We start from the raw sequence: 144,179 nt of genomic DNA on the forward strand, positions 1-144,179 counted from the left end.
GAGGCCCACCCAGCCTCAGGGATCTTTCCCGTCTCCTGTGGCAGCGCAGGCCCATCTTGATCTCCGGCTTTAACCTTTTTCTCCCGCTGCCCGGGGATCCTTTGTGCTGGGGCCTTGCTTTTCTTGAATTCCAAAAACTGCTTGTGCATGCGCTGACCCGCATCGGGAGGCTGTGCTCTGCATCCAGCACTTTCTCGCAGGAATCCAGAATCCACACAACTCCAGCCTGGAGTCAGGAACACTTGTTCTAAAACGTCATTGCCTCTGAAGCATGCTCGGCTCTCGGGCATTATTTATATCCTGGAGGCAGCATTCCCGCAGTGTCCCCAGCCCTTAAAATATCAAGCTCCCCGTTTCTTGGCATTCCCCCCCCCCCAATTAGTTTTCTTATTAATTTTTCTATTATTGCCAAATATTTTCTCCTATATTTTTGAAAAAAAAAATTGTGGAAATTGGGGGGGAATAGAAGATCTGCATGTTTCACCACGGCCATGTGCTGCATGAGTTCTTCTCTCTTCATCTGTTTATGCAGTCTTTATCCTGCCGTATTATCAAGGAGCAGCCGCACAGTTTCCCAATCAGCAGGGCAGGCCCCCGAATTTCCGAGTTCTGCATCCAAGGGAAGAGCCAAGAAAAGAGAAGCTTGGAAAAACTTAAAAACATTTATTTTATTTTTTTTTATAGTTGCGACCCAGGACAAAAACAAAAATGGGTGTCTCGGAAGAATTTGTCTGTTACATCTACTGATTTATTTACGAATCAAATAGAAAAAAACCCCAATCTTCACTTGCGGTATTTCTCTATCTGCTTGATACAAAAATGCTTAACTTAAAAAAGAGAGGAAAAGACTGCAGAAAGCTCACGGTGGAAAGTGTCCACCAATGTTAGCTTAACATAATCATGTCCGAAAAACCTCTCAAATGTGTGTAAATATTCATATACATATATATATATATAATATACAGACACACACTTGTATAAGATTTTATAATCAATGTATCTTGAAAGTGGTGACAATGAAGTAAATTCCAAGTTCCAATATCACCCCCATTTCACCAAAAAGGCTGCATCAGGGAGCCACGAAATCCCATACCAGATATAATCCTTAAAATGCGTTCATTTTCAGCGACGCACATCTACAACCTTCCAGCTCTTCGGAAGGTAAACATTACGAGGGAAGAATTTATTTTTTTTTTTGTTCTGTTTGATTCACATACAATCTTCTTCACTGTCTCATAGTGTTTTGGATTTTTGATTGGGCTGATTTATTTACGCCATGGTTTTTGGTCACAGCCATTACTTAAAGATGACGGGATGACATATAACCAAGTTGCAGCTGGAATATAGGCAGAAAGCAATTATAGCTCAGGGATTCATTTTCAAGGGCTTGGAAAAAATGATGCAGCACTGTTAAAATGCTAATGTGTACTTCAAGGTGATCTGTAATCATTTTACTTGACAGCATGGAATAAATGGACGGCTGAAATTATTCTCTGAGATAGTGTTTGTATGTTTTTTGGGGTTGTTTTTTTTTTTTTGTCTATGAGGGTTCAGTTTTCCAAGTTTTCTGTAGTAGTAAGCGATGCCTCACATATTGCATGGTGAGTCTCATATCACTTGCTTTCTCCCAAGTACCAGCCTCAGGCAAGGGAGGAGTATATTTCACATAAAATGTACAACTAACAGTCTACAAATCAGTTGTAGGTGAAACCTTCAGCTCAAGGCACATGCAACTAGCTTTCAAGAGCTCTGCTTCCTTCATCAGTGTATCATCACAGATTGCCATTTTTTTTTTTTTTGTTTGGTACCACAGTTGGCAAATGTCAGCAGAGAAGCCATAGATTGAACAGGCACGGACACTGTATGGACCTCTCAACCCTAGAGGTGACCATTTCGGAGGAGAGTTTAGACACAGTAGGGCAGTGTGGGAAAGCTTGTACCTGGTCTGTGGCAGTGTGCGCCTTTTCCGAACACGAATTTCACTGGAAACATTTTTAAAAAGTAAAAATTACTGGGCTGGCCCAGAGACCCAACAATGACGGTGCTGCATGCTGCCATGCACGGGGACCTAGGTTTGATTCCCGAACCAGGACTCTGCTCTTTGGGCTGCCTGGGGTGGGTGGGAGGTAGGCTGTGGAGGGCAGGACTCACAGCCCACAGGGGGAGGGAAGTCCCAGCCATTGCTCAAGTGTGACCCCTAGTGGTCAGACTCGGGGTCCACATTGCCATACGTTGGAGCAGGGCTTTCCAAACTAAGCTGGGGGTCACAAGTGCCTCGAATGGCAGTGTTCTTCAGGTGCCAGCAGCAGCATTAACAGTGGAAGGCAGCATAGGGGCTGTGAGCCAGCACACACTCACAGACCCCGCAGAGGCTCCACCCTTGCATGAGTAACAGGAAGCCCTACATGAGGAAGGATTAGGGCTGCTGCAAGGCCTGCAGGCTCACTGGCCCCATGCTGACTTTCATTACTAATGCTGCTGCTCCTGCTTGCAGATCACTGTCGGGTTTGGGACCAGCTATGAGGGGAGGGGAGGGGAAAGGATGGTTCATGGGCCGACGGAGAGATTGCCACTGCTCCTCACTCCTCGCCCACCACTGAACCTACCCAAAAGAAAAATATTGCCCCTGTCAGCAGCCTGCCCTTCCTTCCCAACAGCGGTTATCCACCTTTGGTCCAGTGCTCAAAGTGAAATATTGTCACTGATCCTGGCCGGGAGGCTGTTTGGAGAAGAGGCTGTTTGAAGTAAGGGATCAGATGCAGGAGAGGTTCAAGGGTTAGATCAGCTGGAGAGGGATACCCTGTGAAGGGTGAGAGAGGGGAGAACGAAAGATCAACTGGGAGATGTAAGAGAAGCTTAGGATGAGGGGGGACATGAGAGAAGGACTGGAGGGGAGGAAGTGAGGCTGGGAGGTGAGAGAGGATGTGGTATGAGGTGGGAATGGGAGGATGGGGTAAGAGAGAGAGAGGGGATGTCAGAGGATTAGTTGGGAGTTAAACAAAAATGGGATTGGGCGGTGAGCTGGGGATGCTGGGGATGCAAAAACAGTTAGAGAGGGTGAGAGGAACTAAGGGATGTAAGAGGAGCTCAGATGAAGGGGCAGAGGGTCTGCTGGAGAGGAGGAGCTGAAGAGAGGAGGTCTGCTTGAGAAATGTGGCCTTCTAGAGGAATTTAGACAATGTCTCCTCATGCGTTTATTCAAATTAATGGATCTCTGACATTATCTTTGAAATATGTAGCGGTACTAGACAGGGGTGCCCTCTGACCTCCCCCACCCCCTTCTTTTTGATTTAGTCATCGAACCCTTAGCAAACGTTATCAAGGATTGTAAGGAAATTGCAGGTTTTATGATTGTTGGCGCGGAGCATGAAATTTCTTTATATGCTGATGATGCTCTTCCTTTTCTGTCTCATGGGGTCATTTATCAAATCGCGTTAAGGTGTTTTCGCATGCATTATGGAGTTTTTGCATGCGAAAAATGCCTTAATGCATGCGATAAGCACCATAACGAACGGTGCGATGCAAATGTTTAAAAGGGGAGGGGGCAGGGGCAGGATTTCTGTAAAAGTGGGCTGGCTTCGCAAAGCCATAATGCACAATGGGGTAGATTTTACAACATTACGCACAGGCGTACTTTTCTTCGCACACCAGGCGCAAACAAGAGTACGCAGGATTTCAATAGATACGCGCGTAGCCGTTAAAATCCGGGATCGGCGCGCGCAAGGCTGAGCAAAATTGGCAGTCTGCTCGCGTCGAGCCGCGCAGCCGGCCTCCGTTCCCTCCGGGCCGCTCCGAAATCAGAGCGGCCTCGGAGGGAACTTTCCTTCCGCCTCCCCCCTCCTTCCCCTCCCTAACCCCCCAGCTCTACCTAAACCCCCCCCCCCCTTTATTCCAGAAGTTCGAGGCAGGCCTAACTCGTGTGCGCGGGCCGGCTGCCGGCACGCCATGTTCCGGTCCAGGGGCTGTTCCGGAGGCTGCAGCCACGCCCCCCAGAATGCCCCCGGGCCGGAACCACGCCTGCGGCCCCACCCCCGGAACACCCCCAGGTGACGCGCCACCACGACACGCCCCCCCCAGGAAAGCCCCAGGACGCGCGTAAGTCCCGGGGCTTGGGCACGCCACCGAGCCTATGCAAGATAGGCTCGGCGCGTGCAGGGGGAGTTTGGGGTAGGTTTTCGGGGGTTACGCGCGTAACCCTTTGAAAATCTACCCCAAAATTGCAGTTTTAATGCTGAAAATAGCTAGACCTTTTTCAATTTTGTTAAGTTGTGTGAAGTCATGCAATATACTCATAACGCAATTTGTGATTTTTTCATAAACTCTGTTTTGGGCATTTTTAAGCTGGGGAAGGGCCTGAGAGGGAGGGGAGAGGGGGAGAGAGAGCCTCTGGGGTGGCACCATAGTAAGCAGCTATTTATGCTACTATAGGAGGCCCACCTAGTAACTTGAGGTAAGGTTTAGGTAGTAGTGTAGGGGTTTAGGGGCCACTTTGACATGCAGACTGAGACGTACGAACAGAACAGTGCACTCTTGTGAAGATTTGATGTCCTTCGGAGTGAGGAAACTCACACAAAGATGAGATGTGTGCAATGTTCTCTCAGCCTAGCTTGATGTTACCCAGGTAGAGAAGTCACTACTTAGCCAGCTAAGTTAACTGACTAAGATCAAATATTGCTACTTATCTGGTTAAGTCGCCCCAATCCACCCACTGCCTGCCCACTGTTTTTAGCCTGCTGAGTATAACCGGATATTCAGCAGCTGCTAGATAGCCGGATAACTCCAACTTATCTGGCTATCTAGCACTAAATGTGCTTTGATATGCCAGCCAGGGTAATTAATGTGAATGAAGGCTCATGATATCATAGCCAGTAGAGGCTGGTGCTGATTGAGCTAAAAGGAGACAGAGGAAACTGCCAGGCCAAAAAAGGAAAAATAATAATAAAAGGGGCTGGATGAGATGAGAGGGAATTTAATGCTTTCAAGAAAGCTGTGTAGTTGCATTATTAATCTGCTTAGATAAGACTCTGGGATTGATCCCTGATTCAGGTCTTCTGCTCCCAGAGTCAGCCAGGGCCAGCAATATTGCAGAGGCAGCGTTCACAGTCCCTGGGATGAGTTGGGTGGCAACAGCAACTGGCAGGATTCAGGGCTTGTGACTGCAGGGTTTCGAAAGAAGACCTGGTGCATGGACCCTCAACCGGGACTGTCACTGGAGAAAAGTTGAGAAAAGAAATAAAACAGAGGAAAACATCCCCCGGGTGGTTGTCAATGAAGCTCATGTCCCAACCTCACACCCACCCCAGCTCCACTTCAGCAGGAAGCTTGCAGGACCCAAAAAAGAAAAGGAAAAACCAATAGCGCAAACATGCATTTTTTTTTGTGAGATTTTTTTGTTTTCAGTGAGCCTCTGTTGAGTTGCGGCGCAGGGAAGGTTAATAATGCATTCCTGATGATGTCACAGGACCCTGGGCCTGCAGAGTCCCATAAAACCAGACTGATGTTTTTGCCTCTTTACATGCACAGGATAACAGATATGTTTGCGCATGCCCTTTATCTGTTACATAGGTAGAATGAGATGGCAGATAAGGACTGGGCGGCGCCACGATTATGCCCGACTCGATTCCTTTTGGAATGCCACATAGATCATGGTTGATATCTGCCTTTATTTTTCAGTTTCTTTTGGTTCTTCCCTTGCAATATCCTTACCCCTCTCTTATCCTGGAGGCAGCCATATTAATAGAAATCAGTGATTTGAAAGAAGAGTGTTGAACTGATACAGAATTAGAATTTCACTTGCTTTTGGAATATTGGACAAGGACAAATTTAGTAGGGACCTAATCCACTAAAGCCATAGTTTTTTGGGTTGTTTTTTTTTCCCCATGGAAGGCATTGCTTGAAAGGACTCTGCAGGTCAAGGGGCAGGGGGCATACATTGAAATTATTCAAAAACTGCTTCCTTTTGCTTTAAAAGTCATGCTGCCATTTTTTTTTTTAACCAGGGATTTCTATTTAGAAGAAATTTGCTTTTGGAAATGTTTAGTAACCAAAGCTGAGATTAAAGCAGTGGTATTATAAAAAAAAAAAAACCAACAACAAAACCCCCCCACAATTTTGGGCCAGCCCAGTGGCTCAAGTGACAAGTTCCATGCAGAAGCCCTGAGCAGGGGCGGTTCTATAATGAGGCAGGGTGAGGTGGCCGCTTCAGGCAGCAGAATTTTGGGGCGGCAAAAAAATGCCTCTCTCAGAATGCTGCTGTGTCATCCGCCTCACACTGTCTGCCCCAGCGCGGCTGCTGACCCAGACCGGTGGTGGCTAATAAGTGCAGTGACGCTGCGGCCAGTGCCGGAAGAGAGGAGTGATGCTGTGGGCCACCGCCGCAGGTCAGGCCGGCAGCAGCTGGAGAGTGGAGGGATGGGGTTGTGTGTGTGTGTGTGTGTGTGTGTGTGACAGCTAGCTTTGGGGGCAGGGAAGCAGCTTGTGAGTGTGTGTGTGTGTGTGTGTATATATCATGTATGTATGGAAGAGGGAGAGAAGTGAATGAGTGTATATGTGTGTATATGCACGTATGGGTGTGTGCAGAAAAGGGAGGGAGGGGAGATGAAGCGAGAGTAGGCGGGGTGGGGTGAGAGGGGCAGGGCGCCATCTCATCCCTGGCCTCAGGCTGCAGATTGCCTTGAGCTTCTTCTGGACCTGAGCTCAGTTCACGGGCTGGGTTTCTGCATGGGCTGCGTTCACATCTCCTGGGTAGGAAGACTCTGTCAGTTTTAAATGTCAACGCCTGGTGGCCAGACAGATTAGTGAGGTTCCTGAGAGAGCCACAGTTTGTGGCCACCTTGCCATGGATTGTTGCTGCAATGGCGGGACTGAACTGGGGAAGGGAATTTAAAAAAAACAAAATAAAAAACATGCAGGCCGGTTTAAATTGAGCCGTACGCCCTAAGCAGGAAGCTGCTCACTGTTAAAACAAATGAAATCTTTTTTTTTTTTCCAGCCTTCATTTGTGTTTAATTTCTGAGAAGAAATGTGTTTAAGTTTTTCAAAAGTTCCTCCTACTTAACCACAGCCATCACTGGTATTAATCTACCAAAAAAAAGAAAAAAATACAAGGCTCTGCTGATCCTTATCTAAATCCTATGTAGGCATCAGGCTGATCTATGTACGGTGAAGCTGATTGATGGACCTGGGGATTGAAATGGGTAAACGAAAGACAGTCTGGCCTGTTTTACACCCCCCTCGATCTCTTCGTGGAGGCAGTGGTTACTATCCCTTCAAGAATAACATTTTAAAAAGTAAGAAACTAAATGAAATGTGTTACTACATGATTAAAAATAAGTTGGCTAGAATGCTGGACTTGCAACGAAGGACTTTTGGTGGGAAATGACTACTCGTGAGGGGGTTATAATCCCCCACACATAAGAAAATAAGAACATAAGAAAATGCCATACTGGGTCAGACCAAGGGTCCAGCAAGCCCAGCATCCTGTTTCCAACAGTGGCCAATCCAGGCCATAAGAACCTGGCAATTACCCAAAAACTAAGACTAGTCCATGTTACCATTGCTAATGGCAGTGGCTATTTTCTAAGTGAACTTAATAGCAGGTAATGGACTTCTCCTCCAAGAACTTATCCAATCCTTTTTTAAACACAGCTATACTAACTGCATTAACCACATCTTCTGGCAACAAATTCCAGAGTTTAATTGAGTAAAAAAGAACTTTCTCCGATTAGTTTTAAATGTGCCCCATGCTAACTTCATGGAGTGCCCCCTAGTTTTTCTATTATCCGAAAGAGTAAATAACAGATTCACATCTACCTGTTCTAGACCTCACATAATTTTAAACATCTCTATCATATCCCCTTTCAGCCATCTCTTCTCCATGCTGAAAAGTCCTAACCTCTTTAGTCTTTCCTCATAGGGGAGCTGTTCCATTCCCTTTATCATTTTGGTAGCCCTTCTCTGTACCTTCTCCATCGCAATTATATCTTTTTTGAAATGCAGCGACCAGAATTGTACACAGTATTCAAGGTGCGGTCTCACCATGGAGCGATACAGAGGCATTATGACATTTTTCGTTTTATTCACCATTCCCTTTCTAATAATTCCCAACATTGTTTGCTTTTTTGACTGCCGCAGCACACTGAACCGACGATTTCAATGTGTTATCCACTATGACGCCTAGATGTCTTTCTTGGGTTGTAGCACCTAATATGGAACCCAACATTGTGTAATTATAGCATGGGTTATTTCTCCCTATATGCATCACCTTGCACTTATCCATCAAGGTCACGCTTCCACACTCAAGAAAAGCGGTGGGGTTTACTCCCTGGCAGCCCTAGGTCCTTGTCTTGATTTGTTAATTCTTTTCAAAGACTGAAGAAAAATGGGCTTGGGACTGTGCTCCACTCGTTCCTCCAATCCTAGTTGCTGGGGGCCTTCAAAAGACTCCAGCAACCGAAGGAAAAACGTCTTCACAGAAGGGAACGTGGATGGAAGAACCTGCACGTGGTGGAGGTAACAGAATTCACGATAGTCTGGGATATAGCGCAGAGGATGAAGTGGACCCGTCAATAATGTAGCAGTAAGGTATACTGGAGGGGAGGCTAGCTGGTCCTCATTGGAGATCATATTCTCTGTTTCTATGCCATATAAACTATGGTTGACTTCTCATTTTCCCGTCACTTCTTTTCAGTTAGGATTACCTCTGCTTCCTATTCTATGCCTCCTAAACTTGCTTGTTTTTCTGCCTCTGTCACCTCCATTGGGAAACTGTTTCCTTCATCCACCGCCCTTTCCATGAAAAAAATATATATATTTTCTAATATTACCCCTGGGTGCATACTCATTACAATCCCTTGCCCCTCCCCCCCCCCAACTTTCCAGAAATGGCTTCCCACTGAAAAAAATATTTTTTTCAGCATTATTTATGTCTTTAAAAGTAGCGGAATGTCTACTAAATTCTCTTCTCTAAAATATACTGTACATGTTTAAGTCCTTAAGACTCATTTCATAGGGCTTTTGCTACTGACCCTGCACCATCGTAGCACTGAAGCAGATTATCAGGAAAGCAGTCAAGAGTTCAGAGACCATTAAGCTGATGTCATAGCAGACAATGCATTTTGAAGGTAACATTTTCATCTCAAGAGAATTAAATAACCAACCTCTTGCAATCCAACAAATAACAAGCTGTGAAAATCATCAAAATCAAGTGTACATTTTTATTTTTTTTAATGGAACATAAAACTCCTTTAGAAAAACAACATTCAGCTAGGTGATAACACCCATAGAAAAAACACCAATCTTGTGTGTGGTTGTTTTTGTTTTTAATTTGGCATTTATTTGCATTTATATTAAGCAAAGTGCATCTTTCTTATTTTTTTCGTTTATACACATTGCACAATACATAAATAATGATGCTTATAAAACGTCTTTATATTTACAAGTAATAATATATTTATATATAACATAAAATACATTTTTTCTTTAATAAATCTCAGTTTTTAAGGAGTCCTTTGTTGTCAAAGCACTACAATGCTAATGTTCCAAAGAGAGTGCTTCTCTTGTTCATTTAAACTTTGATACGTAGAAAAATAGCTTATGTTAAAAGAAATCTGTTACCTTCTGTATACTGTACAATGCTTCAGAATTACACAGGTGATAATACTCACCCTGCCTCGATTACTTTTTTTTATACTCTTACCAGTTTTGTTTTGTTTTTAATTCTTTAAGGCACTTGCCTCTGCAATTCTAATGAACCTCCTGGGGGCAGCCGTGACAGCATACTACCTCACATTCAACTGGATCAAACTGGTCCACATTTGCTCTGATGTCATCCATGAAATCATCTACCCAGCATGAACCAATCGGATTTAGAGATATTAAAAAAAAAAAAAAAAAAAAAAAAGTCAGAGAACTGGAAACAAGTGGATTTTCAGCCTGGCCTTGATTTTCATGAAATTCTTCTCAGGTTCCCTGGGGAAACAGCCTGGGAAAAAAAGTAACCAGGTTCGATGCAGACTTGCAGGAATCTGCCAGCTGTAGACCCATCAAACTGGACATGTCCACATGAACCATTGATGCAGGCTCTTCGATTTTAAGAAATCAAAAGATTTGCAAAATTTTGTTTTATTAAAAAGCCCAATAAAAAATTTGACAAACATTTTTTTTGCAGGTTTTTTGGTTTTTTTTTTTTTTTTTAATCTAGCTTGTACACACCTGTAATCAGATCCCATTCCGGGTGAGGGGATCCCCATCTGGCTGCTCCTAGGAATTCTTAGGAAACTGCACGGAAGCTGCCCAAATAACTTTAAGAGGAACGAACTCTCTGAAGAGTTGTTACTGGAAAGAGGGCGGCCATGATTCTGCAGCACTGCACAGTACACGGAGGGGATATACAGCCTTCTTTCAAGGTCTGAACATGCTCATTGAGCTAAGGACGACACAAACATAATCATACCAGTGTATGATTTCAAGAAGAAATAAAAAAAGAGCTACTGTATACCCAGACATGGCCACTACTTTATCACCGGGGCTTCACTTCCAAATATTCACTTTGAGAGTCAAAAAAAAAAAAAAATCTGACCTCAAATCTGGGCAGATTCTCGTGCTGTCAAAATAAAAATAATAATACTAATAATGATGATGATGATAATATAAGACTCCCAAGGTTTAAGGAAACAAACATTGTTGGAAGCCAGTTCTGTTCAGCTTCTTCATGTTCAGGTGAACTTAACACACTTGAGCAGAAGTTAAAAAAAAAAACAACAAAAAACCTTCAAAACATTAACAAAAGTGGAGGCAGGGGGTGGGGAAGAATTGGATTCAGACGATAACCAACACGGGCTCTGACTTTTTACGGTCTGGGATACTGATACAAAGACATAAAGGAAAAAGTACAGGACTGCTTCTACGGACTAGTCCATCAGCAAAGCATGTCAAGCAGCACCTCCTGAATTTCCACGAAGGCTCATCACCCAGTAAAAGTTTTTGCTAGCAGTAAATCTTTTATGGGTTATCATAAGGCTTGGGGATAACTGCACGGAGCAGCAGCTGCTACCCTTAAGAGGAACATGGGGGTAACCACCTGCATGGCGTGGCAGACTGGATGGACCATTTGGTCCTTTTCTGCCGTCATGACTATTGTTATAATGGATCACACTTTTATCATCCCCTCAAGCATACTGAGGGGGGGGGGGGGGGGCGGGTTGGGTTGGAGGGGAGATTATGCGTATATGGGTGTATTGTGGGACAGCGGAAGTGGTTATCAGCTCGTATGTTAGCTCAAATTACAAAGAGCCTGACTTACTATGCTTTTACTCCCCATAGATACAGAAAGGGAAAAGAGCCCATAGTAAATCAGGTCCCATGTGTGGGCAAGTCTAATATCGGCACAAAGAGCCATATCAGGTGCCTTTAAGCAGCCGATATCATACGCAACTTAAGTGCCCTAACATGATCTGAAGGAATCCTAAAGTAAATGTAAACCAGAAAGAAACTGCCATGGGAGGGGTTCGCTTTGGCCGCGTTTGCCCAAACAAATTCATGTCAATTGGGTCCCACCTTGGCAAAACTCTCATCGCAAGGGCAATACCTTGCTGCAGGTCAGCTGGCACGACATCGCTGCAGGTATCACACGCCTGACGTGTGGCAGCTGGGAAGCAGCAAGAGTCCTTGCAGGGAAAAGGGGGTAGAGGGGAGGTGGAGAGGACTCCTTCTCTCTCTCCAATAAAAAAAAAAAAGGCACAACAAAACACATCCTGAGAAAAAGAGGAGAGGCTGCAAACATAAGACCACATTACATAAATGCCATAGGCCAAATGAAGAACAGGACTATTGTAAATGCACTAAGAGGTTATTTAACTTGTTTCTTTATTTCTATTGGCTTCCCTCTGCATCTCCGCCTCCTCATCCAATTGAACCACCGGTCATTGACGTGCTTAAGAAAAGATACTGTGATACTCAAGGCAAATCTTTCCATAAGCTATTTCTCAAAAAGACAAAAAAAAAAAAGAGACAGAAAAGTTTGCATGACAAAGCAAGCACTCGGAAGGAAATATTAGCAGCAAAGTACTTAAATGTCTTCTAAATCCACTCAGTTTCTGAGTCATCGGTTATTAAAAATAACCTCCAACCAGCACGGGCAACTGCTGATGAACTGTCTTGTGTAGCACTGGCCCCAGCCCTTCACAAAACTGATCTGCACAGTAAATCCAGTCCAGGGCTGCTGCATGAACTCGTGGTCGTTGGGCCTCTGCAAGCTGTATGCCTTTTCATAGTCAAAAGCCTTGATGGAAAAGCCCGGGAACACTTTGTGAACCAGCAACGTCCTGGAGTCGGGGTTGTCCAGTGTGGCCGACTTGATGAAGATGGGGTAACTGCTGCGGTTGTACACCCACACGCCGTCCACCTCCTTGCTCAGCTGGATCCCGTAGCCGATCTTACTGCGGACTTTCTGCACAAGCTGGCTCTTGTTGTCCGAATTGAGCTGCCCGAGGCAGAAGCCGTTCCCCTGAGGTAGGTCATAGAAGATATCCAGGGAGGGTTCTTGGACGGAGTACAGCCGCCCCACGCGTGTTTTCTCTTCCCAGTATGCCACCACGCACCAGTGTGACTGATCCCCGGGCTCCTGAAGAACTTGGGAATCTATTAAAAGAGAGAATGTCAAAGAATTAGAAATCCGGACGCCAATGATTAGTCCAACGGGTACTGCAAAGAGAGACACACGCCCAGCACCAACTCAGTACATGACAGCGGGGACCGCCTTAAGCTCATTTTTTGCTTTTAAGCTCCCAACTCAAACCATTCTTTTGTCGAAACAATACACAAGACTACATATTCCAGAGAGCGCTTAAGAGTTAGAAGTTTAAAAGAAAAAAAACAGGCAGACTTAAAACATCCTTGGGGTGAGTTGGTAGTCCTGCAGTCAGAAACCACTGCCAACCAAAACACAAACAAGCACAATACAAAGGATATATGTAAACCAGGAAGCAGGAATGTAGCTGAAAACATGTATTTTGTAAACATATGCATGACCCATCGTCTCCATCATTGCTGACATGGAAGAGTGATTCTTCGATGGATCCTCTCAACTCTGGAACCTGAGGGATCCTAAACCTCCCCGCCCCCCAATTCGCTGCGGTCCCCCCTTTAATCCTTGGATGTAAGTTTACCCAACGTAGCAAAGAGCTGGAAGATATGGCCAAAGCCCTTTGCCAGAAATCTTCCCAGCAGAAACAAGAGACACATTCATGACATGGGAGATTTGAAAGAAATCGGGGTTAGGATCCCGACTGAAACGTAAATCAGGTGTTCGCCACCGATATGCCATGAAACGCCGGTCTCAGGTGCCGCCGCAAATTTTTGGTCGCTTGCAGAGGGAAGATGTGGGCGGGTCACAGCCGCCAGAAGCAAACCTAACCCCCCCCCCCCCCAGTTTCCCCTGCAACACGGCCTCCCGTCGGCAGGAGACGTCAGCGAGTAATGCTCCTTACCCTGCCGCCGGCTTCCTTCTGAACTCTGAACTGCGAGGGGGGCCCTGCAGCCTAGAGAGAGCCACTGGCCCTGCACAGTTCCACTTCAGAGGGAATCCAGCAGAGGAGGCAGCAGCTGCAGGTAAGATGCACTGCTCACTGGCAGGTTAGAAGCGCTGCTTGCCGGATTCCTCTTGCCAACTGGAGGCCATCCGGGGAGGGGGGACGACGATACCAAAAGGGTGGGAGAAAGGGAAGATGATACCGATGTCAAGAGGAAAGAAGGTGATGATGATGCCAGGGATGTGAAGGAAGGTTAAGACTGTGATGATGCCAGGAGGATGGGAAAGGGAAGATGGTGATGCCAAGGAAGGGAAACATAGAGCTGATGCCAGGAGGTCAGAGAGATGGAAGTGATACCAGGGTATAGAGGAAGGGAAAGTAGTGATGCCAGCAGGTGAGGGGAAGAGAAGCAACAATGCCAAGGGAGTGGGGAAGGAGAGAAAAGCAAACGTGATGATGCTGGGGGGCGGCTGTGGGGAAAGGAAGAGAAGGCAATGATATCAGGTTAGAGGGAAGCAGAAAAGGGGAAGTTTGACGGAGGGGGAGTGGCGTGAGGAGAGGGAAAGTGATGGTGTGCCATGGGAAAGTGAACCCGGTTGTCAGGTGTGCTGCAACAAAAAAAAAAAAAAAATAGTTGGGAATAACTGATCCAAATAAACTGGGGGAGCTGTCATGCTGGCCCTTATCAGAGAACAAATACAGACAGCATGGCCAACCAAAATATGGATTCAGGAAGACAGAATTTAAAAAAACAAGGGATGTGGTTATAATTAAAGGTGCATGCTATTTACTCCACTACTACTAAAAAAAAAACAAAAAACAAAACCTACTAAAATATACGAGATAAAACAGAACCGGAACCTAGGATTTGATGAGAACAGAAAGCAACAGAGAAATGAAACAGTCAAGTTAATATATTGAAGGCTGCAGCTAGCACACAGCTAATCACTGGTTACAGGAAATAACTTTAATTTAGGTCTGTCACATGAAGAAAATCTTTTCATTTTTGGTTTTAGGCTCAGCTATGGGTGTGACAGTGGTAAAAGAGGCGGGGGGGGGGGGGGGGGGGGGGGGGGGGGGGGGGTGGAAACAGAGCACAGAGGTGGGATGTGAGCCGAAGAGAGCCGGGTAGGGTTTTCGGCCCCCCTCAATGCAAAATCTTTTCCAAGTGCAAATGGCAGCTAGACGAGATTAATCTAGACCCAAAACTCACAGCCACCTCATACACAAAATGCACTTCAAAAACGCCCCGCGCTTTACTTAAACCACACCGTATTCTATTCCATATTGTATTTTAGAAGGAAATGGCAAAAGTTGGGTTAAGGCGGTTGCTGAGCAGAATGAAAGGTATCTGCTATAATTTACCAGAGCCACTTAGGCTTGTAGCTGGAGCCTGGGTAATAAATGGTAAGATCCCGACGTCAGACGAGCTATAAATCTCACTGAGCTACAGTTAGAGTGTGGTTTGTGGTGGCAGGGTGGAGACCGGAAGTCTTGTATTTGTTAACGAAAAAAAAAAAAAAAGAAAAAGAAAATATCACTTAATTTTAGGCCTCCCTCTACCCCCAACTAGCACTCTAGCCATTTGCATTTCTGTTTTGCTGGCAGCAGTATAAAAAGCCAACTTAATACTGTACTATCAAGTGGGGTGGGGAGGTGGACATGCTGTCTCCTCCATAAGAGCACTAAGTGTTAGGTAGGAGGGTAAGAGTACACACAGCAGCTCGGCACAGATCATCCACCAACTCCTTTTAACTTTCTTCTTGACGTGTTACGGCCTAGCCCCTGGGAACCCATCTGTCTCTATAAAATGGGAGGGGGCGGGTCGTGTATAGCCCATAAAGCCCAGGCCGCCTGGGACTGTCATTTTTTTTTTTTCTGCTATAAGCTGAAAAGGTATGCGACGACCTTCCAGATACGGAAACGACAGCTCCCCAGAACAGGTACTGCAAGAGGGCCCCCGAGGGCCTGGGCCACATTCGCCCGGCCCTTCTCACCCTCCTCAGCCTGTCTGGCTCCCGTACCACCTACTGCGGTGCCAACAGACTGCTTTCATTAAGCACTTTATATTTAAAAAAAAACAAAAACATGGCTATGGGTCAACTACCATAGAGAAATTGTTCATGTACCAGCAGATTTTTCATTAACTTTATTAACAACCTGAATAACCCCATTCCGCCCATCTTTGAACTCTGCTTGGTGCAAAGCGCTTAAAAAAAAAAATGGTCAGGCGCCGCGTTGTAATTTCCTCATTTATACGCCAGTGAGAAACACATTTCCTCAGACTATCTGAGCCAACTAAATTCCCTTCTACTTACAAAACAAAAAAAAAAACGTTTTGCATCTACATTTTTCAACCAAACAAAAATGTAAAAAAAAAAAAAAAAAGTCATTACTGACAGGAAACCATCTTTCCTCCCTGACAACTATTTTGAAGGCATGGCGGTGACTGTTAAGAAACTCTGGGAAAAAAAATAAATTAAAAACTGCATTTGATTCAAGTCTCCTTCTTGCTTGCTTTTAAGGTGTGCCCCGATTTGCTGCTGCTGCTGCAGCCTCTTCCCCTTTTCTGTGCCTCACAATACTTTTATTTTTTTCATAGAACTCAATCCCAGTGAAACTTGGCACCGAATAAGCAGTAAGGGATGGTGGAGGGGGGGCGAAGTTGAGGGGGAGAAGGAGTGTGTGTGTGAGAGAGAGAGAGAGAGAGAGAGAGAGACCAGCCATGGATCAAATTACCTTTAACCTAACCTCCCCAGAAAAAAAAAAAAGAAAGAAACCGTGCACACAGAGCAGTACCTCCATGCACAGAGTCTTTCAGGAAGGACAAGAGAGAGGCCTTTTATACTAAACTAGCGTCTCCGCTCACTTTCCATTCTCGACAGAATGGAAGGGCAGAATTTAAAGGCTTCCCAGAAAGAAACAATCACTAAAAGAAGGCAGAAAACTGTCTATAAACAGCAGAGAGATCCCCGACTGTAGCCACCCTGCTGCATGAAAGAAAATCCCTCGGATTGCAGGGGGAGGGGGGTCTCCTCCCCCTCCCTTTCATCTTCGCGGTCCGCCAGTCCACCCAACAATTTCCAGACAGACGTCAGTGAGGAGAAGTTGGGTTTTTTTTTTGTTTCCAAGATTATGTTAATTGCCCAGCCCGGATAAATTGCAGTGTGGGTGTGTGTTTGTGCAGCTCTGAGGCCCTGCAGCAGAGTTCCTCGCAGTAAAGCACGGTCTTCCCTCTCCCCCCGCCTGCAAGGAAGGGGGAAGTAAAAACTTCTCCTTCGACGACGGGCACCGCGAAACGCCCTCGAGGCTTGCCCTGGCCTCGACGTTTACTCAGCGCGCCCTTTTTTTCTTCACCTACGCCTCGGATACCGTCACGAGCCTGCATGCACACGGAGCCCGGGGAGGGGGGAGAACTAAAAACAAACCACACACGAAACCCCACGTTGTGAACGCAAAATGCAATATTAATTGATAAAACCGCCAATCAATCAAGATGCCTGAGCATCTCCCAGTTTTTTTTTTTCTTTGGGGGGAGGGAAGAGTTACTCCAGTTAAAAGTTATTTTTAGATGTAACAAACCTCCCCTGCAATTAACAGTGAATGTCTCCAGAATGCCTTTAAACTAGAGTGGTTTCGTTTATAAAAGCTGCCCTTTTTCAAGGGTGGGCATTTCAGTTTGTGTTCATACTTGCACTGGCACAGACTACCTTAACGAGCAGTGCGGTTGCCGTATTAGTCCACCTGAATGCACAGAAATAGAGGTTAACAGATTAAAAACAACAAATATAAAAAGTGATCGCTTTCCTTTCTTAATGCTGTTTCGTGACTAGCTTTCGGGAGCTAACACTTACTCCCTTCCTCAGGGCGAAAGCCAGTCACGAACTGCAAATTAAGTTAGTCCAATACAAGAAAAAGAGGGTATCGCCTTCTATATTTATTTTGTTTTTATTTGTTAACCTGTATTTCCGTACTTGACAAGTAGTAAGCCGCCGCTTACAAAGAGGTATTTAATTGCTAGCACAGGAAAGGCCTGCCCTGGCTATGAATGAACAGACCTGCCGAGGATATATTAGAAAAGCTCATGAATGAATCCCTCCCAAGCTCCTGAATTACACAGGATGCAAAGGACACCTTTCGGGGGTCGTGCAATGGACAGGGCCTCTTTCTTTTTACGAATGTCTTGGCATCAGGACTTTCTACAAATAAGGCAGGTTTTTAAGGCCTACCTCTTAAAAAAAAACAACCCCGTGGGTTCGTGTCGTGGCGCCATGAGAATACATGACAATCCAAGCTCGTGCTAATTAAAGCCAATCTCTGCAGCTGGCTAATTACAAGGAAAGCTTTTTATAGTCACCAAAAGTATTTCAGAATGCCTGCATCTATATACGCACACACACCATTTCTGGGCCATCCATTTTTTTACCCAGTTTTACAACTTCATACCTATTTAAGAGGGCAATCAGAAGGTTAGATAAGCACCAGGTCACTTGTATCATCTAGTCCTGGCTTTTTTTTTTTTTTTTTAGTGGACCACCAGCTGTTTAACTACTGTATATGGTCCTGCTTTTTTACCTCCAAACATTTGTGCAAATTTACTTAAAAGGGTTTTGGGGTTTTTTTTGGGCCCTATCTGTACCAATAAAGTTGAATGCAAGGTACAGAGCGGTTAATGGTTGCCCAAACCTTTAACCAATGGAACCCCATTTTAGCACTTAAAAATTTACATGACCACCCAGAAGATGAGCAAAACAAATAAGAGGTGAGGCTCTTCCCCCCCCCCCCCCCCCCCCCCCCCCCCCCCCCCCCGACAATCACCCACCCTCCCTGCACTCCAGCTGATCCTCTAAGCCCTTCCAGAGAACTTCCAGGCTCATCTCCCCTCCAGCACACCCTCTTATCTCCCCGGCCTATCCAATCCCTTTCACATTCACTCAGCTGATTCTCTAGCCCTAAAACCTTTTCATAATCTCAACTGAGCCTCTGTCATCCCCTCCTATTAATCCCCTCCTCTAGTCCCTCCCTCATTCTCATGCCCCATTCCCTCTTCCACCTCTCAGGGGTTCCTCCTCCCCTCTAATGCTGCTGGCACCAGAAGAGTGCTATGAGGAAACAACAAAAAAAAAGATGCCCAAGGGTCTTTTCCGAATCTTTAATTGGTGGAGACATAGGTAATTTGTTAAAATGCCCGACTCGGGCCGAGTTTCGCCACTTTCCAGTGGCTGCCTCAGGGGCTTAAATGAGAACGCACAAAATGAATCTCAATTAGATTCAAAAAGCCATCCGCAGTACAAACGTATCTTAGTTGAAACACGTTGCGCTTAAGACTTTTCCGGTTCTATTCACTGATGGCGCCGCATACGTATTATCTCGGGTCAGCGTGTGTAGCCTCCACTCGATTCAATACAACGTGTTTCAACTAAGATAGGTTTGTACTGCGGATGGCTTTTTGAATCTAATTGAGATTCATTTTGTGCGTTCTCATTTAAGCCCCTGAGGCAGCCACTGGAAAGTGGCGAAACTCGGCCCGAGTCGGGCATTTTAACAAATTACCTATGTCTCCACCAATTAAAGATTCGGAAAAGACCCTTGGGCATCTATTTTTTGTTGTTTCCTCACGGCGTTTTTAGATTGCCTACCTTGTTGTTTTCTGGACCAAAAGAGTGCTGCCATGTGAGGCACTTGTGACACCCCCCCCCCCCCAAAATGAAGATTTGGGGTCCCGAACCACGGTTTGGGAAGTGCATTTCGCGGTGCTTGAAATTCTCAGTACCAGACCTAGCCACCACCATCGAAAGGATGCGAACCAAGACACCGCAAGACAGTGCCTAAGCGAAAACAAAATACATTTCATCGCATGCACCCACGCGCCCCCTCGCTCATCTCCCGCTCTCCTTCGTTTGTGCTGGAACCAAACCAGGACCGAGCCAAATTACAGCCCCAAGTAATCGTCCTTGCATTTTCCCCAGCTATTACCATTTCCCGCCTACTTCCTATTAAAAAGGAATGCACACGCAAGTGAAATTGTGAAAAAAAACTCTACGGAGGATTCTGATTCATGCATCTCGTTTGTCGTGTTCCTGATTTAATAATCGGCCTGTGAACATTACCCCAAAGAAAACCTTCCACCCTACTAGAATAAACTGCCAGTGTGCCTAACGCTAGCAGGGCTGTCCGCCTGTCTCCAGTGGTTAGAGAGGAACCAGCTGACTCCAGTTACCTCTGCCCTGTGTTCAGGCCTCATCAGCCATGCAAATTACAGAGCAGCGCGCTGTCTGAAGGCTGCATTTCAGCTCTGCCAGGAGAAAAGCCTTAGAGGAAGGGTGGGTTCCGTCAGGCAGCCAAAATCCATTCAGAAGATATTTACAGTAAATGCACCCCCCACCCTTGCTGTTTAGTCCTATTTTTTTTTTGTGTATGCACCAACCTTCTCTATCTGCTTTTCCTTTGTTTTTAATAAGCGCAGATCGAAGCTTGCAAGGCTCCTGGTGAATGAGTTAAATATTGTACAGCCACCCCCCTCTCACCTCCTGCCACAGCCACATTGCTGGACTAAGGTAGCAAACAAAAAAAAATAAAAAGGATTTGAAGGCCCATGGGAAGTAAATAATGAGGCAACTCTTGCAAAAAGGGCAGAGCTACAAGAAACTATATAAATATATATTGATAGAGGAAGATACAGATCTCTAAGAAAAAAAAAGAAAAAGGTCCAATAGGATGTAAAACAATAGAAGAGAATGTGAAGGAAGTAACTCTGCAGCCAGGCGCTCCTCCGCCGCTGTCGGGGGAACATTTGGAGTGAGAATGAAGGTCAGAGGGCGCGCAAGCATCAAAGCATCAGGGGCAGAATTCCACCACTCCAAGACAGTCCATGTAGCAAAATATTTTAGCTGTAACAAATTTTTCTCCTTTCATACGCTCTCCGAGGAGCTCTGCCGATGATACGCTTGCTTTTCTCCCTGGTGTCATTAGTTCAGCTTTCTTTCTTGGCGAACTAAAGCTATCGGATGGTTAGGAATGGGAGGGGATATCTTTTTAAACAACCAATGAGCCCATGTTTGTCTGCTTATTTAGTCTTTGAAGCGTAAGATGCACCATCGGGTTCTTTTAGAATGAAAGCCTTGGGACTGATATCCCTTCATGTTGTGTAATAGAGAAAAATTGCTTTGATTTTTTTTTTGCTAAATAAAAATTGAAGTTTTAACTATGCCCTTGGCCTGCACAGATTGCGGTGCCTTGCAAACTGGGTTTGGGTTATTAGCTTCATTTTCAAGCCCAATTTTCACAAGTAAGTTTGAGTGAGCAATTTCTGAGGCCTTTGCTAGGGGGTGGGTGGGAAGCAGGCCTTTATTGTTGAGATTAATTGGGGCCGATGCAGTAAATCTGTGCGGAAAACGGGCGCTCAGCGCCCGTTTTCCTAACACCTCCCAGTCACCTCTCCTAGGCCCGCGACTGAATATTTAAATGAGGGGGGGGGGGTCACGCTGCCAAGGAGGCGCTAGGGACAAATGTGCGCCCCCTAGCGCCTCCTCGTCGGCGGGCGCCTGGGAAAGGTGGCTGCCAGAGGGTTAGGAAAACAGACGTTCGATTCTACGAGCATCCGTTTTTGTAATCTGACTGCCTAACGTTTTTTTGTTTTTTTTTTAATTTTTTAAAAAATCTTTTGGTTCTTTTAGTTCCTCCGACTTAATAACGTCACAATATTATGTCGAAGGACGTACAGAAAAGCAGTATTGTTTGCTTTTCTGTACACTTTTTTGGGCTGCTCGGAAATTAACGCCCGCTCTGGGCAGGCATCAGTTTCTGAACGTAAAAAAGTGCGGGTCGGGCGCACACGCATTTGCGTGTGATGAGCGCTATTAGTTTCGCAGGGGAGTTGGACGGGCGTTTTGGATGCGCTAATCCCCTTACAGAATAAGGGGTTGTGGCCACGCATCCAAAACCTGCATCCAACTGTGGGTTAAACAGTGCACTTGGCTGAGCACATTGTACTGCATCAGCCCCATTGTGGGGAACTCCCACTCCCCCCCCCCCCCCAAACATACACACACAAGGCTGCATCTAAATCCAATTTAGATGATGTTTTTAAAACTACTTTCAAATATTCAAGATACCACATGGATTAAAATAATAACCTTGAGCAACCTCTAGCTCATTTGTAAAAATACATTAATTCTTGCCTTAAAAATAAACCAAACAACCTACATTCATGTCGAGCAGGAAAGTTGTATCTTCCCCTTCCCCCTTGCTCTGCCTTTGGTACCACTGTATGTAGACTAATTTTAATGGGAAACAACAAAACTTTTGTGGTTTTCCTTAGAATGTAAAAAACTTAACTAAAATACAGGGAGTGCCCAAATACCCAACTCACTTTTCCTGCTGCCAGGAACTCACTCACTACCCTCAGCAGCCAGATACTCATTCTGCACTTCTTCCAACAGTTGGATACTCATCCCAACTCCCACCACTTTAGCAACCGGGTTTCCCACCTCCACAATCCAGATGCCCATTCCTGCTTCCATTACTCTAGCAGCCAGGCACTTCCCCTCTCACCCTTATTATTCTAGCAGCCAGATGCCCACCACCAACATGTTCACTATACCAGCAACCCACTCCTGCTTCCCCTGTACTCTGGCACCTTCCTCTTTCCCCAGGAACTAGATCTCCGACCCCACTGAACAATGCTGAGAATAGTTTTCTGTATTACTGTTTGCTTGGGGCAAAACTGAACTGCCGTTATATTTGAGGTTGTTAGTGATGATTGCACTGGTGATAGACAGGGTGAATTCTAGGAGACAAAAGACTAAAATATACAGCCAAAGCTAAAAGGGAAAAGCGAACAAAGTCATAGCTTATAAGAAAACGATATAATGCCCCAATCAATACAAATAAAACAAAAATCTACTAAGCCAGATATATATACCGCAAAGCAAAAAAAAAACAAACCAACAAAACAAACAAACACAATACACCGATGCAGTGTGAATCACACAACTGTGCTAGCATATTTTAAACCATTCAATCAGCAGGCAAAGCAAAATAAAAATTAAGATCCTTTTTTTATTCTCAATCATTCCTGAGTAGGTCTGACCCTAGGAGGGTGTGCGACCCACGGCAAATGAACCGCACCAGGGCCCAGGAACACCGAAGTGCATGGGTCCACCTTCAAGCTGACAGGAAAGTATAATGTTGGGGACTGGGGCTACCAGGGTGGTGCGGGGCCCAGAGTGGTTGCCCCTACTTGCCCCCCCCTTAAGGATGGCTCTTGGTTCCAGAGGAGATTATAAAGAGTTCAAAGTTTCTGAAAACTCCTCCCTTGCCGCGCCCACTGTTACAAAAGCAAGCAAATCAGGCGCCGATCTTCATCAGAACCTTACAGAACGGCATCGTACGGATACCTATAAAGCACGGACAGCGAGAGACAGCAACGCAGGGGAAAGCAGTTTTCAAGATGGAAGGCCCCAAGGTTGAAGTCTCCCATCCAACAGGGCTGACAAGACGCACTAGCAAAGGCGTTCCCTGCTTCAGCCTGGGGAAGAGGGACGGCGGCGGCGGCAACCACTGTGGGCCTCGGAGCAGCGTTTCAGGGTTAATCTCGGGGCCAGCGAGGGTACCACTGCTACACAGACACTGCCTCTGGGACCAAAAGGATGATGATAAAGGGGAAGGGGATGAGGGAAACGGGGCATGGCCAAAATACACCTTTTCTTTTAAAAAAAATAAAACATCTGTAAAGTTGGAGGAAATGAAAGGCGAATTAGGAGTAAGACCACAGGGAGCAAAACAGCCAAGAAACAGGCCAAGTCTGTTATTCCTGAATAATCTGGCTACTGCTTGACAGAAACTCTGGAGTCCACAGCAGTGGCCTCCAGATTAAAAAAAAAAAAAACCCAACTACTGTACGAAATGCATCTCCTCCAAGTCCTTCACTCTTGTGCGTACCAACACTGCTAAGAAAAATGTTCCGCCATTTGATCTGACACTCTTTTTCTTTTTTTTTTCTTCTAAGAGGAAGGAAACATTTCTGACAGATACAAAAGAATCAGCAAGAAAAAAAAACCAAAAAAAACGAAGAGGAAAACTGCCACTGGAAACGAGTTCTTCTCGTATCTTTTTTTTTTTTTTTTCTTTTGTCACGCGTTCCGTAACATTTATGAAAACTGTTTGGACGAGATGACATTTTGAGCATTTAACTGCATTCCAGCCAAAAAAATTCCATGGCTGGATCTGATGGAAAAAACTCCCTCCCCCCCCTCCCTTTGCTTTCATTCCTTCTGTCTTTCTTCTACAACCTAATACCCTGCCGACTCAGGGCCAGGGCCTACTTAGGGGGAAAAACAACACCCAGCGCCAGACTGGAGACAGTGTGCAGACTGCAAAAGTTAATCATTAGTTCTGTCTGCCTTCATAATATAATCACTGCTGCTATTCCTAAGCGCATGTAAAGCTCTCGCTCTCTCTCTCTCTCACACACACACACACATTCATGCCCTCGAAAATATTTTCCTGCGGTCTCCCCCTTCTCTCTTCCCCCTCCCTCCCCTCTCCGCCCCTAAATGCAATCCCCGCAAGATGACCCCGAGTTAAACTGGAAACTAATATTCAGAGGCACAGAGGAGGAAATTCCAGCGTGCTTGGATGTGGGCTGGCAGGGCAGGAAGTTTGCCCTGGCAGGGGCAGGGCGCCTTTGCACACCTCGGGAAAAAATAAAAAGCCAGGGAGCTGCATTCTCAGACCCTCGGGCTCTCTTTCAGCTCAGATTGGGGTGGGGGGTGGGGGCACTGAGGAACGGGTAAACTGACAGCAGCAGGCAGAAAGGTATGAACAGGCAGGTCGGGACTTCCATGACAGAAAAAAACAACACAAAAAAAAAAAAAGGCCCCCATCTGCATATGAAAAGCAGAGGCCTGGCAGTACCTCTAAACACCGGACCTTTTTTTAAAGACCACCATCCTGCCCGGGGGGGGTCGCAGGACAGGCCTGGGCATTCAGGGGTGGGAAGGGGGAGGAGCAGGCAATCCTGCGGAGATGCCGAAGCGCCTTTCTCCCTCCAGAAGTTTCCTTCATAGTGTGCTTTAAGTGCTGTGGGTTGACCTCTTGGTCCATCTGAATGCGTTCTGGTCTGACCCTGAGGAAAAGAGAGTGTCAAGCTGCCAAAAGCTGATCACGAAGGGGTAGATTTTAAAAGATGCACGCGGGCGCGCTGATTTTATAACACAAGCGCGCATGCTATAAAACCCGGTGGCCGCGCGCACCAGATCTTACAATCCGCGAGCGCACGTGCGGGCAGCGCGCAGGGGGTGCACATTTTTTTTTGCAAATGACGCGCGGCGATGCAATCGGCCCTTCCCCAGCTCCCTCCGGAACCCCTACTGAGACCTCCCTCTTCCCCTCCCCCTAAACCCATCCCAGTGACTTACATTTCTTTTTTTTACCACTAACTGCTCCCCCTGGAGCAGAAGTAGTTTGCGTGCGCTGGCCAACTGCCGGCTCGCGCTTCCCCGGGACAGCGGCTAATGGCCGCTCTCCTGGCCGGCCTCCGACCCGCCCCCTCCCCATCCAGAACACGCCCCCTCCCCGACCCGCCCCTTTCTCAGGGCCCGGCCCTCGTGCGCGTATCGCCGCTTACGTGGGCCCGGCCACGCCCCCCACGTGGCGACTTTTACGCGCGTGGCTGATTTAAAATCCAGCCGAAAGCGTATCGGATTCGTCCTAGTAAAATGGTCTCACCCTATTCTGCGTATTTGTTTTGTTTTTGTTAACCCCTTGTTTCTGTGCCATCTGGGCGAGTGTGAGTGTTGGGGAGGGGCGGGGGGAAGGTGTTCAAACATTTCCCTCTTTTCCCAGACAAATCTCGCACTTCAACTCTGAAAGCTTACGGCCAACAGAGGTGAAACAAATAAAAGAGCAAACGACCTTCTACGGAACTGCTTTCAAAAAAGGATTCATCTTTTGGAGGGGGAAATGGTCCTGGTCTGGGGCCAGCTGCCAGTTCCGTGGCTGCCCCAAGTCGACCAGGCCACCTCCGCAGCCACTTTAGACCGGGCCCTGTTGCATCACCGGACCAGATTCTCCCCCCCCCCCCCCCCCCCCCGCTGACTTTCACTTTCAGCTGCACAATCACAACTTGTCAGGTTCTCTACCCCCAAACCCCATCCCAGAGGGGGGGGGGCCTGCAGGTCCTCTGGGGGGGTGGGGGGGAAAGATTCCCATCTGGAGGCAAGGGGAGGAGGGAGCTCAGAGAGCCCCTATTTTAGGAATGCAAAGGGGGGGGAAGTGGGGGGCAGGGATGGAAATTAAACCCCCCTTCCCCCCCCATATTGCACTGAACACCTTTTGCTCTAGGAGTCAACTTAGGGCCCAATGGGATTAGACGCGCGCTGAAAACAGGGCACTCGTCTTGAGCAGCCACATCCCCTGGGCGCCCGATGCAGTATTTAAATGAGGGGGGGGCTGCATAAAAAAGGGAGAATTCTGCTCCCTCCCCCCCCCCCAGCGCTCAAATGCACAGGGAGCCCGCAATTGCAACGGGCGCTCAATACCAGCCTCCGTTGATGTCCCGCTTCTTCAGACAGACTTTGCTGAAGATGCCCATGGCTAGGCCCACCTTGCTAAGGGCATCTAAATTAGGCCTCCAGAAGAAATTGGTTGGTTTTTTTTGGTTTGTTTTAAATCAAGCCAATATGCATTTATTTTTCAACACTGCCAGCAATAAATGTAAATGTCACGACAATACTAAGCACAAGGAACCACAGAGGACCCGTATTTTTTTAAATTTCTCATGAGCCTTTGACTCTACGCCACGTCCGGGACTGGAGTTAAATTTGCTGCATTAAAGAGCATGCCATTGGGTGCCCAGTGATTTTCTGTTGTCAGCGGGTAATAGATAATAGCCTCATCCACATAGATGGGCGCAACTGGCTACGCGTTTGTATGGGCGTGCTAACTTCGTTATTGCCATCGGGCGCCAGCCTAGCGATTCCACCACAATGAAAAAAATGGTGTTGGGTTTTGTGGGGAAGTATTTTCCATAGCTTTCATCCTGCAAGTGTGACACCGGTTGTCTGGGAGCCCTTGAACGGGGGCTGATGCTTTCAGGGATTTTAATTCTGCTAGCCCTGGCTTTCCGAGCTGCTGCTAGAAGCTAGGGCAGCGCCGGGACTGCCCAGTGCCAAGTGGGATTTTTAGTGCAGCGTCTGCTTCGCAGGGAAAGCCGGGGCAAGGGATGCTTCCGAGATAAACACACCAGGGCGCCGCTGGCATTATCATCTCGTCTCTGCAGAGCTGCATCTCGTGACATGCTAACTCCACCAACAGAGAGCGCAGCTAGTCCTGGGGGGTTTTCTGGGGGGAGCTGAAAGCGATGGCGACCAGTTCCGTGCTGCCGGCAAGCCTATCACCAAAGCTGGACGCAAACGGGGCTTTAACTGCTGCTCCTTCCCTCCTGCTCAGTCGGATCTGAGGATGGGATTTGGAGCCACGGGCCTTCATGCACAGCTACCCCTTTGGGGGGGGGGGGAGGGGTTTCCCTTATTTTTATAACCCCCTCCCAATCTCACACCAGCCATCACAGCAACAGACCTTTGGGCCAGGGCCTAAAAGTCGTGGCTCCCTCCGGAGCTCAGCTCACAGGGAAGCAAAGCCTGGCTAGCAGGCGTCATCACCGGTATCTCCGGCCCAGGGAAACAGAATCAGGCCTGGGAATTCAAACCTAGGCCACTGTGCCATCAGCCTGGCCACGGGGGCTTTGCTCTTCTACCTTTCCAGGGAAGGCTACAAGAGTTCCCCACAGCTGCTACGCTTCCTTTCTTCCAAGTCCACTGAAGAAATGTGAGAAATAATAATAATAATAATAATAATAATACAAAAACACCCTGACCACGTTTTTCCAAACCTGCCCTGTCAACGCTGTAACAAGCCCAACCTAAAATGCTCAAATCACCTGATTCCACGTCCAGGCTTACATCCCACATCTTCTTCTCTTTGCACACCGCTTTGGGTGGCAGAATTTCAGCCTGGAAAGCGGGGTATTAAAAATGCTTTTTAAATAAAGATTAAACAAGACGCTCCAGGCGGAAGTAATGGGGCCTACTTTCCGGAATGCATGCGTGTTATATGCAGATCCAAAAATAAAAAAGTTTTGGGACCACCCCCGGCATGCACTGAATCTTTGACACCACACACAAACATTATTAGGGACACACACACATACACAGAAACGGCAATCTGAGCCTATGTTCTTTCTTCAGAAAGTAGGCTGAAAAGCTCTTTACAATATCCATCTTGATAAGACATAACTCTCAGCACTAGTTGGCTTCAGAGAAACAGCAGGACAAGCCAGAGAGATTCAAGCAGCATCTGTAGCACTGCAAGAGGTAGAACAAAAGGCAAACCAGGAGGGCTTGGTGGGCTTTATCCAGTGAAAGAAAAGGGGAACCTATGGCACAGCTTTACACAGTGGTGGACAAAAGCCACCGAGGCCATCCGGTCTGACCATCCTCCCCGTGGCAATACCTAGAATCTACTTGAGGCTTTTTTGGATTATGCGAGTGTTTTGGCTTCCGCTACCTTCAACGAGAGAGGCTGTTCCAGGTGGCCACTGTCCTTTCCACGAAAAAAATATTGGACAAGACAATAAAAGAGGGCACGGCGGAACCGGATGCTAGTTTTCCAGTAGAACCCATGAACAATAAAAGGAATCGAAAAGGGCTCGGAATCACTGCACCAAGCACCAAACGGCCAGGAATCTTAACTATTTTTTTTTAATTTCTTTGCTCCTTAGCAACATACGTAAACGCTTCCACTACGGTAAACGGGCACACACGGTATCCCTGAAAGAAACTGAAATTGGAGCAAGTCTACCCATTTTGGGTTTGGTTTTTTTTTTTTTTTTACGTTGCAGCTGTTCTTTTTAGGAGGGGTGGGGGGGGGGGCCATATATTTTTGCTAAATTCACAGGAATCTCTCTCTATACAATTGGAACACGCCAGCATTAACCTGTCTGGAAGGAAACTACCACCTACAGCACAGTTCATCTACACAACACATCATTTTACAATCAGGATCCGAGCACGAAGCATTTTGCGATTTCTGCAAGCTGAATCCTGCCAGAACTATAAACTGTAATCCTACCCTAAAACAAATATTTGCCCCCCCCCCCTTCACTCCGACAAGTTGCATTCAGAAGACTATTAAGAGGAATCTGTAATACAATCTTTTTCTTCCCACAACCTGCATTTCCCACGAAAAGAGGTAACTTCCTCCCGACAGATCTACAAACAGCGACCTAGCATGCATACTGCAGCAATCCTTAAGAAAACAAATCGCCTCCCTTTTGTCTTCCAACCTCACCAACTTGCTTATTTCCCAGACTTATTCCTGCACTTCTCCTTCCACTCCATCCCCTTCACTCATTTTAGCCGGCATGCCACCAAACCACTTTCCCCCCATCGATTCCGCACCCTTCTCCAGAAGAAAACAAAGTGCCGCAAAGTTAGCATCCAGGCTGCAGCGTGTTCATTTGTTTTTTTTTTTTTATTCTAAAGAGACATACCGGCAACACCCACCAGTGATCTTTTTTTTTTTTTTTCTTTTTCTCCTTCTTGGCTGTCGGGCCAATATGATTGTTGCAGCATTAAAGGAACAGCTAACCCCACGACAACCCGGAAACCACCCATCCCCTTCTTGTGTCTCTGTGTGTTTAAAGGGTGGAGCTCGGCTGATTAGATCCTTGAAAGAATGTCTGTCCTGGAGGGCGTGACACCAGTCTTTTATCTTTCAGGCTATTTCATTCCACTGAACATCTGGGTCAAGTACAGTTGCAAAAAAAAAGAAGTAAAAGTAAATGAATTAAAGTGCTCGTGCTTGTTAACAACAAAACTCATAAGAACATAAGAAAATGCCATACTGGGTCAGACCAAGGGTCCATCAAGCCCAGCATCCTGTTTCCAACAGTGGCCAATCCAAATGTATATGACTCTTCTGATAGTAAATAAGTCACCTGGGAGGAGGAAGGGCAGGTCGATTCACCCCTTCGGTTATTTTTGGCCTGCCCATATAAAGCTGTTTGCATCAGCTTCCTTTCTAGCCATAAAACCAAGACCATTCTCTCCCCCCCCCCCCCACCCCTCCAGTCCCTGGACCCCTCGGCTGCAGTGGCTACACCTGTAGCCCTGACAGAACTGCCAGGCTTCCAATCTATGCACCTTTACTAAACATGGCTGCATGCTGAGAGGGTAAAACGTATGATGTAGACCCTGATCTGGTGTTTCTTTCTTTCTGGGCCCAAGACTGAGAACCGCACCTTTCAGGAAGGCACAGAGGGTCAGAACTGCCAGCATGCCACACTCCGGACTGTAATGTTTTGAGCAGAAGGAGAGATACAGCCATTAACTTGTTCCCCATGCTTTCCTTGCTGAAAATAGATGGATATTTTCTTTCAGAATTCTGCAACAATTTTTTTTTGTATTTGAGCAAAACATTTACACTTCTGGCCCTGGCGGTGAAGTTCAGCCTTGAAAACCAGCAAATTGCAAGACTAAACAATTAAGATGACCACTCTGCATGTCCAATATGAGACATCCATTTGATGCTCTTCACATAAAGAAAACAGAAGCTAAGAAGCTCGTGCCCAGCTTCCCCAGGACTAAGAATTTAACAACCACCACCCTCAAAGAATTCCCAGACAAACAGAAGCGGCCTCGTGCAAGCCTGAAGAGACTTAAGGATCAAAGCCAGAACTGATATTTCACAGGGGGGGGGGGGGGCTGGCAGGGCCTGGATCTTGCTTTTCTGTGCTGCTTCCTACCAGGTGAGGCTCACAAAAAGAAAAAATCCTTCCCTCAGACATGGCCTGCAATTCCTAGAGCGTCTGAACTCAAAGCCAAGAGTCTGTGAGAGAGATCTGCCAGTCCTGAGGTGCCCGCCTGGGACAGTCCCCACCCCCCCCTCCCTATAGGCCCTAAACAAACAAAGACCCAGCGTAATGTTCCGCAACACTGAAGACTCTCCCGCTCACTTCAGCCAGCATGCAACCTACCCCACATCACTTTGCTCTGGCGTCTCACGTTGTTTTGACAAGTCACTCTCATTGAATGTTCAACAACGCCGTACACACCATCAATTACAAACCCCAGGATCTCATTGTGTTATGAAAACAAAACAAACGGGGGGGGGGGGGGAACCTTGAAGAATGAGCATCTCTGCTGTCTCCTGTAAATCGCCTCTTGTTTGAAAAAATGACAAAGGTTGCCCAGGCTGGCCTAGGGTGCCGCTTCCATGCGTGTGCAAACAAGGAGATGATGTCACTGCAAAGAAAGGATCCAGCCCAGGAAGAGAGGACATGCAGAGAGTCTACAGAGTTCCTCCCAGCACCAATTATCTACAGGGCTAATAAGCCAAGCGTCATCGGCCCGGCACCACGGCACCACACCCTGACTATCACATGCAGGTAAGACCAGGGGTAGGTGCCAAGTTTCCTATAATATTATCTAAATTGTTTGCGAGCAGACAGCCTCCTGTGTGGTTCTACCTGGGCTTACGGGGCTAACAGCTTCTGCCCTAGTCCCCAGAGTGTCTGTAAGAGCTTGGGCCCAGCCAGGAACCCTGAAACTCTTACCTCCAGTGGCATTGCTCAGCTTCACCAAGGTGGGGGGGGGGGGCCCCTGCCGCCCTCCTCTAAAACCAGCCCTGGTTTTTTGCTCTTTCAGATTCTCTCTTTTCTCAGAACCCGTGCTTTAAAAAAAAAAAAAAAAGTTTTTTTTTCCCCCCAAGCAGCACCTGTCTCTGTGCCCTGTTCTCAGGGCACAGGAAGTGGGCAGGAGAAGTGGAACAAGACCTGAGAATGACCTTGCAGCATTCGAGCAGGGAGGAGGAGATGCAACTACAAGGGAAAAGATATATATATATATATATATATATATATATATATATATATTTTTTTTTTTTTTTTTTTTTTTTTTTTCTTTTGGTTCTGAAAAGACAGTCAACAGTTCTAATCTGCTCCAGGAAAAGAGCCCTGCGGGTCTGTCTCTCCTTTAATTTTAGCACCAGCGGCGACGCAAGAATCTGTAACTGGAGGGGGGTTCCCTTACAAAACCGGTGAACCGGAAGCAGCCAAGGCACCCGCAACTGTCCCAGAGGGCTCCGTGGATCTGGCTTTATCATGCAGCTGGCACGTGCGTGTTCTTGCACACGTCTCTGTCAGTCCCTCTGAAACGCTTCCGAGTTTCTGTCTGCTAAAGTCAGAAAGGCCAGGGCTCGAGTATATGTTCTTAAAAGTTCTTAGACGCCAACAACATACATACATACAATCATAAATAAATGCATAAATAAATAAAAAGTTGGGGATTTTTTTTCCCCCTCCGTTTTGTTTTATTTTTGCAAGTTAAAACCAAGATAACGATATTGGGTGGGGACCAGCTCGAGGGCCTGCACAGCCAAAACCCAAGTACAGCTCCCAGCCAAGAGCTTCCTTAGCCTCACGGTTTGGGAAAGGAAGCTGAAAAAAAAAAAAAAGTCCCAGTACATGAAAGGGTTCCTCAGTAACTGCGAGAACTAAGACTGAAGTAACCTTAAACTAAATCTGACCCCACTATTAAAATATTTTTTTTAATAATACAAATAAAAGTATTCAGTCTCTTCTCCTAAAATTATAGCTGTGAAGAACTTTGTAGCACACTGAATCTAAAAGCTTTTTCTTTCCTTCTTTTAAACATGAAAGCAAATTTGTTGGGGGGTTTTTCTGGCTCTGCGCTCAGAGAGGAATGATACCATTTCCCACCTTAGTCTACCCCATTTCCTGTTAACCAACCAAGTGAAAGTTATCGCCGCCTATTAAGACCCTCAGATTCCTGAACTCTGATTAATACTTTTGTTTTCTCTTGCAATTTTTTGTATTTCACAGAATGAAAATATTAAACCACAGAAAGTATTTTAAAATCAAACCAGGCCAAAGGTACCCTTTGCCCATTTTATATAGGCAGGGATCACTAACTGTGAATACAGCAAACACCCAGTCTTACCCCCGCACTGGAAGAAGATTGTGAAGGGTTGTGTGGAGATACACAGTACAACAAAAGCTCCCCAAACTTGGCCCTTGCAAACCACATCCAGGCTTGGTTTTCTGGAATAAGACCATAAGATTTGCCCTACCAAAGGGTCATCAAGCCCAGTATCCTGTTTCCAAGGATATAGGGTCCCAAGTACTTGGCAGGATCCCAAGGGGTAGACAGATTCATTGCTGCTTCTCCCAGGGACAAGCAGTGGATTTCCCCAAGCCCACCTTAATAAATGGTTCATGGACTTTTCTTCCAGGAACTTGTCCAAACTTTTTTTTTTAAACTCAGCCACACTAACAGCTTTTACCACTTCCTCCAGCAACACATTCTAGAGTTTTAATTATGCACTGAGTAAAAAAAAATGTTTTCTCCTATTTGTCTAGTAACTTCATTGCACGTCCCCTGGTTTTTGAACTTTTTGAAAGAATACTCAACCGATTCGGGTTTGCCGGTTCCATGCCACTCATTATGACATAGACCTCTATCATATCTCCCCCTCAGCTGTCTCCTCTGCAAATTCCTCACAGGGGATTTGTTCTATCCCCTTTATCATATATCCATATTTACTCCTGGACCCAAGTTAATTTGCAAATTGTGGTTAACTTGAAAAAAACCCCAAAAAAAACCCCCAGATCTGGCTGAGGTTGGGGAAATATGGCACAGCGGTCACCAAGTGTATTCCCAATGGACATCCACATGCCTGCAGCCCTCAAGAGATCGGAGTTCAGAACCCATGAACCATGCAGCGGGGCTCTTAAAATATCCCTGGTTCCTACCAGTGCATCTGGAACCAGTTTAAAAAGGATTCCAAGATAACTGAAGGCAAGTCTCTTTTGCAGAGCAAAACTGGTTTCAAACTCGTTCCAGGAGGAAACCTTGAACTTTACTGCATGCTCCAAAATGAATTCAGTCTGGGTATTGGCATTTATTAATATCTTTCAGCTTAAAAATAACCTGGGAAGGAAGCTGCTCTGTGACAGTAGGCAGGCAGCCAGGCTGCTGTGGGTCATTTAATCCTACCGGAGAACCATGGTACCCGCCAGTGGTGACCTCCGAGTGGCCTGCTGCAGTATTATTTTACACAACGCGCAGAGAGGGTCTCCTTGGCCCTCAGCCGGCACCGGCAGGCATTTCTGTGCACCTCTCCGAAACAAGTACTGCTGCCTGCCTGGCAAGATCGGCCTGGCCCATTTGGTCCAAGGGATAGGTCAGTATCAGTGGCAAATCTCACCTCTCTCCTCCCCTAAGCTCTGTGGACAGGGGAGGCTGATGGGAGGGTCGGATGGGCCCCTTCTAATCCAAGCTAGTACTCACTGAGGGCCCAATCTGATAAGATGTGCTCAGCAGAGCTCAGTTTATCCCGCAGTTGTGCACAAATGTTATTTCCCAATGCAGCAAGGAGCTCTGCGCACCCAAAATGAAGGCGCAACAATATGCGCCACCCTTGGTGCCCTCACACTGAAATCCCAAGCCAATGAAGGCATTGACTATTATTCGCCCCTCCATCACCTCCAATGAGGAGAGATGCGCTGGCTTAACTCAAGCTTTCCTAGCACTGGAAATCTGACTCCTGGTCAGAGAAGGGGGGGGGGGGGTGGCGTTTCCTGCGCTCGTGTCGGTCTCCGGGAAGAAGCCGGGGTTCCATCACCGGCACCTGCAATCAGGATTTGCGCACATAAAGCATGTTTTCTGTGCAGAAAAATGCTTTCTGTGAACACAGGAGTTGTTGTGCACATAAATCACACATCTGAGAGACTCCCCTGGTCCCTTTTGAGTTAAAATGTGCGATCGTCCTTTGCTGAGCGCACATTTTAGCCGAGGCTTGTGTGCACATTTCCCAGGCAGCGCACACTTTCTTAATTAGCTTACTGCATCTGGAGTAAAACATTTTAACCTGGGCGTTAAGAAAGCCTTTTTACAGAGCCTTGTTACAGGGAGCCCTGAGCTGTCAGATAGGCACCGTACCTCACTGTTAAGGCAGAGTCCACATTTTATTTCTGTACAAAGGGAGAGAGCTAATATGAACAGTTTTGGTTGCAACAGTACAATCTTCCCTTTCCGTCAAATTTACCCTGAAAATGCAGTCCCATTTTCTGGCTTTCGACCACATTCAACGCGTTAGAAACTCAAATGAAATCGATCCGAGATGCATTTCAGAGAAAAGAAAATTGAGCATACAGTGCAGACAGAGTGCAGGCACATTTTCTGCTTTACATTATAATGCTGAGGGGCTGAAGGCGGCACAATAGCCGGTCCGGCTTCAGATCTCAGGCACACCACCTTGATGGCAGCTTTCCGTCAAAAGAGACCCACGTGGATCAGACGGCTCAGGGAAATGGTCGCAGCCCTACGGAGCCTTTTCATCTCTAGTCCATGGATCCAAATCCCAGCTCAGGTGGGGGCCTATGCAAAATGAGCCCATGGGTCTCAGTCCCCATCCCAGAGGCCACAGAAAAAAAAAACATTCGCACCGTGGCTCCTGTCCTAGAATTCAATGAATTCTGCTGCCCGCCTCCTTCACTGGCTTGAGAAATCAGAGATCACCGTTCCTGATATCCAAGTGTTGCACTATTGGGTTTTGGCATTTGGGACCCTGTTTAAGTGATGCAATGGTGAAAGACTCAGTGAGAAGTGTACTATCCATGATCCACCTACACATAACCGCTTTTAAAGTTTATGTATTCCATCCTTAGTTTACTCTGTGACCCGGGAGAAGCTTGTTAGCAAGACCATACCCTTAATATAATAAAAATTAAAATCAAGCCCATGGCCATGCACAGGAATCTAAAACCAAAAAGCGGTATTTAAAAGACAGAAAAAGAAACGAGCATTTCATATTTAATGCATGAACCCACTCACTTTGCCCAAGAAAGGGAGAACCAAAGGAGCCTGTCAGCGCAGCATTTAAAGAAGATGTGTAAAAACAGGTTGCAGTAGCAAGCTTGCCATACCACACGTGGCTTTATCACAAAATTTCAAAACACAAAAAGATCCTCTTTGTTATACAAAGGGACAAAATATCAAAATAGAGAAACACAGGTATCCTAAAACAGCAGTAGCTTCAATCACCGAAGACAGGACATGCAAATGTTTCCTTCATGCTGTAACGTTCAACGCCATGTTCAAGCTGAACAACCTGCTGCGACCAAGCTAATAGCTTTTTTTTTTTTTATTCCAGCATCAAATGGCCTGCCTTTTCTACCTCCTGTTATCATTTTTTTTTTCTTTACTGAAGCATTATCATTTAACACGCAAGACTTATTTAGATCCGATTATAGGCCAGCAAATAATTAAAAACAAAAAAAAAAATCCATTTTCTCTTCAAATTCAGCACCACACCCTTGCTACGGAGAATTTTAAGGCTCTTGCCGTCTTCAGAAAGCCCACCGTGGTTGTAGAAGGAGCTCCTGCCAGAAAAGGGCCTAGCTCAAGGCGGAGTTGGAACGGTGTGTGAAAAGGCCAAAAGCTGCACAAAAGGCCTTGCCAAGTCCAAATCTCTCGCTCCCTGGCCTCCTCCTCGCCAGCCTGGCTCTCCGGCCCTGCGTGAGAGGAGCGGCAACACTCCTAGTCTGGCTGAGGGCCCAGTTTCCTCCAAAACCTTCATGCTGTCATCTCAGCGTTAACCTCCGATATCCTCAACCCTTCCGAGGACATGGGCCAGAGTTCAAGATACACTTTTCAACAACACATGTCTGGCTAAGGTCACCTAACCTGTTTCTTTGAACGTGAAAGAATATTTGGGGTGGCAAAACATTTAAAAAAAATGTTTGCATCCGTAAAGCTGAGGAGAAAGAATTTCGAGGCCAATATTCAAATTAGATGGATAAACGTATCTGCTTAACTCGGCTGAGATATTCAGTGGCATGGCTGCACCACTGAATATACTCTGCTATTTTATAGATAGTCTCACTAACTACAGGACAGCCAAACAGCTGTCTTAGGACTTATCTGGCTAAGCCGGATAAAGATGAATATTGGCACCTGCCCTTCGAAGTTAGCCAGATTAGAGGTTCCACTCCAGCATGCCCCTGTCCTGCCCCTCACTCATCCAACTGGTTTCAGCGATGGCCGCTGAGTGCAGCCGAATACTGAGACACAACCCACTTAGCCGGCCTAATCAGAATTTAACTGACTTGAGTGGCGCCGAATATCAACCTCTTCACGTCCAAACCACAGTCTTGCCCGCGCCATAGTTACAGAAAAATGTAGAAAATGCCAATCTGCCAGTCAAACTGAATAATTTCTCGACTTACAGTTACCATAGGCTGGTAAATTATTTTACAAGCAGTTTTCAAAAAAATCACCTGGGGACCGATTATGGTTTGCCAAGCAGGGCTGTGATGCAAGACTTGATTATATATATATACATACACATATACATAAACTTCTCGGGTACGAACACGAATAACGGTCCATCTGCAGCAAACTGCAGCCCAGACAGATTGTCCTTTCTAATGCAAAATATTAAGATTTCTTAAAAACTGCTTTTCTATGGCTGACACAGCCCTTAGTGGGACTCGGAGGCATAGCAAGGCATTCCAGGCTAGCTCACTGTGTCACAATAAAAGGACAGTCTGCTAGCCTTAAGGGCTTTTGTCATAAAGATGAACCAGGCATGAATTAACATGTCCTCGCTGAACGGGACAAGGCCTGCTTTGGAAGGAACAGGATGGAAAGTAGAGTTTAGCATTGCACACATTCTTTCTGGCCGAGGGTGGTCCAGCCTGCAAATGGCAGGGCCGCTCCAAGAACAGGGTTGCAATTTAATCTTCCCTCTGTATTTCTGAGCCAAGCAACCAGTTCGAGTCTTCAGAATACCAACTTGCCTGATTCTCTTCCAATTTGGTTTTTCTTCCCAAGTCACTTTGTTTTTTGTTGTTGTATTTTGCTTTTACTTTTTAAGAATAAAAGTGTGCATCTTTCATCACGACCACAAACCCCAGGCTTTGAAATAATCTTCCTCAAACCCACCGCCATGCCTGCATGGAGTCATGAGAAGAACCGATGCAGCAGTATCCTAGCAGGCCGAAGATTCAGGATGGTGGGAGAAGGTTGGGTGCAGGGACTTTTCAGACACTGTAAATACAAATGTCTCTTCAGGTGTGGGATTAAGATACAGACGGCAGATAAGAACCATAAAGTCCATCTAAGTCTGGACAGGGTCTTTCTTGGTGCAAAGCCGTAAACCCCCAGTCGTTCCCTGTCTTTCTCCTCGCTTCTTTGTCACTACAGGTCCTCTGTTCTCAACCCAGGCTTTCTTGAATTCTGTTCCTGTTTTGCGGTATCAGAATGTCTCTGCCATATCCTTCCCCCCACCCCCTTTCTCCAGTGAAGTAGGGGCTGGCAAAACCCAGGTTCACATGGCACACCAGTGGCACAGGAATGCATTCTTACCGACACGCCGGTCACTGGAAAACACCAGTGCTGTGAGCAATGTCCAAACTTTGTGGGCGTGCTCTATTGACCCTGAGATGACCGAGATCAACAGAGCTGGCCTCAAATTTTCAAAAAATGTTCATGATGTGCCAACTTCTTTCCTGCAAGCCGTGTACCAGGTGGGTGAATGTCGACGGCAAGATATTGGAGGTAGCCAATGAATTCTGGGGTACTGCGATGGCGGCATCTAACTTCAGGAGGGGGGCAGTCATTCCTCCCCACTGCAGAAGGCAGCAACGTATTGACGGAAAACCTCTTTTCTCACCTCATCCCCTTCCTTCCCCCCCATGGCACCTGTAGTCATTTTTTTTATTTTTCTTTTGCCACATCGCCAAAAATGGTTGCTGAACCCTGACTTCAGGCTTTATAAAAAAAAAAATAAATAAATTATAAAACACCTTTCCTTCATTCAAGGCGGGGAACATAGTAAAACGCACATAATAAACCACAGACTACAACCTTCGGGGTGAATTTTAAAAGGCCGGCATGCACCAAAGCCAAGAGATACTCACAGAAGTCGGGCCAGTGCGTGCCACACGGATTTTAAAAGGCGCCCCCGTACGCACATATTTCCTGGTCCACGCACAAAGATTTTGTTCCGGAAAATGGGCGGGGCCCTGGCTGGGCAGGACATGATTTACGTGCACAAGCACGTGCTGGGATCCCCTACCGCGAAACTTTGCTTCTGCTAGGGAAAAAACTAGGCTAATTGGCGGGGTTTTAAGGGTAGGGGCTAACAGGGTAGAAGTGAGCCTAACCAGAGGGATTAGGAAGTCCTACTCTTTACCTGGGCGGACTGGGGAAACTGGTAATTGTGTCGCCTGCGCCTTTAAACATCCCCCCCACTTATGTGGCAGAGGCGGCATCTGCACACACATGTACGCGCCTACAGTCTATTTTATACCATGCATGCAAATACACGTGTATGTTATAAAATAGCCGCACCCTTTGGCGTGAGCTGGCATATGCGCACATGCATGCTCGTGGGGCGGTCTCAAAGTTACCAGCCCTCAATTTTAAAAGGAGTTGCACGTATAAATGTCTCATACTGTCAGAGCAATTTTCAAAAGCCATTTACTCACATGAAGTGCACTTACTTGCACGAGTAAATCCTATGGGCAGGATAATTCAACGGCATATTTTGTAGCAATTTTCTGAAGCCCATTTAGTCGAGTAAAGTGCATTTATACAAACGCTTTGGAAAATCAGGCCCTTCACTCTCATCTCTCAGGGCTTTTGCTGTAGGCCCTGCACCATTATAGCAACCCTTTCTCTCTGGATGGCCTGGATGCAAATTTTGATTGGGCGAAAGATGAGGCGTGGGTGGAGGGGAGAGGATGAAAGATGTCCCATTTCAACTCACACCTGAATCGCTTACAAAAATAAAAGCTTGCTAGTACAGCATGGCTGCTTTAAGAAAAATCTTTTTCGGCTCAGAGCACAGCAGCAGATTTTGGCCATTTTGACAGTGCATCGTGTGTGTATGTGGGGAGGGGTGAGGGGATGCTGGGATCGAAGTCAGTGGGTGTGACATCTAGAAGCTGTTTGGAAAGTTATCCATAGTCATTTTCATCTAATGGCAAACTACAATGATATTATTATGCGGCTCAGCAAATTCTGAGATGATCTTAGTCAATTCTTCTGAAGTCTGGCTATGTTTGCCCATCAGTTTTATATGCGAAAACCCAAACCCTAGTCGTGGACATCATGGCCTTTCTGAAAAGGGCTTTCTTTCTACATTTTGTGTCTATGGGGGCAAAACTCATCTGAAAATCAGACCTCAGGGGGCTAAAACTGATCACTAGAGAACATCGGACTTCCCACATAACTATGAAATGATTGTAAATCGACCTAAGCAGCAGTATCAGTATTGGCGCTTTCATCTTCTTTCAGTCATCTTCCTAATTCTCCCCTCACGACCACCGCAATCAATTGTATTTTTTTTTAATCATATCTTTACGCTTTTATTTTTGCTTTGGGCATCTTTTCTTATCACTAGGTTCCCCCCTGGTGAGAGGGGTTTTTTTTTCTCTGTTTTCTTTGCTGGAAAGGATTATAACAAAAAAATAATGCCGATGGAATTTATATTGGGGCAGAACAGAATTACAAATGTCCGATTGCATTCCGTAATGTGCACTGACACGAAGATTAATATGGTGGAGGCAGCAGAGGAGAAAGATGGTTTCAAAAAGCACATAATCTGACTGGGTGAGAAATAAAAATCAGAATGAAGAAAAAAAAAATCCCCTCTCTAAAAAAAAAAAAAAAAAAAAAAAAAGCCAGAACGAGTGGTATGTTAACGGATTTTGTTTAACTGTGATGGAACTTATTCCCATTTCTTTTCCAGGCATGATTGCTTTAAGAACTGCTGGCGAGGCCTCCCCCCTGCACCAGGGGCATCTGATGCCAAAGAGAGTTAAATCAGAATATGGCCAAAGTATGCTGTCATTAATCCACTGTCTCCAGTTTATTATACATGGCCCGTTTCATTAATACAATGTTCAGGCCTCACTAAAAAGCCACGTGGAGGATGGGGAGGGGGAGAGCAGAGGGTTTTTTGGTTGGTTTTTTTTAATCCGAAAGAGAAGCAAAAGGGCCTTTTTGATGAAAAGCTGGTGATGCTAAGCGGTTTCCATGAGCTTTTATGCTAGAACTATAATATTTGGAAAGATCCCCTTTAAAAAAAAAACCCAAAACAGTTAGGCACGTCCCAGCGTGCAAAGTGCGATTTTCTCCCGTCAAAGAAACCCCGCCACCCCTTCTTTGCTGCAAGTCCTGCTCCTTTTAAAGCCGCACACAAGACAACATGAAAGGGCAGCCCGAGTGAATTAAAGGTCGCCTCTGTGCATTTCAGGAGGAACCAGTTCCTTTGTGAGGACCCCCCAAGGGATTAAGTTTTCGCATGCAGCTCCTTTCTTGTTTTTTTTTTTTTTTTTTCTTCCCTTGCCAAAGGAATCAAGTCCCTGGCTCCAGCCTCCCAGACCTTCCTCCCACCCTGAACTGAGCCCCATTCATTAAGCTGGCTCGCAGCAGCAAGGCACAGGCCAGGAAGGAAAACAAGAAAACAGCCAGGCAAAGAGCAAAAAAAAAAAAGAGAGAGAGAGAGAGAGAGGCTGCTCGCTGCACGGAGGACGGCCCCGACTCACTCGCAGGAACTTTTTCCTGCTCTGCATTCCAAGCCACCATCTTCCAGAAAGCTTTTTAGCAACAGATTATCCTCCCGTTTACATCGGGGGGGGGGGGGGGGAGGGTCTGGGTCACATTAAAATGTTTTAGAAGTCAAAATGTTCTCTGCATCCAAATTTAGAAGCATGCCCCTTTTTTTCAGAAACTCAAAAGACATCATCACTATGCTCCCCCCCCCCCCCCCCCACACCAAAAGTAAGAAGAAAGAACACAATGTTTAAAAATCCAACCAAACCCTCCCAAATTTCTCTTTAACGGAAGCTCTTACATACTTCTACATTACGGGCACCCTTCCCCGTTCAACTTTGAAATCCATAGCCCTACTGAAGTTGGTCCGTGCGCGTTGAAAGCCGTTTGCTGTAGTTTCACCCTACAGCCAAGAGAAGGGTCTGGCTGGGGCTTGGAAAATGCAAGCTCTGACATCCGAGGTGACCCCCAGTCTTTTCCTACCCCTCCCCCAACTTCCAAGCACACCTTAAAGAGGCGCCTAGATGTATTACAGCCCTGTGAAATCCAGGACCCTCTCTTTGGCGCAATGCACGTGTTAATAAGAGCACAAGCAGTAAATCTGGGAGATTTAAGATTCCATGCAGCAGGCTCCAACTTACGTTGAAGTGTACATGAAACGAATGTGTTTGGAGACACTAACGAATGAGCTACAACAGCAGCAGAGGCGGGTGGCAACCCTGACAGACTTAACCGACTTGTTCAGACATGAGAGCCTGAAGACAAGAGTCCACTTCATCAAAAGGAATTACGGATGTGGCTCTTTTTTTCATTCTTGGCCTTTTTTTTTTTTTCTTCTTGCTTCTGCAGCCGAAATGTTGCGGGGCTGCCCTCGGTGCAGCACAGAGCCTGCCAATAAATCAAGGCTTTAATATAAAGCAAATGCTCCTTCCTGCTGGAGGCCACAGGGCTCGCGTCCCTCCTTCAGGAGTCAACAATCCGGGGGGGGGGGGCTCCTCGGGCCTCCACAGCCAAGGGAAGAAAGAAAAAAAATAAAAGGAGGGTTGGACAAGTGATGGGAAACGTTTTTTGGGGTTTTTTTGCGGAATTTCTGTAAAACTTTCAAAATAAAGAGCGGGCTCGGTGCCATCTGAAACAACAGATAAATCTTATCCGCTTTCAAAACTTCGGTGAAGTTCTCTGCCCCTTCTCTGCTTCACGGCCTGCCCAAAACACACAAACCAGCTCGTGCCTCCAGAGCAGCAGCAAGCAGCCTGCCATGCCGGTCTCTTGGTTCAACTTAGGCATCCTTTCCCGGTCTTTCTTTCGAGTCTCCACAACGTGAGCGAAGGAGTCAGTAACCCCGGCGATTCCGAAGCAGCAGGCCGAGAGCTACGGAAGCGTCCGGAGTTCAAATCCTGCTTCTCCCACTGCCTTGCCCAGCGGCCTGGGGCACGTCAAGTCGCCCTCCATTTCCTCAGGTTTACAAACTCAGGGGGGGGCTTTATTAACTGAGCTTTTCTCCCCAGAAAATAGGGAGGGGGGGGAAGCTTTAATGAATGAGGCCCGGGGACAGGGAAAATAATCTGCTGTGCCTGACCCGCAGCTACCGACGGAAAAAAAAAAAAAAAGGCGCGAGCTAATCCTACAACAGGTTTGATTTGTTATTGCTCTCACGCTTTCCCTGCACGTTTTAAATTACGCCTCCCCCGCTGCTCTCGGGGTATTCCTGCTTTACCACTAGGGGTCCCTGCGATGCCTCTTCCCCCACCCCGAGCTTCTGACCGCTGAGAGGGCAAAAAAGGAGGAGCCTTCCGAAACCCTGCCTACTCCTCAGGTCCTAACCAAAATAATTAGAATCAAATATACAGGGAAAAAAACACACACATACACGCAAATGCAAAAAAAAATAGTGGTTTTAACTCGGCTGGCAAGGAAACAAACAAAGTCATTAGCTAAAAAGCGATGTTTTTGAGCAGCCCTTGTAAAAGGACACTCAAAAGGAGGCGGTGTTGCTTCCTGCAGTGTAATCCGCCCCCCCCCCCCCCCCCTTCCCCAGCAGACCAGACAGATGAGATTTTATCAGTGGCACAAACCTTAAAAAACCCTTTTAAAAACTAGGACTTCCTCTGCTTATTTCATGTGGTATCCTGTGGCACTTAAGCCCCACCCTGCACTGTCTATTTCATGACTGAAAACCCAAACTGTTCCAACAACATCCTTACTGTTTTCATTCTAAGGTGGGGGTTTGTTTTTCTTTCTTTTAATTTTGACCTCTTATTTTTCCCTCCTCTCTGTAGCCTTAAACTCAAGAACAGTAAAGAAAAGCAAACAAACAAGCAAATAAATAAATTAATAAATAAAAGAGCCGGCCCACTGACTAAATGGCAAAAGTGCTCCGTGCTTTCCATGTAAAAGGACCTTTGCTTCGGATCAGTTCCCGGGCCAGAAGTCCGGGGACCAGGTCTGGGGGAGGGGCTGCCGTGGAGGCTGCGCTCACAGCCCCCCCCCCCCCCCTTGGCAGGGAGGCGGTCACAGTCATCGTGCAACGGTGACCTCTAGTGACCGGGCAACCAGGGTTCCCGAATGCACCGATGGACCCTGGGTGCAAAAGGCTGGGCCGAGCTATGGGGGGGATGGAGGACCCCCCTAACATGTTGAGAATGAACAACTAAAGGCAACAGTTATGTAGTATGGTTATTTGTTTGTGCCACACATGACCATAATAAATAATTTCAATGGGGGGGAGGGAAACAAGAACGAAAGGCCCGTGGAGCTGCCACAACTTCAGCGGCAAGTCCCAAAGAACAGGAAGAGGAAACTGCCAGGCAGAGAGATGGTACACAAACGGAGTTCCTGTCTTACGAAAGACCACAATTTTAATTCTCACGAGGGCCTCCCCCCATCCAATAAACCACAGTGTACCCTCCAGATAACAGGTAAAGTTGCATTACATTACACTGAAAAGTAAAGACAGGAGATGCTGGCGTACCCGGTCCAGAGAGAATCCGAATCTCAGCGCGCAGAGCTGCACGTTCAGCTTTCACTCACAGGGCACGGCATCAATCACTCAGCATCGGAAACAGCCCGACAGTGGGAAGCACCTTTTCCATCTACACTAACTTGGGTTTCTTTTTTTTTTGTTTGTTTTGTTTTTTTGATGGACGGATGACTAAAATTTAGTTAACCAGCCTCCCTCCCCTGGAGCCGTACATGGGGGGTTGATCATCTCAAGTGTACAAAGCGGATCCTGAAGTGTGAAACAGGAAGGTGCCATCCTGCTCCGGGGCAAATTCTTAGGCAGCTTTTAAAATGCTGGCAGTAAAGAAATGAGTTTCAGGACGACCGACTCCCCCTCCAAGTCTCTTTTTTAAACAGGGTCAACGAGGTGGAGTGGACAGACCCTGCGGCCTTGCAGATCACCCCCTCCGGGATCCCACCATTTGCCATGCTTTACCCTAGGGCTTTCATCCCATTCGTGACTTCCCCACCACCACCCTCAGGAAAAGGGTAGCCAGATGAGGCCTAAATTACCTCACACCCTCTCCGGTCCCCACCCAGTTACTATTTACAGAGAATTCACCGTGGCCTTTGTGGCTCCTTAAGACTTTTTAAAGAACCGGCAAAAAAAAAAAAAAAAATGCTATCTTGTGTGAGCTTTCAGAGACCTGAGATGCAGAGCTGGAGAAGGAAAAATCTAGAAAATGTCGGAGAGTTCTAGACAATTCACCAAAATTCCCAAGTAATGGAATGGAACAAGCACTTCTGGGTTATTTAAGCACCTGAAAGCACGGGGAAGTTTCCTCCAGACCTGAGATTTCACTACAAGCAAGCGCAAGGTTTGCAAATTTCATCCCAAAGTACCCTGGTATTTGAAGTCCAGCCTTTTCTACACGTTGCGAGGCAATTTTCAAAGGAGTTACGCGCGTAAATGTAACATACCATCGTCGCAATCTTGAAAAGCCATTTACTCCAGTAAAGTGCGCTTACACGAGCAAATCCTATGGACAAGCCATTTACTCCAGTAAAGTGCGCTTACACGAGCAAATCCTACTGTAGGAATTTTCAAATGCCCACTTACTCCAGTAAATGCCCTTTAAAATCGGGTCCCTAAGGCGTAGACTATATAGGGCCCATATACCCTGTATCTCAAAAAAACCCCCCAAAAAAACAAACTATGGCCCCTGTTTACTAAGCATGTTTCCCATAGCCACAACAACAATCGAGAAAACCTTTGATAAACAGGGCAGCCCTATGTTTACTGTGTAGGGCCCATGCTTACAGCCCTTTCATTCCTTCATCGAGTGCGGATATGAGAATAAATGTGTCACACAGGCTCTTTCAAGCCCCTTCACTGTTCCATTTTGGATTTGGAGTTTAGATTTAATTATGCATCTTACCAAACCTGAGCTTAAGACAAGTTATATTCAGGTACTACCAAAGGCACTGCCCTGTCCCCAGAGGGCTGACAATATAAAGAGGGGAGGGACCTATTTACTACTGGTTTTCTTTCATTTTGGGTCTGTGGGAAAACGGCTCAGTAAACAGGGCGCTAAGTTTGTACTTCAGGCAAACAGAGGGTCACAGGGAGCAGCAGTGGGAGGAGCAGGATTTCAACCCTGGCTTGCCTTATTCTCAGCCCACCTAACTCCATAATCACCGGGCCACTCACCCATGTCTCTACCCTGGTGAAGTCTATTTTGCAGAGAAATTTGTAAATAACCAGAGATAAAAGAAAGCGTCTTACCTGAAAGCCCCCCAGGGGCCAGATAATTAGTTCCCCCTGTTTCAGTGGAGGAAGGCACAGAATCTGGAGAATCTGCTGCAAAAGAGGGGGAAATAAAATAATAATCAAGCCCCGATTCATTTCACAGCCCAAGATAAATAACCCAGCCACAATAAAAACCCACCCAACCTTTCAAAACAGGAAATGTTTTCACTGTTCATCAAAGCCCAGCGGTGTGCACCTCCATCAGATCAGGTCTGTCTCTCCGGAAGCCCCCCCCACTAACATTCAAATTCATGCAGTTTGCAGGAATTGCTCTCCTTCTGCGCAGAACCGTGTTTTTATGCCGCATCCCTAGTTACTTAGCCCTCAGCCTTGGCTGCAATCCTTGGCTGGGACCCACACACTGAAACATTCACCCCCCCCCCCCCAATCTGCCCGCTGGGTGTTGTCATTGAACAATGGTGGGGACCCGCTCTCCCCTCCCCCACCAGGGTTTGCCAGCGATGCCCCCACAGCATCCCAATCCCCGCCTGCTCCTCCCCCTCCCCTCCCCAGGTGCTCTGCTTGCCAACTTGCCATCCTGCCATTGAACCAGCCCAGCCCCTTCCCCTTATGTTTCGATGATGCCTGCATAATTAAGTCACTGAGAGCCAAAGCTGCTGCAATGGCCAAACCTTTCCTATCCATAAGGCAACGTGGCTGCCATATTAGTAAACTTGGCTACAGAGAAATAAAGTTCAGCAAATAACTAGTAGAAGCGCTATCTTTTCATTGCATTGACTCAATATCCACTGCACTAACTCAATGACGGCAACATAGCTCTCCAAAGCTCACTGGAAAAGCATTATCAGGCCAATAGGGGTTGGACGCGCGTTTTCGATGCGCTGGCTTTACCCCTTATTCAGTAAGAGGTAATAGCGCGTTGAAAACGCGCGTCCAACACCCCCAAAGGTAGGCGTTAATTTCTGCCGGCGCCAGGGAAGTGCACAGAAAAGCAGTAAAAACTGCTTTTCTGTGCACCCTCCGACTTAATATCATGGCGATATTAAGTCGGAGGTCCCAAAAGTTAAAAAAAAGTAAAAAAAAAAAAAAATTTCAAAGCAGCCCGCGGCTTGAAAACCGGACGCTCAATTTTGCCGGCGTCCGGTTTCCGAGCCCGTGGCTGTCAGCGGGTTTGAGAACCGACGCCGGCAAAATTGAGCGTCGGCTGTCAAACTCGCTGACAGCCGCCGCTCCTGTCCAAAAAGAGGCGCTAGGGACGCGCTAGTGTCCCTAGCGCCTCTTTTTACCGCGGGCCCTAATTTAAATATTTTAGTTTACTGAATTGCGCGCACAGGACACTGGCCTGGGCGCTCGCCCGCTCTCCCGCGAACTTTACTGTATCGGCCCGTATGTTAGACCAATAGAAAGATATCACCTATCACCTATCCTTTATGTCTACAAATCAAAAGGCTAAATGCTAAACTGGCCGCTCAAACCTAGCTAGAAATTATTCAAATTTCTTTATTTTTTTTGTGGTGGGAGGTGGGGTTTCCTCCTGCTTATTTGGGTTTCCAGTTCAGTCAGAGATGGCATCTGCAGAGCTACAGCAACCTTGAGTCTTCATTCACAGCTACTTTGGGAGCCCTTCCCCCCTTTTACAGTGATAGTCCTGGGCTGTAGCCCACGGACCGCTGCTGGCTTGGGAACTGTTAATGTGCGCATCCTGACTCTGGCCAGCAGATGTCACCGTTGTGCAATGGCTGAGGCGCCTCCCCCCCCCCCCCCCCCCCCCCCAATCTTTGACAGGTTAACAGCAGGTCCATTATGTGTGATAAAGTGCGTTTATGTGAACAGATTTCCACTGTTCTTTGAGAACCGGACTGTGCTCGCCCTAAGAATACAGGGGACAATACAAGATGGTTCTGATAAAGGTTCTTAAGTTCAAAGCTAAAAATGCCCCTCCCTTCTCTTCCTCCCCACCCCTGCCTGGGCAGCTCCAGAGAAACTTCTCCAGCAGGCAGATCCGAGAGGTCCTGAACACTCTTGACGCAAGCAGCAGAGAGGTTTAGACTTGGCTTCACAAGGTGTCAAGGAAAGGTCGTTACACAGCAGAGCGAGCCTTCTAGATTTCCTTATAGTGGCTCCACTGAAAGACTTTTAACTAGAGGCCTTGGGGAATAGCTTCCTCGTTTCAACCAACCCCTTCCCGGGCAGGGCAGGTTTAAAGCAGGCAAACCTTCAGTTTAAGTAATCCTTTAGTTTAAGTAATCCTACCAAGATCCCCATTCTGTGCGCCTTTTCCTGACGCCAAGCCTGGCCACTGTGGGCCACTTTGCTTGGCCTTGTGGGCCACAAATCTCAGCAAGCTGGCCTTCTGGGCCACAAATCTCAGCAAGCTGGGGGGGGAGGGGTGCATGCTGGCACCCCCACTCGGTGCCTGCAAAGTCCGAATACAGGATGAACTCAGGGGATGAGATTTTTAAAACAGGGGATGTGAGGGGGGGGGGGGGGAGTAGCACACCTTATATTTAAAAAAAAATAATAATAAACTACAAGGAATAATAGTATATTAGGACAAAAAAAAAAAAAAAAAAAAAAGCTGCTTAGGAAGATGTAGCATCGGTGTGAGGCAGGCAGATGAATATTTTGGGCAACCTATAACAAAACCCCATGGCTCATGCAACCATCCTACGCTCTAAAAATATGAAGATTTCAGGAGGCCCGCTTCTGAAAATCAAAAGGGACAAGGACACACACATATAGGCGTGTAATCACAGTTTATCAGGGCAAAGTATAACCCAGAACAGGAATATACAGTTTAACAGGATACACTTAATCAAAGTGAGAACAATAGGGGAGCCAGGAAACGGAGTTACTTGTGAAATACTGGATGCCCTACACTTTCTAATTGGCTTGCAGTGTTTTCTGTGCTACAAGGAGATTGGTTGTTTAACCCTTTTACTCTCTGTCTGACGTAGGCCACCATTTCTTCTCTGCAATTACCTACATTCCTTAACCTCCACGCCGAGAGATTCCCACCAGCCAAAGTGTTTCACCCTTCTCCCCTTCGCTCCATGTCGCTGGGCAGCTCTGTGCTGTGGTTTGTCCCTGGGTCATACCACAGAGCAACACCGCATGAAACTCTTAAGGTGTAATGTTGCCCCAGGTTATAGTTACAGTAACTTGGTCAGCTGCCAGCAAGCCACACACACACACACACAAAAAAAAAAAAAAAGTTTATGAATGGTCTGATCTATTTCTTAGGTCTACAGATGGCAGCCACATCAATGCCTTCACTTTTTTAGACTTTTAACAATGGTTCAGCCCCGTCACACCCCCAACCCCACCCCCCCCTAACACTGCACCTCTCCTCTCCCTCAAGCTTTAAGCATGCTGCCATGGTATGCATTCAACAAACAGAAGATTTAAAAAAAAAAAAAACAACTTTTTTTTTTTTAAGTAGATTTTAACCAGGATTCCTGCTCTTCAAACGCAGTGCACTCTCCTTTCCACAGTGTGGTTTCTTCCTGAAGGCGCAGCTACGGACCCCAAGGTTGTATGCTGCTCGAGCGCTAAGCAAGAGAGAGTTTTGCTTGGCCTCTCTCCAGGGCCCCAGTGTCATTTCCCAGCCTGCCCTAGCAAAAGTTATCTGCCAGACTGGGGGGAGAAAAAAAAAAAAAAAGACGGAGGCCCGATTCTCATCTGCTGGACCAGAGAGACCCAGGCCTGAGACGCTGGTTTAAGTCACCCACTCTCCTCTGCTTTTTTGGCATTTCCCAGTATTCAAAGGGCATGCGGAGGAGGGCTGTTATTCTTTTTAAAATCTTTCTTTAAAATGTAATTAAGTTCCCAGGAGGCTTTATAAAAGCTAAATAATATAGCTCAAATATAAACCAGAGGGAAAAAAAATCTCCACAGCCCTGGGGGCGTTAGCAGTGAAAACCTCTGACTTCAAAGAACCCCTCGGTGAGTGGATGGATGAATATTCTGCTGTATAACTGCAAGGTCTGAGTGTGTGTGGGGGGGGGGAGGGGGGGAGTGCAGGCGGGAGGGCAGGGGAGGGGGTTGGGTACCTGCACCACCACCCACTCGTGCTCACTTATAATACAACTTTTTTTTTCTTTTTTTCTGAATTTCTACTTGTTAAACTGGTTATAATTTCCCAAAGTTTTCCACCGTTAAAATGATTTTCCTGGTTCTCACCTAATAACCCAAGATAAACAAATTAAATAACAATGTACAATGTGGCTAAGAAACCTTAAGGATACAGCAGGAAACGTAAATGTCAGGAATCCAACAAAGAACAATAGAGGAGAGAAACAGAAAGCAAAGGGTGGACCCCCAAGCCCCGCCTGGCCCCCCCTCCCCCCCCCCAAGCCAGCTCACTTTTCTCTCTGCTGGTCTGCGTTTATCTGCCCATCTGGGATTTCGTTTTTCTTTTTAATAAATACTTTTTTTTTTTTTTGTTGAGTAACCAGTTGTTTTGGAGTTTCCGATTGGCAGCATTAATCACTTCCTATTGGCCGATCTAAAGAGCTTTTCCTTTCGAAAGAGCACATTCATGTTTTGCGGCTTTCTGTTTACACACGTTTTGCTACCTTATGTCAACACTTGTTAACGAATAAAATATATCACCCGACCAGCCACGCCAATATGAGGCCCTCACCCCCTTCAGGATGTTTAAGCCCTGCCAACAGGTTCACCCCCAATGCTTTTACGGGAATCTAGGGACAATTACTACCCCCTTCCTTCCCTGTAAAGTTTTGCTTTCTAATTTCCCAGTCGCTCCGTTTTCCAACAGGGAAGTATTTCTTTATTCCTTTCATCTAAAAAAAAAATGTACCACCAGCTCTGTGACTTGAAGGAAAGGAAACAGCGCCTCAGAGGGCCTTCATATTCCAGTACGGTGCACGCCACAAAGGCCCACAGCTTCACGGCCCAGAACTAAGAGGAGCGCCATCGTAGGCCGACTCCGGTTACAAGGGGCAGAAAATAGGTGTGACCCAGAAACGGAGAGAGGTGAAAGCACCATTACCCCCCCCACAAAGAGGTCAGAAAAGGCGAGGAGAACAGCAGAAGCTTCCCCTTCCAAACTCACATGGCTCTAATGGCTTCAGGTTTATCCAGAGAAACAGCAGAATTTCACTAGAAAGTGAGAAGGAACTTCTGATCCGGTCTGCTGGTCGCAGCCTGGATGCTGGGAGGGGGGGGGGGGGGGGGCTTCTGAAACTCATGGCTTCAAATCCTGTAACCTACACCAAACTCTCTTGAGTGACTTTATCCCCTTCACTCCCTGGGGCCTCGCTTCTCCCACCACTTGCTACATCTTAACATTTCTATGAAAAGAGGTCTCCCTTGCCACTCTCTCCCTCTGGAAGCTCTCGTTCGGCTCCATCCACCTGAAATAAGACTTCCCACCCCAGAGCTCTTAAAAACATATTGGACTTGCATTTTGAATGACATGCATCATCTTTTGTTGTTCAATGCCACTTTAATGGTGCCCATAGGGAAAATTACATGCTGGTACACCGAATCCTCCATCCCTCGAGAGCTTCCGGGGGGGAAGTGGGTACCTGAGGCTGTGGGGCTCAAGATCTCCGGGCTCTCAGTCCATCACTCTACCATCTATCATAACAGGTATTACTAGTCTGGGGTATTCTAGACCTGATATATGTCAACTCTACTTTCAGTAAGGAACCCATAAAAAAAAAAGAAGCAACCCTTTAACCTAATTCAGGGACCCCAGCTACACTGGTTTCTGTCCTTGCTATAGTGACATATATAACACATCAGTTTTCCAACAAAGAAATCACGAGAGAGAGAGAGAGAGAGAGAGAGAGAGAGAGAGAGAGAGGGAGAAAGAGAGGTGAGTCCCGCCTCCCTGTTATTAGCCACAGTTCCCATTTGCTTCTTTACATTCTCGGCCCGTCCTGTTTATCTTGCTATCAACCAAAGCTGGTACCAGCTTTCAGTGGCACCCTGCCAGTCAATTACAGACAACAGGCATGCAGAAACCCATGCTAAACATAAAAAACAAATCTTTAATGGCACATGTCATAAATTTCACGAAAGGATCTCATAGGTTAAAATATAGGGGGAGCCTTGTCAGCCTGTCTTGAAGGTATGTACTGTAATCATTCAACTCACACCATCCTAAAGAGCACAACTTGTCTTCATAGCCTGTAATTCTTAACTTGGTTGGACCCACTATATATCTTAAGTTGATTAGCAAAAATATCTACATCCGAGCAATATTTCTCGGCACTGTAAACTTTAATGTGACTTAGAATTCTTGTGGTGTTACTATGTGTGGGTTTTGTTTTTTTTTTTTTGGGGGGGGGGGGGGTTATGGATTGCAGGTATTTACTGGCTGATAACCTTTTATCTAGTAATTGGTGAGTTATTTGGTACAAGCATATTTAACTAAACTCTATTTTGAACACTGGAGCTCAAAGACAGAAAAATAAAATACGAATCCACAGAGGAAATCCTTTGAAACACCTGGCAAACTGAATGAAAATTAGAACAGCAAGCAGGGAGAATGAGACAGTCCCTGGTCTGCTTCCTGGGTGCTTTCCTTCCCAAGACAGCAGCCTAAACTTTCCACCAACACTTCTTATATTTATACTCACCAGTCGGTTTGAGAAAATCCATTGGATATCTGGAGTAGGGAGGAGGGGGAGACTCTGGAATTAAGAGGGGAAAAAAAGCAGAGAGAGAAAATAAAGGCAGAGCCATGAGAAAAAAAAAAAAAAAAGATAGAAACTTATGATAACAGTGGCATTCTTTTAGCAAAACTGTTTGTCTTAGCTCTGGGGGTTGGAGGCAGGGCAGCTAGGCGGTGATTGCCTTGATATTTAGCAGTGAGATAAACAAAAGGGGCCGCCTGGCGCCAGTCTCCCAGCTATCTGCTGCTCTGGCTGTCTGATCGGGGCCTCCTTGGCTCGGTTAAAACACTCCAGCTCTGGAAATCACCAACTGATCCAGACAGCCTGATAATCCTGGCTGGCTGCACACACGCACACACATTTAACGTTGCACAGAAAAAAAAAAGGGGGAGAAAAAAAGGAGGGTGGGGGGAGAGAAATGCTGACATTTACTTCCCCCTCTCTCTTCCTCCATACCCCCCTCCCCCCTCTCTCTCTCTCTCCAAACCCCCGTTGCAAGTACTCAATCTTTCAAGAAATGTATAAGGCCGGGGGTCAGCAGCACGGCAAGGCCGTCATGGAATCCATAACATGTACTTGAAACGTAAAGTCTTGATTTTTCTGACTACAGAAGGGGGGCGGGGGGATCGGGAGAGAGAGAGAGATCTCTCCGCCGGGCTCTTGGCACCAAGAGATCCAACACACGGCAACTTTTCCACCCCTTTTGAAAAACGGAAGAGGCTTCCGTGCGTGGAGGAGATTGGGGGGGACTTTTAACTCGCTGCAAAAGGTATGTTCGAAATTGAAACTAGATCTTGCTCGTTTGCTCGGATTTTATTTATTAATGCAATCTTGCAAGTTTTCTCTAGCCTAGTGCTTTACCCAGCCTGACCGGGAAACCCTTAACCTGAATTTCAACCAGTGACCTGAGTCTTTTTTATTTATTTTTTTTACCTTCATTTCTAATTCAGACACCTAAAGTGCATTTATACACAACACACGCAACATATATCAGTGTTAACAGGAAAATCTGACTGCCTGCGTGGTGGAGCTGCCGAAATGTACCAAGCCTGTTTTACCGACGGATAACGCTATAGGCTGCATGTGGCCAGAGCCTGTGCCCTATAACGCTGCATCTGAACGACCCCCTCCAATGCATTAGTCGTTGCCACTGGCATCCACCACTTTTTTTTGCCCCTCTGGCAGGAGATACTGGAGAATGCATAACCTCCCCCCCCCCCCTTCCCAACATGCTCATGTCCCATTAATGCAAGACCACAATCAATACCGCTTGCCATTGAATTAAACATTGTTTAGGTCTGAGAGGCAGGCACTGGGACTTCCGAGTCGACGGGAGTCCGCCAGATCGGCTCCTCGTGCATTTCTTTCGTTCTGCTATTTTTCTTTTGCAATGACTTTTTAAGTGCAGGGTCGGGGGGGGGGGGGAGGGAGGCGGGGAGGCGCGTGCCATGCTTACCTAGCTCGCAGAGTCTGCTGAGGTGGTGGGGGTTGCAGCAGACCAGCTCGGGGTTATTCTTCCCATACGATTCACAGCAACATAATCTCTTGACTTCCGAGGAATGCCTGAGATCCGGCCACCTGAAGACTTTGCAGAGCAGCAGGGGCAGCGGGTAGGACTGCTGGCCCAGCCTGGAGTCCACTTTGCTGGGCAGGAGGAGGCAGGCGGTCCGGGCGCCCCCCTTGGACTCCACCGCCTGCAGGAGCACCTCCAGCTGTTTCTCTTTCAACTTTTTGAGGACCGAGTGGGTCAGGGCTTTCAGTTCCGCCTCCGAGCCGAGGTGAGCCTTGGCGATCTTCGCCGACTTGCCCATGCAGCAGTTCCCGGCTCCATGCGCCCGAGAGTCCGCTTCCCCGTCGCCTTCCCCGGGCGCGCGGCTCCTCCAGAGTCGCCGGACGAGCACCGATCGTTTGGTCCTGAACATGCGGGACGAGAGAAAGGTTTCCCGGCTACAAAACGAGCATGACGTCCGCAAGTCATGAAGAATCCGGGATGCGAGTCCAGGCGACCACAAGCAGCCTGAAATAATGCGGACAAGGTGGCGGTTCGGGCAGCCAAAGCAATCTGTAACATACGCCAGTCTCGGGATGGAAAATTCCCCAAATGCCACAAAATATCTCTCTTTAGGCAAAAAAAAAAAAAAAAAAGGCTCAGGCTTTCTCCCCCCACTCGGGGAAAAAAACAAAACAACAACAACAACCTAGATCGTTGTACAAGAAGTACGATATATGGGAAGGCAGGAATAAATATGCTTTACAGGGACAGAAATTTGCAAAAGCTGCCACTCTCTGCGCTCCCCTCTGTCAAAAGGGTTTCAAACCTTAGGCACTGGTGCTTTTTCCTCCCCTCTGCCGATCAGGAATAATAATAATAGTAATACGGTAAAAAAAAAAAATAATAATTATACAAACATCTGCCGAATGTGTGGAACATTAGCCAGCCCCCCTCCCAAAAGAATGAGCTCTGCAGATAAGGCACGCGATGGATTCCCTGTATAGTAAAAGGTCTAACAATCCCGCTAAAGGATTCCCCCTCGGGGTCTGGAGAGAAAAAAAAATGGAACTCGTACAACACGAAGTCAAGAAAAAAAAAAAAAAAAAGAATAAGCCACCATTGACGTGGAAATAATCTCCAAGAGAATCTGGGTTTAGACTTTCAAATTAAAAAAAAAAAAAAAAAAAAAGTAAAAATAAAAATTCTGTTCCAAGGTGAATTAGAAATGCATCCAGAACGTTACATCCCTTTTAACGCCCACTTCCTAGAAGGTTTAATCCATTGAATCCTCGATCCTCCTTGCTAAGGTTTAAAAAAAAGGAACTCTATCGTCTTTCCTTCCTCCAAAAAAATGGGGAAAAAGCAGCTTTAATCTTGCCCATCTGGGGAGGGGCTATTACGTTTCCAGAAGCAATAATAATAATAATAATAATAATAAAAAAGAATAAATAAGGTGAAAAGAAAATCAGTCGGTAGCGAAGGAGATACAAAGAAAAGTATCGACGTTTTAAGTTCCACTTCCACGGTCCAATTTAAAAAGAAACAGGAGAGAGAGAGGGAAGGAAAGAGGGAGGGGGGAAAACGGATGGGGTTAGAAATTAGGCGACGATCCTTCAATTACTGGAGCTGGAATTGTCTCCGAAGACTCCGCTGCCAGCGCCGGCTCTTTCTCCCTGCTGAAATGCAGTTGCTTCATTCCCTTTCCCCCTCTCTCGCTTCCACGGTCTCTTCTGGCCCCCCCTTGATCCAGAGAGAGAGGACTAGAGAGGGTGGAGGGAGGAGGGAACGGCTTGGACAATTAATGCTGGTTCAAAACACGCAACCAACAACCACAAAAAAAAATTAAAAATACGAATAATAAGCCAAGTTAAAAGAAAAAAAGGCAGCGATGGCCCGGGCTCCTCTGTCGGGCACTTCAGCGATTCCGAGGCGATCTTCCTTCCTCGTCTTTTTTTTTTTTTTTTGGCCGGTCTTGCGAGGGGGCTTGGGTTGTATAATTATACGTCTCTTTCTCCCTCGTTGCGTTGCACTCGCCCCCTCTCCCGCTTTTTTCTTCCTTTACAAACGTCCCAGGGTTTGTTTGTTTTTTTAATTATTATTATTATTTTGGGTTGGTTTTGTGTGTGTGCTTTCTCTTCCTTGTCTTTTCTGCCTCTCGCCTTGCCCGTGCGGAAGAGGCAGGCTGGGATGTGATCTTCAGGAGAGAGGTCTGCAAAGTGCGCTGCCTGCTACTACCTAGTGCCCATGCCTCCCACCCCCCACCCCCTCCTCTCCCTCCCCTCCCTCCCTCCCCCACCCTGCCGCTGGCTCCGGCTCTGCGTTCTCAGCTCCTTCTCAGTGGCTCCAGTGCGCAGTGGCGCGCCCCGTCACGTGGGCGTCTAGACACCCTGTCGCTTTAAAAAAAAAAAAAAAAAAAGTGATTGTGTTGCGCAAACAACAGATCGGGTTTCTTAAAAGCTCTTTTTTATTTAATTTTAATTTTTTTTTTTTTTTATAATTCCTGGAGTCTGTTAAGGGAACTAGTGGTGGCGGTGGCGAGAGGGCAGGGTGCGGCGAGAATAATCTGGCAAGGAAAAATGAAAATAAGAACATGAAGGAGGCCAAAAAGGGGACAAAGCCGGTCTGGCTTCACAGTGCGCACAAGGGGACATTAACCCTTACATGTGGCTCTGGTTTTCAAAAGCTTTTTTTTTTGGTTTGGCATTGAAAACTTTTCGGCGTAGGAAGTTTTTTTTTTTTTTTTTTCCCTTTAATGCAGGATGCAGAGAGCCAGTTTCGACACGCATATGACATGTTAACCAACACTTTTCTCCCGTTCTGAGTCTATGGGAGAAATGCCTCTGTACGCACGTACAGGGGTGCATTTCATGCCTTGTGATCGGGACACTGGAACTTTCTTGGTTTTTCAGACCCAGCAGTCACGCTGCTAAGCTTAACCGATTCTGATCTGCTTTGACCCGGAGACTCAGGCTCGTCTCCTAAGAAGTTTGCCGAGTAGCAGGCTAGTCGGTGAGACTTTTCATTTAAACCTGCAATTAAAGTGCTCCAGCCTATTACCAAAAGTGAAGGCTGCAAACAGTATAGGTTATTTTGAAATAAATGTTGCTGTAACCACTCATTTGAAAAAATTGGGGGCTTTTCTTCTGTGTTTATGCCCCTTCCTCTGCGCTGTGTCTTTAAGCTCAATTATTTCTTTGTGTGCCTATGCAAATAAGCAGGTATGAAACGCAAATGATGAAAAAATATTGTTATTTCAGCGTATTCACTGCATCCTAAAAGGCGCCATAGAAAGGGAGCGAGAGAAAACTTTTTAAAAGAAGCATTGTGCATGATGATTTAAAAAAAAAAAAATCTATACCATTTTGTCGGCAAGACAGGCGGTTCTGTGCCGGGCATTTTCGCCTTTTGTTGGAGACCCCAGCAGTTCTCAGCCCCATACAATCCTATGTGCCAGATGCTCCACTGAAACTGTCAGAGCTGCAGCAGAATTCCTGAAAAAAAAAAAAAAGACAGCACAACAGAGATCTGAAAGTCATTGGACAGAAAAGTATTACAAACAGGAGTTATCTGAGCAAGTGTAATCCTAACATTTCATTTTGCTAAATTAAAAATAACACAACAGTATTTAATCCTCTACCCTGAAACGTGACGGACGTCACCCTGATGGATGATCTGATGACAAGGGAATACAGATCTAGCAGCAAACGTTTTGTTTCAGTTTGCATTTTCAGAAGGAAAATAAAAGTTTGCACAGGGAGTCGGAGTCAGTTCAGGGAAAGGACTGTTTTAACGCTCTTTAGAACTATTTTTCTTTTTTCGGGCTATGGATCGATCCGCTTTCCATGGTTGCTTAATAAGCAATACAAAATTATGACATTCAATGAAATCATGCTTCATGGTTATAGTCCATTCGCGTGTAATCTAGACAGCCCATATTTTATTAAAGTGAAGAGGCATAAGGGGTTTGGAAAGGTAAACATTTTTTAGATACAGTCAGAATCTTTCGCTTATACAGAGGTTGTAGGCAAAAAGACAGGACATACCGTCAAAAACGTATCCGGGTTAGTTACAACGTTCGCTACTCCCCCCCACCCCCTGACTCTTTAAAATCACGGAAACGCTAGTAATGCTATAATCCAGCCAAGTTTGCAGACCTGCACCGCTGTTAGTGCTTTCCGGAGACGCTGTCGCTCTGCTCTTTGAAGAGTTAAAGGTGAATAATAAACCGGAGTTGATTTGCATTGCAATTCAGTGTTTGACAGACAGCTGGAGCCAGAACACTATTAACCTAATTGTTTTACTAACAGCACCAGGGTGTGAGACACAACAAAGACACATAAAAGATAAATAAAACGTGAGAAAAGTCTTGTCTCTCTCAGCCATTATGACAGGAGGCTTTTAACCAACCAGGGATCTTTCTGGTCTTCTTTTAGAAAATCAATGTTACATATTTGTTAGACAGTATATTTGTGTTATGCTCCTAGACAGCTTTTAAAGCACATACAGTATTCCCCATGTATATGCTTTACATCATACGACAAGATGGATGTTAATATCGCATACATCTGGGCATGCCTAGGTAAAAAAAACCCCAAAAAAAACAGGTACAGCACACAGTTATGGCATAAATTCACATCTTTTATTTCCCCCAAAGACTAGATAAATTTCCATTTGTGCTAACGGTGATCAATAAGACTCTTCAATCTGTCCCTAAGGTAAAAATCATTACTGAATGTCATGAGAGCCATTAGGACTATCCTTTCCGTAAATTAGAATACTGAATGTTGTCAAATATGACTTTCCACCAGGTGAATCTGCAGCTTATTCACTGGGCAAGGCCAAAGCAGATTGACCACCTGACAGAATATGATGGCAGATAAGGATCCTAAGGCCCATCTAGTATGCCAAATTTATTTCCTGGTCCTGTGCAACAGAACCCAGTTCTTTCCCCTCACTTCTTCATGACCAGGGATCCTCTGGGTTGATCCCATGCTTGATCATTTTAAATAAAAAAAAAATAAATACAAAGCAACAGAGGGAGTCACTATTGGTCATGTAGAAGGTTTAAAATCTGCTTAATAGTTGGATCCATTGGGCCCAGCCTCTTGTTTACCAGAGCCATATCCCTTTCTAAAGTTAATTTGCTCCTTCTTATGAAAGCACTGCCACCATTTGAAGTTGCTGGATACATACAGGCAGTGGAAATGGAATTACACTGCATGCAAATATATCCAAAATGAACATGTTCAAAAAAACGTTTATGAAACCAGCACTGTGGACAGTGCTTTGTGCAATCAAGTAATAGATGTGGGGTTGATTGCTTGCAATGTAGGCACAAATTTAAAGGGGTTTTTAGCCCAAAGTGAAATAAATTGCAGCTCAATCAAAGGATCCCACCAAAAGTCTAAATAGGGAGGGTCCTCATTGTTAAAGGAGGGGGTGGAGGGGGATTCTGCTCCAAAAATGAGGTCATAAGAACATAAGAATTGCCATACTGGATCAGACTGAGGATCAGACCCGAGGATCCATCAAGCTCAGTATTCTTTTTCCAACAGTGGCCAATCCAGGTCACAAGTTCCTGGCCAGATCCCAAACAGTAAAGAGATCTCATGCTGCTATCACACAGTGATAAGTAGTGGCTATTTCTTAAGTCTACTTGGTTAACAACCGTTTATGGACTTCTCCTCCAGGACCTTGTCCAAACCTTTTCTAAACCTAGCTGTGCTAACTGCCTTAACCACATCCTCCAGTAATGAATTCCAAGGCTTAATTGTGCGTTGAGTGAAAAAAAAGAATTCTCCAATTTGTTTTGAATGTGCTACTTACTAACTCTATGGAGTGCCCCCTAGTCTTTATATCTTCTCCCTAACCTCTTTAGCCTTTCCTCATTGGGGAGCCATTCCATCCCCTTTATCATTTTGGTCGCCCTTCTCTGTACCTTTATGAATGCAACTATATATATATATATTTTTTTTTATTTTTTTTAATGCAGCAACCAAAACTCACCATGGAGTGATACACTGGTCTCCCCTGCCTTGTTCCTTCCTCTCTACTGCAATGGATAGGGAATCTGCTTTGTCCAGGAGTGATGCAGAAACCTCACCAGTGATAGGCCAAAATTGTTCCCGCACAATGGGGGAAAAGAAAAATTAGCTCAGTGTGGTAACTCTGCCTGCGTTGACTGCTGTGAAGGTAAACGAGTAGCGCTGGGGGTTACATCCCCAGCGAGAGACAGCTAAGGAGACTTTCTATAGCTGACCATGGATGCCAGACCAGGAGCTGCTTTCTGCTCCCAGCCATTGGAAGTGGCTGTTGTATTTTAATGCAATGTAACAGTAAATTATTGTTGCGGTTCTGGCCGCGAGCGCCGCGACCAGACCCTTACCTCCGTGCTTCTGGACCTACTCCCGCTTCTGGAGGCCTGGTTTGCGCCCTGTTCTGTGGATTTCCTGCGGGGGCCGCGCCACCGGGAAGCTTCCCATGGACGCCCTGCTTCTAGGCGCACGGGCGCGCCACTTGGACACTTTTCTAGGCCGTTTCCCGCCAGTGGTGACTCCGCCCAGTTCCTGACGTCAGACGCCGCGGCCTTGAAAAGCCGGCCGCGGACATTCAGTCTTTGCCTTGCAACGAGCTTACCTCCTGGTTCCCTGTTGCGCTGTGCCACGGAGTGACTTGCCTTGCTACTCCCTCCGTTCCTGCTTGCCTGCTACAGTACCTGCTTGGTTCCTGCTTGCCTGCTGCAGTACCTGCTTGGTTCCTGCTTGCTTGCTACAGTTCCTGCCTGGTTCCAGTACCCGAGTCTTGCTACAGTTCCTGCCTGGTTCCAGTATCTGAGCCCTGCTACAGTTCCTGCCTGGTTCCAGAACCCGAGCCCTGTTACAGTACTTATCTACTGTTCTAGTCTGGTTCCAGTTCTCAGTCCTAATCAACAACCCGCCTAAGCCCCAGTGGTCAGGCCCCTACGGGCTTCTCCCGGGGGGGGGGCTTCGGCTTCCAAGGGTGAAGCCGCCTAAGTCCCAGTGGTTGGGCTCCTCCCGGGGGAGTACCAGCTTCCAGGGTGAAGAGCACCTCTACGTCCTGCCTGAACATCTGCCTCCCGGCCTGCCACATACTAGAGACATTGACCACCTTTCCCAGCCTCCTGTAGGTCGGCCTAAGGGTCCACTAAACTGAGACTCCATAACAGATTGCAAGGCCATGGACTCGGCGGATGCACCTGTCCCCTTGGATCTGCCAGGGTTGGCCCAGCAGCTACAGTATCAACAACAGTACCTCGAGGTCCTTACTGGTTTGGTAGAGGCGTTATCGGCCCGATTGGATGCCAGGGCCTCGTCTGCCCCAGAACCAGTACCCGAAGGTCAAGACTCTTCAGTGACTCTGCTGCCGGCACCCTCTCGTTACGCTGGTGATTTAAGGACCTGCCGCGGCTTTCTGAACCAATGTTTTATACGGTTCTCTCTGTTGCCCCGGCAGTTCTCCTCGGATGCGGTGAAAGTGGCGTATATCCTGTCCCTGTTTGATGGGAAAGCCCTAATTTGGGCTTCTCCCCTTTGGGAAAACAATGATTCTTCGCTAACGAACTTACAACATTTCATCTCAAACTTCCGACAGGCCTTTGATGAGCCCGCCCGAGTAGCCACGGCTACATCTAATTTGCTGCAGCTCCATCAAGGGGCTCGCTCCTTGGCAGATTATGCTATGGAGTTTCGGACTTTAGCCCAAGAAGTAGGTTGGCAGGATGGTAGTCTTAAAGCCATCTTCTTGGAGGGTCTCTCCGGACGTATAAAGGATGAGATAGCTGCTCGAGATCTGCCGGAGGACCTCAACGCCTTGATAGAGATGGCTGCCCGCATTGACCGCCGCCTACAACAACGGGCCAAGGAGCAGCATTCCTCTTGCCACAGTTCGGCTGTTGGGTCGGCGAGACCTGTACCTTCTCCTAAGACCTCTCGTCCAGATGCTCCCACCAGCGAACCCATGCAGCTGGGTCGGGCCCTGCTCTCTGTTGAAGAGAGGCAATGTCGCCGTTCGTTGAAGTTGTGTTTGTATTGTGGTCAGAAGGGCCACTTCTTGGCACGCTGCCAGGAGCATGCGGAAAACGCCAAAGCCTAGGAGGTCGGGAGGAGCTCCTCCTAGGCTGTGCTACAACTCCTCAATGTACCGTGTCTGTTACCCTGGAATACCCTAGAGGGTCCATTGAGACGATTGCGTTCCTGGATTCTGGAGCTGGAGGTAATTTCATCCTGCAGGATTTAGTCACCCAGTTGCAAATCCCTACGCATAGACGGGAGGTCCCATTACGAATTACCTCTATCCAGGGGACGCTCCTTCCAGGACCTGTCCTGATGTCCACGGCACCCATCACTGTCCGCACTGGGGCGATCCATTTGGAGGAGATAGCCTTCCTAGTGTTGGATAAGTCTGTCCACCCCGTGGGGCTAGGGTTGCCGTGGTTACAGAAGCACTCGCCCACGATTCAGTGGGATACTCTACAGATTGTCAAGTGGAGCCCTTTCTGCCTAGCTAACTGTATGAAAGTGCCTAGGACTCCCGCACTTTCATTGATGCACTCTGCCCTAGGTCCTCCTGCACCATATAAGGACTTTACGGACGTATTTTCCAAGACCAAGGCAGAGATCCTTCTGCAGCATCGTCCGTATGACTGCGCTATAGACCTGTTACCTGGTACTAAGCCCCCCCGTGGAAGGGTGTATCCCTTATCATTACCTGAGACCCGGGCTATTTCCGAGTATATTTCTGAGAATTTGGCCAAGGGGTTCATTCGCCCGTCCAAGTCGCCTGCAGGGGCAGGCTTCTTCTTTGTCAGCAAGAAGGATGGTTCACTGAGACCGTGTATAGACTATCGAGGCCTAAATTCCATTACTAAGCGAGACCGTTACCCGCTCCCGTTAATCCCGGAACTCCCCGATAGGCTCCAGGGAGCGAAGATTTTCACAAAGTTGGACTTACGAGGTGCTTACAACTTAGTCAGAATTCGTCCCGGAGACGAGCGGAAAACCGATTTTAATACCAGAGACGGGCATTACGAGTATCTTGTGATGCCTTTCGGCTTATGTAATGCTCCGGCGGTGTTCCAGCAACTTATGAATGAGGTGTTACGGGACCTCCTGAACACCTGCGTAATCGTTTACCTTGATGATGTGCTAGTCTACTCACAGGTCCTGCCTTCACATTGTCAGCATGTCCGTCAAGTGCTCCAAATACTTAGGGAGCATGGTCTGTACGCGAAACTGGAAAAATGTAGTTTCGAGCTACATAATCTCTGCAACAGGCTTTCAAATGGATCCTGAGAAAGTGGTGGCAAATAAGAATTGGCCCCAGCCGAAGGGTCTTAAAGCATTTCAACGCTTCCTCGGCTTTTCCAATTTCTACCATCACTTTATTCCTAACTACTCCCGTATTGTGGCTCCGTTGACTGCCCTCACCCGAAAGGGGGCCAACGTGGTGGATTGGCCTGTTCCCGCCTGCCAAGCCTTCGAGGCCCTTAAGGAAGCGTTCTTGTTAGATACCTGCCTTCGTCATCCGGATCCCAGCAGGCCCTTTGTTGTGGAGGTCGATGCCTCCAATGTGGCCATGGGGGCCGTGCTGAGCTAGTACTCTGATTCTGGACGTCTATCCAGGGAAAGATCCGTAAAGCCGCCCAGTCCGCCAAGAAATGGGCGGATAGGCATCGTCAGCCAGCACCCATCTTCCTCCCAGGAGACCGCGCCTGGCTTAGTACAAAAAATCTACAGTTACGTATTCCGTCTCGAAGACTAGCTCTGAGATTCTGTGGGCCTTTTCGAGTCGCCGAACGAGTGGGAGCAGTCTCATACCGACTACGCCTACCCTCCTCCATGCGTATACATGACATGTTCCATGTGTCACTGCTAAAGCCTCTTGTTTTATCCAGATACCACTCCCGGCCTCCTGAACCATCGGACCCTTCGGTACCGGACGAGGTTACGTATCAAGTACGTGAGATCTTGGATGTCCGGTTCCAACAACGCCGCTGGGAGTACCTGCTTGCCTAGGAGGGTTGCGGACCCGAGGATAATTATTGGGAACGGCCCGAAACATCCTCGACAAGGACTTATTATGGCAGTTCCATCTGGACCACCCAAGTAAACCCAGACCGGCTAAGAGGGGGCGTAAGAGGGGAGGTACTGTTGTGGTTCTGGCCGCGAGCGCCGCGACCAGACCCTTACCTCCGTGCTTCTGGACCTATTCCCGCTTCTGGAGGCCTGGTTTGCGCCCTGTTCGGCGGCGTCCCCACGAGGGCCGCACCGCCGGGAAGCTTCCCATGGACGCCCTGCTTCTAGGCGTGCGCGCGTGCCACTTCGATGCTTTTCTAGGCCGTTTCCCGCCAGTGGTGACTCCTCCCAGTTCCTGACGTCAGTCGCCGTGGCCTTGATAAGCCGGCCGCGGACATTCAGTCTTTGCCTTGCAACGGGCTTACCTCCTGGTTCCCTGTTGCACCGTGCCCCGGAGTGAGTTGCCTTGCTACTCCCTCCGTTCCTGCTTGCCTGCTACAGTACCTGCTTGGTTCCTGCTTGCCTGCTACAGTTCCTGCCTGGTTCCAGTCCCGAGTCTTGCTACAGTTCCTGCCTGGTTCCAGTCCCGAGTCCTGCTACAGTTCCTGCCTGGTTCCAGTCCCGAGTCTTGCTACAGTTCCTGCCTGGTTCCAGTACCTGAGCCCTGCTACAGTTCCTGCCTGGTTCCAGAACCCGAGCCCTGTTACAGTACTTATCTACTGTTCTAGTCTGGTTCCAGTTCTCAGTCCTAATCAACAACCCGCCTAAGCCCCAGTGGTCAGGCCCCTACGGGCTTCTCCCGGGGGGGGGGGCTTCGGCTTCCAAGGGTGAAGCCGCCTAAGTCCCAGTGGTTGGGCTCCTCCCGGGGGAGTACCAGCTTCCAGGGTGAAGAGCACCTCTACGTCCTGCCTGAACATCTGCCTCCCGGCCTGCCACATACTAGAGACATTGACCACCTTTCCCAGACTCCTGCAGGTCGGCCTAAGGGTCCACTAAACTGAGACTCCATAACAATTATGTGATACCATGCAGTGTATGTGATATGTCTACAGTATGTAATAATGTAATATAACCATCACAGTTGTCATATGGAAGAAGCTGATGAAGAAAGTGTCAGCTATGATGCCTACTGGATGTGATAAGAACTGTGCTTTTGATTCTAGTTTCTAAAGCTAGATTTCATGATGGTGTGCCAGCCTCAGAAAATATTACACAGACTTATGAGAAGAATGGAAAAAATGATCAGATAATAAGTCATTTTAATTTATATGGCACATTTTATCCAAATTGGGTCCCAAAATGCTTTACAAAGTAATTCTTCCGAAATGCATGCACAGAGCTGCCTCTGGGGTGGAAAGTCTGATTACCAATTTTGTACTCCTGATCTGAACAAGAGCTTTTGAAAGGGGATGGTGAGAAAAGAAAGGAACATTGTTTGCCATCCGGTTAGTTACAGATGGATAACGTGAAATACCGGAGGATAAAACTGAGACTTGCCTAAGGTCACTGGAAGGGAAGGATTTGAACTCAGGAGCCTAAGGATCTTTCTTGGTTCACAGCTCATTGTTCTAGTAAGTAACAGAGAACCAGTAGAGCTCAGGTGAGCTGGAGAAGTTAAGGGAAAGGTTGAAGAGGCAGGGCAGAAAAAAAACACATCATTTCAACTGGACTCCCAGCCTGACCTATGCATAATGTATTCTCTTGCTACATCTTAACGCCCCCCTCCCCCCATGTAAAAAAAAAAAAAAAAGGTCTGTTTTTAACAATTATTATAGTAATAATCATGATAATCATTTTTCATGTATTTCATACCTTTCACCCAGACATGATCCCAATCTCTCCTACACTCTGATTGTAATGTTAGTGCCTGATGTGCATGAAAGCTTTCGGAAAGGAGCATAAAGAGAGGAGAAAGTGCTTTGCTCCTATCTTCAGAAGCTGCCGCAATGATAAATCCTAAGAAAAAGTGGCCCCCAGTTTGTGAGGGGCCAGACCCCAGTAACCGCCCCCCCCCCTCCCCGGTGCTGCCTTTAAAACACTGCATGGATCGCCTAACTTAAAATTCCATCAGGCTCTACCTCCTTACAGGCCACCCACCTGCCTATAAATGTGGAATAAACAAAAAAATACCATTTGAGAAAATGTTTAAATTACTACCGGTGAAATGTATAATGGAAAGTAAGATGAACAGATTTAACCATATTTTAAAAGTGTGAAAGAGGAACTGGCCTCGAAGCTAATTGGCCCCACTGCCCAGTGTCATGCAGAGGACCTGAGTTTGGTTCCCACCTAGGCCTTTTGCACTCCCTCCCCCAGTCTGGTGAGGGTTGGTGGTGCTGCAGAGGAAGCGTTCCCAGCCTCTAGGGGAAAGACATTCAGTTATTGCACAACAGTGACACCTAGGGGCCAGATTTAAGGACCACAATTGCAAGATTCTGGAAGGTGACCTGGTACATTAATCCAGCCAAGGACCAATGCTGCAGTGAATGGGCTGAATGAGCAGATATAAAATGGGGTGAAAAACTCCCGGGAAGCCGCAAATGAAGGCTCATGGCACTAGATCCCAGTCCCTCTTCCAACTAAGTAGGATGCTCAAAGAAGCAGGAGGAAATGGCCAGGAATCTCTTCTCCCCTCCTTCCCGCCTCCCCCCCCCCCCCTCCAATTTTTCCCATGGGCAAGAGCTGAAGGGGGCCCTGCATACCAAGGGGCCGTTTTGCACGAGCACACAGGGCTCTGCCTCAGTGACTCTACTGACCTGTGCCCTGAGTCTTAGGCAGCAGGGAACAGCTCTGTTTCCTGTTCCATCCCTCCCAGGTAGCCTGCAGGGAACAGGATGAGAGGGGAGTGAGCTTGAAGCAGACAGAGCACAAAGCAGAGCAAGCAGGAACCAATCTGCTCCCAGATCCAGGCCCTCCCCTGTGGTCATTCAGGGACAGGAGGGAAGGGGACGAACCTGGAAGAGACACTGCACAGTAAAGTATAGCCATTCTGTTCCCTATTCCAGCCCCTACCCTCCTTTCTGCAGGGAGCAGGAGAGCGGTTAGTCTAGGCCAGTGATTCCGAACTCCAGCCCTCGAGTGCCACAAACAGGCCAGGTTTTCAGGATATCCACAATGCATATGCATGAAATAGATTTGCATGCACTGCCTCCAATGTATGCAAATCCCAGGGCATGCAAATCTCTTTCATGCATATGCATTGTGGATATCCTGAAAACCTGGCCTGTTTATGACACTCGAGGACTGGAGTTCGTCAGCACTGGTCTAGACTCAGCACACACACCCTCCCCCCACCCCTGCCCCCAACACACACACACACAAACACATATACACCACACACAAACCCACACTTTCCTATGGCAAATCTTTCAAGATTCCATGGCAAGAGTTATCAAATTTTGCTGCAGATTTTTTAAAAATCCATGGTAATTATGTGGCAAATTTGCATGGTTTTTGTCTTTATTTGCAAATTAATTAATGTATACTTTATAAGAATAAAGTCCTTTTCTGGCATTTCTGTGTCCAGGTAATTTATTTAGTTCTTTTTTTGGGTGAAAGGGATGTTAGTGATGTATTGGGATGGGAGGAGGGGAATGGAGGAAAGGGGAAGGGATCTGAGGGATGGGAAGAGACAGAGGATCTCAGAAGGACAGCATGGAAGGAATCTCGGGCAGGAGGGATAGAAGCACAGAGGACAGAGGGTGGATTGAGGCACAGGAGGAGGGGAGGATAGGGGGAATCAGGGATTAGAGCAGGGCTTCCCAAACCTGTCCTGGGGACCTCACAGCAAGTCGGGTTTTCAGGATATCCACAATGAATATGCATGAGAGAACATTTGCATATTCATTATGGATATCCTGAAAACCCGACTGGCTGTGGGTTCCCCAGGACAGGTTTAGGAAGCCCTGGATTAGAGGGAAAGGGAATGAGTGTAGGAGAGGTAAGGGGCGTCAATGACAAGGGAGGAGAAAGGTGGGTATAATTCACTCTCCCCTCAACACCAAGCTCTTCTTTCATATCCCTCTGTTCCCCTCATTCACAGCCCCTCCAAACAACTTGCTCTTCACACCCCCTTCCTTCAGTTTTCTCACTCACACCCCACAGCTCCTCTGATCTAACTCACTCTCTTGCATCCAAATCCTTCACTCACTCTCTTTCCCTCTGCACCCTTTCTGATCCCCTCATTCACTTTTGCCCCATCCCCTTACTCACGGTCCCTACACCCTGCACTCCCTCCAATCCCCTCATTCATTCTTGCTCCTCCCCACCCCAACCCTTCACTTTTGCCCCATCCCATTTCACTCTCCTTTCTCCCCCACACCCCATCCAATTCTCTCATTCACTCTTGCCCCCACCATACTTCCCCTCACTCTCACCTCACCCCAAACCCTCATTCTCTGGTCCCCCATTCCCATCCCACTTTCTCACTCTTGTCCCCCACTCACATCCCTTCAGCTTACTTCTAGTCAACCAGGGATGCCTCCTGGTCTTCCTGTTCAAACTCCCCTCCCCCACAATTCCTTTCCTCAGTTCTCACCACCCCGGATCCCTCTGCAGAAGTTCTCCTCAACCCCACACTCATCGCACTGATGAGCGGCAGGAAGAGGAGGTGAGCGGCAGCAGCAGCACTCCAGTTGTTCCTTCCTCTTCTGCCACCTGGGCCGGACGGCAGTTTTCAACCTCATGGCTGCTTATTCAGCACGACTGAAAGCTGCAGTGGGGCTGAATCAGCAGACGAGGAGGATGCGGCTCAACACGATGCAGTCAGCATGGGAAAGAAAAGTTACAAGTGCAGGACAGCCTCTCCCCGCAACCCGGCTTGCCCGGTCTCCTGCAACAATTCTGCCAACACCAGCAAAATCCATGGGAAGAGATGGATTTTACTGTAGACCAGGGGCCCTGAGTCTGGAGTGGACAACAGAATAAAGAATTCAATTTTTTTTTCTATATAATTCTAATTTGTGGTTACTTACTTGGTATTTGGTCGACGTCTGTGTTCTGCGTGTGTGAGACTGAGGTGAGATATTCTGCTAGCATGTAATATCTGAGTAAGGATCTGTAGCAGTTTGTTAATAGGAGGTGTATTGGTGTTCTAGGGTGGGGGGGGGGGTGAGCACATTGAGGGGGAGTGGGAAGAATCCTGAAGTCGGAGCACATTGGCTGCCCAATCGGGGAAGAAAAAATGGCTACCCTATTGGGTCTCAGTGCTGTGGAGACACTGCAAGCTCAAGAGGGAGGGAGCTACCAGAAAGTAGTGGCATCGTTGTAAATACTGTCGAAAACACAGTAAGCAGTCTCTTGGGCATTATGAGTGGCCAGCACTGGCCTTTTCATGTTGACTAAGAGAAAGATAAGTAATAGTGTCTCAGTGACGTTTTGAGGTGGTGCATTTTGGAATGTATTTTGTAATAAATTTGAATGCGAGATTTTTTTTTTGTTAAATTCATATATTAGAATAACAATAAACAAAATAGCATGAAAAAATGGTAAATGATTTGATTGACAGTGCTCCAGTCTGAATCCTGTTTGAAGCCCATTGAGGGCAGGAAATTAGGGAATTAACAGCACTTTGTTGGACTCTGATACCTTTTCTTCTTGAGCGTGTAAAAGTTAGAATTTTTATTTTTATCTCTTGGATTTTTTTTTTTTTTAATATTTAATCATTTTTTAAAATATTTATCCTTGTAAGCATTCCATGGCTTAAGCCATGCGTCTCTTTTGATTGGCCGGGGAGAGTAGCTGCTTCTGCAGTGGTGGGCCGGGTGGGTAGAACTGCAGCGGAAATCTGTGGCAGGAAGAGCCTGCCGCCCCTCAGGCCTCAGCCTGGAAGGAGTTCCTGCCTCTGCTAGGTCCCTATTCAAGGAGAGAGATCACAACTATTGCGCACTCGGGGGAAAAGAAGTGGTGAGGTAGGGGAGAGGACGGCAAAGGGGCCAGAGAGATTGAGGAGATGGGGAATGGAAAATAAAGGCAAAAAAAGTGTAACTAAAAAAAAAGTGAAAGTTACATAAGCAAATCAAAACACGGGAAAATAAAAAAAATACAAACTGAGAAAAATACAAAAATAGAGAGAAAAATATGAAAAATGAGTGAAAACAGTAAAAAAAAAAGGCAACAAAAATAAGTTGGGAAGGGTGGGATGAAGATTTTCTCAGCTTCTAAAAAAATGTTAGCTGGCACCTAATATTAAAAAAATATATATGTACAGTTCTTACCATTGTGATGTGTGGCCAGTGTGTCTTGGTGTGTGGAGTGTGCCTCTATGTTTCTCTGGTGTGCTGAGGTCTGTGTGTGTACATTCTATACCTCTGTCTGTGGTTTTCTCTCTGGGTCTCTGGATGTCTATGTCCGTGACTGTCTATGTCTGGGTGGGGTTTTTTTTTGTTTGTTTGTTTTTTATCCCTGTTGGTCTAGGTGTGGGTTGTGTAGACATGAGGTATCTGTTTCTCTCTGTCTGTCTGGGCGTGGGATATCTGCACCTCTGTGCCCTTTTAAGTATGTGTGAGCTTATTCCTTCCAGCAACTTGAAGAGAAACAAACTGGGAGGGGGGGGGGGGGTTGATCCACTGACTAGCAGTGTGGCTGCCTGGTGGATACTCTTCATGTAACCCATCTCGGGGGGCCCCCCAACCAATTGCCTGAATGGAAGTGGAGACATGGATCAAAAAGTTTGCCTACCTCTGTTCTAGGGCTGGGTGGAATATATGCAGTGTTGCCCTTTCACACAGGGTTATTGCTGTTTTAGTTTTGAGAGTTAGTGCTATTTTGGCATGGCAGGTTTGCTATATAGGTCCTGAGTGACTTTTCTGCAGGGTTTTATTTTACTTCACAAAGTATCTGATAATGGAAGGAGTCAGTATTATATTGCTACTGAGGTGACGACACGTTGCAATATGATTTCTGAAACATATTTGTATTATGTATTCATATATACAAAAGAAAGTTCAATATTTAAAAGAATAGGGGTAGATTTTCAGAACTTTCGTGAGCGCATCCATGTGGGCGTGCTACCCGGCGAGCACACATGGACGCACGATTATATAACATGCGCACGCTGACGCATCGGGGCCTTCCCCAGTTCCCTCCCAGTCCGCTCCAACCCCCTAGCCTAGCCTCCCTTCCCCTTCTCCTATCCTGCCCTCCCCTATCCCTATCCTAACTAGCCTGATTTTTTATGCCTCACCTTTTGCTCCTACCTCAGAGCAGAAGCAAGTTGCCGAGCGATCCCCCGGCACAGCGGAAAATGGCCGCTGTGCCGGGTGCCTCTGGCCACACCCCACCCCACCCCTTTTTCTAACCCTGGGACTTACACGCATCCCGGGGGTTTTCGTGCATAAATTTTGAACATCTAGCCCTTAATGTCCAATTATGTGTTTCTATAGCATTGTTCTGGGAGGAATGGTGGTGGTGGTCATAATGATTGTTGAATTTAATTATCAAAATCTCAGGGAGGTGCCTATGGACCTGAAAATTAATTAGCTGGTAGGGGGGATGGGGGCACAAGGCTGAAGATTCACCCCAGGGTGATTAATAACCTTGCATGGGCCCTGAAAACAGCTCTCAGAATCAGCGAGGCTGTTGCCCCCTCTCTCTCACATTCTCCCCCAACCAAAAACAAATAAATAAATAATACAACAAAACAAAAAAAGCCCAAAGGCAATTGTTTTTCTATTTCCTAAGAAACAACTTTTCGCTCCTAGCATCAGAAATAAATGCAGCCCTCAGTTCCTGTTGCAGGATCTGGATTATGCGGATTGCGTCAACCTTCTCTCAAGCCATCCAAAAGACATACAACAGGGCTGACCCAATGGGTCACCGGGTTCAATTCCTGGTCTGGGTCTTCCACCCCCTTTCTTCACCAGGGCTGGGGATGCTAGACAGACAGCATTCATGACCCCTGCGATGAGGGCGTCCCAAACATCATGAAACAGTGACACGCAGTGGCCAGATGTAGGGCCTAGGGGCCTGATTTTAAAAAGCACTCACATGCATAAAATTGGGTTTAATACATGTAAATAAATGCACATCGCTCAAGTAAAGTGGGCTAGGCGAGTTGGGAGAGGATGTAAAACAGGAGAAATATCCCTGTGTAGTTACAAATGCTGAATCCCAGCCTTAGTTCCAACTGAGTTGCAACTCAAAGAAGCAGGAGGCCCCACCACCACAACAGAACAGCTCACAAGCTATAGACCTTCTGATACAAGTGCCTGGGGAAGATCTTTAAAACTTTATGGCCAAGAAGAATCTCAAACCTTGACCTGCATCAGAGGACAAATGCCATGTCTAAACAGTGAAAAGGAGAAGATGAAGACGGCTTGGGTTATAGGTGCAAAATGCCACCTGACACAGTGCCCAAAACAGCCTGACACTGCACACCAGATAGCAAGCATAAAAGGGGCCATGCCCAAGAAGACATGATAAATAGAGATGTGCTTCGGGTAAAAATTTCGTGTTGGGCTTCGTTTCGGGCCCCCCCCCCCCCCGCCGAGGGAATTTTGTTTTTCCCGCAGTTTGTAGGTTTTTTTTCGGGGGCCCCGATTTTTGGGTTAGTGCGCACTATCGGGAGTTAGTGCGCACTAACTCAAAAATGAATTTTTTGGAAAAAATTCAGTCGTTTTTCGGTTCTCCCAAACTATTCCGAATTAGGCCATTTCGTTGACATTGCCTAATTCGGGAAAAACGATTGCACATCCCTAATGATAAAGAACATCAGGGAGTGAGAGATGAAGGCTTGTGACCTGACATGGGACACTAACATCATGCAGACCACAGATGGGCAGCAGTGGCATTCTTTCTTGGAAGCTGTTTGAGCTATTTGAGGCAAAAAAAAAAGTACTGAATGAAAAGTATATAGATATAAATAAATCTTGAATACATATGTATATATCTATCTATATATAGATATAGATATATACCTTGATAGCTTCTCCTTGATCTGTTGTTAGTATGAATGGTTCATCATGGCAGAAAATGTAAATGAGCTACAATGTATAGTGTGTTCAGCTGCTTCTTTCTGAGTAATGGGGAGAGAAAAGTACTTGCTTTGTCATCAGTGCTATCTAAGGGGCCTTGGCATTAATTTTACACTAGTCAAGAAATGTAAATGAGCAGAGCAATGGTATTCAGTATATCTTATGTTGCCAGTTACTGAAAAGCTAAAAACATGTTTTTCCACAAAATGTGCTGCAGTGTAAAAACACATTTATCTTCCTCAGGGCCAGTATACTTGCACATCCTGTGAAAATTTGTGCTAGCACTCAGCTGCTTCTTTTCAGTGAAACAACGCCCCCCCCCAAAAAAAAAAAACCCAAAGCATTGTATGTGACCTGTAATTGTTGGCCTGTCTTGCAAGAATAGAAAGTCAGTCAAGAAAGAAATCATGTTTTTATACAGCACTTTCATATTTACAAACACACGATGCAAGAAGAGAGTATTGAGAGCAGAAGAAGATTTTGCTGTTGGCAGAAAAGAATCAGTGAGTATTGCTTTGCTGGGTAATTTTGGGACTTAAAATTTTGAAGGAGAGGTGAAATTACGGGTAGAATAATTTTTAGTTTGTGTGCTTAATTAGAAATGAAAGCTAGCTAATTTTAAGTGTGTGCCTGATTACAAGAAAGGAAAGGTAGATACATTTTTAAGTGTGTGTTCTTGATTAAAAGAAGGGAAAGGTAAGTAATTTTTAAGTGTGTACCTGATTAAAAGAAAAGACAAGTAGATACTTTTTTAGTGTATGTGCCTGATTAAAAGAAAGAAAAGGTAGATAATTTTTTAGCTTGTGTGCCTGATTAAAAGAAAGAAAAGGTAGGTAATTTTATGTGTAGATGCCTGATTAAAAGAAATAAAAGGTATAAAGGGGTAGATTTTAAAAATTTGCGCGATCGCGTACTTTTGTTCGCGCAGCAGGCGTGAACAAAAGTACGCTGGATTTTATAAGATACGCATGTAGCCGCGCGTATCTTATAAAATCCAGGGTTGGCGCGCGCAAGGGGGTGCACATTTGTGCAACCTGCGCGCGCCGAGCCCAGCGCGCGCTGCCTGTTCCCTCCCCCCACCTTCCCCTCCCTTCCCCTACCTAACCCACCCCCCCGGCCCTATCTAAACCCCCCCTTACCTTTGTTGGCAGATTTACGCCTGCTAAAAGCAGACATAAATCTGCGTGTGCCAGCAGGCTGCTGGTGCGCCATCACCCGACCCGGGGGCTGGTCCGGAAGCCTCGACCACGTCCCCAGGCTGGCGCCACGCCCCCGGGCCTGCCCCCGGACTAGCGCCACGCCCCCGGGCCTGCCCCGGACTAGCGCCACGCCCCCGGGCCCGCCCCCAAAACGCCGCATCATGCCCCTAAAACGCTGCGTCGCTCCAGGCACGCCCCCGACATGCCCCTTTTACAAAGCCCCGGGACTTACGCACATCCCGGGGCTCTGCACGCGCCGGCGGCCTATGAAAAATAGGCGCGCCGGTGTGCGCAGGGCATTTAAAATCCACCCCACAATGTTTTAGTGTGTGTGTGCCTGATTAAAAGAAAAGACAGGTAGATAATTTTATGGGTGTGTTTGATTAAAAGAAAGAAAAGGTCGTTAATTTTTAAGTGTGTGTGCCTGATGAAAAGCAAGAAAAGGTAAGTAACTTTTTAGTGTGTGTATACCTGATTAAAAGAAAGAAAAGGTAGATAATTTTATGTGTACATGCCTGATTAAAAGAAAGAAAAGGTAGATAATTTTTTAGTGTGTGTGCCTGATTTAAAGAAAGAAAAGGTAGATAAATTTTTAGTGTGTGTGCCTAATAAAAAGAAAGGAAAGATTTATATTTTTAGTGATCATGCCTAATTAAAAAATTAAAGGTAGATAATGTTTTAGTTTGTTTTTCTTTCCCTGCCTCCATCCCATCTATCCCAAATCCCACCTACCCCAAGCACATTCTTTGATTTATAGACTCTTATCCCATATAAGAGGGAAAAAGTCAAATTCATATCAAAACTCAATCAGGGATTTATCTAAAAAAAAGGGAGACCCTGTTGCGCATCCTGGATGCATTGGCACTGCGGCCGGTCCTGCTCAACTCGCGCTTCCTTCAACCAGCACCGGGCACCCTTCCCTTGCGGTCGCAGCCAGTTCACGGCGTCCTTGGGCTCTCCTCTCACCATCCTCCACACAGGCTTCACGGCGAAGCTCCTGCCGGGGCTCCGTATCGTCAGCGTCCTCGGCCATGCCCCTAGGTGCACGCACAGCCGACATGCAGCCCTTTAAAAGGCCCATGGCAGGAAAACCCGTGGGAGCGCCTCCTGATGACATCAACTATTTCCACTATATAAGGCGAGGCCCTGTCCCCAGGACCTCGCCTTGGCAATCGGGTCAACACTGTTGGTGTGCTAGTTTGCCTTCGTGTTCCAGTGTTCTCCTGTTCCAGTGTCTCCTGTTCCAGCGTCTCTGTGTTCCTGTATCCTTCTCAGGTAGTACCTGACCAGACTGAACTTTGGTACTGACCTCTGCCTGCCTGACCATTCTCTTGCCTGCCGCCTGGAACTGACCACTGCCTGCTTGACCATGCTCTTGTCTGCCACTTGGTACCGACGCTCGCTTGTCTTGACAACGCCCAGACTGATCCTGGTATTGACCCCTGCTTTGGCTGACCTTTCTTGGACAGATATTCTGGCTCTGACCCTTGCGCTTCACTCGGATACTCTCTTCTGGCCTACTGTGACCATTGGGCCAACCTGCTTGGTAACCAACTGTGGCTTCCACTTGGCTAGACCCACAGGCGCTGCCTGCCTCACCCGGAGTACTTTCCTGAACTGTTGCCTCCCTGAGGTCTCCAGAACTTCTACTTCGGGTCTAGCCCATCCTTTCAGCATCAGCCACGCACCCTTGCTCGTGGTGGGTGGTCCGGGTACCCAAGGGCTCAACCTGCGGAAACCCTGGACTGTTATTGGTGAAGCTCCAGCTAGCCTCTGTCTCCTTGTGTGCTCTGCTTCCTGGTGGCAGGCACTCTCTGGGTCCGACCAGACGGCCGTATCAATCCTGCACCAGGCCAAGGGTCCATCTCCAGCGCAACAGACCCATTCTTATAAATAGATTAATTATTGTCCCCTTGCAGGTCATTGCCAAATTATTATTAAAAACATCACATAATTTAAAGAATTATAGCAACCTAAGAACTCAAAAATATGAAGATGCAGACATCAGTCAAGTAGTGAGATAGGGGGGGGGGGTCTTCCAGTTTTTTACATCACGTGTCACATGTATGATTATCTACCAGTTTGTGAGAACTTGTAAATGTGCACCCAATGCAAAGATCTCCTGGCTTTCAGAGAACAAGTCTGATCTCTGGAGGTTAGAGTGGCAGATCTGTAGGAGTTGAGGCAGAAAAACAGATATATAAAGGAGACCTTCAGAGATATAGTAGCCAAGTCACAACTCAGTCTGGCAGCCCCTGTGCTGCCTTAGATAAGCAAGGTCACCTGGATGGACAGCATCACCTTGGTGTAGCAGTAAGTGATACTGTAGCTAAGTCCTGCTCTCCAGGTGATGCATTATCCTCTGAAACCAAGGAAAAGTCTCCAAGGGCTTGTGCCCAGAAGGGAAGGGTTAGGTCAGCCATATAGTTGGTGATCAGATTATTAGGAATGTAGATAGTATTGAAACTTTCCCCACCTGGTTTCCCCAGGCGGGCCTCAAAGCTAATGATGGAACAGCCTTTCAGTTTCAGAATATATTGTTTATTAATCTACTCAGAAATCTATAATCGCCAGCAGGTTTGTTTTTTTATACATACAAATGTTGATATGGAAACCGAAGGAAAGAAAATTGTGCTTCCTTAAGGGAGTAAACGTAGCCCAGTTTACAGAATGAACTGCTTTCTGAGCAATGCCAGTTTACTCATCGTTTTTGAATTTGCACTCTGGATATATATCCTCTGCTACTGGATATAGTTAACCCAACTTCAAATTCAATTCCGTAAAAAGTTCATAAGTTAAGCGTATTATATCTGTAATACTATCTTATATATCAGTTAATTGTTAAGCATATTATATCTGTAATACTATCTTATATATCTGTTAATCGTGATTAGCCAGTTATCCAATCAAGCTGTTATACTGCATCTTATTTAACTGTTATTTATACTCAGCTAGTTAACCAATCAACCTGTTATAATGTATCAAGTCACTATAAGGCTAGCCTTAGACTTCATGTTATTTGTTATATGTAAACCGATGTGATATGGCAAATCGAATGTCGGTCTAGAAAAATAAATAAATAAATAAATAAATTAGTCTTACCAAATGAGATTCCAATTCAAAATTCAGAAATATAGAACTGCATGCCATGATTTACTGATGGGTCTGTCATGTTTGTAGCAGTAATTTGCAACATAATTAATTTGCAACATAATTAATTAACATAATTAAACATAATTTTGCAACATAATTAATTTGCAACATAATTTACTGAGTTAAGTTTACTGAAGATGACATTTTTTCCCAGTTAGATTTCTTTTCATTTTTAAACAGATCTATTTTAATTCTGACTTTTGTTTTATTCTGGATTGATCCAAACACTTTCCAAACACTTTTTGGTCTAATTTTTTAGCTAAAATATTTAATTGTTGTCTGTCTTTATGTGTTATTTGTGTGTCATTACAACTGATGAATGCAATGAATGACTTTAAGTAGTCATTTCAGTGAAATATATGATTTTATGTAATATCTGAGCATCTAAGTTGTTTGTGGTTTTGACTATTGCATGTTACCTTATAATAAAGTTGGAATATTATGCAGATTAGTAATAGTATATGCGGGGATTACTAGATGCAGGGAGTTATTTGACATGATGGAATTTTCTCATTGATTAATTTGAATTTGTTTTACTCTTATATTAGGTTTTGATATATTTATTTATTTATTTATTTATTTATTATTTTTATATACCGACATTCATCTCAATTGAGATATCACACCGGTTTACATTCAGGTATTTCTCTATCCCCAGAGGGCTTACAATCTAAGTTTTTGTACCTGAGGCAATGTAGGGTAAAGTGACTTGCCCAAGGTCACAAGGAGTGACAGCAGGACTTGAACCTTGGTCTCCTGGTTCATAGCCCACTGCTCTAACCACTAGGCTATTCCTCCTCCCTTGTTATATAACATACACATCTAATTTAATAATGAGTTAAGAGGCTATGCTTCGATGTCAAAAAATACACCAAGGGTGGGAACACTTGGGGGATAGGGGAAAACATGTGGTGCCTTTATATCCTGTATTTCAACATCTGTATTGTGTTACTTATGTTATCTTTGTTATTGTGCACCAATAAAATTGTAAAAGAAAAAAAATACACCATACTGGGAGAACTGTACATGCTATGTGTCATTGATTTAAAAAATCATCCCATCCTTTGCCACAGAGACCGTCTTGCACCCTTCAATATATGAACTGAAATGCTTACACTTCTTGCCTGATCTTCTCTCTATGTTTGTCTTGTTCTATGGGGGGTGGCCTTACCTAGATGCTGCTTTCCTTGGTTTTATGAGGCAATGTACCTTTATTTGACATATGATAACTGATTGTCATAACAAAAATATTTTTATGATATACCTAGTCAATATCTAGTTAGGTACCTACTTGCAAATGCCATTATTTAGATTTCCAAGCTAATGATACAGTCTGAATTAATACAGTTTTTATTAGTCTCTACATTCCAAGCGTTTTGTAGCATTTTTTCAGTCCTATAATTTCTAACATGTATATGCATTTATTTGATGAGTCAGCTAAATGATTGCTTGATATGTTCTCCTTTACTTTTATCTATGAAAGCTGGTCTGTTCACACTAACCAATCACCCTGTTCCACTATAGTTAGATGGCTGATGGATGTGAAGATCACTTGGTAACTTGCCTCGGTGTGAAGGTAGCAGACCTCATGCATCCCCTAAATAGGATTTTAGACAATGCTGGGGAAGAGCCGGCTGTCGTGTACATAGGAAGGTTGTGAGAGAGGTTCTGGAAGCCAAATTAGGAAAGTTGCAATCCAGAACCTACAGGGTAGCATTCTCTGAAATGCTCCCTGTTTCACACATGACCCCAGAGGAAGGAGGCGTTCCAGGGTCTCAATGCATGTATTAACTGATGGTGCAGGGAAGAAGGCTTTAGTTTTGTTATGAACTAAGCAGCATTTTGGGGAAGGGGGAGCCTATTCAAAAAGTATGAAACCAAGCTGCTGCTTCTAAACTTTAAAAAGGAGAGCAGCTTTTAAACTAGAACAAGAGGGAAAGATGATAGTTCCTCAGCATCACATACTTTGGAATGAGGTATCTTCATAGGTTACTAAAGAAACAGAGGAGACAGAGCATCCCAATAAAGAGGTTCCAATAAAAGCAAAAGTAGCCCATGTGCTTATAAGTACATAAGAACATAAGAACATGCCATACTGGGTCAGATCAAGGGTCCATCAAGCCCAGCATCCTTTTTCCAACAGTGGCCAATCCAGGCCATAAGAACCTGGCAAGTACCCAAAAACTAAGTCTATTCCATGTTATTGTTGCTAGTAATAGCAGTGGCTATTTTCTAAGTCAACTTAATTAATAGCAGGTATTGGACTTCTCCTCCAAGAACTTATCCAATCCTTTTTTAAACACAGCTATACTAACTGCACTAACCACATCCTCTGGCAACAAATTCCAGAGTTTAATTGTGTGTTGAGTGAAAAAGAACTTTCTCCGATTAGTTTTAAATGTGCCACATGCTAAGTTCATGGAGTGGCCCCTAGTCTTTCTATTATCCGAAACGGTAAATAACCGATTCACATCTACCCGTTCTAGACCTCTCATGATTTTAAACACCTCTATCATATCCCCCCTCAGCTGTCTCTTCTCCAAGCTGAAAAGTCCTAAACTCTTTAGTCTTTCCTCATAGGGGAGCTGTTCCATTCCCCTTGTCATTTTGGTCGCCCTTCTCTGTACCTTCTCCATCACAGTTATATCTTTTTTGAGATGCGGCGACCAGAATTGTACACAGTATTCAAGGTGCGGTCTCACCATGGAGCGATACAGAGGCTTTATGACATTTTCCGTTTTATTCACCATTCCCTTTCTAATAATTCCCAACATTCTGTTTGCTTTTTTGACTGCCGCAGCACACTGAACCGACGATTTCAATGTGTTATCCACTATGATGCCTAGATCTCTTTCTTGGGTGGTAGCACCTAATATGGAACCTAACATTGTGTAACTATTAGGGATGTGAATCGTTTTTGAAAGATTAAAATTATCGTCAGATAATTTTAAAATTGTCCAAAATCTTTAGAGTGCACGATACAATACAAATGCCCCCGATTTATCGTCAGGGGCATTTGTATTGTATCGTTAAATAGGGCGCGGGAAAACCGGCACACCAAATAAACCCTAAAACCCACCCCGAACCTTTAAAATGTCATACGGGCGACGTCGCCCCTATGACATAGTGAGGGCAAAGGTAGCGCCGGCGCCATTTTGAAGATTGGCCCGCGTGCAGGAGGTCGCTCCCGGACCCCCGCTGGACTTTTGGCAAGTCTTGTGGGGGTCAGGAGGCCCCCCTAAGCTGGCCAAAAGTACCTGGGGGTCCAGGGGCGATCTCCTGGACGCGTGACGTCGGGAACCAGGAACCAAAATGGCGCCGGCGTTACCTTTGCCCTGTCACATGATAAGGGCAAAGGGCCACCGGCGCCATTTCTCTCAACGCAGTCGTGGCCAGAGAGAGGGAGATCGCGTTGGGACCCCCCCACTGGACCCCAGGTAATTTAAAACATTTTGGGGGGGTTTGGGAGGGTGAGGGATTTGTTTTAAAGGTTCGGGGTGGGTTTTAGGGTTTTTTGGTGTGCCGGTTTTCCCGCCCTCCCCCGATTTACGATTTTTAACGATTTAAAAAAAAAAAAACCCGCAACGATAAGATTTCCCTCCTCCCCCAGCCAAAATCGATCGTTAAGACGATCGATCACACGATTCACACCCCTAGTAACTATAGCATGGGTTATTTTTCCCTATATGCATCACCTTGCACTTATCCACATTAAATTTCATCTGCCATTTCGATGCCCAATTTTCCAGTCTCATAAGGTCTTCCTGCAATTTATCACAATCTGCTTGTGATTTAACTACTCTGAACAATTTTGTATCATCTGCAAATTTGATTACCTCACTCGTCGTATTTCTTTCCAGATCATTTTAAATATATTGAAAAGTAAGGGTCCCAATACAGATCCCTGAAGCACTCCACTGCCCACTCCCTTCCACTGAGAATATTGTCCATTTAATCCTACTCTCTGTTTCCTGTCTTTTAGCCAGTTTGTAATCCATGAAAGGACATCGCCACCTATCCCATGACTTTTTACTTTTCTTAGAAGCCTCTCATGAGGAACTTTGTCAAATGCCTTCTGAAAATCCAAGTACACTACATCTACTGGTTCACCTTTATCCACATGTTTATTAACTCCTTCAAAAAAGTGAAGCAGAATTGTGAGGCAAGACTTGCCTTGGGTAAAGCCATGCTGACAGATTAGGTTAAAAGATTCCATATTATCCCTGTAAACTGCCAAGAAAGTTGTATATACAAATTAAAAAATGTATCTGGAAATGTATGTATTCTAATGCCAGAAATCTAAAAAGATGGGAGAATTAGAATTTTTATAGAACTGAATGAAGATGAAGACTTAATTGGCATCTCAGAGATCTAGTGGAAGGAGGATAACCAATGGGATAGTGCTAAACCAGGGTACAAATTATATTGCAGTGATAGAGTGAATCAATTTGGTGGGGGATGGCGCTTTACGTTAGAGATGCACACAGTCCAACAGGATAAAGATCCTGCAATAGAGTATATGCACAGTAGAATCTTTATGGGTGGCAATTCCATGTGTGAGGGAAAAGGGTATAGTGGTGGGGGTATACTACCATCCACCTGGCCAAAATGAACAGATGGACAATGAAATGCTAACAGAAATTAGGGAAGCTAACATATTTGGCAGAGATTTCAATTACCCCGGGCCTGCTCACCTTGTTTCCAGCTCCGCAGGTCCCGGGCCTTCCTCCCTCACTGCCGCAGCCAGTCGGCTGCACCCCCGGCTCAAGGCAACAGCGTCCCCAGCTGCTTCCAGCGCTTCAGTGTCCCAGGCCTCGCTTCTTGCCCCATGCAGGGGCTCGGCATCTTCCACTGCCTTGACTCCGCCCCTAGGCTTCCACGCGGATCGCCCAGCCCTTTATAGGGTCAAGGGCGGGAAACTCCTCCGTGGCACATCCCATTGACGTTACATAGCCTCAGTATATAAGCTAGGCCCTGCACCTCAGATCCTCGCCTTGGCAAGCGGGTCATCACCTCTATGTGAACAAGTTTGCCGTCCTCATTCCTGTGCTTGTTCCAATGTTCCTGCGTTCCTGTGCCTGTTCCAGTGTTCCTGCCTTGCTCCTTCATTCCCGTGGTCCTCCCTGTGTTCCAGCATCTGTTCCTGAGTCCCTGCGTTCCTGTGTCATGTGCGTCTTGCTACCCAGGTAGTACCTTCTCGGACTGATACCCAGTACTGACCTCTGCTTGCCTGTGACCATGCTCAGACTGATCCTTGGAACTGACCTCTGCTCGCCTTTGACTATGCTTGGACTGATACCTGGAACTAACCTCTGCTCGCCTTTGATTATGCTCGGACTGATACCTGGAACTGACCCTTGCTTTGGCTGACCATTCTCGGACGGATACCCTGGCTCTGACCCTTGCGCTCCATTCAGACACTCTCTTTGCTCCTCCTTTGATCATCAGGCCTGCCTGCTTCAAAACCACCCGCGGCCTTCTTCGAGTTGGACTTCTAGGCACTGCCTATCTTACCCGGAGGACCTTCAGTTCCTGTCTAGATCCAGTGGTCTCCAGTAACCTCGGTTCCGGTCTAGCTCGCCTGTTCGCCGACAGCCATGCACCTCTCCTCTTGGTGGGCACACCTCTCCGCCATCTCTCTGGGAGACCCCTAGAGGCCCACCTAAGACCAGGTGGTTCGTGAAACCAAGGGCTCAACCCGCGGAACTCCCGGACTGTTATTGGTGAAGTTCCTGTCAGCCTCTGTCTCCTTGTGTGCTCCACCTCCTTGCGGCAGGCGCCCTCTGGGATCCCTCAGAGGGCCATACCAATCCTGCGCCAGACCAAGGGTCCACCTCCAGCGCAACACCAAGGAGGTAAAGTTTCTAGAAAAAATAAATTACTGCTTCATGGAACAGCTGGTCTAGAACCAATGAGATGGGGAGCCACTTTAGACTTAATTTTTAGTGGATCCACTCAGTAACAGTGATCATAACATGATCAAATCTGACTTAATAACTGGAGATAAGACATTAAGTAAATCTACATCACTAGCATTTAACTTTCAAAAGGAAGACTTTGATAAAATGAGGAAAATAGAATAAAAATATAAAGTACAGCTACAAATATTAAGAGTTAAAAATACAGTACCATCTTGGAAGCCCAGACTAGATTATTCCATGCACTAAAAAAGGTGGAAGGAAGACCAATCAACTACCGTTATGGTTAAAAGGTGATGTGAAAGAGGCCCTTTTAGCCAAAAGAGTTTCTTTCATAAACTGGAAATAGGATCCATCTGAAGAAAATAGGAAAAAGCATGAGTACTGGCAAGTTAGATATAAAACATTGATAAAGTAGGCAAAAAGAGAATTTGAAAAGAAGCTGGCTATAGAGGCAAAACCTCATAATAAAAAACATTTTAAATATAGCCAAAGCAGGAAGCCTATAAGGGAGTTGGTTGGAACGTTAGATGATTGAGGGGTTAAAGGTGCACCTAGAGAAGACAAGGCCATAGCAGAAAGATTGAATTCTTTGTTTCGGTGTTCACTTTTTTTGAAGGGGTTAACAAACATGTAGATAATAGTAAGCCAGTTGGGTTTTCAGAAATCCTTTGAGAAAATACCTTGATAGACTCTTGAGAAAATTGAAAAGACAGGATAGGAAACGATGTCCTATTGTGGTTTTCAAATTAGTTAAAAGATAGAAAAAAAGAGTAGGACTAAATGGTCAGGTTTATCAGTCGAGAAAGGTAAACAGTGGAGTTCCTCAGGGATCTGTACTAGGACTGGTGCTTTTTTTTTTAATATGATCTTTTATTAGGGTAACTGCATAATAGATTGTACATTATCCGCATATAACAACAATGAGACCAATAATAGCAGAAATACCACTATACAGCACAAGGGATACCCTTGTTCCCCAAAAAAATATACATTTGTACCGATAGATTTGATTTTTAAAACGTATTTAAACTGTACAACGAAAAGGCTTACTGAGCTATATTAAAATGCTGATGAATCCAAGTTTCCTTTAGTATGAAAGATGGATTACAAGTATATATAAACATAAATGCATTAGTAATGTACTATCAAAAGTCATAACGAGTCATATACCCCATTTTTCTTCTTATTCCCCCCTCCCCCCTGTTCCCGTTATACTAGTGCGTTATCTAATGATGTTATGTTGTTATTCAAGGTTGTTACTGTATAATAATCGTCTATACCATGTCCTAGAGCTCTGTCATGTCGTCATAAAAAAAAAACCAAACTATGACAAAGTGACCATAATCCATTTCTGTTACTGTACTTTACGATACTCGCCAGTCCTGAAGAAACCAATCAAGTACTATCACAGAGACAAAGCAGATATAAAGCAGAGATAATCACATAGACAAATCAGCGATAAAGCAAAGATAATTCAGAAATTTGCAGGAATTTTCAGATGGTATCAGATATCATAAATTATCATAGGTTATCAGTGGTTATCAGCTGGGGCCACACCAGTGCTTACATCAGTGGTATCATTATTTCAAAGGTTTTAGAAGGCTGTTTTTCCAGTTGCCGTGGAGTTAACTAGAGAATGGTCTATAAAGGTATGACAGTCCCGGTGTTGTCCGGCGACCCTTACGAGGACAGGGTCCCACAATACCTGTACTTTTTTCCTTTTACTTTCAGATCCTTGTTGACCTGAAATATTGTCAAAACTGGCCATTTTAAGCATCCCATTTAACCATAGTTGGGACACTGGGTGCTCCTCTGACAACCAAACTGATAGAATGACCTTCTTGGCCTGAACTGCCGCAATATGTAGGAATCTCTGTTGTTCTTTAGAAAATTCCAGATGGGCATCTGGGCTCTTCCCGAACAGCCAGAAACTGGGGTCCTCTGGTATTTTATTATCGTAGCATCGTGAACAAAGAGCATGAACTCCTCTCCAAAAGTCATGCACCTTGGGGCATGACCAAAAACTGTGATAGTAATCCCCTACATCATTGTCGCATTTCAAACAAATAGGAGAGGTAGGAATCTTCATTTGAAAGCCTTTCTGCCTTGAGTAATAATATTGCCATATAAATGTAAACTGTACTTCCCGCATAGTAGCATTTTCAGAAATTTTCGGTATGTTTTTTAGATATTCCTTAACATCTGTAGCAGAGATATCTAAACCAGAGTAACCTGCCCATTTCTGAGCTAAAACTTCATATAACAATATTGGCATGTGGTTCTTAAACTTTTGCGTAAAAAAAGAACACCGAGGTTTCCCCACAGAAGGCCCTAAGAATAAAGATTCTAGGAATCTATAGTCTTGTAGAGAAACTTTTTGTACTCCCAATGTTATTATGTAATGTTTAACTTGCAAATAAGCATACATGTCAGAATCAAGTAATCCATATTTTGTCTGTAAGTCCAGGAAGTTATAAATTCGTTGTTGAGGAAGATTTACGAGCTGACTCAAATATTTTAAACCTTTGTCCCCCTCATTGACGAAACACTGTATTGCTGAGACCTGGCACGAACTGAGGGTTGCCACATATCGGTAGGAGTGGAGTCGCGAAGATCTGGGTATTTTTACAAGCACAAAGACAATTCCAGGCTTTCCTACCAGACTCTAGTATAAGAAAATATCTAGCCCAAGCCGGTAACATAGAGTTTGGCACCTGTAAAAGGGCGGGCAATGTCAGCCCTTGAAACCAGGCCTGTAAGTTTAGTTTTGAAGAGTGAAAGGAGGTCTCCGCAAACCAGTCCTTAATATGGCGCAACATACAGATAAGGTTATAATGCTTAAAATCAGGATACGCCAGATCCCCATTACAAAAAGGTTCATGTAGACATTTTAAAGCTATTCTCGCCTTGTGTCCTTGCCATATAAAGTGCCTAAAGGCCTTGTGGATCACCTGAAGGTCTACTTTTCGTAACCAAACTGGCAGCATTTGAAGAACATATAGCCATCTCGGCAGTTCATTCATTTTGAACAGGTGTATCCTGCCAGAAAGTGACAAGGGTAGATGGGACCATCGCTGTAAACGGTCTTTAAGATTCTGCAACAGAGGTTTGATATTTGTTTGATAAATGGCGCTAATATCCGAAGGAATCAGCTGGTGCTTTTTAATATATTTATAAATGATCTGAAAAACTGAATGAGTGAGATGATCAAATTTGCAGATGACACAAAATTATTCCGAGTTGTTAATTCACAAGCAGATTGTGAGAAATTGCAGAAGGACCTTGAAGACCGGGAGTCTGAGCATGTACATGGCAGATGAAATTTAATGTGGACAAGTACAAAGTGATGGACATAGGGAAAAGTAACCCTGTAGTTACACGATATTAGATTCCATATTAGGAATTACCATCTAGGTAAAGGATACGAGCATCATTGTAGACAATACTTTGAAATCCTTGGCTTAGTGTGTGACAGCGGTCAAAAAAACAAAACAGAATGAGGGAAGTATTAGGAAGATAATGGATAATAAAACAGAGAATGTCATAATGCCCCTGTATAGATCCATGGTGAGACCACACCTAGAGTACTATGGTCATTACATCTCATAACAATATAGTTCAGAGATGCGCAAAGGCTGCAGTACAGATGTGCAGTGAAGAAAGCCTAATAATGCACAGCTGCATTTTCTTTCCTTCCTGGCCTGCAGGATCTCTTCCTGCCAGCGGGGGGAGAGGGTGGAGTCAGAGAACAGTGCTTGCCTATTGCTGCTGCTTTGCCCTCTGTTGTCTCTCCTCTGCAACTGAAACTCTACGGGGCCGTGTGGTCTTGTGAGACCTGCTGGCCCGTGCAGTTCCAATTGCAGAGGAGGAAGCAGCAGCATCAGGTAAGCGTTGCTCACAGTCTCTGCTAGTTCCAGGGCACAGGAGAGAGAAGGTACAGCTGAATGTGCCTAGGGCAGTGATGGCTAACCTATGACACGCGTGTCAGAGGTGACACGCCGAGACGTTTTTGCTGACACGCGCAGCGTTTTATGGACTATCAGGAATTTATTTTTTTTTATCAGCTGTGCCGAGCCTTTTTTTTTTCGGCTGCGCCAACCCTTTAAAATTAGGTTTTTAGTATCCCCCCACCCTCCGGACCCCTCCACCCCCCCTCCCCAATGCCCTCGGGCGCAGGGAGGCTCATTCGGCGCAGCGATAGGCAGGGCCGTGGTGAGGCTCACATCACCATGGCCCGAAGAAACAGATCGCATTTAAACGCGCTGATGCTCCTCCTCCTTCCTGCCTGTGCGGCCCCGGAAGTAAACATTGCCGGAGCCGCGTGGGCAGGAAGGAGGTGAAGCATCAGCGCGTGCAGAAGAGGAGCAGCACTTGTGCTTACGGGCCGCCACGAATTCCAAGTCACAGCGGCCCGAGAAGAGGAAGAGGCCTGGTAGCAGGGCCACCGCAGCCCGAGAAGATCAGGGCCGCTGCAGGGCCTATCCTGCGGCGACCCGCGAAGAGGAGGCCCAGAGGTGAGAGAGAGGCAGAGGGTCTGTAGAGGGGGTGTGTGTGTATGAGATGAGTTGAGAGATTGTGTTTGAGAGTGAGGACCTGAATGTTTGCATGTGCTTGAGCATGTGCTTAAGAAGACAGCATGTGCTTGAGCAAGACAGCATGTGGGAGAGAGAGAGAGAGAGAGAGCCTGTGTGTGAGAGTCAGACAGCATGTGCCAGTGAGAGACTGTGTGTATGAATGATTGTATGAGAGAGAGAGCATGTGAGAGTGAGAGCCTGTGCTTGAGCATGTGTGAGAGAGAGTCTGGGTGTGTAAGTCAGACAGCATGTGCCAGTGAGAGATTGGTTGTATGAATGATTGCATGAGAGAGCATGTGACAGTGAGAGCCTGTGTGTGTGTGAGAGAGAGAAATGCATGTGAGAATGAGAACCTGACTGTGTGTTTGAGGGAAGAAGATGGAGAGAAAAGAAACAGAAAAAAAGACAATATAAAAGGAATTGGCAAAAAAAATACGAAAGGGAAGGTGGAAAAAAAAAAAAGCCTGTGACCAACCAATTAGAAAACTAAGATCAGACAGCAAAGGCAAAAAAAAAAAATATAGATTACTTTTTAGTGATTGGCACATGTAATCTTTGGGAATGTGCAAGAATAGCACTTTCTCTACGGATCTCACAATGTACGAGATCAGCATGGAGAAAGTGGAAGCCCATGGGGCCTGCACAGAGGAGGCAGCAGAATGGACTTCAGTGTCAGTAGCAGCAATTGGCACCTCCCCAATAGCCATGTGGCAGCAGTGACAGTGGCAGCAGAGGAATGAGAGAGGTTCCGAGGTTGCTGGCAAAAGAGAGGGGGGTCTGCCTTTAGTGTGTGCATGTGTATGAATGGGACTCTGCCTGGGGGGTGTATGTGTGTGAATGCATGGGTGCCTGCCTGGGGGTCTGTGTGTGTGAGAATGAATGGGTGCATGCCTGGGGGATGGGGAGGGAGTGGTGTGAAAATGAATGGGAGCCAATAAAAGAAACCGACTGACAGATGAAGTTTGTAACTCTTGCTTGGGCTTGAAGTGTATGAAATACCAACCTTCAATTGAAGATTTAGCCAATGAAATTCAGCAACAAAAAAGTCACTAAGCAGGTAAGGTAAAGAACTATTTGTTTTTGCTTTATTAATAAACACAGTACATATATTAAAATTATAACTTTGTTATTAATTAGAGCTACAAATATCACAAAATTATGGATTTTTCTAGAAGTGACACACCACCCGAGTTATGCTCGGGTATTTTATGAATTTTGACACACTGAGCGCAAAAGGTTGGCCATCACTGGCCTAGGGGTATCGGGGGAGGGAAAGCTGAATGTGCCATAAGTGTGGGGGAGAGGGAAGGGAAGGTGTTGATGCCTGGGATGTGGAGGGAGAGAGAAGGGGAAGGGGAGGTAATGATTCAGGAGGGGAAGTTGATAATGGTGAGGGTTGGGGGAGAAGGAAGGATGGTAAAATGATGATAGCATGGAGTTGGGGGGGGGGGGGGGGGGGGAGAGAAGGTGATGATGCTAGGGGTGGGAAGAGGAACCTGATTATGATGCCAGGGAATGGGGGAGGAGGGAAGGATAGAAAAGGTGATGCTGTTGGGGGAGAGGGAAGAGAAGATGATGAAAAAGTCAGGGGGGGGTGGTCTACAAGGGAGAAGGAAGGGAAGAAGGTTATGATGCCAAGGGAGAGGAAAGAGAAGATGATGGTGATGCTAGGGGGTGGGAGGAGAGGAAAAGGAGGAGGAAGATGCCAGGGGTTGGGGAAGGTAGATGCTGGGTTTGGGGGAGAGGGTTGAGGAGACGGGGAAGGTGATGATGATGATGCCAGGGGGTAGGGAGAAAGAAGGAAAGAGAAGGTGATTATGATGCTAGGAGAGGGGAGAGGGAAGGGAAGAGAAGAGAAGAGAAAATGATGAAGGTGAAGGCGATGGTGATGGTGTATCACGATGAACTCTGTGTTGGGTGTTTCTATGACACAAAAAGGGTTGGGAACCGCTGATATAGTTGAACTGGAAAAGGTACACTGAAGGGCACCCAAAATGATAAAAGGGATGCATTAGCTCCTCTATGAAGAATAACTAAAGAGGTTATGTTGCATCTGTGGACTGTTGGACTGAGGTGGGATTGGCGCTACCTGCAGGGAGGAGCCCTGCAGGTTCCCACCATTGGCAGGTGGACCCGGGTAAAGCAGAGACCCAGCTGGAGTTTTGCCTATACCAGACCTTGTTTCCCGCAGGTTGAGCCTTTGGGTGCTGGGGCTGGCAGGAGTCAGGTGTGGTCTCTACTAGTGGCGGAGGGCATGGTCTGTAGGTAGCTTGGGTTGTAGGCAGTGAGGAGTCAGGGAGGTCTGAGATCCAGGCAATGGTCAGGGGCATGCAGCAGTTAGGCAGATCTGAGGTTCAGGCAGTGGTCAAAGGCAGGCAGCAGTCAGAGGTATCCAAGATCAGGGTGAGCAGGTATCCATCCGAGAGGAGAGGAGGGATGGAAAGGCAGGGCAGGCAAGCCAGAAGAAGAACAATAGGAACAATGCTGAAGACAACCTGACAAAGATGAAGACAAGCCGGGCAGACTGAAGAAAAGAATGCTGGATGAAGAACTGAAGACAAGGATGCTGGAAGCAACACGCTCTATTCAGGTGTAGTGAGACCTGTTGCTAAGGCAAAGAGGAAGAGTCAGCAAGGTCCTTTGATAGGCCTGAGCAAGTGAGGTCATCAGGAGGCGTTGCGGTGCTTTTCTCACCTCGGGCCCTTTAAGTATGGAGATATCGGGCATGCCTTAGGGAAAGCGTGGTCAGCATTTTGCTATCATAAGGTCAGGAGGAGCTGTGCTGCATCAGAGGCCTGCAGAGATGGATCAGCGAGAAGGGTGAGTGCAGCAGTTGGCGGGATGAGCCCACAGCCCGCCAAATGTAACAGGTTAGGGCTGTTCAGCTTGGAGAAGAGACACCAGAAGAGGGATATGATAGAGTTCTATAAAATCATGAGTGGAATTGAAGGGTAAATATGTATCGGTTATTTATGCTTTCAAAAAATAAAAAGACTAGGGAACACTCCATGAAGTTAGTAAGCAGCACATTTAAAACAAATCGGAAAATGTTCTTTTTCACTCAATGCACAATCAAGCTCTGGAATTCATTGCTGGAGGACATGGGTGGATTGCAGGAAAATATTATCCTGTGGGATTTTTTTCAAACCCGGCCCATGGGGTATCTGTAACTCACTCGTGCACTTTTCTTCGCAGCACGTGCTTCAACAGCTCCCAAAAGCACAAGTCAACCCTTAAGAGGTGCATCATGTGACCTGGAGCCTGGCAGAATTGAGACAAAAAATCTCCAACAAATTTTGCATTTTTCCTAAACAACCCTAGAACAGTGGTGAGGAACCTGAACTGCAGTCCCCCTTCCATGATGCAATCAGTCTGGCCCCCACAAGTTTGGTTACATCTCTCATATATATATATCCTGGTCTGTTGTTAAAGTTGTTTTCCAACCAATCAGATGTTGAACCAGTTGCCAAGTAATGAGACAACCATATTGGATTAACAAGGGAAGAGGGGTGCGCACACACTAAAAGGTTGCCTCTCTCTCTCACACAGACACAAGCTGTCTTTCTCTCACACACATACAAACAAGTTGCCTTTCTCACATAAACAAGCTGCCCCTCTCTCACATACATATGCACTCACACACACACACACACACACACACACACAAAGCTGCCTTTTTCTCTCACATGAGCCTCTCCTTAATTCTTCAGCCCCTCCTGGTCTGGGATCAGTGGTGGCCCACAACCTCTTCTCTTTCTTCAGGTGCCAACGGCTCTTCTGGGCCTTTCTTTCTCTGGATTCCAGAGTGGTGCCTAACATCATGTGACCAAATTCATCGGCCCACTAGGACAGTGATTCTTAACCTTTTTTCTGTCGGGACACATGGTTCTCACATGCCTGACACACTGAACACTTGACCATCATAGGGCTAAATGTAAAAGTATAATTTGCATCCACAAGAACCCCCCTGACCCACAATTATGGTTGTAAAGCAGAATTATGACATTCCCCGTACAATTCACCTTACAAAAAATATATTCTGGTTCTAGTGTCATCTCAGTAACAGCAACACAAACTCCAACTACCAGGCTCAATAGCCCTACTTATGAAAAGACAGCAGTTTATCACCAATGCATGTCCTCTTGAGAAAATACAACAAATAAGACTGATACAGTAAAATACCTCACCTCGGGCACATACACAGAACTGACCTAACATACTCCCAGGATCTGCAGTAATGCACATAAACTAATCTGCACACAGTTACACCTGTATTATGGAATGCATTCAAACAGTAACAACCCTACCTATGAAAAGGCAACACTACAAATATTAAATCAGGCCCTATTCACCAATATACCTCCTATTAGGAAAACAGAACTAGCCAAGCAGCTATAGATCCCAACACAGAAATAATTGTATAACTATACTAATAAGCAGAATAAATGTTTCACAACAACTATGAACAGAAAAATATCCAACAATTAAAAACTCATAAAAATTATTTAAAATTCTCCAAACACCAATAAAATATTTCAAAACAGCAGACACATCACATAATATTCAGTAATTAAAATGGCAGTCAATCAAGTAAAATAAACTTAAAAAGCCACCTTTACTAACCCCCACCAGCAGTTCTCCTACTACTTTTCCATGCAGGCCAGTAGCACACACCAGAAGTAGTAGGGACTGAAGCTCTGTACTCATGTTCCTCTTCCTTAGTGCCCACGACCAGTCTCTCTCTCACACACACACATACCAGTTACACCCCCATGACCAGTTTCTGTCTTTCACACACCAATCATTAGGGGGTGTGCATTCGTTTCCTACGTATTTGTAATCCACAACGTATAGGGCCATTTTCGTTGTATTCGTGGGGAAGCAAAACATATCGCGATTCCCCAAGAATACAACAAATCTTCGCTGAATTATTCGGCCGTCTAAAGGAACCAATTTAAACAAACCCCCCACCCTCCTGACCCCCCCCCCCCAAGTCTTACCAAAACTCCCTGGTGGTCCATTGCTCCTACCATGTGACAGGGGCTGACCAATGGCACCAGTAGTCCCTATGACATAGAAGGTCAAAGGCTATCGGCGCCATTTGGAATACCGGCAGCCAAGGGTGTGAGTGCAGGAGATGGCTCCTGGACCCGCCGCTGGACCACCAGGGAGTTTTGGTAAGTCTTGGGGGGTCAGGAGGGTAGGGGGTTGTACTTAATTCAATTTTAGCCGGGAAACGAATAAGAATTAACGCATGTACGTATCGGGGGCCCCCCCTTGCCGAATGCAACGTATCTGCCTCCCGACAAATACGAATCCCGAATGCAACGTATGGCGTCCCTCTGCACATCTCTACCAATCATCTCCCGATCAGTCTTTCTCTTACATACACACCAGTCACCTTCCCGATCAGTCTCTCTCTCTCATGCACGCACACACAGGCTTCCCACTTCCATGTTCTATCTTACATATACAGGCTTCTCACTCCCATACTGTGTCTCACACACCCCCAGGTTTCTTACTCCTATGCTAGCTCTCGCCACGTGCACAGGCTTCTCATTCCCATAATCACTTTCTCTCCTACACACACACACATACCAGTCATACTCGCATACCAGTTTCTGTCTCTCACACACCAATCATCTCCTGACCAATCTTTCTCTTAGACACACACACACAGACACACACGCACCAGTCACCTTCTCGAACAGTCTCTCTCTCTCTCATGCGCACACACACACACACACAGAGGCTTCTCACTCCCATGATCTATCTTACATATACAGGCTTCTCACTCCCATGCTGTCTCACACACACCCATGTCTCACTCTTATGCTAGCTCTCTCCACATGCACAGGCTTCTCATTCCCACAATCACTTTCTATCTCACACACACATACCAGTCACACTCACATACCAGTTTCTGTCTCTCACACACCAATCATCTCCTGACCAGTCTTTCTCTTACACACACACACACACACACACACACACACACACACACACATCAGTCACCTTCCCGAACAGTCTCTCTCTCTCATGCACACACACACACACACAGGCTTCCCACTCCCATGTTCTATCTTACATATACAGGCTTCTCAGTCCCATGCTGTGTCTCACACACACCCATGTTTCTCACTCCTATGCTAGCTCTCTCCACATGCACACACACATTCTCTACACACACACACACACACTCCAGTCATCTTCCTGACCAGTCACTTCCATTGTCTCTCCTATATACACACACATCACCTCTCTGACCAGTTTCTCTCAATCACACATATGTTTTCTCTCACAAACTTTACATAGATGATCTCAAATGCTCTCACTTACACACAGGCTCTCAGTCAGTTACACATGCACACTCTCAATCACACATACATTCTCTCACAGACAGGCTGGTTGGCTGTCTCTCGCTCTCTCATTTCCTGTCCCCCCCCCCCCCCGCCCCGCCCCAGCACAAATGGTAGCTGCAGCAGCCTCCTCCTCTAGCCCCCGCAGGCCAAGAAAGAAGAATCCCGTCGGCCACGGGAGGCTAATTCTGTTGTCTCCTGTGCCGATTTCTGGCTGCTTCTGATTTTGCTTCTGGCCGCCGATACTTTTTTGTGCAGCATGGCTCTTTCTTCTTCCAGCGCACCCCACTGCGCATCATTTCCTGTTCTGGGCCGGGAGGGGGCAGGTGCGGGAAGAAGAAGAGGCCCAGCCTCAGTTGCCAGCCTCCACCAACACTGCTGCCGTTCCCATCAAGGCTTGAATGTGCTGATAGCCCAGGTGGCAACGGCAGCAATGGAAGATAGCCTGCCTCTCGCTCGGTGAAGGAAGAGGGGGGAAGAGCAGCGGGAGACCGGTAGCACGCAACACACCTGCTGCTGCTTGGTGACACACCAGTTGAGAAGCGCTGCACTAGGGGATGCCTGACCCCCAATAGGCCAATCCTCCCCTGTTGGCGGATGTGGTAAAGGCAGTTAGCACTGGTGGGTTTAAAAAAAAGTTTGAGCACGTTCTTGGAGAAGACCTTAAACTTTTATTAACAAGGTAGACTTGGAGAAAGCTACTACTTATCTCTGAATGTTAGCAGCATAGGATCTAGCTACTGTTTGGGATCTTGCCAGATACTTGTGACTTGGAATGGCCTGTGTTGGAAACAGGATACTGGGCTTTATAGACCCTCGGTCTGACCCAGTATGGCAACTCTTTATGTTCTTAAAGAAAAGACCTGCACCTATCTCCCTGAAGGTCTGTCCTGTGGGCAAAACCCACGGTAATGAAATTTATGTCTAGTCCTCTACCCAGAAAAAGAGGTTGTACTGATTTAAATAAAGTGTTTATGGAGCAACTTCTCATTCAAAGGAACTCTCTGATTAAGCTTTTCACCTTTACTGCATCTGTGGCAGAATTCCTTTCTGTGAAATGAAGCAGGAGGCTGCATAAACATGTTCACCAGCTAGGTATGCATGGTGCCCCAACATAATTTGGGGTGTTAGTCTGGAATAGCTACTTATTTGCTGCCTGTACATTTCCCAGCGTATCTGGTTTCCTGAAGATTATAGTGGAAAGTCTGTAGGGGGAAGGCTTATTTTAAGGACAGCATACCACCAACGAAGAGAGCAAAAAAAATAAAATAAAATAATAAAATAGTGGGCCCGGCTGCAGGCAATCGGCAGTACCGGGCCAGGAGCAGCCCCCAGGCCCCCATCCGGGCCACTTGACTGCTCCCCCCTAACCGCTGCCGCCACCTGCCGGAGGGGTTTGGCTTCTTGCTCGGAGGCAGCCCCCCCCCCCCCTCCCCTCCCCCTTGTTTATTGCACGGAGCCTGGGCGGCAGCCAAACGCCGCCGCGTCAGCGTAGCCTGAAGGTGCAGGCCCAAATGCGAACCATTCGGCCAGATAAGATTGCAACCCCCGCCCCCCGCCTCGCTCTGCCCCAAGGCACCGTCGCTCAGACGAGCCCAGCTCGGATTCACATGTCAAGATGAGCAAAAGCAGGAGCACGAAATGATCCAGAGCGAAAACAAAAGACTCTTCCGAAAGGCCGAGCCAGGAGGCCGCAGGGCTGGTTTTGCTCTGGATATTTAGATTGCTGTACGCTTAGATGTTGGGGTTTTTTTTTTTAATTATCAGCACCGCTGTAATCCTCACCAATTTAGTGACAGTGTTAGGGAGCTGGCCCATTGCCTAGGCCCTCGGCGAGGGAAAGCTCATTTCAGCGCGTAGGCTTACGGCCCCCCTCTGCTGTGGGTCGGGGGAGGACGCGATTGCGGGCCGGAGCGCCCCGGGGTCTGCGGGGATCAGCGCTCGGGCGCTGCCGCCGCTCCGTGCCTGACTCGCATTGTTCCCAGATTCCCCGCCGGCGCCGCGCGCTCGCAGCAGCTGCAACAGGAGGCCTCGAGAGCTGCCTGCCCGCCCGCCTCTGCCTCCCCCCAGCCTAGGGCTTTGGCGGCTCAGCCGCGCAGTTGAAGCAATGAGCTTTTCATGGAGATCCGCTGACTTTTTTTTAACTTTAGGGACTCGGCATATTACTGATAAGATCATCTTGCTCCCCCCACCACCACAGGCTGCAGAGAACAGCAAAATGCTGAAGCTTGGAGGGAAGGCAGCACAGAATCAGTAGGAGGCCGACGGGCTTTGAAAACGGGTGCTTATATTGAGCTTCCGTTTTCCTAAGGCGCAGGCAGCCACATCCCCTGGGCGCCCAATGCTGTATGTAAATGAGGGATGCAAAAAAAAAAAAAAAAAAAAGGGACGCATTAGGAGAAACTTGAGAGTCCCTAGCCAGGGCTGGTGCAAGGGGATTAGGTGCCTTGTGCCGCCCCTGGTCACAGCCCCAACTCCTCCCCAAAATACCTGGTGGTCCAGCTGGGGGCCCGGGAGCGATCTGCCACTCAGCAAAATGACGCCGGTGGCCTTTAGCCCCTACCATGTGACAGGGGCTACCGGCGCCATTTTGCTTAGTGGCAGCCGAGGCCCTGGGAGTGGCAGATCGCTCCCGGGCCCTCCGCTGGACCACAAGGGGGGCGTCGGAAGGGTGGCACGGTGAGGCGGGGGCTGGCAGAATTTTGAAAGGGCACTTTTTGTCCTTTCAAAATTATGCCACCTGCCGCGGCGCCCCCTAAATCGCGGCACCCTAGGCACGGGCCTAGCTCGCCTAGTGGTTCCTCTGGCCCTGTCCCTAGTGCGCAAATGCATCGGGCACCCACAGTTGCAACTGGCATTCAATACCGGCGTCCACTCCAGGAGAGAGGGGGGTACCAGCATGGCTATTTGGCACTAACATCCTCATTACATCGGGTGCTAGTCTAGCGCATCCAAAACGCACGTCCAACAGTGTGTAAACCTGTGCACTAGTCTGGCTCACTTTATTGCATCGGCCTGTCACACACCCAGACCTGGCACCAGACTGTCGAGTGAGCCAGTTTCTGGAGAGAGACTTTGCATCGGTCCTGGTTCATTGACTGTAGTTCCTATTACTGTTGTTACCTATAGCACACGCTGCAAAATCAGGCCTACATCCACTGAGATGTAGGTTAAAAAAAAAAACAGGATTGCCCAAAAGATTTTTTCTTAATAAACTAGAAGCTCCGAGCAACACAAAGTTGGAGCAAACTTAAGTCAGCAATACACAGCTCATTATTGGCATGCCCAGCTCCTTTCCTCAGGGCCATCAGTAGGGGAGGGCAAATCCGAGTGCCTGTCCCCAGCCTCTGTGCTCTGGGGGGCGGGGAAAGAGCTCACCTCTCTCTTCTCCCCCCTCACGATCATCTCCTTTTCTCTGGCCAGCAGCAGGAGAGCAGTGCTTCTTATCTGCATCTATTTCTTTCTCTGCTATGGGTGTGAAGTCTGAATTGCACAGGGCCTCACAGAAGCCTGCAGAAGCAGATAGGAATCACTGCTGTTCTTTCTGCTGGCAGGAGGGCGAGGGGAGATAATCAGGAGGGGATGTTGGAGAGGATTGCATTGGTGGGGGTGGGGGGATGGACACTGGAGAATGTCATGGGGTGGGGGGATGGGGTTAAGGGAGACCATCAGGTTTGGATTTTACAATAAGCACACTATGAGTATGCCTGGAGTGGCAAAAATCTGGAGGCAGCAGACCAGCTGAAGGTTTGCTTCTGTTTCCTGCTGCAGCCCCTCTCCTCCCCTACTAGGCAATGTACAAGGAAGGGGGAGGGAGCGGGTTTTGAGACTGGAGCACACAGCAAAACAGAACTATTCTGCTCACTAATCCAGCTCTTCCCCTCCAGTCCTGTGCAGAGGACTGGAGGGGAAGGAGTGAGGCTGGAGCAGACTGAGCAAAGACAGATCCACTCTGCTCATTAATCCCATCCCTCCCCACCTGCCATCCAGGGAACAGGAGAGGAAGAGGGATGAGGATAGATTTAGCCCCTCCCCTCCTGTCCTGGGAACAGACAGGCCGATACAGTACAGTGCGCTCCGGTGATATTAAGTCGGAGGTCCCAAAAGTTAAAAATAATAAAAATAAAAAAAAATTTTAAATCAGCCCACGGCTGGCGGGTTGAAAACTGGATGCTCAATTTTGCCGGCGTCCGGTTTCCGAACCCGTGGCTGTCAGCGGGTTTGAGAACCGACGCCGGCAAAATTGAGCGTCGGCTGTCAAACCCGCTGACAGCCGCCGCTCCTGTCAAAAAAAGAGGCGCTAGGGACGCGCTAGTGTCCTTAAGCGCCTCTTTTTACCGTGGGCCCTAATTTGAATATTTTATTTTACTGAATTGTGCGCGCAGGAGAGCGGGGGCTTGCCCGCTCTCCCGCGACTTTTACTGTATCAGCCCGAGGGACAGAAGGGGGCGAGGCTGGAGCACACAGCACAGAATTAGCAGTCACTCTACACCCTTCCATGTAGTGTGTTTGCCTGCATGGCTGTCGCACATCGTAAGGGCAGGAAGATCTCGGATGCACTCGTGTTCTGTGTTTTCACAGGATTGTTCTTGGGGCGAGGGATTTATCATGATTACTGAGTTTATCAAAACCTCATGCGCCCTGATTATTTGAAATATCTAGTAATGCCTCTGGCTGCTGGCACCAACCCCTCCCCCTCCAGATATGGCATGCAAGGGGCCAAACCTAGTGCTGCCCTTCCTCCTTATGTGGCCCACACAGGCCAAAGTTCGTTAGTCCCATCCTCTCTTCCCGATCTCCATTCCCCCCGGCGATACCCTCATCTCCTCCTCTGTGGCCCAGGGTCTTGACCTCCACTTTGAACAGTGTGGGACAACTATGTAGTGCTACACAGTTCAAAGCAGGAGCTGGGCCCAGGGCAGCAGAGGAGGAGACGCGGTCTGTCCCCATTGCCATCCTCTTCCTGCTTGTGGGAGGTTAGAGGAGGGGGAAGTAAGTGGGGAGCAGGACTGGAACAGGATGAGGGAACAACTCCCTTCCATCTCACCCTCACCCTGCTCACTGCTATTTCCTTCCTCTTCCCCTCCCTCCAATCTCCTATATCCCTGGAACCTTGCCCCCGCAAACCTAATCCCAGATCTTAAGAACATAAGAAATTGCCATGCTGGGTCAGACCAAGGGTCCATCAAGCCCAGCATCCTGTTTCCAACAGAGGCCAAACCAGGCAACAAGAACCTGGCAAGTACCCAAACACTAAGAAGATCCCATGCTACTGATGCAATTAATAGCAGTGGCTATTCCCTAAGTAAACTTGATTAAAAGCAGTTAATGGACTTCTCCTCCAAGAACTTATCCAAACCTTTTTTGAAGCCAGCTACACTAACTGCACTAACCACATCCTCTGGCAACAAATTCCAGAGCTTAATTGTGAGTTGAGTGAAAAATAATTTTCTCTGATTAGTCTTAAATGTGCTACTTGCTAACTTCATGGAATGCCCCCTAGTCCTTCTATTATTTGAAAGTGTAAATAACTGAGTCACATCTACTTGTTCAAGACCTCTCATGATCTTAAAGACCTCTATCATATCCCCCCTCAGCCGTCTCTTCTCCAAGCTGAACAGCCCTAACCTCTTCAGCCTTTCCTCATAGGGGAGCTGTTCCATCCCCTTTATCATTTTGGTTGATCTTCTCTGTACCTTCTCCATTGCAACTATATCTTTTTTGAGATGCGGCGACTAGAATTGTACACAGTATTCAAGGTGCGGTCTCACCATGGAGCGATATAGAGGCATTATGACATTTTCCGTTTTATTAACCATTCCCTTCCTAATAATTCCTCCTACTCCCTCCTCCCCTTCCTCAATCTCAGAACCTCCCTCTCTTTCTCATCCCAGATTCCCAGCCTTCTCCCCCCCCCCCATCTTCCATTCTCCCCATACCTAAACTTTGCTCCTTCTCACGTTCGTCTCCCTATCCCCAATCCTCTCATCTCCTGGCCCTCCTCCCAATCTCCGATCCCCCCTTCCTTCTCTCCCACTCTCTTCTCTCCTCACCCCGAGAGCTTTTTCCCATACTGATACTCGAGATCCTTTCTCCTCATCCAATTAAAACTGAATAAATTCTACAGACACAAGCATGGCTGAAAGATAGAAATGTATGCCAATGTGCTTCATAACTTTTCTTGTTTCCTCTTGCAGAACCTACCTTTGCAACAGTGGGACTGCACCTTCCATCTGCTCCTTGTTGTCTGATCTTCGGGGGGGGGGGGGGCAGGAGAGGGCGACAGCACCAAAGGTGCCTGCGGGGTGGCAGAAACCTAAACCCATCACTGGAGCACAGCCATTGTGATGTGCCCCGGGCTTCACATTCACCCAGGGTCCGCGCCCTGGCTCTGTGCTTGCGTTGCTGTGCAGAACTGGACAAGGTTTGACAAAGCTCAAGCTTCTCATCCACTAAAACAATCTCGGGGGTCCAAGCCTCCGCCCCTTCCCCCCCCCCCCCAGGATGATCTGTTTATTTATGAAACCTCCTAGGGAGGTCAGTATCAAAAGCTTTGCTGAAATTAAATCATCCCACATCCAGTGCATGTCCGCCATCAGTTTGTCCAATTGTGAGACTATAGAAATAGGTCAGAGACCTGCTCTGGCAGTGGTAATACTTGGAGTTCAGCAAATCTCTTTTGATTCTGCCCTGCACAGCAGGCTCATGAATACCCTGAACGGCCCTGGGGGTGGTTCCCGAGAGGGCTGATTAGTGGAGGGTCTCGGGCTTTGGTCTTGAGCCTGGTTCTGTTCAATATCTTTCGGGCCAATACAGTAAAGTCCGCGGGAGAGTGGACGAACGCCCGCTCTCCCGGCGCACGCACCGGCCCTTCGCCGGTGCGCGCGCTTCTCTATTTAAATTAGGTGACGCGGTAGATCCGGGTAAAAGGAGGCGCTAGGGACACTAGCGCGTCCCTAGCGCCTCCTTTTTGACAGGAGCGGCGGCTGTCAGCGGGTTTGACAGCCGACGCTCAATTTCGCCGGCGTCGGTTCTCAAGCCCGCTGAAAGCCACGGGCTCGGAAACCGGACGCCGGCAAAATTGAGCGTCCGGTTTTCAGCCCGACTTCAAATTTATTATTTTTTTTTACTTGTTTTTACTTTTCGGGACCTCCGACTTAATATCGCTATGATATTAAGTTGGAGGGTGCACAGAAAAGCAGTTTTTACTGCTTTTCTGTGCACTTTCCCGGCGCCGGAAGAAATTAGCGCCGACCTTTGGGTCGGCGCTAATTTCTGAAAGTAAAATGTGCGGCTTGGCTGCACATTTTACTTTCTGTATCCCGCGCGCATACCTAATAGGGCCATCAACATGCATTTGCATGTTGAGGGCGCTATTAGGTGCCGCGGGTTGGACGCGCGTTTTCCTCCCCTTACTGAATAAGGGGTAAGGGAAAACGCGCGTCCAAGAGCAGGCTAACAGTGCGCTCCATCGGAGCGCACTGTACTGTATCAGCCTGTTTGTGAGCAATAATATGGAGGTTTTAGAAGGAGAAGCTTGCATCCCTGCATATGACAATATCTGTAACAAAGTGGACATCCCCAAGACAGAGCTGACTGAAAGAGGGGAGATCTCTGAAAGGTGCATGAGCAGTGTGGTGCTTGCCAGCTGTATGCTTCAATGGAAAAAAAAAAGCGCAGAGTCCTACATTTGGGCTGCAGAAATCCTTGGGGGGGGGGGGGTGGTGTTAGATACTGATATGCACCAACCAGGAGAGAGACCTCAGGATGATCATATTTGATGATCTCAAAGTTGTAAAACTGTGCAGCGAGACAATGGCTACAGCCAGAGGAATGCTGGGGTGCATGGGAAGAGGCACAGCCAATATGCCCCTCCCCCCCTACCAAGCACACAGAAATAAAAAAATGGAATCCCTCCAACATAGTTTACACCATCCATTTGCACAGAAAAAAAGCTCCTTCTGCACTGGTTATACCTTTGAGGTGTTTATGTTTCATCTCTCCACCACACCTGTCTCTTCTACACATGATAGATGCACTCAAATAGAAGCATTTTCCAGTAGAAAATAAAAAGGAGGGCGTTGTCAGCAGGGACATTTTAATTTCTGCACAGGAGGGCTGTTGAGGGTTTGGGGGTGTGTGTTGCGGGGACGGGACTGGCCTCCTTTTCTTTGTTTTCTTTTCTGTTGATGTTTATTTCATTTGAAAAAAAAAAAAAAAGACCCAAACAAAAAAAATCAAACAAAATGAAAGCTGAATAAAAACCATAAAAATTGTTTTCTGTTCACATCTCTAGGTGGCAATGCAGCAGGAATTCAGTTGGGAAGGCTGGAGGCGCATTAAGGGGGCGTGCTCACTTTTTTTTTTGCTTTGTTTTTCAGTTTTGTTTTGTTTTTTAAAGATGGCGCCGGCCATCCAGTGATCCTACCATGTGACAGGGGCCGGCCAATGGCATGGATACCCTGTCACATGGTAAGGGCAAAAGGCCATTGGCGCCATTTTGATTAGTGGCAGCCGACGGCCCGGGAGCGGGAGATCGCTCCCGGGACCCCCACTGGACCACCAGGTACCTGTAAAATGTTTTTGGGGGGGTCGGGAGGGTGGGGGAAGCAAAGGGATTAGTTTTAAAGGGTCGGGGTGGGTTTAGCGGTTATTTTTGTGTGCCGTTTTTCCCGCCCTCCCCCAAAACAATAAGAGAACCCCCACGATCAATATCGTGGGGTTTTCCTATCGTTTCAGGGGAGCCCCCGATTTCTGACGATTTTGAAAATATCGACAATATTTTCATTCGTCCGAAGCCCGATTCACATCCCTAGTTTTACTCGGTCTTTACTGGCAGATAGAGGAGACCACCTCTTCAACTCCAAACTTTATTAACAGGCAAAACAAATAAAGAGACCATTACTATGCATAAACTGCAGATAACAGGAAGCAGAGCAGTCTGGGCCAAAGAAATAAAGACAGGTAAAATGAGGATTATTCTGCAGGGCTAGACCAGATTAGCCACTGAAGCATACAGACCGACTAGAAGAGTTTACTGAAAACACTCCCAGGCACTCCCTGCTTCAAGTCTGAGGTTAACAGTTTAGAGCCAGCTGCAGAGAGTACAGCAGAGGCGGTGAACGTGCAGGCTGACGTGCAGAGTAAAGCAGTGTTTCCTAAGTCTCTCTGAGGTCCACCTAACCAGGATATCTATCTCGTGCATATTCATTGTGGCAATCTTGATAACTCAACTGGCTAGGTGTGCCCTCAAAAAAAAAAGGCTTGGAAAACACTGGAGTAAAGCATGAAGAACTGCATTAGCAGCAAAAACAGAAAGGCTGCTGTGGAAGCAGGACATTGTGAAAGCAGGACAACAGTGAATAAACAGAAACCCCCCTGTGGAGACAGGATACCCTGTTTTTAAAACAAAAAAAATGGAAACAAACACAATTTGTTTGTTTTTCTTCTGTTTTGTTCTAAACAGAACAAAAGAAAATGGGAAATTTCGTCAAAAGTTCAGTTTTGCTTCTAGCAAAGGCACATCCCTAATGAGCATTATAGTCCTCAGCTGTTCTGATTTTCCATATTTCACACAATCCAATACTGAACGGCTCTGCTTAATGCTGCATGGTTCACCACTGCCCGTCACTCCACAGCTTCATAAAGTGCATTTCAGTGATTTGCTATCACGCAGCTCTTCCCACTGCCAACTTTCACCAGGTCCACTCTGCTCACCGAGATAACCTTTTGCTTGTATGAAATGACTTAACAGCAGGTTCCAAGGTGCCCCCTCCAGCACATCATCGATTCAGCTTTGCAAGGCTCTATGCAGCCCAGCACTACTATCTAGTTACACACACTGCCTGGCTGCACGCAACACGCCCGGTGTCACCGTCCTGAACTGCCTGGATCCACCTAGCTGATCACTGCAGGAGCTCTATATAGCCCCATGCGGCCTGCCGCTGCTTAACACCTCACCCCTGAGCACTGCACGATGCACAATACTCCAGTAGGAGACTAAATAATACATCACCAATAATAACAACACATTTTGATTTGTGGCGATGAAGTTAAAATAGCCCCTGAAGTTGTATAGTGCTACCAAATAGTGCTGTACACTCACAAAGGAACTAGCTTTCATGATACAGTGACTATAATTAAATTTAAAGGCTTCGTTCTGTGCATCACTTAAGTACTGACTTCTGACCCCTTTGTGGAGACTATCAAAGAATCACTATGAGCGCAGACAACTCCTTGATAGCATCAGAGGAACTTGGAAATGCCACTGAGGAGAGAGCAAAACTTCCTTTGGAACGTGCCCAGCCCTGATTTAAAAGTAATTTTCTCCAGCTAAAGGTGTATAGTGCTATATTGTAGCACTAGTCACCCTCAGGGAGCGCTTCAATTTTGACAATGTTTTTTTTAAATTGAAGTTGAAATACCTTTTTTTTAGATCTCTGCCAAGCACAGTCACACTCAGAGGTCAGAAACAGATGAAGAAAAAAAAAAAAAAAGAAGTGCTGAAAAAATAGCTATTGCTATCCCTGGGCGTGAGTAAGAGGAAGACTGGGATTTGCCAGGTACCTGCAACCTGGACTGGCCACTGAGACAGGATGCTGAGCTCTGTGGACCTTGGTCTGACCCAGCATGGCACTTCTTATGTACTTACGGATCTTCGTTGTCTCACAAACAGGAACCTAGAAAGAAAGAATTCCATTAAGAACTTTAAATTGAGCTGTGAGCATATGTTTGTAATACACAACTGTGATCATAGGGGAATTTTGTTTTTTTTAATCTTTCCCTACTTTATTTGCTTCACGGTACTAGTATGTTTAACAGAAGAAAGGAAGTTAAGTGTATACAATGGCTAGGATTTCACTCATGTTTTACTTCAGAAGTATGCGTGTGTGTGTGTGTCTGTGTGTGTGTGCCTGTGTACAGAAGATAAACTAAACTGTAGTGGTTTATCTTTATTAATATTTACTGTATGTAACGCCCTCTGCTATAGCTCAGGACGGTTTACATCGTAAAACATTCACAATATGAAATACAGACCTGACAGACTATATGGCCTTCACAATGCCTTAAGGCCCGATGTAACCAAGGCTTTTCTCCTATTCTGTGCTATGGGGGAACAGCCTTAGTGCCTCAGGCCCTTAACAGAGAAATGCTACCAGAAAGGGTACAGATCTAGAAATACAGCAGGAGGAAATAGATGTACATGTATAAGGGTTTTTGGGTTTGTTTGGTTTTTTTTTGCATGTTTTGAGCTTAGTGCATTCAAGAAAACATTTGTTCCTTTTCCATGGAAGCTGCTATCCCTGGAGTGAGAAGAGAGCAGTTGGCTGTACAGCACCCAAAAGCAAACCCAGAAGTTGTCTGATGATCTGAAGGCAGCGAAGCAATGTGACAAGGCAGTGACTAGGGTACGAGGGACGCTGGGCTGCATAGAGAGGCACAAAAAAGGAAGTGGTGATGCCCCTGTACAGCTCCTGGGTGAGGCCTCTCCTGGAGTACCGTGCTCGGTCCTGGAGTCCGTGTCTCATGAGAGACAGAGACAGGTTGGGAGTGGTCCAGAGAAAGGCCACCAAAATGGTGTGGGGTCTGCACCAAAAGCTTTATGAGATCAGACTTGAGGACCTTAAATATGTATATATATGCTAGAGAAGTGGAGAAACAGGAGATTTCTAAATACCTGAAAGGAATTAAACATGCACAAGAATCAGACTTTTTCCACTGGAAAGAAAGCTGCAGAACCAGAGGTCATAATATGAAGCTCCAAGTAGCTAGACTCGGGAAGAATGTCAGGAAATACTTTTTAGTCACAAACAAAATCTTCAAATAACCTTACTTCATTACTATTTCTATTATTTTGTTTTGCATAAAAAGGAAAGACGTTATCAGAGCGATCAAGGCGCACATTTCTTTCGGGACTATATTGCCCCTGCCCCTTGCTTTTTTTTATTTTGCTACTTTGCGTACACCCGGGAAGTTTTGTGCTAGGAAATACGTTTTTCACAGAAAGAGTGGCGCATGCATGGAACGCCCTCCTGGAAGACGAGGCGAGGTCAAGAAGAGCAGCGGGGGGGAAACAAAAAGGGCGTGGGATAAACAGGGAGCAGCCAGAGGGGCTGGAGGAAGGGAATGAAGAGCCAAGCTAAGAGGCGGTAATTTTGGTGTAACACTCCTGCAGAGGAAGTTACAATCCTAAAGAGGAGGTATTCAGCGTACAAGGCGTTTTCTGCTTTTGAGCGTGTACAGTTAGCGTGACCGTACGGATGCATGTCACTAGAAGCAGCCTGGGCCAGACCTGGGTTTTTACCCCATCGCTAGGGGTTGCCGGCTTACCCCCAGGTCAGACGGGACAAGCTGATCCAAGTCCTGGTTTCCCCCCCCCCCCCCTGCACGGCATGGACTTGTTCGTTCTCATTTTCTTTGGGAAATCAGAAATCGAAGATGCAAACGGAGGGGGGGGAAGCCGGACCAGATCAGTTTGTTGTCAAACCCTACCCATTGGACGCATGCGTGGAGACATAGTTTGGATTCTCCTAAAGAAACTTCATCGCGTTTCCATGCATGGATTGGGGGGGGGGGGGGTAAACCAGAGCCAGCATAGCCCTTCCCTTTTGATATGGTCACCCTGTGTGGGGTGCTGTGTTTTACACTCTGGACTCTCCGCTTGCATTTCCACCTCATCAACATTTTGAGTAAGCTAGATCAAAATGTGCCTTATACTTATATAAAAAAAAACCAAGCACACATTTAACTGGCTCGGTTGGCAGTTAGAGCCACTTTATTTTATTTTTTTCTTGATTTGCCATTCCTTCTTGTGGTCATTCTTGGTGTGTCCAGTTTTTCTGTTTTATAATTGCTCTTTAGGGCGTCTGGACAGGGCGTGCTGTTGGGCACTGATCTTCCTACCTGAACTCCCAATCTCCTGGCTGCTACTTAAACCTCTTCTCACCTCTTCTGCCAGGTGTTAATGATTCTCCCAAGAATCTTTTCCTCTGCCCGGGGGGGGGGGGGAAGTAGGAGCATGTGGAGGAAGTAAGGGCTCTGAGAAACTTGTGTGGCCACACAACAGACAGGGGTGGAGCTGTAATTGTGCTGCCCTGGCTCATCAATGTGTGAAGCAAACGTTAAAAAATTACTTTTGTTAGTAGCATTTTGATATTTTTATTTTTTAAGTAATTTATTCCTTTATAGACTGCCTTTATAAACCAACCAGCCTATCCAAAGTGGTGCATACAATATATGAAGCACATCAGTGTAGATAATACATAAAATGAACACTGATAAGATAAAATACAGTGTCCACGACCCCAAAAATCCTCCAAAATGTAAAACAACCCAGAGCAATGGTAACAAAGTAAACTAAACTAAACATCCAAAAACATACCCAACTAAGCGCCAACCCCAGGCGCCCTCACTTCCAAATCCCCTATCCCCATCTCAAACTCACCCACCCACATTACCCCTGCCACATTCACGTTCTGCTTATATGAGACACCGGGCTGCCTTTCCCCTGTGCTTCTCTGTGACTTCATGTCATTGGGTTGTTGGCACAAACCACCTCCCCTCTTAATTACTATATATTTTTTTTGTTTTATTTTTGGCTCAGAAGTTTCCTCCTCCTTCTCCTTATGGGCTTCCAACTTACGGGCCGATACAGTACAGTGCGCTCCGATGGAGCGCACTGTTAACCCGCCATTGGACGCGCGTTTTTGACGCGCTAGTGCAGGGGTGGGCAATTCCAGTCCTCGAGGGCTGCAAACCGGTCGGGTTTTCAGGATATCCCTAATGAATATGCATGAAAAAGATTTACATATGACTGAGGCAGAGTGCATGCAAATCTCTCTCGTGCATATTCATTAGGGATATCCTGAAAACCCGATCGGTTTGCGGCCCTCGAGGACTGGAATTGCCCATCCCTGCGCTAGCGTTACCCCTTATTCAGTAAGGGGCCGAAAATGCGCGTCCAACCTCCCGAACCTAATAGCGCCCGCAACATGCAAATGCATGTTGATGGCCCAATTAGGTATTCCTGTGCGATTCAGAAAACAAAATGTGCAGCCAAGCCGCACATTTTGCTTTCAGAAATTAGCGCCTACCCAAAGGTAGGCACTAATTTCTTCGGGCACCGGGAAAGTGCACAGAAAAGCAGTAAGTCGGAGGGTGCTTTTCTGTGCACCCTCCGACTTAACATCATGGCAATATTAAATCGGAGGTCCCGAAAGTTTCGAAAAATAAAAAAAAAAGAAAAAATTTGAAGTCGGCCCGAGGCTGTCGTTTCGAAAACCGGACGCTCAATTTTGCCGGCGTCCGGTTTCCGAGCCCGTGGCTGTCAGCAGGCTCGAGAACCGACGCTGGCAAAATTGAGCGTCGGCTGTCAAACCCACTGACAGCCACCGCTCCGGTCCAAAAGGAGGCGCTAGGGACGCGCTAGTGTCCCTAGCGCCTCCTTTTGCCTGTTTTTACCGCCGGGCCTCATTTGAATAGAGAATCGCGTGCACAGGAGAGTGGCCTGTGCAAGCGCCGGGAGAGCCGGGCATTCGGCCGCTCTCCCGTGGACTTTACTGTATTGGCCCATTAATCAGAACTGGCCTCTCTCTCTAGCTATGGCATCATCAGTCTTCATCTGCAACTACCACCTGGAGTATTTCCCCTACTTTTGTCACCTTCCCTAGGCACAGGCACAGCAGTCAAGGCCTGCTTTAAGCACAGGCAACATAGGCAGGCGCCTAGGACCCCAGATTCTGAAGGCACCCAAGAAAACAAAAAGCCCTGCTCTCTGATTTCCAGGGGAGAAATACCTACTCCTTGCTCTCTGCCTAGGGGCGCCATAATCTTAAATCCAGCCCTGACTGCAATAACATGCTTGCCTGGGAGCCACAAACCTCAGCTCCCTCCAGAAACTGGTCCATATTTATTTATTTATTTCAACAATTTATAAAAAGAACACTCATTGTATGAGACAAAGCCTATAATTTCAAATAATAGGCACTGTCAGTATATTGGTTATTTGGTTGTCGTATAGCATGAGTTCTTTTTAGCTTTCTAAGATGTATATATATATATATATATATATATATACAGAACACTCATGCTATACAACAACCGTATAACCAATATACTGACAATGCCTATATATAATCTATCTATCTATCCATATATATTCCCTGTAAGGAATAATAAGGGACAAACCACAACACTGAAAATGGAAAATATATTCATGAAAGGAGAGCTGGAGGGGAGGCAGTTTAAAGGTTAGACAATGTCTACTTGCTTGCGAATGAATGCCTGGGCAAATCTCTTTTCTGCTCGAGTGCATTTTTGCAGAAACAAAGTTTCTGTGCTTACAATGCAGCTTTATACAGGCCCGGTATGACCGGGTGTGCACACCGTGTATTTGCACAGGGCAGCGCACCCGGGGAGGTGGCGGGCCGGCAGCAGCAGGTGAGGTTGCAGGCCGCCAGCGGAGCCTAACCAGTGGGAGGCCGAAGAAGGAAAGCGCATCGGTGACCACAGGAGAGGCCCATCTTCCGTGTACGGGTATGCGTGCGCACACGCCAGCGCACGGCTTCCGCTCCCTACCTCCCCCCCCCCCCCCCCCAAGCAGGAAGATCGGTGGGCCATTTAGCCCGAAGATAGCAGGAAGCCCGCGGGGCCATGATGGAGCTCATCCCATCACGGCCCAAAGACAACAGGACAGGAGGCCTGCAGGGACTGTGGTGGAGCTCATCCCACCCTGGCCCGATGATAACAGGAGACCACGTGTGTGAGTTTGTATGTATATGTGAATGAGTGAGAGCCGGTGTGTGTCTGAGAGCCTGTTCAAGTGTGCATGTCTGTGTGATATCCCCTGTGTCACATATAGGTTCTCATAGGCACACACACACACATATAATGTATCTGTGAGGATGAGGCATCCTGTGTATGTTAGAGAGAGGGAGTGTGTGAGAGAATGAATGTGTTATTGTGCATGTGTGTGTGACGGAAGATAAAATTTGTGTGGCCCTACCTCCTCCAATCCACAACAATCTCAGGGTGACTGGAAATCAGATCCCAGGAATGGAGAGCAGCTTTTTAAATCCTTATTAGTTTTAATTATTGGGTGTATTTTGATGATTCTGCTTTTTTGAAATATTTATTCTTTTGGGGGGTGGATTAACATTTTTTTAATGGGCTTTTTTATTCATCAGATTTTTTAAATATTTTAATGGTGTTTGGAAAATTTTTGATATTCTATTCATTAACTGGTTTGAAATATTCTTTTTATGATTATGACTTTACTATTATGATTAATGTTTTATATTTCTTGATTTTATTATTTAATGTTTTATGAAGAATGGTAATGTATTTATTTTTCCATTGTTGCTCTGCATATAGAAGCTGGCTTGTCATGGGTTCCAGTTCAGTTTTTCTCAGCACATTTCTGTTTATACTTTCTGATCTCTTTATTCTGTATTTGGTAAATGTCTCTCTGTGTTCTGCATATGTGAGCGGGGTGAGGTATTTTACTAGCATGTAATTTCTGTATAGGAATTTATAGTAGCCTGGTTTCCTAATAAGAGCTTTTATTGGTGTCCTAGGGCCTGATGTAATATGTGCAGTGTTACCCTTTCATAGATAAGGCTGTTAAGGTTGTTTTGGTATGGGAGGTTTACTATATTGTAATGGTAATTCCATTTATTCATGGCTTTCTGAGGGCCAAGCCCACACCCAGCATGCATTACAAAAAGTCTAATTCCATAGGAGCTCCAAGTGTCTTTTTTGCAAGATTTTCTGGTTGGCACCACAGGAGTGCATGTAAATGTAATATGCATGTTGTAAGTGATATTTCTGCCTCAGCAGATTGTACTCTTGAATGTTCTTTTTCATGTAAAATTTGTAATAAATGCATAATTTAATTGTGTCTGTCTGTAAAGGGTGTGTGTGTGTGTGTGTGTGTGTGTGTGTGGTGGGGGGGGGGGGGGAGTATGTGCAAGGCTGTAAGGTTTGCCTAGGGTACCTAATGCACTTCCTTATCCATGGGATCTGGGCAGGGGCTTGCCAGTTTTTAAAAATATAGATTGCAGGACAGAGCTGAGCTTTATTTGATAGGCCCAGGACAGGACTGGGGGGGACGACAGCACAGTAATGTTTTGCATGGGGCAGCAAAAAAACTAGCACCAACCCTGGCTTTATACAAGGCTGAGTCCCTCACGATTTTGCTTTTTCTCAAGAAACCCGACCTAGGCGTCCCGAGATCCGCTGCAGAGCTGGCTCAGCGCCCCCCTCCCATGACATGGAGCCGTCTGGTCAGTCACCTTAGTTACAGAAACTCGTGCAGCCGTAAACACACCTTCATCAAGTAATTGCACCGATAGCACAGCCCCATTCCGTCACCTGTAAAGTGATATTTCTATATTTACTTAAAAGGCTATTTAAAGAGAAACCCCTCATAATTACTCACCCACGGATAGATGACACTGTTTGCCCAGTGTTTATACAGTTTCTATTAGCGATTGGCAAAACATCCAGCGTGGCTTTACAGCCGAGAGAGCCTGCCTGAGTGACCCCATTGATCGTAGAAGAAGGGCTGATGGGCTCTTTTCGTCCTCTCGGGGACATCCCTTCAGGGCACGCGGAGCATTTCCGTGGCGGAAGTGACTCCGAGCGCTGCTGCTGCTGCTGGCACCCACGGGCGGCGCTTCACGGGAGGGGGGGCTGGTGAGGGATCGGCGGCTGTCTCGTGTCCACAGCAGGGTCTCAGGAGGGCACGGGGCAGGAACACTGGACGCGCACCCTCTGCATTCAGTGCCAAAAGTTACTTTTCAGATATCATCATTATTCTCATTTTTATTTTTAGTACTAGCTCCACAGGGAGTAAGAACATTTCATTTCGACAAAAGGTCACCGACTTCATTGTACACTCCGGCATCCGACTGTTCACAGGCAAATTTTTTTTTTTTTTACAACCTTTATTTTCAATATTTATAAAGAAATATACAAAATTACCAAAAGATTCAAATGCAGCGCTCCTAAAACGGATCATCCCCTCCCACTCTGTCTTCAGAAACCCACCCATACCCTCCCTCCCCATCCCCAGCTCATAACTGGGTTTGAATTGTTTGAAGGAAGTTGAATAAATGTTGAATAGATGTTGAATAGCTGTAATATGTTGAATGATGAGTGTTGAACAATTACTATTGGAATTCCAAAGGCAAATGTTGCATGATAAATGCTAAATGTTGATTGTCAAATGTTGTAGATATCCTCAGGTGACATAGGAAGGAGCAATGTCCCAATAAAGTGCATACTCCATGCCATTATTTTAGTTTCTGGATCACCCCGTTTTAAATAACAAGCTGAGAGCTTTGGTGCTCATCGCCATTATGTAACATGTCATGTCTCTAAAAATAGATCAGACTTCTTCTTAGATGACTGTTTGGCAGTCATATGCTTGTACATCAGAAGTTTATGGAACCCGAGCTTCCACACCATCATCGAGGATTCCTCCTTCAGTAACCAGTTAGAAAATGTTGTCTTTTTTGCAATTAAAAAGACCTCGCTCAGTAATAACTGATGTCCGGTTTGTAATTCAGGTTGAAGATCCACAAAAATATCGCATAATGAAACATGTGCTGAAAGAGGCAGCTTATGTGATATTAAGTGGCCTAAATACATGGTTAATTTCAACAAAAGTTGCTCAAGTCATTTGATGGATACCACCCACTATTTTGGTCGCCCTTCTCTGGACTGCCGCCATTCTGTCTCTGTTCCTTTTAAGATACGGTCTCTAGAACTGAACACAGTACTCCAGGTGAGGCCTCACCAAGGACCTGTACAAGGTGATTATCACCTCCTTTTTCTTACTACCGTGTTTCCCCGATAGTAAGACACCCCTGATAGTAAGACGTAGTGGGAATTTTAGGGGGGTCGGCTAACGTAACACATCCCCCGAAAGTAAGACGTACCTGTCATTTAAAAAAAAAAATATTTTTAAATACCTGTCGGAGGGCCGCGTGGGTCCAGGCGGCTGGCGGCAGGAGCCGGGTGGTCGCGTGTTAAATCTAGGCCGCGGGCGGGTGGGCGCTTGTTCCAGGCGGCGGCGGGGGGGGGGGGGGGGGCAGGTGGACGCGCGTTAGTTCGAGACGGCCGGCGGGCGGCGGGTGGTCGCGTGTTAAATCTAGGCCGGGTCGCACAGGCTCGCATTCATTCACTGCCGGTGGGGGCTGCCGAGGCAGCCCCCACCGGCAGTGAATGAATGCGCGCCTGTGCGACCCCTGCGATTCGGCGCTGGGGGCTGCCGGTGGGGGCTGCGGCAGTGAATGAATTCATTCATCCAGGCGGAGGAGCGGCTGCTTTCGCCGCTGCCGGCTGCTTTCGGCGCTCAAGGCAGTCACATGCTGTGACGTCATGGCATGTGACTGCCTTGAGCGCCGAAAGCAGCCGGCAGCGGCAGCCGAAAGCAGCCGGCAGCGGCGAAAGCAGCCGGCTCCTCCGCCTGGATGAATGAATTCATTCACTGCCGCAGCCCCCACCGGCAGCCCCCACCGGCAGCCCCCAGCGCCGAATCGCAGGGGTCGCACAGGCGCTGTGGGCCTGTGCGCGCATTCATTCACTGCCGGTGGGGGCTGCCTCGGCAGCCCCCACCGGCAGTGAATGAATGCGACCCGGCCTAGATTTAACACACGACCAACCGCCACCCGCCGGCCGTCTCGAACTAACGCGCGTCCACCTGCCCCCCCCCCCGCCGCCTGGAACAAGCGCCCACCCGCCCGCGGCCTAGATTTAACACGCGACCACCCGGCTCCCGCCGCCAGCCGCCTGGACCCACGCGGCCCTCCGACAGGTATTTAAAAATAATTTTTTTTTGAACACTCAGGTTTTTTTTTCCAATATAAGACATACCCTGAAAGTAAGACATAGTGGGACTTTTGGGGGTAAAAAGAAAGTAAGACGCTGTCTTATATTCGGGGAAACACAGTAGTTATTCCTCTCTCTCTCTGCAGCCCATCATTCTTCTGGCTTTAGCTATCGCCTTGTCACATTGTTTCGCTGTCTTCAGATCACTAGACACTATCACCTCAAGGTCGCTCTCTTGCTCCATGCTCAACAGCCCTTCACGCCCCATCAAATACAGCTCTTTTGGATTACCGCACACCAGATGCATGACTCTTCACTTCTTGGCATTGAATCCCAGCTGCCATATCTTTGACCACTATTCAAGCTTTCTTAAATCATGTCTCATTTCTCTACTCCTTCTGGCGTGTCCACTCTGTTGCAGATCTTAGTATCATCCACAAATAGACAAACTTTACCTTCTATCCCTTCCGCAATGTTGCTCACAAAGATATTGAACAGAACCAGTCCCAACACTGATTCTTGTGGCACTCCACTTAACACCGCTCTCTCTTCAGAGTAGATTCCATTTACCATCACATGTTGTCTTCTGTCCATCAACCAGTTTGTAATCCATGCCACCACTTTGGCGCTCACTCCCAAGCTTCTCATTTTATTCACAAGTCTCCTATGTGGGACCGTATCAAAAGCTTTACTGAAATCTAAGTAGATCACATTGAGCGCTTTTCCTTGATCCAATTCTTTAGTCACCCAATCAAAAAACAAAGAATCAGATTTGTCTGACAGGACCTTCCCCTAGTGAATCCATTGTTGCCTCGGGTCCAGTAATCCTCCTGACTGTAGATAGTTCACTATCCTTTCCTTCAACAGAGTCTCCATTAAATTTCCCACCACCAAAGTGAGGCTAACTGGCCTGTAGTTTCCAGCTTCCTCTCTGCTACCACTCTTGTGGAGCAGGGCCACCACTGCTCTTCTCCAATCACTCGGCACCACTCCCGTTTCCAGGGAACTATTGAACAGGTCACGCAGTGGCATATCTCTGAGCTCCCTCAGTATCCTGGGATAAACCTCATCCAGCTCCATGGCCTTGTCCACTTTTAGTTTTCCTAGCTCTTCCCATACATTCTTTTCTTCATACTCGCAGGATTAAAAAATTTCTATATACAACTGCAAAAGCACAGGTTTGTTGGGATGAAGGCCAAGACTTGGCAAGTAGTGTTGGGTTTTTAAATAGGCATAGAATTCCCTGTTATCTAGACTATATTCATTTACTGATACTGAAAACCATAAGCCATTCTTTAATGTATCTTAACATACAAGCCAAGTTATATAATTGCATATCTGGACAACCCAAGCCCCCATTTGCATTTCTTAACATCAAAGTTTTAAGAGCCATTCGTGGTCTCTTTGATTCCCAGAGAAATTTCCAAAAAATACCTGATATTCTAATAGATCGATTTAGTGATCCATATTGGTAGTAAATGAAGTGTATAGAGTCACTTTGGTAAAATCATAATTTTGAATAGTTGTATTTTCTGCACAGTGATGATAACAGTAACAGATTTCATTCTTTTAATTTTGTTCTCATTTTGGTTAATAAAGGCACAATATTACTTTTAAATATGTTTTGAATTTCTAGGGGAACATACATCCTCAAATGTTTTTGCTAACCCACTTCAACGGAAAAGGACCCCCAATTACTTTGTAAATCCCCCAGCACGTCCAATGCCTTTGACTTGTCTACATTTGTTTTTTTAGATTTAATATTTTATTAGAAAACACAACCACATACAACAAACTTTACCTAAATCTACTCCAACAGAGCCAGACAAGTCCCCCCCACCATTACATATCACCTTCTCAAAAATTATGGTACTGGGAGAGGATTAAGAACATGCCACATCACAAAAACTAGAATAAGAAACTTGTACGTTTCCATAATGACATTTTGAAAATTTCCCCCCTCCAGCCCCCCCCCCCCCCCCCCCCCCCCCCCCCCCCCCCCACCATAAAACAATGGAACAAACTAAATGAGCACTCCCATTGAGCTCACCTACTATCAGTTTAGCTCTGTGTTTGCCATAACATGTATCAGTGCTATATTTTCTCAAATTTAGCAAACTGTTTTTGTTTAACTACAGTCAGCCTGCTTAGAAAATAAATGTTAACCAACCTGTGAATGACACTTTGAATGGGCGGAACCGAAGGTTTCCTCCAAAAGCAAGCAATTTTCCCTCAGGCAGCTAATATTATTTGATGGGATAATAAGGCAACCTCCGACTGTTGGCTAGAAGCAAGTATATTCAAAAGAAAAAGCAAGGGATCTTTAGGGATAGTGTCCCCCTCTATATCGCGCAACAGCTTTACAATGTCATCCCAGAATGTAACAATCCGAGGACACACCCACCACATATGAAAAAAGGAGCCTATCATACCGCAGCTTCCCTAACAAGCCTCATCCAAGGTTGGGTACAACATATGCAATCTGGCTGGCGTGAGGTATTATCGGTTTAGCATTCCATAACTATTTTCTACTATTAACGCAGAGTTAGAACTCTTTTTTTGGTATAGGCAACACATAAATCCCACCTTGTTCTCCCAACGAGCAATGCAAGTCTTTCTCCCAACCCACAATGTGTGAAGGAGCCTGCTTAAGATCTTTATTCAAGAGACCATATATTCTAGAAATCCCCTTGGTGACCAAATGAGCATTATCACGAAAACCTTCATAAAGAGATTTCCCCTGGTCCAGACTTCCCTTGACTACCTCCTGCAACAAAAAATGGCTTTACTTGGAAATAAAAATAGTAATCAGAGGGATCTAGTTGGAAGGTAGTCATCACTTCCTGAAACTCCTTTGGTCTCGTCCCACTCCAAAGCTGACCCAACCTACTACAACCCCTCTCCTCCCAACGTTTCACAACCCTAACAGAACATCCCAAAATAAAATCTTTATTGAAAAGATAGGAGATCTATAAAAATGGGTTCTATCTCCCAACAAATCGTTCTTCCACTTAGCCTAAATTTTTAATGGGAGAGCAACAGTCGGGGGTAGAGAGCCTGGTAGCGAGCGAGCCTTATTCGGTAACCACACTAAAGTGTTCGGGGGGATACCATTCAGAACGACTTTTTCTAAACCCATCCATCTTTTACCCGCACCCCTGTTATGTCAGTCAAGTATAAATCGAATCTGCATGGCCCCAAAATAGCATGATAGGCAATGAACACCCGGCGACCCACTCTAGGAGGCCTTCTTTTCCAAATAAACTGAAAGAGCTTATGTTGTCAAATGTTCAAGCATACATCAGGTATATCTATGGGTAAAGTCTGAAATAAATAAGTCAGCTTAGGTAGAATACTCATTTTTATGGCTGCTACACTTCCCAGCCATGACAGATCAAACCTCTCCCAGTTAAGTATGTCCGCGGATATCTTCTGCCAAAGTCCATCATAATTCATGGCAAAGAGCCTATGGAAGTTAGCTCCCATTTTGACTCCCAAGTATTTCACTGCTGAGGCTTGAATTTTAAAGGGGAACTGTCTCTTAATCTCAGCGACCCCTAAATCAAGCAAAGAAATGTTCAGAAACTCAGATTTATCAGCATTCAACTGATATCCAGAAACTCTGCTGAAGTTCATCATTTCCTTTACCAGGAAAGACAAAGAGGTATCAGGAAACGCTATTGTGAAGAGGACATTATCGGCAAACATGGAAAGCTTATAAACCTGATCACCCTTCTTAATCCCCTGAATACCCTCAGTTGCCCGAATTTTAACCGCCAACGGTACAAGGTATAATGCAAAAAGTAAGGGGGAAAGTGGGCAACCCTGCCTCGTAATACAGCCATTGGAAAGGCCTCTGAGTACCCACTATTAACCTTTATACAAGCACTAAGGTTGCTATATAGCTTGCATATCCAAATGGAAAAATTGCCTCCCAAACCCAATTTCTCTAGTACAGCAATGAACTAGGTCAAATGCCTTCTCAGCATTGACCGTAAGCAAAGCCAAAGGAACATTGATTTCCTGAGCCCTCCAGGTTAAATTAATTACCCTCCTGACATTATCAGCAGCGAGTCTGCCAGGCATAAAACCTGTCTGGTCTGGATGGATCAAAGAGTCCACCATCCCCTTAAGCTGGTTAGCCAGGATTTTGGCTAAAATTTAGGAGTGATATGAACCGGTAGGTCACGTCTCTACCCAGTTTCAGCAGCACCGTAATACCCGCTCTATTAGCTTCGGCCACTATCTTACCTCCAAGTAGCAAGTCATTAAATGCCAGCATCAGCAGTCTTACCACCACTGAACTTAACTGCTTGTAGAACCCTGCCAAGAACCCATCTATACCTGGAGCCTTACCCACCTTCAATTCTTTAATCACTTGCAAAACCTCAAATTCTGAGATTTCTTTATTCAACCGCTCCTGTTGGATATGATCCACTTCAGGCATATATATATCTCCTAAGTATTGTACAATAGCAGTCAGAGTAATATCCTGACGCGTAGAATACAACTCCCTATAAAACTGTGTGAATCAAGCTATTATACCCTCACTGACCAAAACCAGTTCTCCATATCTACCTTTGAGTTTGAGAATTTGTTTCTGTGTGGCCCCGGCTTTACGTTTTCTAGCCAGAAATTAGCTGGCCTTATTACACCCCTCAAAAAATTCCTGTTTAACCCTATCCAGCTGAAAAACAATCTCTTCCAAATCTAGGGACTTTAACTCTCCCCGTAATTGCTCAAGTTGCATCCCTAAATGTGAATTTACCCATCGTTTGTGGCTATCCTCCAGTTTAGCAAAAGTTTAGCAGCCACAACCTCTTACCTTTCCTCTCTTTCGTTATATAGGAAGCCCTAGCTATCAATTTGCCTCTGGCTACCACTTTGAAACACACTGCCCACAGACACCTCACTGTTCTCATTCTCTTCCAAGTAGTCCCCCCATCTCTCTACACAAACGGTCACAAAAATCAGGATTATCCAGGAGAGCTTCATTAAGTCTCCAAAAGTGAAATCCAGAATGACCCCCCCAGACCTCAGAAGTCTATCCACACAGCCGCATGGTCAGACCATGTTATGGGGGCAATCCCAGATGACCCCACTTTGTTCACTAAGGATTTGTCTACTAAAAAGAAATCAATCCTAGAGCATACATTATGAGCCTTAGAGAAGAAAGTGTAATTATGTTCAGAAAGATGAAAAAGGCGCCACACATCAACCAAGTCCCACACTGCCATAAGTGTTTTTAAACCTTGCCTGTTTGATTTAGTAGATCCCCCATTATTGACTAGAAATGGATACCCCTTAATGTTGAAATCCTCCCCTACAATAATATGACCTTCTGCTCACTGTTTTAAAACATCAGAGAATTTCTCTAAAAACTTTCCCTGTTCAGAAATTGGGCCATAAATAGTAGCTATCATATAGATTTATTTATTTATTTATTTTTAACTTTTATATACCGACATTCTTGCATTAAATGCAAATCATGCCGGTTTACAGTGAAACAGAAAAAGCAGGAAAAAATTCCTTAGTCGAATACAATGAAACAGCTTAGTTAACAAAGGAAACATAAAAATAAATTTTTACATATACACAAAGGTTTGCACGAAGGGGTGCATAAAGGGGAGAGCACTTTTGTCGCGCGCCTTTGGCGCGCGACGCCTGGTGTTGAGGCTGTCTTAACTGTCCGATGTTAGTGACGTCATGGGGGGGCGGGTCTAACGAACGCAGCACTTACATCGCTGCTTCTTTCCAGTTCCAGGTGAAGATCAAGCTGTTTCCTTCACTTCCCCTCCCATGACTGTGGGGTGAGAAGCGCTGCAGGGTGCCCCTTGATGTTATCTGGCTTCCCACACGTGACGCCTGGTGTTGAGGCTGTCTTAACTGTCCGATGTTAGTGACGTCATAGATATTTTGCCTAACTTGAATTTCACAATGAGGAAACGGCCATCCACATCTTTTAGAACAGAGATTACATCCACCACCACATGTTTTGAAAAAAGGATGCCTACACCACTATATTTGGAAGTTGCCATAGCAGAGGCAAAAAATTGTACTGAATAGTGTTCGGACATAATCAGACATTCATATTTCTTCCTCAAATGAGTTTCCTGACACGACAGAATGTCTACTTTCAATCTTACCTCATCCTGCAACAGCCACTTCCTTTTGGTGAATGATTTAAGACCTTTCACATTCCAAGATAATAATTTTAATGCCCCCATGGATCAAATTTCTCCATAAAGCCCTGTAACCTCCACCACAACCTGAAAAAATTGCGACCTCCCATTGCCCACATAATAAATAGGCTATTGTACCCCTGGACTGAAACTCTCCATGAAAAAATTCTCTCATCTTTTCTATTTCCTAAGTGCCCATAAATATGTACCGTCCCCCAGACCCCATCCCCTCCCTCCTCCCCCTTCCCCCCAAACACACACCAACTGCCTCCTTGAGGAATAACGACACTGTGTAACTTCTGGCAGCTCTCCATCCTCTCCAAACCCGCTATTAAAAGATAGCTTAATTATCTTTCCTGAAAAAGAAAGCAAAGAAAAGACAGAACAAGTTGTTCCTCCAGAACGTGGTGTTGACTAAAAGCCTGAATGAGTGTCTTGAAGCTTAAAGTAGTCCAAGAATATCTATGTCCGTGGATCTATAGTCTCAAAAGAAATAAAACCATACAGCTCGAAACCACTGCTCAGGTTGCATTGTCCCGTGAAGAAGACGAACCTCCGGACTGTCTCTGCAGCTGTTTCCTGCCATGTTGAACCCACTGCCATTTCTCATTAGAGACTTTACCCAAAACTACAAGAGTGGAATGCAATTTGGAACTCATGTTGCCTGATATGCCAGCGGCTTGTAAAATCTTCAATGCCTCATTCACAGTGTAAACACTAGATGTCACTCCATTGATGTTATGGGGAGTGCTGGGAGAGCAGTCCCCCTTAGAGGGAGTGTGCCCTAGGGCCCCTGGCATGATCCCGTGCCAAGAGTAGGTGTAGCATGAGTGGCGAGAGGCAGCCCGACCCCCAGCCAGACCTGCATGCCTCTGGAACCAATTGTGGAGTGTTGGTGATGAACAGTCCTCCGACCGTTCCCGACCCTTTCGGACCTGCCACTGGGATGGCAAGAGACAACAGGCTGGACTCAGGGTGTGGGCAGACGAAAGTTCAGAAACAGACGACGAAGACTCAGGAACCATAGACTGTAGACATAGGCTCTGAAGCAAGATACAGTAGAAGTAGATTCTGAAACAAGGCACTGTAGATGTAGACTCTGAAACAAGTAGGGACTTGGAAGGTTGAGACATTGGCACGGTCCCTCAGGGTGCCCTACACAGCCAGTACCACTGGTCTAGTCACGGACCACCCTGTCCCACATCCGCGAAAGTGGAACCAGCGCAGGAAAGGAATAATGCTGCACAAAGCAGTCCAGGGTATTGTACTGCACACCGGCAGTCTGAAGTAGGTTACTGCACACCGGCAGTCTGAAGCAAGGTTAGAACATCAGGATCAAGAACAAACATCAAGGAACATCAGGAAACATCAGGACGTGCAAGACACCTGACACCAAGCTGAAACAAACAACGAAGGCTTGCCGGAGCGCTGGAAGAGAAGTCATCCAGAATCGTGTAACTCCAACGCAAGGCAAAGCATGAGTGCTGGAGCAAAGCTTTTATAGCCCAGGAGCAGGCAACTCCCGGGGAGGAGTCCAGATGGGCCGTCCCTCGCTGGCTCTATAAGAGTGGAGAGGAGCAGCGGGTCCGCCCCTTAGGAGAAGGGCGTAGCCCACACCAGAGCATCCAGGCTGCAGTGGAGCAGGCCTCGAGTAGGCCCTGAACAACAGCGAAGGCCTCCCAGGCCGTGGAGCAGGATCCGGACACATGCTCAGGCGAGGCCCTGGCTACGGAGCAGCCTCCAGAAAAAGGTGAGATTTATTTTATTTATTTATTTTATTGTTTTTATATACCGACATTCATTGGATTATATCACATCGGTTTACATTATAACCGTGAGAACTAGTAGGACTAAGGTGTCTTACTTTTGATAAGTTGTAACCTTGCAAAAACACATATAACTTAATAACTTCAGGAGCTGAGGGGGTTTGTCAGTGCACTGTAACATATAAGGCATTGAACTTGAGATTGAGGTTTCTTAGAGGGGATACATGGTATCTTGCAAGGGGGAAGTGGTGACATTGATGCTTCGGCGTATAATAGCATGGGGGTGTGGAGCAGCGTGTGGGTAGGTGACGTTGAGTACTGGGAGGATGGGGTATTTATATCTGCTGTGGGAGGTGGGTGGGGGTCTGTGTGGAGGAAGGCTTTTTGGAATAGCCAGGTTTTCAGGTATTTTTTGAAAGATTGGGTGGAGGGTTCCAGTCTTATGTGGGTGGGCAGTTTGTTCCAGAGGGATGGGCCTGCTATTGAGATGGCGTGTTTTTTGGTGGAGGTGAGGTGGGATAGTTTTGTGGGAGGGATAGTGAGCAGGCCAGTGTTTTGGGATCGCAGGTTTCTCTGAGGGTCGTGATGGAGGAGGGTGTTCTTTAGCCATTTGTGATTATCGTTGTTAATAGAGATGTGAATCGGAACCGGAATCAGTTCGGATTCCGGTTCTGATTCACATGTGGGTTTTTTTCCATTGGGCCCGATCGCGTTTTGTTTATCAGCTGCGCCCCAGCCGATAAACAAAAAATCCACCTGACCCTTTAAAAGTAACCCCTTAGCTTCCCCCACCCTCCCGACCCCCCAAAAACTTTTTACAGGTACCTGGTGGTCCAGTGGGGGTCCCGGGAGCGATCTCCCGCTCCAGGCCGTCCTCCCACTCTCGGGCCGTTGGCTGCCACTAATCAAAATGGCACCAATGGCCCTTTGCCCTTACCATGTGACAGGGTATCCATGTCATTGGCCGGATCCTGTCACATGGTAGGAGCACTGGATGGCCGGCACCATCTTGTGCTCCTACCATGTGACAGGGGCTGACCAATGGCACCGGTAGCCCCTGTGACATAGTAAGGGCAAAGGCTATCGGCGCCATTTTGATTACAGGCAGCCGATGGCCCGAGTGCAGGAGGTTGTTCCCGGACCTCCGCTGGACTTTTGGCAAGTCTTGTGGGGGTCAGGAGGGTCCCCCAAGACTTGCCAAAAGCCCCTGGTTGTCCAGCGGGGGTCCGGGAGCGATCTCCTGCACTCGGGCCATCGGCTGCCAGTAATCAAAATCTCGCCGATAGCCTTTGCCCTTACTATGTCACAGGGGCTACCGGTGCCATTGGGGCTACCGGTGCCATTGGTCAGCCCCTGTCACATGGTAGGAGCACAAGATGGTGCCGGCCATCCAGTGCTCCTACCATGTGACAGGATCCGGCCAATGGCACGGATACCCTGTCAAATGGTAAGGGCAAAGGGCCATCGGCGCCATTTTGATTAGTGGCAGCCGACGGCCCGGGAGCGGAGGATGGCCCGGAGCAGGAGATTGCGGGAGATCGCTCTCGGAACCCCCACTGGACCACCAGGTACCTGTAAAAAGGATTTGGGGGGGTCGGGAGGGTGGGGGAAGCTAAGGGGTTACTTTTAAAGGGTCAGGTGGGTTTAGGGGTTATTTTTGTGTGCCGTTTTTCCCGCCCTCCCCCAAAACGATAAGGGAACCCTCACGATCAATATCGTGAGGTTTTCCTATCGTTTTGGGGGAGCCCCCGATTTCTGACGATTTTGAAAATATCGACGATATTTTCAATCGTCCGAAGCTCGATTCACATCCCTAGTTGTTAATGGTTTTGTGTAGTAGAGTAAGGCTTTTGTATTGTGCCCTGTAGGAGACAGGGAGGCAATGGAGCTCTTTTAGTATGGGGCAGTGGCGTAGCCAGAATTGATTTTTTGGGTGGGCACAAGGTTAACATGGGTGGGCTGTAGGCATGCAGGTCTGAGACCTACTAGTTGTTTTCTTATTGTTAAATAATGCCATATACTGCACCCTAGAATGGCTTTTTAAGTAATTTGCAACAGCCATTATGCATCATGGATGAAACTTTAAAATAATTTACTTCAATAATTTAAGCACGTACCAGCATTAAAAATTCCTTATTAATCAGAATATATTTTATATTTATTGCAATTTATAAATGCACAAGTATAGAAAACAATCAAATCCAATCATGTAATAAAACAAAAATGAATGTATTCTTTCATGAACCATCTTTGCAGAAAACCAGAAATCTTCATAAATACAATACAATATAATTAATCATCAGAACAGATGCAACACAGAGCTAGGGCAATTCACATAACATGAAAAAAAAAATTCAAATTCTGGTGTCATCTCAGCAAAAAATAACCCTCCCCTGCTATTTTGTGAAATAACACAAACTCTTGCAAAGAACGAGGCATCTAGAACCTTGCCATACAATCATAGCACTGACTCTCAGGATTCAAACAGCAACCTTATGAAAAAGCAGCAATGCAAATACTACACCAGGCCCTAGAACAATAATACATCACCTACGGGAATAACAGAACAAGCTGGACTACTACTACAGAGAAACTATATGCTAGAAACACTGCATTTCTGTCACACACAGGCAAAACTGAGACCGACCCTTACCTAATATAGAAATAAGAGACTATAAATTAGAAACAGAAACATGCAGATAAAGCCAAAATAGAAAGCCTGAGAAACTAAAATGTCTGAACAGTGGAATACTTAAGAAAGAGCAAAATACAAAAATATAAGAAATGCACATTCCTAAAGATGACATATTTAAATTGCTAACATCTCAATATATATATATATACCTTTGTTGTCTGTTCTTTGTATTTTTTTAATCAGTTGGTCCTGGTCTCTTTTTCCCATTTTTTCCCTTGTCGCTCATTTCCTAATTCCTTTTCAGTGTCTTTCTTCTACTACTGTCTTCTTCCCTTCCACACACACACACATACATGCTTTCTCTCACAGATTCCCTCACACACTCAAGCTCTCATTCGTATATGCTCTCCCCTTACCCCCAAGCTCACATTATCTGCAGACACACATACAAGCTCTCACTTTCTCACCCCTCCCCACGCTTATATTCTTATGCACACACAAACGCACATCCAGGCACCCATTCTCACCCACACATACACATATTCAAGCTCCCATTCTCACCCATACATACACACATTCAAGCTCCCATTCTCACCCACACACACAAACCCAGACTACCATTCTCACCCACACACAATCCCAGGTTCCCATTCTCACCCACACATACACACATTTAAGGTCCCATTCTCACCCACACACAAACCCAGGCTTCTATTCTCACCCACACACAAACCCAGGTTCCCATTCTCACCCATATATACACACATTCAAGCTTCCATTCTCACCCACACACAAACCCAGGCTCCCATTCTCACCCATATATACACATTCAAGCTTCCATTCTCACCCACACACAAACCCAGGCTCCCATTCTCACCCATATATACACACATTCAAGCTTCAATTCTCACTCACAAATTCAAGCTTCCATTCTCACCCACACACATTCAAGATTCCATTCTCACTCCCATACACATCCAGGCTCCGATTTTCACCCACCCACACACACACACCAAGGCTCCCATTCTCATCCACACATACATATTCAAGCCTATGCACAGCTTCCGCTTCCTTCCCCCAGAGCAGGAAGACCAGCTGGCCTCTCCTGCTGCCACCTGCTTCCTGCTATCTTCGGGCTGTATGGCTGACTGATCTGCCTGTTTGGGGGGGAGGAGAGCGGAAGTGCTGCGTACAGCTTCCGCTTCCTCCCCCCCCCCAAGCAGGAAGAACAGTCGGCCGTAGGGCCCGAAGATAGCAGGAAGCAGGTGGCAGCAGGAGAGGCCAGCTGATCTTCCTGCTCTGGGGGAAGGAAGCGGAAGCTGTGCGCGGCACTTCAGCTCTCCTCCCTCCCCCCAAACAGGAAGATCAGTTGGCCACAGGGCCGCTTCCCCATGTGTGCCGTGCAAATGCACGGAATGGTGCGCCAGGCCTGGGTCCTTCTTTTCGCTGTCACGGAGATGGGATCCTGCGACAGCGTTGCAGTTCCGGGGCCAGTTGGGTGGGCCTGGGCCCAAATTGGGTGGGCAGCTGCCCACCCAGGCCCACCCGTGGCTACGTCACAGGTATGGCGGTGATGTGTGAGGAACAACTGCAGTTTGTGAGTGATCTGGCCGCTGCGTTTTGCAGAAGCTGGAGGGGTTTAATGGAGAAGGCTGGGAGTCCGAGGAGGAGGGAGTTGCAGTAATTGATTTTGGAAAGTATGAGGGACTGGAGTACTGTGCGGTAATCATGTTTGAATAGGAGGGGTTTAATTCTTTTCAGGATTTGGAGCTTATAGTGGCCCTCCTTGATTGTTAAATTTACGTGTTTCTTCATGTTGAGATCAGAGTCTAGAGTGATGCCAAGGTCTTTTACTTCAGAGGAGAATTGAAAGTTTGGTTGAACGGACGCAATTTCTTGTATGGTCTTTGTGGTGGTTTTGTTGGAGATGTGTAAGAATTCTGATTTTTTTGTGGTTGAGTGTCAGTGATATCTGAGTGAGGAGGTTTGTTATTTGGCTGGAGAGGGATTCCCATAATGAGATGGTGTTAGGTATGTTTTCCTGGAAGGGAAGAAGGATCTGGACATCGTCTGCATAGATGTAGTAGGTGAGGTCCAGGTTGGAGAGGAGCTTGCAGAGGGGGAGCATGTATATGTTGAAGAGGGTGGAGGAGAGTGAGGATCCTTGAGGTACACCATGGGGGAGAGGGAATTGTTTTGACTCAGCATTATTGAGTTGAACTTTGTAGGATCTGTTAGATAGGTAGGACCTGAACCATTTGAGGGTGTTTTCTCCTAGGCCAATCTCCATCAGTTGAGTTAGTAGAATGTTGTGATTTACGGTGTCGAAAGCTGCAGAGATGTTGAGAAGTACCAGGAGGTAGGAGTGTCCGTTGTTAATGCCTCTGAGGATTGTGTCTGAGAGTGATAAAAGGAGAGTCTCGGTGCTGCGGGATTTTTTGAAGCCATGTTGTGCAGGGTGCATTATATTATGGTTTTCCAGGTATTCTGAGAGTTGGAGGTTAACGAGTTTTTCCATGATCTTGGATATGAAGGATAGGTTTGAGATGGGTCTGTAGTTGGCGGGGTTGAAGGGGTCCAGTTGTGGTCTTTTGAGAATGGGCTTGATTATGGCACATTTTAGGGCTTCGGGGAAGATGCCTTGTTCTAGGGATGAATTTATTATGTCAGCAATGGGTTTTGCTATGATGTCAGGTATGAGTCAGGAAATGCTGGAAAAATTTAAAACTATGGACAGTGAATAGCACTACGTTAAAGCAGTGCAGTCCACTATTATTCAAGACTGTGGAGCAATAAATAGAAAGGTGGAGTTTATTGAAAATGCTTTGAGGCACCTAAATCTACCTTTCCCAGGGTTGTGGGAGAAGCTATTACTCGCAATAACAGATACCGTCCTCAAAGGCATGGACCACGGCCAATCATACTTACTTGCACTCCTAGATATCTCAGCAGCCTTCGACACGGTCAACCACCAAATTCTAATTTCCCGACTGGCAGAAATAGGTATCTCCGACACAGCCCTATCTTGGTTCTCCTCATTCCTCACCCACAGAGAGTACTTATGAGAAATTGATAACTTCGAATCTTCGCATATGCCCCTCACACAAGATGTCCCCCAAGGATTCTCTCTATCCTCCACCCTCTTCAATATATATCTACTTCCACTCTGCTGTTTGCTTTCTAATCTAGGCCTGAAATTCTTCCTGTACGCAGATGATGTACAAATACTGATCCCCATTCAGAAATCCCTCAAGGAATCATTGCAATTCTGGGATACATGTCTTATGTCTATCAACTCCCTTCTTTCCAACCTCCACCTTGCGCTCAATGCCTCAAAAACAGAAATCCTCATCCTTTCTAATCTACCAGACTATACTCTCTACCGAACCATTCAAACTCAGACTCCTCTGCTCTCTGTAAGAGACCTAGGGGTCTCCCTAGACCAACACCTAAGCTTCAAACCCTACATTAAACCGCTTCTGAAAGGGGGTTTCTACACATTCTTAAAAAACTTAAACCCCTCCTCCACACCCATGACTTCCGTACAGTTCTTCAGATGACCATTCTATCAAAACTGGACTACTGCAACTCCCTCCTCATAGGCCTCCCTGCTTCCACCATTAAACCCCTACAAATCCTGCAAAACGCCATGGCGAGAGTTATAACCAATACCCGTAAAAGGGACCACATCATCCCCATATTAAAAAATCTGCACTGGCTCCCCATCTCTTTCCGTACCCAATACAAAGCACTTACCATCCTAAACAAAACACTATTCACAAAAATAATTCCCCCTGGCTCGAAGAAATGCCCTCTAACCGCCCTACCAGAAGCTCTCTTGCAGGTACCCTTCACACCCCATCAATCAAAATTGCATGCCTCACTACCACCAGAGAAAGGGCCTTCTCCATTGCTGGCCCCACCCTTTGGAACTCCCTCCCTGCTGATCTCCGTTTAGAACCTTCCCTAAACCAATTCAAAAAAGGAATCAAGACATGGCTGTTCAAGCTGGCCTATCCTGACACTAATCAAACCCAGATAGTGATCTCCATTGAACCACCCTAGTTCCCTTATCATCCCTCCCCGCCCCTAGCACTTTCACCCCTGTATTACCCTCCCACTCAGCCCATGCAACTCGCCTTTGCCTGTACATAAGTTTATACTGTGTCACCTTGACTGTTCAAAGTCTATAATGTTTAATCCATTTGTGACATGCTCTGTGATCTTTGTGACACGGTTTTTCAATGTTGATTTAGTAATTTTGGTTTTCCATCTCCCTCTCTTCTTCACTCTTTCCTCCCCCCACCATTCCCTAGTTCTCGTTCTTGCCCTCCCCTCATAGCCAGCCCTCTATCTTCGTTCGTTGTGATTTCCTCCTTCTCAGTTACTTGTAAACTGACATGATGTTTCCAATGAATTCCGGTATATAAAAGCTCATAAATAAATAAATAAGTTCCTCTCATTACTGTTAGAAGATATTTCCTAGAGGTGCTAGACTATACGTCAGAATCGGCTCTCCCCCCCCCGGATAAAGTTTGTTTTCTGCCTACGCAAGTTAATTCTCAATCGCAAGCGATTCCGATTCACTTAGAGAACTTAACTGGCTTTCTAGAATCATCGAATTATGAAATAGTGGAAAGAACCACTCTTTTGATATCTTTTTTTCAGTGAGAAAGATCTGAGTAATGTTATGAGAACCTACTTTAAGAAATCCAATATTTCCTTTATGGGTCAAAAAATTAGGATTTTTCCTGATTTGACCAAATCCACGCAGCTGAAAAGGAAAGGCTTTCTGGCCTCGTGCCGGGAAACCTTAGCCTTGGGAGCGACCTTTTTTCTAAGGTTCCCTTGCAAATGCATTAAAAAATACAATAGAGATAATTATGTTTTTTTCTACCCGAACAGTTAAAAAGCTTTATTGATTCCAAGAAGGCTCTGCTACAAGTTAGCAGTATCTAGAGAGTTCATCATATTATGAAGTAAAGTCGTAAAGTGTTAAGCTTTTTCCTTAGCAGATTTCCTTGAATTCTCCTTATTTGCTCAATGCTGTCTCCCCCCCCCCCCCCCCCCCCATCATAATTGTGGTCTAATGGGTATTTAAAATAGAAGAGTTTGTTGCCTGCTATTGTGTTGTTTTTTTTAAATTTTGTTTCATCATGTTTCTAAGTGTAATACCACATTACTGTACAAAGTGGATACTTTGTTTGAAATTGAAAACATTAATAAAGATTAAATTAAAAAAAAAACAAATTGATTGTTTTCTTATGCACCAACATCATTACTGTGCCGAGAGGCAGAGGAGGAAGTTTGATCGGTCAGAACGCCATGGTTGCCACACAACGGGTGGATTCCTAAAATCTAGGGTCCGGAGCTGCTATCTTAAGCCACCGTTTGCTTGCATGACATCACTTCCTCCTGACTTGTCTAAATTTATCTTTAGATTTGAAAAATTCCCAAACCCTTTTTGTAATTGCATGAGATTGTTGAGGAATATTTGGGAGTTAAGTCAAAAATACTAAAACTTCGTTGGCAAAAGCCGCTATCTTTAAGCTACTATTACATATTTCAAATCCTGTTGTGTGTTTGAGCTAACTTCTACTTTCCTTAATAAAGGATCCATGCTCAAAATATATAAAAGTGGTGAAGTGAGCATCCCTACCTTGTGACCCTTTGCAAATAAAATTCTTCTGACAGTTGACCATTAGCAATTACTGCTGATTTTGTATTTTTTATAGATATGTACTGTAAAATCCTACCAGTAAAGCCATATTTGGGAAGAACAGAAAAGAAATACGACCATGAAACTCAGTCAAACGCTTTTTCAGCACTGAACCCTACAACTATAGATGAGAATCTCAGAGTATTGCAGTGTGATATGGTCGTCAATAATCTAATAATATGTCTACCTGCAGATCTTCCTTGCACAAAGCCTCTTGGTTATGGGTTATTAGGTCTGGTAGCACTTTATTTCTTCTATGAGCTAAGATGAGGGTCCTTACCTGATTTAGCCATGATGTGGGCTTTTATTTCCTGGAAACTCCCCTCTTTGTAGAGCTTCTTCAAAAAAATTCCCCAATGGTAAAGTTATTGATTATAATAATCAGCATTAAGCCCATTCAGGACTGGTGCTTTATGTAAAGCGCTCAGCTTTACACACGCTAGAATTTCTTGTAATTCTAGAGGTTTATTGAGCTCCTCAAGTTGTTTCCCCTGAAATTGGGGCAGGACCAAATTTTTAATTTTCCACTGATGCATCTCCTCTAAGCTCAGCAGCATATAAAGACTCATAAAAGACTTTGAAAATATGGCATATTTGCTTCAAATCCCAGCTATGTTTACCTATATCATCTATCAATCTTTCTATATAATTTTTCCTTTTCCAAGTTCTAAGTTCACCATTAGCTTCCCTGCCTAATTCCCAAACCTGGAAAATGTAACAACTGCCTTTGGGCTCTATGATACAAGAAGGTATTAAGTGAACATAATAGAGACCTATATTCATTTCTATTAGTAAGACTGGGGTTTGTTAATAGTCTTGCTTTAGCAAAATTTAATTCTTTTTCCAGTTGTAAAATAGTTGTATTTAACTCTTTAGCTTTCCTAATAACATAAGTAGTGATCTCACCCCTCATGACAGCTTTGCTTGTTTCCCAATACAAGATCAGGTAATCTTTATATTGCTTATTCGACTGTTCAAAATCATCTCACTTGTGTTTCAAAAAAGAATGAAATTCGACATCTTCTGACAAATGCCCTGGAAAGTGCCAGATACACTAACCCTTCTGAATCTCAGGAAACTTTAGTACCATCCAAATTAGGGAGTGGTCCAAAATTTATGGGTTACCAATTTCTGCTTTGATCACATTTTGAAAAATAATTTCAGAGGTCAATATGAGGTCAAGCCTTGACATTGTCTGGTGCGTTCTAGAGATGTGTATACAATCCTTCTCAACTGGATGGAGAATATGCTAAGGGTCAACCAAGTTCAAGGCCTTGCATAAGTAAGAGATGCCTTGCTTTTTATTCAGTTTGGCCCCCTGAATATAAGAAGACCTATTTAAAAGGGGGTCGCTAACACAATTAAAATCACTAGCTAATATAACAGGACTACTCTTATGGGATACACACTCAGTAACTAACAACAAAAAAGGCATGAGACTAATTGTTTGGAGAGTAAAAATTGCCAAAAGAAATTTCTTTCCCAAAAAATTTTCCTATGACAAGTATTACTCTGCCCTCTTCATCATTGTAAGTATGAATCTTTTCAAATGGAACTCTTTTGTCGATTAGTATAGCTACTCGCTCTTTTCTATTTAGAGCCAGGGAGTAAAAAGATTAACCTACCCACTCTCTGGTTAATTTTTTGCTTTCTTCTCCATTCAAATTAGTTTCTTGTATAAATGCAATTTGTATTTTATGCCTTCTTAATGCTTGTAACATTTTTTTTATTTTAATAGGTGATCCCAAGCCATCTATATTCCAAGAGGCAATTTGAATTTTCTCAGCCATTGTTAATCCAGAAATCAAAGTACATTGAGCTGATCAAACCACCTATGGTAATCAGTCTTCTGGAAGCCACCCAGCCTTGGTGACCAGCAATAGCTGTTCAGGCTAGTGGAACCTTATCCCTCCATTGGAGCCATAACAGTCTTGTTACAAATGTTTTCCAATAAACACTGAACCCTCTCCCTCCAGTCCCCAATCTTAACCCCACAAACCATTAACTAAATTGGAGTCCCAAAGGGACCCGGAGAATACTGAACTGAGCGTATGGGTGTTCCCTCCCCTGCACATTTAAGCAACCTTATAAATCATTGATAAGAAAAAACACGGATCAAATTGAGCAAATAAAAAAGAAGAAAACAGCTTTCCTATAGCCTTCAGTATACAAACTTTTCTCACACAATCAACTTGTGTTGATTTAATTTCAGCCTTTATAAGCAGTGTCTCAAGCAACATTTAGCTCTTTTGCAAATGCACTAGCCTCCTTTGCTGAGTCAAAAGTGCGCCAAGTTCCTTGATCTTCAACTCGCAGATGGGCGGGATATTGTAGTGAGAATTGTTAAGCGCGCCGGCCGCAGCAGACCCGTGGCTCAGCCCCCCCTCACCTCTCTCAAAGTGATCCAGCACCTGGTCCCTCGTCTCTGGCGGCTATTGGATGCCGGCTCCGTCCTCGGGCCACCCCAAGGACCTCCGGCTCTGCTACAGTTCCTGATGCTCCACGTCGGACCTCTCCTCATGGACTGTGGAGAGACGCCATCCCGACCAACACCCCTCCCTAGGCACGCGTGCACGCACAGCTGATCCTTTAATAGGGCCTGCGGCGGGAACCTGGCCGCAGCCCCAGATGATGATGTCGGCTAAGCTCTGGTATGTAAGGCCAGTCTCCGCTGTCTCAAATTGCCTTTGCACAGGTCCCCTCGCTAATCGAGTGCTCGGTGTTTCTTCTGTTCCTGGTTCCTGATCCTGATTGTCTTTGTTCCTGAGTTTCTGTTCCATCGTCTCTCCTTCGGATTGCTAACCTGGTTAGACCTCTGCATTACCTGACTACTCCGTTGCCTCTCTCCAGCCCTGGACCTCTGCATTGCCTGACAACTCCGTTGTCTCTCTCCAGCCCCGGACCTCTGCATTGCCTGACTACTCCGTTGCCTCTCTCTGGCCCTGGACCTCTGCACCACCTGACCACGCCGTTGCTTTTCTCCAGCCCTGGACGTCTGCTTCGTCTGACTATCCTTTGACTTGCTCCTTGTCCAGACCTCAGCCTTGCTTGCCACTGCTTCCAGTCTGCCACCAGACCTGAACCCAGCTTGCTTAAAGACACCTCTTCAGCCTTTGTCCTGGAAGTGGTTCATTCAGGCTTTGGCCTGCTCTTGCTCGGGTGCCTCTGTCAGACTGTGTTCCTATTGGCGCCCGAGTCTCCAGGACTCCGCCTCGTGCAGTACAGACTGTTACCTACACTGGTTGCTGCCTCTGGGCTGACCTCGATCCATCCATCGACGACCACTGACAGAGGCCACCTAAGTCCAGCCGGCCCCGGCACCCAAAGTTCAACATGTGGGGAACGAGGATTGGTATTGGTGAAGCGCCAGCCGGCCTCCGTCCATCAGCCCTCTTTGCTGCCGATGGTGGGGACCCGTAGGATCCGTCCTACGGGTAGCGTCAACCCCACCTCGGCCCAAGGGTCCACCTCCGGCACAACAGATTGCAAAACCTTTGGACTCGGCGGAGCCACGTGCTCTCCAGGCTATTCCTGGCCTGGCCCTAAAGGTACAAGAACAGCAACAGTTTCTTGAGGCTTTGACCTCTTCCCTCGAGCATCTGCATATATAGCTAGATGCCATGTCCAGCAACTCAGTTCTAGCGATGGCTTCCTCTCCGCCAAGCTGTCTACTTCCTCCTCCAGAGCCCTACTGGCCCTGCCAGCCCTGCCTCATTTCAAAGGTGACTCCAAGCTGTGTAGAGTGTTTATTAACCAGTGCTATATGCAGTTTGCTGGTTAGAGCAGTGGGCTATGAACCAGGAGACCAGGGTTCGAGTCCTGCTGTCGTTCCTTGTGACCTTGGGCAAGTCACTTTACCCTCCATTGCCTCAGGTACAAACTTAGATTGTAAGCCCTCTGGGGATAGAGAAATACCTACAGTACCTGAATGTAATCCACTTTGAAGTGCTGAAAAAAAGTGTGAAAAGCGGAATATAAATGTAAATTAAAAAAAAAAAACCCTCCATCTTTCAAGATGAATTAACCAAGGTCACCTTCATCTTGTCTCGCCTAGAAGGGAAGGCGTTGGTGTGGGCTTCTCCCTTGTGGGAGCGATCGGACTCACTCCTATGGGAACTGTCTCGGTTCGTGACAGTGTTTCAGCAAACCTTTGATGTTCCTGGGCGGCATGCCGTGGCAAGTACTAGTCTACTACACCTGCAACAAGGCCAAAGAAGCCTTTTTGACTACACCATTGAATTTCGGACTTTAGTGTCTGAACTCGCTTGGCAGGAGGACTGCCTGCGAGCTATCTACCTGGACGAGTTCTCCCCACAACTAAAGGATGAGTTGGCAGCTTGAGAGCTCCCTTCCTCTCTCGAGAATCTTATTGATCTACAGGCCGAATTGACCACCATATCCAAGAGCATCACCAGGAGAATCAGATGCCTCTCGGGTCCATTCCCACTCGCCACCTGCTACCAACTCTACTACTGGTGGGATTTCTGCTGTGACTGAGACCAACGAACCCACACAGTTGGGTCATGGGCACCTGTCCCCAGAAGAGCACCTCCGGCGGAGACAAACAGGCCTGTGCCTGTATTGTGGAGCACCCGGCCATCATCTACAGATTTGCCCAGTCAGTCTGGGAAACTTCCCGGCCTAAGTTCAGTTGGGGTCCTGAACTTGGGCGCATTGTCCCGGCCCCTCAACTATCTGTGCCTGTTACTATTGTCTGGGACACTCAAACGTTTCCTGTCCTTGTTCTCGTGGACTCCGGAGCAGGTGGTAATTTTATCCTTAGAGACCTGGTTCAACTCTTGGGTATCAAAACCCATCCCCTCGAGACTTCCTTATGCATTGCTTCAATTTATGGAGAATCATTACCCGGTCGAGTCTCCCTAACCACAGAGCCAGTTCGACTTCTTACTGGCACTCTCCACTCCAAAGAAATTGAACTGTTGGTTCTAGAGAAGTCCATTCACTCGGTAGTTCTGGGACTACCTTGGCTCCAATGTCACTCTCCCCAATTCAATTGGGGGTCTCTCCAGCTGACAGAATGGGGCTCCGCCTGTCATCAGACTTGTTTTCAGAAAATGGCACCTCCACCAGTGGTTCCTCTGGTGACCACTTCTTCAGGCATACCTGCTCCCTACGCAGACTTTGAAGACATGTTCTTGAAGCAGAAGGCGGACCTCCTACCTCCTGTTTGGAAATTTGACTGTCCCATTGATCTTCTGCCTGGAACCACCCCCGAGGGTGTACCTATATGCTGTCACTTCCTGAGACCAAGGCCATGATGGAATACATCCGGGAGAATCTTGCAAAGGGGTTCATTCGCCCCTCTACCTCCCCTGCTGGAGCAGGGTTCTTTTTCGTTACAAAGAAGGACGGATCTTTAAGACTGTGTATCGACTACCATGGTCTAAATGCGATCACTTTCAAGGACAAGTACCCTCTGCCCCTGATATCTGAATTGTTTGATCGGCTACATGGAACTTCTATCTTCACCATGTTAGACTTACGTGGAGCCTATAACTTGGTGCATATCCACCCTGATGACATCTGGAAGATGGCTTTCAACACCAGAGATGGACATTATGAATATTTAGTGATGCCCTTCGGCCTTTGTAATGCACCTGCAGTTTTCCAGCAAATGATTAATGAAATCTTCATGGATCTCTGAGTCTCAGTCCTGCGCATGTTCCGCTCTCCGGAAGAGACGACCAGTCTCTTCAGGTTGTGTGGGGCATGCAGTGGGACAGGGTGGTCAGCAACCAGCCCACATTGGCTGTGTAGGGCACCCTGAGGGGCAGTGCTTGTCTCTGAGTATCCTGAGTCCTCGTCCTTTCCAAGATCCAAGTGGTCCCGTCCAAGTTCCAAGAATCTTTGTCTCATCTCATCCGAGTTCCAAGTTCCAAGTCTTCGTGTGAGCCTTTCCAAGTTCCAAGTCTTCGTGTGAGTCCTTCCAAGTTCCAAGAATCCTCGTCTGAGTAACCGGAATCCTCTCCTTAGTCTACAGCTGATTTCCCGCCACATCTGAGCATCTTGCGCCTGAGTTCCAAGTTCCAAGCGTCCTCGTCTCATCTGAGTTCCAAGTTCCCAGCACCCTTGTGTCGTCTGAGTTCCAAGTGCCCTCATCTCGTCTGAGTTCCAAGTTCCAAGCGTCCTCATCTCGTCTGAGTTCCAAGTTCCAAGTAACCTCGCCTTGTTCAAGTCTTCAAGCCTAGTCCAAGTCCGGGGTCCCATCTTGTTCCTAGTTCCAGTACCATTGTCTGTCCTCGACCTCTGTCCATACTGCGGCATCTGCCACTCCCTAGTGGCAGGTCCGAAAGGAGGACTACCCCAGAGACCAGCATTGCATTGCTGGGTCTCTACTGGTGCATGCAGATTCGGCAGAGGTTAGGGCATGGTGGTCAGCTTGCTTCTCCCATGCTTGGACACGTCTTGCCTCCTCTCCGTGGAAACGGAGAGGAGCTCCGTTTCCACAGAGCTCCTCTCTGCAGTCAAGTCATGGCCCAAGAGCACACATCTCCCTGGAATTGGGAGCATTCCCTAGCGCTCCCCCAACAGTAGGGCTTCCACTTTAATGGTGAAATATGTGTGTAGCTTGGTTGTGTGCTTTCAATCAAAGTATTTTACTTCTCAGAATAATGTAATGGAAACCATACAACACAACTGTGGGCTGGTAGTGTAGCCTGATGACAGAGCAAAAGGCTGAGGAACCTTAGAAAGCTAGGTTCAACACCCTGTCTCCCCGCTGCACCCCCATCATTATTATGGTTAAGAAAGCATTGTGTCTTTCTTCCCTGAGGCAAGCTCGACTAGCTCAGACTTGGTCTCGTGCATTTTTCAGTGGCAGAACCTATTCTGTGGAATTCTGTGTTAGCAAAGACATTTTTCTTTCAGCAAGCTTTTGGGTAACTTTTATCTGATGAGATTTTACTACCTTATGTTTATGCCCATTTGTTAGGTATGCTTTGCCTTGTTTTGGCATCCTATGTTTATTATATTACCTTGTATTTTGTGTTATGCTGTTATCTGCTGGGAGTAAGCATCTTTCGGACCAGTGGTTTATAAATGTTCAATATGAATCACAGTATGATCTTGAACCAGTCACTTGACCTCTCATAGATGCTTATTCTAGGACCAGGTCACAATCAGAAGTAGTAAAATTTAATTCCATAGCTAGAGTACATTTTTAGTTAAATAATTAAAAAAACATTAACAATTGGGTGTGCAGAGGAGGCAGAGCAAGTACCAATGATCACACAATAGTGACACCTACTGGCTGTACTCAAGGTGGCATTCCAAAGGGAGTTCTGAAGTCTGTGGTCCCTTCCCAAAGGATCATCAGAGCAATGTTTGGATTACAATAATGTACAAGCAATTGTGGGTTCCAGGCTGGTTATAACACGGAAACCTTACTGGTTTTTGCATCTGATTTTATTTTAAATGAGATGGGCAAAGGACATGCTGTTAGTGTGATAATGCTGGATATATCTGGAGCCTTTGACTCAGTAGCCTATTCCATTTTATTAAGCCATTAGAAGGAAACGGATTGGAGGGACAATTATACAGTGGTTTAATTTTTTTAAATGGGCCATCTGCAACAGGTACACTCAGGCTCACGGTTCTTTTTGTGATCTGCTGCAAGCTTTGTTCTTATCGGCAACCTTGTTTAATATCTATCTAGGCTCCTCTGTCATGCATTGCAGAGTTTGGGTATATGTTTCAAAGTGCATGCTGATAACATATAGCTTATATTTCCCATAGATGTGTCTATGGATGTTGTTTTTGCCCAGATTTAAGATATTTTACAAATTGTGACTCCTTAGATGAAAGAGAACAATATTTTTGTTGAATATTTCCAAGAAAGAAGCTATGTGGCTTGCTGGGTGTCAGGCTGGATAATCGAGCTAGCCACATAGCTTGGACATCTTCTGATCTGAAGATGGTGAAGGAATGTGACAAGGCGATAGCTAAAGCTAGAAGGATGCTAGGCTGTATAGAGAGAGGAATAACGAGTGAGAAAAAGGAGATGATAATTGTCTTGTACAGGTCCTTGGTGAGGCCTCACCTGGAGTACTGTGTTCAGTTCTGGAGACCGTATCTCAAAAAAGATAGAGACAGGATGGAGGCGGTCCAGAGAAAGGCGACCAAAATGGTGTGGGGTCTGTATAGGAAGACTTATGAAGAGAGGCTGAAGAATCTAAATAAGTATACCCTGGAGGAAAGGAGGTACAGGGGAGCTTTGATACAGACTTTCAGATACCTGAAAGGCTTTAATGATGCACAAATTTCAAACCTTTTCCATTGGAAAGAAATCAATAAAATTAGGGGTCACGAAATGAAATTCCAGTGGAGACGACTCAGAACCAGGGTCAGGAAATATTTCTTCATAGAGGGGGTGGTGGATGCCTGGAATGCCCTTCCAGAGGAGGAGGTGAATATAAAAAAAAGTCAAAGAATTCAAAGGGGCATGGGATAAACCCTGTGGATCCCTAAAGACTAGAGGACGGAAATGAAGAAAAGGGTGCATGGGGGTAACTTGCTGGCGCAGCAGTTACTACCCTTAGCAGAAGGCATGGAGATTACTGCCTTTAACCAATAACCTTGATGCTTTTAATTCAACTGCAACATCGCTCTCCATTTCAACAGCAGGAGGGAAAATGGGACTTGGATTCAGACAGCAACCAACAAGAGCCCCGACTTTTATGGTCTGGAGTATCAAACAGAGCGGCAATTACTACTTTTAATAAAAGGCATGGGGATTACTACCCTTAACCAATAAGCCTTGATGCTTTGACGCAACTGCAGCATCGCTCTCAGCTGTAACGGCGGTTGGGGATGGGGAAGGGGAATTAGATTTAGACGACAACCATCACAGGCCCTGACCTTTATGGTCTGGGGTACTGATACGCAGACCTAAAGGAAAAAGCACAGGACTGCTTCTACGGCCAAGTCCATAGGCAAAGCACGTTTCCAAGAAGGCTCATGACCCAGTAAAGATGTTGCTAGCAGTAATTGTTTATGGGTTATCATAAGGATGGGAATAACTACACGGAGCGGCAGTTACTACCATAATAAGCTTGCTGGGCAGACTGGATCAACCATTTGGTCCTTTTCTGCCGTTATTACTATACTATATTTTATTTGATGATGTTAGGATTCTTTCTCTTCAGGTTTCTAAGAATCTGGGATTTTAATTTGACTCTGTTTTTACTTTTTGCCCCCAAGTGAAGAAGGTTGTTAGGCTAGGGTTTTTTTTAAGCTACGAGGATTGAAGAAGCTAAAATATATTGCAGACATAAGCGATTTCAGGACAATGATCCATTCTTTCGTACTGTCCAATATTGACTGCAGTAATGCTTTATTTATTGGGCTGCCAGATTACCGGTTACGAGAAATGGCAAGTGCTACTGAATGCAGCAGCTAGGTTAGTATGGGGTTGCCGCTACGAGATCCCATATCCCCAGTGCTACAGTCCCTGCACCGGTTGCCAGTGAAGCAGAGGATTTGCTATAAGATCCTAACACTGGGTCTATCGTGCGCTGCGCAATGATGGCCCAATAGTTCTGAGAAATCTACTTAGCTGGTAGGGAGCTCTGGGCAGCGATCGGGTCCGGGGTGCAAATGGCCCCGAAATTTTGCGGTGAGGGAGAAAGGGATGCGGCATCGCAGCACACGCAGCACAGTGGTAAGAAGAGACAGCGATTCCAAAATGGCAGCCGTGCCTGAACCCGCGAAAATGTTGGTCACCGTGTCGGCAGCAGCCCTGCAACAAATCTCCAGCGGCGTTACCATGGCCCTGGATGAGAGGCTCATCAAAATTCAAACCACAATGGAGGAGATCCAGCGAGCTATGGAGGGGCAAATAAAGAGATTAGATCAGGCTGAGCAGTGCCTTTCTGACCACGGGGACCAGCTGGGGGCGGCTGAACATAGGATCAGTGAACTGCAGGCCCAACAGGTCACCCTGTTAGACAGACTTGAGGACCAAGAGAACTGCAATCGCAGAAACAACCTAAAAATCATTAGTCTGCCTAAGTCGTTAAAGGAGGAGGCCCTGTACGATTTCATGGAACGCTGGCTCCCCGACCACCTGAAACTTACCCTCCCTGATGACTGCCTTCGATGTGAGCGCATACACCGAGTCGGGCCGCTGCGGGAAAATGCTATCAGGCCTCGTCCAGTGATGGCCCGTATACTAAATTGGGCACATAAGACTCAGCTACTGCGGGCTTTCTGCCAATATACAGCAGTCGAATTCCAAGGCAATCACATTTTCCTGTTCAATGATTTCTCGGCCTCCACAGCGGCCCAACGCAGAGAAATGTCACCGTCTGCTCGGAGCTCCACAAACGGGGGATTTGCTTCGTGCTATTATACCCAGCTAAATTGAGGGTCTCCCATGAAAATAAAGTGCTGTTTTTTACTACCAAAGAACAGGTGACGACTTTCATCACCTCCTTGCCAATGGCGAACGCAACCTGATCTCGACAATTACATTGGACACGCGATTTCCGTTTTCATTCTAGTTTGAACTGTGTCATGAGTACTATTGGACTGAACTTTAACGTTGAAAATCTGGTTTGGCCAGTCCTTGCTGACCTGGCAGCTGTTATCTCTACTGGTGTCTCGGGCCCAGGAACAATGTGAGGGCCTATGTTGCGATGCCAAAGGTTCAAATGTTTACTGGAGTTTGGTTGAAGGCATTTCTTCAAATGTATCTGGGTTGAGGGAGAGGGGACCTAGGGTGAGGTTGCCCAAATACAGACGTTTATGCATGTTCTGTGTGGAGGACAGCCTTGTGCCTCTTGGAGCAAAATGGTGGTGTTTACGTTTCAGTTTGTATGGTGGATGAATGTGAGTGTGGATGGATGTGAATGTCTGTAGGGGGAAGGGACTCAGGGGTACCGACATAGGTGGGGGAGACCGTGTAGGAGTTCTTAGCTATTCGAACTGGGGTAGAGACGTAGGAGCAGCTTTACTCTTGGGGCCTAGGCTGGGAGATGCTGGGACTTTAGTTACACATACGCACAAAGAGAGCCCTCGGTGGGGCTCACTTGCTACTGCATGTCTTGAAGATAAAAATGGTTAAGGTCAAGGTTACGTCCCTCAGTGTTGATGGATTACATTCTCCCATTAAGCGAAACAAAGTACTAACCATGTTCTGCCGCTTGAGATTCTTACAGGAAACCCATTTGATGGATAGAGAACATGGGAAGCTGAAGAGGGATTGGGTGGGCCGGTGTGTGTACTTGTCTTTTACCTCTCGAAAGCGAGGGGTGACCATTTTAATTCACAAACAACTCCCCTTTCAGGAAGACTCAGTGTGGGAGGACCCCGAGGGCCGATATGTAATTATGGTGGAAACTTTACATGGGCAGAAAGTGGTTTTCTGTAACAGTTTGGTGACTATTGCATCCCGGGGAACAGGATCACACTTTTTATTCACACCCACATCAAGCGTATTCACAACTGGATTATATCCTTATCTATGATACGCTATTCCCAAGAGCAGAACAGGCGACTACTGGAACCATATCTCTATCCAACCATGCTCCCATCTCTGTGTGGCTGGAGATCAGGAACATGCCCCCCCCATTCTCGTGGCGCATGCGTCCCGACCTTTTTCTGGATAAAGCTTTCCATAGTTACTTGCAAACCTGCTGGGAGGATTACATAAAATCTAATGCTACCCCGGAAATCTCTGTTGCCACACTATGGGAGGCTGGTAAGGCAGTAATTTGGGGACATATTATCACATATGTAGCGAAATTAAACAGGACCCTCAATCAGGAGATTTTGCGCCTTACCAGGTACTTAAATCCCTTCAGCTGCAACATGTGCACAACATGTCTGACCAGGTGCACGGTCAGGTAGAGCATGCCCATAATGCCCTAAATTTCCTACTACACTAGCGGGCTACTAAGTCTCTACGCTATTACAGATATCAGTTGTACAAACATGGTAATCGGCCCAGTAAACCCTTAGCAAATTTGGTCAGGACCCGACAGCAGCGGTCTATCATTACAGGCATAAAGGATAAAGATGGCAATCCCCAAGTCTCACAAGCGGATATCTCCTCTTGCTTTTTAGAATATTATAGCACTTTATATAGTCCCAAATCTCACAATGCCGACATCTCTGAGGCATTTTTCCAAAATCTTCCCTAGCCCTCACTCTCTAATGCCCAGTCTGCTCTCCTGAATGCACAGATCACAGATGGGGAAGTTTATTCAGCGATACAGGGACTGATACTGGGCAGAAAGCCGCGGGACAAGATAGGTTGGGGGCTGAATTCTATCGCATATTGAAATTCCCTCTCCTCTCCACATTGACCTCCTTTTATAATGACTTAGGTACTACTAAAGTGATAGCCATGAATCAGTCGACGATTGTGGTGCTCCTTAAGAAGGGTAAGGACCCACTGGATGTGGCAGCGTATCACCCTATATCTCTCATAAACTTTGACATAAAGATCTTTACTGCAGTTTTGGCGGCTAGGCTAAACTCGGCACTCCCAGACTTGACCCACTCAGATCAAACGGGGTTTGTCAGGGGCAGACAGGGGGTGAGAAATGTCTGCCGGCTGATAGCGGCTTTAACCTACCGACCCACAGTGGAGGCGTTGATCCTGAGCCTAGACGCTGAAAAAGCATTCGACTCTATCTCATGGGAGTACCTATTCTGGGCCCTGCGACGCTATGGGTTTAGCGATATGTTTATGGGCTGGATGGAGGCCCTATATAGCATCCCTAGTGCATGTATACTTATTAATAGTGCTCTTACGGACCCATTCTCCCTCCACTGCGGAGTGCGACAAGGGTGCCCCCTAACACTATTGCTATTTGTCCTGGCAATTGAGTTTTTGGCAATCCTTTTATGCCGGGACCGGGATTTCTGGGGACTAAGCATTGGGGGCCACCAGCTGAAAATAGCTGTTTGCCGATGATATTTTACTCTATGTGGGCCATCCTTGTACGAGTATCCCCACCATTATCCGGCTGTTCAATCATTTTAGGGCATAAGCGGGCCTTAAGATTAACTTTGCGAAATCGGAAGCATTGGCTCTTGACTCGTGGCTACATCACACTTGGGGGGACACTTTCCTGATCACATTGACCCCTGACAAACTCAAATACCTAGGGGTCTAGATCCCTAGGGACTTAAAAAGATTATACACTTTAAACATTAAGGAAGTGTTGGCTACTCTACAATCTCAGGTGGCAGCCTGGTGGTCCCTCCCCCTATCCCTGTTTGGTCGCTGTGCCTTAGTGAAGCTGGTGATCGTTCCCAAAATTCTTTACAAATTACATATGCTACCCTGCTGGCTTACAGAACAAGATTTGAAAATCCTTCGGTCAGCTATTATCCGATTCATTTGGACCGGCAAAAGGGCACGGATAAAATACGCTTTTTTGACCAGCTCTAAGGAGCAAGGGGTCCTGAGCTTACCAGACTTCCGACTCTATAATGCCGCCTGCCAACTGAGATTTGTCAGAGAATGGCTTATGGACTTATGTGTACTGTGACCCAAGTTTGCTAAAAAAATGTCTGCTCCGTGGTCTCTATTGTTCCTTTTACATGCCAGCCCAAATGTGCTACGAACTTTAGAATTTCCTCGGCTCCTACTCTACCCATGTATACGAGCCTGGCGATGGATTCGTGATGCCCGGGGACTGACGGGCCTAACATCTCTTCTACTTCCTCTTACGGGTAATGCGGACTTCTTTCCAGGCTGGGACTATCTTCCAGCAGTGGACATGACGCGGCATAGCTTTCATCTTCCATATGTATGATGGGGAGACATCTATGGTT

General features: G+C 46.4%; 1 protein-coding gene across 5 annotated transcripts; it reads right to left on the reverse strand.

Annotated features, from left to right (window-relative positions):
* Positions 1 to 11,848: 11,848 nt before the first annotated feature.
* Positions 11,849 to 111,872, reverse strand: SMAD7 (SMAD family member 7). Of its 5 annotated transcripts, none has more exons than XM_029580360.1 (6): positions 111,676 to 111,872; positions 104,890 to 104,917; positions 57,385 to 57,517; positions 52,499 to 52,552; positions 45,903 to 45,974; positions 11,849 to 12,639 (listed from the first exon to the last, which is right to left on the reverse strand). In XM_029580360.1, the coding sequence occupies exons 3-6, from the start codon at positions 57,461 to 57,463 to the stop codon at positions 12,101 to 12,103; spliced, it is 744 nt and encodes a 247-aa protein (XP_029436220.1). In that variant the 5' UTR covers positions 57,464 to 57,517; positions 104,890 to 104,917; positions 111,676 to 111,872; the 3' UTR covers positions 11,849 to 12,100. The 5 variants fall into 5 exon arrangements, with proteins under 5 accessions (XP_029436220.1, XP_029436202.1, XP_029436211.1 ...); XM_029580342.1 differs by having other exon boundaries at positions 45,903 to 45,977; XM_029580351.1 differs by lacking the exons at positions 104,890 to 104,917; positions 111,676 to 111,872 and adding an exon at positions 58,070 to 58,256 and having other exon boundaries at positions 45,903 to 45,977.
* Positions 111,873 to 144,179: the final 32,307 nt, after the last annotated feature.

The sequence above is a fragment of the Rhinatrema bivittatum genome, chromosome 1 (assembly GCF_901001135.1).
Source record: "Rhinatrema bivittatum chromosome 1, aRhiBiv1.1, whole genome shotgun sequence".
NCBI lineage: Eukaryota > Metazoa > Chordata > Amphibia > Gymnophiona > Rhinatrematidae > Rhinatrema > Rhinatrema bivittatum.

What these genes read in the sequence shown, in the direction of transcription:
- SMAD7 (XM_029580322.1), bottom strand. Translation starts at nt 54,456, where the DNA reads ATGTTCAGGACCAAACGATCGGTGCTCGTCCGGCGACTCTGGAGGAGC. An exon ending in CAGCAGACTCTGCGAGCTAG is followed by an intron (nt 52,553 to 53,990) that starts GTAAGCATGGCA and finishes TCTTAATTCCAG; the next exon opens with AGTCTCCCCCTCCTCCCTAC. An exon ending in GGATTTTCTCAAACCGACTG is followed by an intron (nt 45,978 to 52,498) that starts GTGAGTATAAAT and finishes CCTCTTTTGCAG; the next exon opens with CAGATTCTCCAGATTCTGTG.